A 144,179-nucleotide genomic window follows, 5' to 3' on the forward strand; every position below is an offset into this window, starting at 1 on the left:
CGGTAAAAAGTGATTAAAAACAAGGAAGAAGGTTACGGTTTTGTTAGTTTAGCACCTGGCCGATATGGGCAGAAGGTTAGTACCTGTTCACACTCATTCTTTGGAAAATATTGTGGTAGGTTGCTACGTTTTTTCTGTTTTGTGTCATTAATGAAAGAGCTCAAGCTAACAAACTGCTGTTTCCGCTCGAAGGCACCACCGTGTGGTTAAATGTAGCATGTTAGTGTGAAGGATAGGGAAGATGCTAAACAGTGTTAAATAATGTTTGTCTTTATTTATTTTCCTCATAGTTCTTAGGGTGTGTTCAATAAAGATGTATGGACCATCAGTTAAAGACTCCAGACCATTATTCAGCCGGGGATGCTGCACTTATTACGGAAAGCTTCAGATTGTATGAAGAATTCACCCGATCATTTCCATGTGGTGACAGGTTTTGAGTTGTAGCTCAGGAGTTGGTTGGTCAGCCATCAATCATAAAGTTAGCGGTAAGATCGCTGGCTCCTTATGTCCACAAGTTGAAGTTTTCTTAAGCAAGGAATGCATGCCAAATACGCATGCATAACAAAACATGGAGGTTTCACATTGTGGCCCTGATTATTGTGTTAAGAATGAGAGATTAGATGTCGGTGTAAAAAGCACTGACATGTTGTGGTGTTTGTTGTAGGAATAATTTGCAGCGAGGGAGTGATACGGCATTGTTCGCAGTCATTGCCGAGGTGCTGTCTGCAAACACCGCGCTGACCTTTGCACTGTACAGACAGTGGAAGCCTCTAGCCAGGCAGGCTCGCTAAGTGAACCTTTACAGCAGGCGTGTGTAGGCCGTCAGTGTAACAAGTAGGGTTGAAAAAGGTCACATCAGCTAGAATGACAGCAGGGGTTAATTTGCTGTGGCTACGCACACACACCCCCCCACACACACACACACATTAAGAGTCACATACTCCCTCTGCAGAGTATCTACACCCAGAGTGACCACATGTTGTGTGACAGAATCTTCGCAGCCATCAAGAACCCATAAATCATAACCTTTTAGTCTCCAAAACACTCACTGGTATATTACGAGGCAACAACATTGTTGTTTTGTTGTCAATATACAGATTTAACTCCCAACAGTTGTATATTTTGATATAAAGGAGGTCTAAATATAAACTGAAAATGCTGAAAATGTATACGAAGGATATTATCTTTCGTTTGGGATCGTAGACATATCAGCCAATCAGTGAACCAGTTTGCAGATGACTAGTATTTCTAATCTTTACTCATTATGTCTTGAAGTGAAAACACAAGTTGGCTTTCATGAATATTTAATATCTATTCGCACAAAGGATAAAGAATGCAGCTGAATATGTCTGTAGAAAGATGTGTGCGTAACACGAGTGATACGCAGGTAATGACCCAGAGTAAAGCTTTTTCATAATTTATTTTTCAATAAATCAGCAGTAAACATGCATAGTATTGGTGTTACAGTTGAATCAAAATCACATCACAACTATTTCAGCTCTTATGGCGCTTTCACACTCCTTTACAGAGGAGTAAACATGAAGGTATACAGACGGACAGGTAACTCTACCGTTGGTTGGTAGTCGTCCTGCATCGTGAGGACCCTCGTGGGGAAATCAAACTCGATTCAAATCAAAGCTCACAAAGAAATAACTTAGTATCAGCAGTAGTAGTATTATCAGACTGCAAATTGGGAAGTTCGGGAAGCGCACGGAAAACACGCATGAGGTGCACAAATGTGGGATCACTGTAACACACAACAGTTGGATAAACATAACGCCGTTTTACCAGCTTTTGACCCATTAATCAGGAAAAACACCTGCACTGACGTGCATACGTGTTGATTGGCATAAATAGGTTATATACTTGGCTACAGATCAACGAGATGACTCCCTGAACAGGTTTCACGATCAACAGATGGATTTATTTGTATTTTAGCTTTTGAAATCCAGGTACAAATCACATATCTGCCAGCAAACCGGTTGGGTGTGAAAGCCCTCTAAATTAGTTTCTCAGATCTGGATATATTTTAAGAACAGTTAAAGAACATTATGCTGCCTTTATTCCTTTGTTTTAATCAAGTGGCTTGTAGATGCTTATAGAGCAAGACCATTCTCTATTATCCATCATGGGGAACTCATCGTATTCGTATCGCAAACAAAATTTAGCTTGTCTGCACAGTCCCAGCTTTCCATGTGCCGTCCCTCCAGCGAGAGGGCCCCACAGCGGTGAGTCCAGGCGGGGCAGTGTGGCGTCTCCGTGGGGCTCCAGGCCTGGTAACTCACAATTTCACCGCTCACCCACAGCCAGTCGTCTGCCAGGTAGCGCAGGCCGGTCCACACGCGGTCTGTCTGGGCTTCCTTCATGGTCTTCAGGGTTTCGGCCAGAGCAGATTCAGAGGGCAGGCTGACCAGGTCGTTGTGCTGCTCGCGACACTGCTCCATGGCGTCCTCCCACGTCTTGCTTTCCTTCACCAAAACCAGGGTGTTTTGGAAACAGTAGAAGTGGTGTTTTTCATCGCAGTCCCTTATTCGCCAGCCTCTTGCACTGTGCACCACGCATCTCTCGTTGTATGTGGGTGGGTTGGGATCTTCGAACCAGTTGAAGAACGATGCGTTTTGCCCTCCCGACCACTTCCACTCATTTTGGTCGTCCTTTCGGAGACCGATCCAGCCCCATATATAAGGACCCTGCTGGAGGTTCTTATCTTCTTCCTGGTTGCTGATTGAAGACAGATCAGTGTGATGCTTTCTGCAGTGATCTCTGGCCTCTGACCAATTCTTTTTTTCGTCGACATACTTATTCCACCCGCAGAGGGCCACCTCGAAGAGACAAGTGAGAATGAGACACCTGAGAGTACTCTTCTTCATGTTGAGTTGCAGTGGAGGTTCCCTTCTGTGACCTTCTCTCAGCCTGTCAAGGGTCTTTACTACTCCTGCAGGAGCAGAAAGCAGCCAATCACAGTGCATGCTGTGCCGTTATGAAAATGCCCAGGAAGCCTTTGGGTGCATCGACGTAAATTGAGGCATTCAAATGTTCACAAATGGGGCGTAGTGGGAAGTATCGAGTGCTTTGAATTTGTATGCAAATGTTCATTCTTATTCAATATATCTGGTATTGATCAGATGTGACCAATCAGCATTAAATACTTTATGTGTCACTGACGTCATACAATCGCATCGGCGGATTTCCACAAATGTCTCAAACGTCTGTACACGCAACTTGGGTCATCACCATTACTCATTTGACTTCACTGAAGCGTGTCACTAATGGCGTGTTTTGAATACCAGATTTGCCTTTTCATGACGAACATTCAGGCTTCGAGCTATTGGCTGCTCTGCCTTAGTCAAAATGTTGATTTGCATTTCACTAGAACGCGTCGGCTGAAAACCATCATGATCTAATCTTGAAAACAGAAGAGAGAGTTTTATTGTGCCGGGGTTAAATGCTGTTACTCCTTTAAATCCTCGTTGATGCTTGCTTTATGCAACACGAGTCATTTATATGTTTCATTTTCAGATTGAAGGTCAAGTGTCTATATTTTAATTTCCTTTGGTGGAGATTAAGTCAAGAGCAGTTTATTTGCAATGAATCACAATTTAGATGATTTGATTTTTGTGGATCAAGAGCATATTTGCATAATAGCTTGTGTCCTTTGTTTTTGGTGAAGTTAAGTTTAAATCAGCCAGAGGCACTGCTGGTTTAGGATAATGAGTGTGCCGTATTCATATATATATATATATATATATATATATATATATATATATATATATAGATAGATAGATAGATAGATAGATATAGATATCTCGATGGTGGACAACAGATATTAAGTAGCTGGGTTCACTTTTCCTGAGTGAATCTCTGCATTTTATAATGTGAAAGAAGTATTTTACTGGACCTGGTGTGGAGGATGTTTGATGTATATGTATTTAAATGTTTCTGTCCATAAATCATGTAATCACAAAAGCTGAAGACAACTAATGAAGATATTGTCAACAATCAGTTTACTACACAGTACACACAGGTAGAGAGAGCAGGCGTATTTACACATGCGGCACATTATGAAAGCAGCCAGATGTTCAGAAGAGAAGCTAAAAAAATACGTACCACTGATCTAAAAAAAACAAAAACAAAAACTGTATTGTATCAACAAGGAGATAACGGCGGTCTGGGGAATGCTGAATCTGCTTCATGTTGTGTAGAAATATCCTGGCAGGGATTCTGTTTACCAGCTTGGTAACTTGAAAACGTTTTTCCTTTTTCTCTGAATTTAAAAAATGCTTCACCAATCCCAAAGACAGTAGTGAGAGAAGTAGAAGTTTCCATTTAAAATAAAAAATACAAACAAATCTGTACACGGATGTCATTATTAAAATCACCACACTATAACAAAAATGAAAAAGTACTAACCCAGTTCACCTGACCAAAGGTTTGTCAGGGTTCAGTTGTCCATGATGCTAATCAGTCTAAAGCATTGAGGCAAATACTATCTTCAGCGGACATTTCCATGTTTTGAATAGCTTGACAGCGTCATTAGATACCTCCCAGAACACGCGTGCTGTCTTTGCTCCGTGTGGTACGTCAGTAACAAGAACGGTTTTTTTTTTCAAACATGTCAGGTTTTTTGTTCTTATTACAATTTGACTATTTTTGAGAAAATCTGACATATGTCATCCACTGCTTGTTTGCCCATCTCCCACTATAGGTCTTAACAAGGTTCAGGCAAAAAAGAGAGGCTACGAAAACAAACATTTCACTAATCGAATAGACAAAAACAAAAGACAATTGAGTGAGCGGCAGTACAAGAGCAACACAGCTGGTCTCCCTTCAACTGCATGGCTTCATTGGTTTCATTGCACCACAATTGCAGATTGAAATAATAGATAATTTGCTGCTGCTTCTCGGGGAATCAACAGCACATATTTGGCATTATTTCAGGGGATTCTAGAAGGATTGTTAGAACTAGACTGAAGTCAGGGCAACTAACAAATCCCAGTCAGCGCCCCGCTGAGCAGTCTCGGTCCCAAACACAGCGTGTGTAGGCTCCTTTTTTTGGCACCAGCAAAGGCCAGTGATCCCAAACTTTTTTTTTTTCACATTACAGGCATTGTCATTGTCGTCATCATTGTCACGAGCTTCGTCGTTGTCGTCCCGAGAGGTGCTGAGGAGGGGAGGGTGAACGCGTGTGGTGGATTCCTGTTGAATTTGTCTCAGTGTGCGGACAGTCTCTGAGGCAGCAGAGGGCCTTGTGGGTAGTGTGTCCCGGGAGGTCAGGGGTGTCGCGATTCACATCTCCGTGTCGGCCACTGGAGTCTGGGTGGCAGAGTGTCCGTTGGTGGTGGGGGCGGGGTTGGTCCCATTTTCTGGTGGAGACTCGCCGTTGACGGGCAGCTTGTCGAGGGGCTCTTGGGGTAGGGGGGCCACGGACACCAGGGTGTTGGCCTGGTTCTCCTCGTCCACCTGGAAAGATTCGGCCTAAGAACAGCGTGCAGACAACACTAACATCAGACTCATACAGCTTTAAGATGCACATTTTAATTGTACTGTTCAAATATGCCGCGCAAACGAGCAAGACAGCGTGTGGATGTTTTATTGTGGGCGTTGTTCAAAAGTAAACAAATGCACACTTTGTTCGTGGGTTTTCGTGTTTTCAGCTGTGCGCACTCAAAGGTTTTGGCGATTGTTTCACTGTTGGAAGGTTAACACTGTGAATGCGTGCATGCTTGTTTTACTTTGCTTCGAGCAGAGAATTTGAACCCATTGTCACTGACTTTGCTTGAGTTTGATGAGGTGCTTTGTCTGTCGGTAGGAACCTTGACAATAACGTTTGATGCCTGTGACAGACACATATTCAATAACAAGATGTAAAAAAAAAAAAGCAATTCAGCAATCCGTTCCATCCAAACCATCATATGGGTGTGCCCCCACATGTAAACGCTTTAAAAAATGATGTCATGCGCTTCAGAGGAGAGAAGAAAAAAAAAAACCCATCTGTAGCCCCCTGGCAGGAGATTGAAGTAGAAACAGCAGAAAGCACTCCTGCTTTGAGTTAAGGGACAGCATGTCCTCCCTTCAGTGAGGACATGCTGTCCCAGTGACCTCTAATCCATATGTGCTTTTTTTTTGTTGAAATAAACATTCACAATGTTCAATTTCCTCAGTGAACTGGATCTTGTGGGGCCAAATTATCTCATTTTAGGGAAGTAAAAAATCAAGTGAGAAGTAGAGTCATTTCTTCAGGATACTTCTATACAATCAGAGGAGTCGCCCCCTGATGGCCAGTAGAAAGAATGCAAGTTTGAGGCCCTCAGGCATTGGCTTCACTTTTCAGAGCCGGAGGTTGCCGCCTGTGTGAAATACAACTTTAATGATTTCCTACGAATAAAAACCGCTCCAGATTTGTGACGCAGTCGGCGTTACCGGTGTGGCACACCTCTTCTAATCGACTCACCAGTCTGACTCCTTTGGAGCTCTTGCGGTGGGTCTTGAGGTAATAACCAGCTACCAGCAGGGCAGCCAGCAACAGGCCAGTCAGCAGCAGAGAAACCAGCACCAACTTAGAGTTCTTCCCCCAACGAGGTACAGCCGCCTCCACGTCGGTCTGATGACAAAAATGAGAGCAAAATAACACAAATTTAAAGTGTTGTATTGTGTCTTTACCCCATGATAGTGCCTCTAGCAAACCAAACAAATCTTTAAACGCTCTGTACAGACTGAATCTGACACGCAAGGAAAATGAGATACAATGCACATCTTAAGTTGTACATTGTGTGTAATTGCTATGCTGGCAGGAGGAGATCTTCATTATCCGGCTGCTGAAAGTTAGAAAAGAAACAACCCCGCCCAAAGCCTTTCTTTCTACAGATGTACCTGCAGAACTGGCATCACGGCAGCGTCAAACTAAAGAGTTGCCAGTGAGCGGACAGCATAACAAAGAGTGACTGTTATTCCGTAGATGGTGGAGTAAAGAGGAGAATGTAGTGTTTTGTTGAATGCAAAGAGACAGAGGGGTGTGACAGGCACACCCATAACCCCAGATTGTTCCCTAGGTAGTAGAAGCAATGTCTTGCAGCTGCCAAGTAGATTGTTTGTGGGCTTTTTGTTTGTCACGTCAACTGACACTCTGGGAGCTCCAAGCCTTAAGAAACGCGTTTGTTTTTCTCATTTCTCAGCATATTTATGGTGGCTGAGTCCTGCGGATGTAACGTTTTATTGTTTACAGGCCTTTCATAGTGAATGGTATGATGATGTTAAAATGAGTACCAGCTTGGTCCGTGCCTTGGTCATGATCATAGAAAAGATATAAACCATAATTGCAGGAACACAACTAATCACTTTGCAGTTCCCAAGTGAACTCAATCATGTACACATATGATGCCATACTGTACTACATGACGCTATGAGAAGGACAAGATAAATGTGTGCAGAGTATTTCTACAATGCAATACACCCAATACTGTACCTTATCTTTGATGTTGTCGTTGTTGAACTTGTCAGCCATGCCTGCAACATCGTCTGTCAATTTTTAAAAAAATAGTTAGTTGCATTTTTTCCCCCCGTTACATTTGATGTGTTTACGTTTGTTTTAGAGAAGTGGAAGGAGAGATGCTACTCAACTTAACGGAACCGTATAGTGATGAAAAATATCAGTGAAGTAAATGGAGCAGATATTTGAATACGGGTTTAGCATAATGCTGGTACTCAGAAAACTTACAAAGCAGCCTCATAATAACTGCTCACCAGATGCTAGAAACACTGAATGTCATGCTATGAGGTGTAACAGTGACTACGTTTACATTCTTCCACCATTATTCAGAATATGAAAATATTCAGACTCAAGCCGAATGGAGCATTTTCCGATTTAGACGTGGGCCATGCCGATATCATTTGTGTTTTCGGAGCATTCTTTGGACATGCATACCTCCAGAATATGCGTCTGCATGGGGGTTTTACCACAGTTTGCGACACACTGTGTGTGAAGTGGCTATAGACACAAACCAACTACCAACAGTTTGCAAAGATGCATGCCCAAAATGAATATTTCATCAATTACCACAAGAACGCTATACTGACCTTCAACATATTTCCCAGACACGAGGATTTGGTCGGAGTCGTCCTCTTGGTAGATGTCTAGCTTACAGTCTTCACCACACAGCTCCTGCAGAACGCTTTCGAGCTTCACTTTGGTGTCTTTCTGCACGGAGACCAAAATAGAAGACAATTAAGCATTGGGACATTTTTCATTTCGACATGTGAACAGTTTAAATCGATCGAGTTCTAGATTGCACAATTTGACATTCAACGTTGATCCCGAATGATTAGCTCTCTATACAGTCTCACCGCGTCTGTATTTCGTAAAGGAAACCAGAGAAGGAACAATTCCTGTGCAAAGTTCTCGTTAACTTTTTACGGACGAGCAATAGAAAGCGCCCTGACTGGAAACATTACAGACTGCAGCCGGCGGGCAAGTGATACAGATGTATCTGCCGCCGTACCACCAGACCTGACTCCACCATTAAATACATGACATGGAGCTCTCTGATATGCTGGTTTTACATCCTCGTTCCACACAAGTCTCTCAGTCTGAGCATATATGTATATCAGGGTTTGCTATTGAAGAAGTCGATGCATTGTTTGACTTTATTAGGGGCTACAACTTGTTTCATTGTGCAACACTGTGTTGTAAAATTACAAATTAATGAACTTTGTTACTTTCTTTATAAATTATGACATTTGGTCATTTTTCCGCTATGGCACTGAATGTCATCACTGAACTTAAGCTAAACAATAATGTCTTTTTATAATTATTTAAAAGAAATGTATACAAATTGCAGGTTGCATCAAATGAGATTAAATCATGATTTATTTCAAAAATGTGACTGCAACAAGCTTTGAAACAGCTCCCTTTCGATCTGTTTACTCCTAAAGGCTAAATATTGTGTTGGAGCCACAAGGAGCTACCACGAAGCAAAACAAGCCCAAAATTGCTATCAAATGGCTGGAATCTGGTTGATTTCTTTGTCTGAGCACACAATATTGTATATTTTACTGCTTGCAGCTGTTTATGCATTGTTTGAATGTTAAATAATGCATTTACTGCACTGGCTACATCGGCGCTGTGATTGCCTCAAAGCTGTTATCCTGAGACTCTGACGAGTCTGTGTTTCTAAAACACAAACACGCCCACGCTGCGCCTTTAGGCCTCCGTACATCACACACTCTGCAGCCCACCCATGCTGCTCCCCTCCCTCTGCCCTCACAGCTCAACCCGTGCCACAGTTTTGCATGCAACAGAAATCTCTTGGACTTTCCCCCCCACATGAGATGAAGATGTTTAAAAACAAAAGGCGGGATGGACACAGTTTTTCCCCCTTAGCGTCACTGATTTATGGGCATTGGCGATGCAACAGCCGCTGCCTCCTGAATAAGTAAGCATGTCCTGCTGGGCTTATGTTTAGCAAGCTGAAAGCCAACTGGGACTGGCATCCAAAACCAAGCTCGAGACCATTTTCCTCTCTAGTGCAGCTTTGCATGTTAACGTGTTCGTGAGTGAATATTTTGCACCCCTGCAGGATCACATGGCATCTGTTTGCTGCCCTCTCTGCTGTCGTCAATAGCACCGGAATGTCGTCTTTAAGCAAAAACACTTTCTCTCTTTTATTTCTGTTCTGCCACACAAACAGACTGATACTCTACAGAGCGCGTACAGGTAGCTTCACAAACAGACTGATACTGACGGAGGTGTTTTGTCTGAACTTACACAGCTGGAGGAGGCCTTGAGTTTTAGATTGACTGCGTTTTTGTCCTGGACGGCCTCTTTGCTGACACAGACGACATCATCCTGTGGCACCAGCTGCAGAGAGAAGCAGAAAGTCCTTTGTTACCCCACAACCCTTCCCGTCTCACCGTTTCGCTCATGACTGCTGTATGTCATCACGACAGACCTTTAACATGTGACCGTGGACAGTCGCAACTGAATGCTTTCCGCCTTACTCTCTCGATTATAAACATATCATTTAATGTTATGTTTCCAAATGTGTACCGAGCATAGTTCTGGTATTTGATTGTTATTCTGTGCTCTCTGTTGAAACATAACTGACTTTAAAGCGGCAGTCATCTTTTAGTGACCCCAGAGACCTCATACTGGGTGACCTGTCTCATCTCACCCGCGGTATGTTGTTGGGGCCGTCGCCTCTGGCAGGCTGAGGTGCTGGGGTCTCTGCCGCCATGATTTTCACTGTGCTAGCGTGAACCTCGACCGTGGCCCCCGTCCCCTCGTCAGCCGCCTCTTCTGTAGCCGTTGGTGATGCTGCTGCTGTGGTCTGTTCGGTCGCTTCGGTCGGAGGAGGGCCCATGGTGGGGAAAGCCAAGATTTGTGGATCCTCCGGCTCTGCAAACGCAATCCAACTTAAATTGTCAATTTGTTAGATTTGAGTTCATTATTTCAGTTTCTCTAAGTTATAGAAAGGAGGAGGACCGTATAAGTGTTCTCTTCTGCCTCCTCCGAAAACATATATTTATTAATTCACTTTAGAATTTGCTGTATAGGTTTACTCTTAATCTCATTGGTTGTTCTTTTATTGTCTTATTATTTGTTGCATGTTCAAAATAAAATCAATCTGATATATTCTGGACCAGATGTTCATGTGATTGAATGGATCAGGCTGATACACAGAAGTACTGCTTATGTAGGACGTGTTTGAAGAATGTCTTCCTCTATTTTGATCAAGGCTGTTGCTCTGGTCTGTTTTCTCTTTTGTCTCTACAGTAAAATATAACATTTTAAATGAACATTTGTTATTTAGTATTGCACTGTCTATTGTGAGGGAAACACTTGTGGGCGTGGCTGTGTTAACAGAGGAAGGCTCTGAGGTTATAATTCATTAATTATGTCAAATTAACTTAATCACAAATTGATATTCATTGAATTATTCATTTTTCCCTCGGATGTGAGCATAAGTGTGTGCTGTAGAGTACGGTTACTAAACTATTTCTCGAAATGAACGGTAGCGAGTCAGTGTTTCTTACCAGGAGCTTCGGTTTTCATGGGAATCATGTCTCCTCGTACATGCGCCTCCGCTGGCACCGTCGCTGTGACAACTTCCTGCGTCGTGACAACATCCTGCGCCGTGACTCCCGCTGTAAAATCAGAACACGGCTTCATGTCACTTTGTTTGAACAACACACAGTGATATTGTCTAATTGTTGATGGAGTAGCATCTTGGAAATTCAGTGACGAGCACACTTGTAAATAGATGTTTCTCAATCATTTTGAGGGCGATAATGAAACTCTTTACTCCCTTTTATCAGCTCTTTATTAGCTTCGTTATTTGTGGATGCCGCTGCCCAGTAAAAACATCTCCACACCGACTCTCGGTGTGATTTCCGAATCTGTAAACCTCAGCACCGGGAAACTGTCTGCAATTAATACCTCAGTGGTGGAGCGCTTCACCTCCTCAGCCTGAGCAAATAAACCGAACCTGACCTCCTGGTCACTCCCGCTGTTAGCTATGTGTAGCCGGTAATGAAATGTCCCTCCTGGGCTACTGTGGAGCTGGGTATGCCTTAGCCCCTCCCACTTCCTGGTTCCCAATTTGTTTGTTCCACCATAAGTAGCCATAAGACGCAGCCAAAGCTGCGTCTTTCCCTCTCTCTGACCTCCAGGCTCTCGGTAGGTGTGAACTTTAGCTTTGTAAGTGAGACATATTTGCCGTGGGTTTCACCCTTGTCTTATTTTACTCTAGGTCCCGCTCCGAAGACACTCCCACTTCCCCGTCAAGCCCTCCAGATGGCTGTTTTGTTTAACTTATCAATTTATTTGTATTCATGGTTTTGTTTTGCATGGTTTTGCCTCTATTATAACCTATGTCACAGGTATATTTGATATATACCTTTTTATTGTCTTTTAACATTAAATTGTTGTTTGTGTTGTGAAAAAATGTGATGTAGTTGTCTTTCACACTTAGAGCAGGTTTAAGAATGAAACAGAAGCTCTCAGAGGCGTATAGTTAAATCAAAGCAATAGATTTATTTATCAACAGAGTTATGAGTTATTCAGCCCAGCCATCAAACAAGCTTGGGTGCTAATGGATGAACTTCGCAGAGATTCACCATGAGACACGCTTCAACACATCAGCGTGAAACTTAATATAGGGGTTCCACCCCTTGTTACACATTGGCCAAAGTCAAAGATGCAGGCGTGGCACGTTTGTACGTTATGGCGCCTGGATGGAGGCCGTGAATGTCCATTCACCTTGGCCCCTCCCAATAGGCGTTGGTTTCCATCAGTGTGAGTGAGGAGTTCCATGCGAGAGGTCCTAAGAAGGAGTGTGTGAAGAAGCCGGGCTCAGCTGGGGAGTTGGCCCTCGCTTGAATCTCACTGTCTTCCTTATCTATCTGAAAATGGCTGCCTGTTCCTTGTGACGCAGTTAAATAAGTAACCTTTCACCTGCTTCTCTCTGGCCTTGCTGTATGCTGTGAGCACTGTATAAGTGGTTAATAGAGCTGCATAAGCTAATGGTTATTTAAAACTACTAATATGCTAGTGATTAATTAAACTGTATATAAGTCAATTGCTACTTAAAGCTGCATATAAACTAGCTGCTGATTAAGCTGTATATAAGCTAATTTTCTCAACATTTGTCGTAATAAATGTTTTAATCTTGGGGTAATCCTTGGTCTCCGTAAATCATTCACTGCCACATGTACCCTAAAAAGATAATCTGTGGGCTTTTGAGTGGTTTGAGCCGGTATTAAAGGTGCAGTGCACGGTAAATACAAAAACCCAACCCGGGCCGTGTCGTGGCCCGTGGGCACATTCGCAATGCACATGTGCCAAACACTTAAACACGTTCCTCATCATTAAGATGTGCTGTGTACCAACGTTCGCTCGCTGCTGTTTTAGAGCTCGGTTTTCCCGTTTCTAGTTCCAGCTTCTCGCGTCCAGCCGTTCAGAAGAATCTGAGGCATTATCCCACATCAACGCGGTGCAGTTCTGCCGCCATTATTTGATAAAGTTGTAATGTGAGGTAGTAGCTCATAGGTTGGTCGTGCTCACCGGTGTGCTATTGCAACGTCAATTATCCGTAATGTATGAGCTCATGGCGTGTGTGAGAGCTCGTTGTGTCCCTGGAGGCGCTACACAGTGACGGGAGATTAGTCAGAAGGTCTTATTGCAGTAGATTGCTGATGTGCTCAGACCCATGGATCATGAAGCCATTTGCTTTGAAATGCAATCTTCCTGTGGTCACAGTGACTCACTTCAGATTAGGCGAGAATGGGATATACAAAATAAGTCTCTGAAATATATCCGTGTGAGCGGAATAATTTTCCATCTACCCTGTTGAACCGTTGAATGCTCTGATTAAATGCGCTGCTGTGAGGTGCCAGATAATGATTCTATTAAAAACATCACTTTTTCCCAAAAAAAAAAATGAATTATGTAATAGGCCATTATACCGTTTTCCATTTTCAGGGATCCGTGTGACTTTGGGTTTCGGAGTCCTTGATAAATTGCAGCACTAAATCAGTCTTGTTCGGATGTTTCTGGTCCGGTAAATTATTTCAAGTTGTATTAGCCTGGATAACGTTCAGGGCACGTTTTTTCTTCTCTGAGCAAATTAGTTAAAACTGCTGCCACCCCCCTGCAGCCACTGAGCTAATGAGCTGAGCCATTCACTGCTCTGATTTGATCGTGGTCAAATTACAAGGGTATAGGTTTCAGGAGTCAAACCAGAATACCCAGCATGCATTCCTTTTGCCCAGATTTCCCTCTCTCTAACAACAGCATTACTTCACTCTCAAAACATTCCCATAATGCCTTACCTCTGCAGATCTCATTACATCTCACTGTGTGGTTCCTCACGGGTTGCCAGGTTGAGTTTCTGACTGGTTTCCCGTTTGCTGCCGCCTGTTGAACTCGATCTTACTGCCGCTCGTACTTTGTTTATTTCAAGATTGAATTTAAATGATGGTTTTGTTTTCACTTTGCATATACTGTATATATATGTGACTGTAAAGCATTAACTTAAAGGAACATTCAACTGGTTATGAAACAGTCTCAATTTAATAGTGATTCCTCGCTATGACCAACATATGTAAACAAGACTTACCGGCATAAAGATTGGCTATTTCTATATCTTATTAATGCCTGTCATCCGGTCTGATTCCCTGCAAGATCAGACATGATGATGTGCGGAACGCAGGTTCACCAGAGACTCCTGTAGCGCCGATTCTAGCGGTGCCTCCAGCAGAGACTACTCCACAGCAGACAGACCCAGATCTGGTTTGCTGCTCCACCGGTCCCTGCTAGCAGCCAACACCGCCACCACGCTGCTGGAGGCCCAGGCCGTATACTGCCAGGCCCGCTGGAGGGAAGGGAGGCACGGCAGAACCAGAACCGGTCCCTTCTGCAGTAAAATGAGGGGTTTTATAAAGGGACTGGTGCTCGGAAGCACTACCGCTTTTACCCACAGGGACCGCCAAAATCAAGACAAAATGAAAGTTCCTCATATGGTGCCTCTATGTTAGATCATAAATGAACACTAACATTTGACCATATTCTGTAAATTGCAGGTAAACTCAAACAGTGAATTTGATGGTTTGACATGGAGAAGAACATTCTATTGTGTGTAGGAATATTAGCTTTTTATTTATTCTCCTTTTGCCTTCATTGTACAACATGAGCTGTTTGTCACCTCTGCTGCACCCTGTCGTCTCCTCAAGGCCGTCTGTGGTCACCACTGTTGTGGTTTTCACACATCCGTCACCTGTATATTCACACAGTGGTGGCAGTGCGACATGTGGCCACTGACTTCCTGAGATTAATCATTGTGACAGACGGGTGCCAGAAGTACAGAGTGTACGCCGGCTGTGCTGAGCTAGCAGGTGGGGCAGTAATCGCCGAGGAGATCTTTTTGGCGTGCTTAGTGCTGTAGCAACTGTCCATTGCAGCTGTCTGTCATACTGTGTCAGTGCAGGGGAAATAAGTCAACACTTTGTAACTGGTTCAAATAGATGAGGAAACACACGGGAGGTCACTGACCTCTAAGCAGTTTTGTGCTCTCCTTCCCCGTGGCAAACCTACAATAAAGGGCAAAAAAGCTTTCTCCCCTGTAGACATGCTCGAGTTTCACTACGCAGCCAGAATGTTGCCTCGTCTCGCTGTCCTTCCTGTCTCCAGTTTACCATCAGGAGCATTAGCGTGGGTGTGGACCAGCGACAGGTCAAGGGCTCCCTAACCTTGTTAAGACTGTCTATCTGCAGCCTGCAGCTGCCATCCCTCACCCCGGCCCTGTGTGGTCTGACTGTTTATTTTGCCGGAAAAGGATGAGGTTCCAAACGCGTGAGATGGCCGGGCATAAATCAGGTTTTCCTCTCACAACCGTGACACGTGTGAGAGCGCAGTGGCTGAAATGTGTTGGTACTGCTCTGTGATCGCTTTCTGTCATCGGGTGATTTGTAGCGGCTCTGGAGGGGGCAGACTCTGTCAGAGTTGTTGTAAAACTAAATAAAAAGTCTAAAGATTGATGCTCACTTACAGTTTGGGGTTTCTGGCAGATTCTGATGGGATATTGGGGAGGTTTTGTGTTGGATGGCTGGAAATCAATTTGCCATCCCTTTTTTAAATGAAAAAAACACAATGCAACTTTCATTGATTTCCCTATTTTGTGGATTTTAAACCGCAGCACCTCAAGCACACTTTGTAAAACATTTTCATCAAGCAAAACATGTTTGTTTGGCTTCAGACGAAATAACACATGGCCTGCTTTAAAAGAAACAATGTCATGCACCGCCGCCAGTAAACTATGTCCAGCTCTCGGACCACTCGGCACTCACGACACACAAACAAACTTCCCTGACAGACCAGAGATGGAATGAAGCCTTTACATGTAATTTGCCACTTATGACCAACAGAAACCGCAGGATTTGAGTGGCCGCCTTTTTTTATTGTTTGCTTTTCAGTGTAAAACTAAAAAGCATCAAATTGTTTTCAAGGCTCATTACGCGACCAGGAAATCTTGCTGTTTTGCTAATGTTCATTTACTGCATATGAAGATGAGAGGAACTGCAACGATAGCAGCTTGTGAAATTGTAACCTAAACCTGTTGCTTTTTGTGCTGTAATTGATACAGTGATGCCCCCCCCCCATGTTTGCTGCTCCCCGTGTGACGTCGGCACACTTCCTGTCGGCGTGACCTCTGAACCCATCACCGCCCCTCCACCCTCCACTCACACGCTCAAAAGGAGCCGAAGCTAAAGGTGATTGTTTGCTGACTTTTGCTACACAGCATTCCACTAACACATACCGTACATGAGAGACGCTCACAACCCCTTTGCCTCGCATCACCACACATGCTCACACAGACTCATTCCTTTTTCAGTGTGTCATAACAGCATCCATGATATCAGTCATCAGGCGTGTGTCTCGCTGTCTCGCTTGAAGATGTTCCCACCAGATTTCCCTGAGTGACGGCTGCGGTCTTGAAAATGCTCCACCCCCACTCTCCCTCTCTTGGGACTCGGGATGGAGGAATGTGGCCGGCTTTGGAAGAAGAGACGAGCCTTCAGCTCAACGCCCTCCTCCATCCCGACTCTCGCTGTCTGCTCGCCCTCTCCTTGTCACGCACAGCTAATCCCAGGCATCTATGGAGGTGAGACTAGGCCCCGCCCGCACCCCTCCCACACCGTATACCGGTAGTGTAATGTAAAGCAACATGCCAAGAGCCATATGGCAACAGCTCATTTCTCGACCGTGGCCCTAGGAGGCTTTGCTTCCAGTCTCGTAAGCTTGCTTCTCGGTGTATGTAATGTCTAAACACAAGTTCCACATGACGGCACACGTCTTCTGCTTTGCATAACTTTGCACGTATGCCTCATAATGACTTTGAGCATGAAATGTAGAGAGATGTTTTCTTGTTAAGTACAGCTCCACGTACTGTACATCTTTCAATGTGCACCCTCTATTGTGTGTCGTAAGGCCTTTGCACACCAGGGGCGTGATGAATAATGGACACGGAAATGCAAGACACTCGCCTTCAAATGTTATATGTTTAGGGCTTTTATTGTGAAAGGTAAAACAGGAAAGAGTGGATCTGGTCAGGGCTGCCTTTGTTTATTTTGACAGGAGTAATAAAGTTTCTTGGTTCGGACTACGGAGTATTCATGTTGTTGTTTCATAAATACAGGAGCAACTCAACCCGTTACGCACGTGATTGGTTGGCGACTTTATTCAAGCTCAGAAAAATCAACCTCGTTCTGGAAAGTAATAATGCCGCTTTTTCGCAGCTTAACAATAACTTTCCGTGTAAAAGTATTCATGACAAATACTGTTTGAAAAAAAAACATATTGGCATGCGAATTAATTGACTAAAAAGACGCCACCTTTGTATGTTAAACATGAACCAGCTGTTGGATGTTTTGAATTGGTAGACCCTCTCACGGCTTTGGCCTCCAGTCCCAGCCTGGTGTCCAGAGAACTCCTGAGCTACATGTTCACAAGGGACAGACCCCCCAAAAATGTGGCCTTATAACCCCGGGGCCCCCTCGGCCTCTCCCTGCTTCTGTTGGGGGGGGGGGGGGATCCTGCACTGTGTGATGGGGCACAGTGAGGTGATAATGGTCTGCACACGGCAGTGGACCACCGTGTCAAAATCACAATGGCCGGGGTTCCACTAGCACCTTTGCTGCCGCGTGTAGCGTGCGGTGGTGACCACATGTCAAAGCCTTTTCATGGGGAATCGACACAATCCAACTCTGAATGAAAACCGGAAAATTCATCTCAGATTTTTCTATCCACAACTGAAGTCTGCAGCTGTGCCAAGACCAAGCTAAATGTAGATGTCCTAACTGTTTTGGCTGAGTGCGTGAGAGTCTGTCCAGCCAAGCCAGCTTCTATAAACATTCTCAAGACATATGGCCTCCTCTTTTCTCTCTGGGTTACATATCCTGCAATGTAGCTGTCTGGAAGATGCCGTATGTATAAATGTATTGTACAGTATTGATTGAGTGGGGAGATTGAGTGAGCAGCACAGTGCTGAGGCTCTGGGACTTCAATGGTGGCTGATGCGACTCAATTAGAAAACCATTATGTTCCCAGGGTAGTATTCAAATAGGATCCTGAAATGGTAATTGAAGTGTGTTCTTTAAACGTGATTTTCTGCTCTCTGTGCAGTGTAACACATTACATGCTATTATTTCAACATTTCTGAGCAATGTAATATCGCACAGAAATTGCAAAACTGCCTTATTGAACTGCCATCAAGTGTAATTTTCCTTTCCACTGCTGCCTCTGGACCTGCCTCAAATGTGAACAGTCAAATGACCCCTTTAGAGGTTCTCTGACATCACTCTGGCATCCGTTGGATAGAGATTTGATCCACGAGCACACGCCCCCTCCCGCCCGCACACATCTCAACACGGATTTTCAAAGTAGAGCCGAGGGTGGAGACAAAACGATGAGTGTAATCATTTTCAAATGCCTTTTTAAAATCCGGCCTCCCATAATTATACTGTGATTTGAACTGTCATTTTCTTAATGTTATCAAAATGCACTATAAGAGAGGGCAGGGTCACCTTCTTTCAGTTGGAGCTCCAGGAGTTAGTTTAAAAGTTTGAATTGCTTGTGCAATGTTGTTGTTTTCCTGGTTTAGCTCCATATGTGGTTACCTCTTTCTGGCTTGTCTAGACAGTTAATGAAAGCATTAATCATTGCGTGTTTTCCCAATAAGGAGTGTTTTCATGACTTAATATCTCAGGTCATATCTTTAAAACATCTGAATTTGAGAGTCAAGAGAGTGCTGAGGAATGTGACATCGGAGCTCAGTCCCTTAGGGTTGAGCATGGTCTGCAACTCGACCCGCTTTGAAACAACAGACTGCTGACCCCCGCTATCATGACCCCCCCCTAACGCACCCCTCCCCCTCCCCTCCCCTGTCGCTCCTGTCACAGCGATTAATAGCAGAAGCCGGCCCATTCTTCTCTCTTGGCAGAAAAAAAGCCACTGGATCTCATGGTTTCAATCAGCACTGACTTCACCCAACGCTGCCCAGCTGCAGCGTTCACCCAGCCCGGCCCCGAGGCCGCTGCAGCCCCTCACTGAGAGCATGACGCCCGCTTCTGGGGACCACAATCAGGAAACATGACATCTGCTTTCAATTGGGAGCATTATATCACGCCCCCCCCCCCCCCCTACCCCCTTCTTTCCCTCTTCCTCCTCCTTACACACTCTCACACATTTGCCTGTTTCACTGCCTCGTGCATTACCTTGGATGAGCCCGTCTGGTTTGACTGTGTGCAGGTAGACTGTTGGGGGGGGGATCCTGTTGCAGTTCAGTGAGGCAGATCTGGCCGTCGACGGCTCAGAGGCTCAACATTGATTTTGTCCAGAAAGAACACGAGACGTAAATAAATCTACCAAAGTAATTACTTCCACACACACACACACACACACATCCAGGTGGTGGTAGTGAAAAACAACCATCATAGGCCATTAAGACGCTGAACTGGAGTGCACTTTTGTCCCAAAGAATTTAAGCTCACAGATTCTGCTTTTAGAAGCGCTAGAGTTTTTTCTCCTAGCGGATGAAAAACACTACCCCAAGTGAATGAGGATCTTGTGTGCGAGCTTGTGTGTGTGTGTGTGTGTGCGCCCAGATGTCTACCTGCCACTGGATCATTTGGACACTCGGATTTGACTTGGCTCACTCTGTGCTACTTTCTTGGCGAGAGGAATGAACGCGGCGTTGTTGACATTGTTTCTGTGATTCTTTGGTCGTTACTTCTGTGGTTACTCCAGAAGAACAATGATTGACATAATTACATGCCCCCGGGGGGTTGGCACTGAGATTGGGCAGTTGCTTAACTAGAGAGCCTCCTAAAACCACAGTGTTCAGAAATCTCCCGAGCACGAGACATTCCAGTCACACTGACAACAAAGCAAATGTAAGCGTCTCAGTCCCTGTGCGTCGCTTCATCTAACAGCCATCTCGCTGCTCTCCCAAAACAAGTCTGCTCATCATTCCCAACAGGGGTTTCCCCCGGTGTTATTATCTCCTCTTTAGCTGCTGCCCCCCCCCCCCCCTCTCCAGGTTGCCGGGGTAACCGTTACGCTCTCTGACATCTGTGAATCTGCTCTGACCTCATCACAGTAAACTCTTACAGTAAGCCCGTCTTTCCTCCACTTGCATAACTCTGCTCCCATCTCCGGGGTTGACGAGACAAGCCCGAGTCAGGAGACAGGTGCTTCATCCTGTCGGTGAAATACTGTTTCACTCAAGAGTTCTTTGTCTTCACTCTGTTTCACATCTGTATCCCATCTGATATCCGCTCCATTGCTTTTTCTTTTGTGGCTTGTCACGTGTTTTGAGTTGCTTTGTGATTTACAAAGATACAAATTACAATTTTTGTGTAAGTTTCAGAATCTATAGGTTGAAATCATGTCAAGGCAGCTTTCATTTTCCATGCAGCTCTGCCTCTCACTGCTGATGATCTCATTCACATAAGTTGCACCCCATGAACAAGACACCAGGTTTGAATTAGGCAATTCGGTGTGTGGTTCGTTTCCAGCCACAACAGAGAGCACTGCAGATGATCCCGCAGCTCTTCAGATCATTTCTCAGCTCCATTTTTCAGCATCTTGGTCTTACTTTGTGTTTACTTTTGGTAGATCTTCGCTCGGCCACCACTGAAGGATGAAACAGCTCATCTGTCTAAAAAGTTTCCCCGATTTCTCTTTTCCCCACATGACACATCTCTTGATGTTCTGCCTGCAGGAAATGAATGCATTTAAACTGGATTCCTGATAGATTTCCGTACTCGAGCAGTATTATTATATTTGGAAAATCATTGTTTTTTGTGTCGGATTTCCTTTAATATCAGTTTTGAAATGCACTCGGCTTAAACTAAAGTGGACTCAATTGGAAATTGGCTTGGTGGAAAAATGATTTAAAAAGTTGGAAACAAGTTACAGAAGTTAAAAAAAACATGAAAACAGACTTCATCGTGCAAAGATTTGGTGATATCAGAAGCAAGGCCTGCATTTTAATTGGCCGCACCCTATTGATTGATTCCAAATCAACACTTCTTTCATTGGGTTTAACTGCGCATAGGGCTCAGCCATGTGAGCCACATGGCGCCTTTACTCCTAGTTTAACAGCACCAGCTCTCCCTGATGCCTCAATAGAGCTCCCTCTTTATCGGCACAACTGCATTCAAAACACACATTAACAGCCAAACTCCACACACCCTCCTCTCAGACGTGCTTCAACCGGCCTCGCATTACAAGGCTATATATAAACACACACATTTCCCAAAGTCCTTGAAGAAGATCGTGGGAATCAGGTCAATGAAATAGCGAGCATAGCGCCGGGGGACGGGTCACAAATAGTTTAAAACGGAACGATAAAAGGCAAGAAGGGAATTCTATTTCGGCAGCATGTTGTAAATTTACAAGTTCAGAATAGAGATCTGAACTTCAATTCATCATTTCAGACTTCCCTGTGGCTCCACATGATTACAACCTTCCCTCTAAAACGATCCCTTTGTTTGCCAAGGCACTCCAAAGTAATGTTTCCTGTGTCTGTGAAGAAGAAACATGTTCACGAAACCCGTTTCAGAACCGATGAAGCCTCACACGTTCTAGATTTCTTTTCAGTACTGAGATAGTATGTTTGCATTCCACAGAGTAAAAAAGGTTGTAGGGTTAAAACCTGGATTCAACTCAAAAGGCCATTCAAACAAACACTCCTCCACCCCAACCCCACCCCTCCTGGCCCTCCCTCTCCCCACTGTGGATGGCCATACCATCTCCAGAGAAGTTGACCCATTTCTTTTTGTTGTTGTTTTATTACTCACCATTTAAGAGCGAGGCGATGACAAGCAACGCTAAAGCCAGCGTTTTGCAGGGCCCGCTTGGTCTCTGTGCAGATGATGCTGCCATTCTCGTCGGGTGGGAGTGAAAATGCAGGGGAAGTAAAAGGGTGAAGCTGGTGGAGCTGGAGCAGTTAAGGGTTTCCTCTTACCCAGAGCGGGACAGGGTGGATAAAGCACCACTTGTGTTCTGTCAGTTTTTATATAGCCCCCCCCCCCCTCTTCCTCCCTTACTGAGGCCCGGCCCTACACCCCTTCTTACTTTCACCCTTCCTCTGTGCCCCCACCCCTCTACAAGAAGCGAGGCAGACGAAGGGAAGGAGGAGAATGGGGTCTTGTTGGGATGTTGTGTGTGTATATATATATATATATATATATATATATATATATATATATATATATATATATATATATATATATATATATATATATATATATATATATATGTAATAAAAAAAAGTTGCAGCATTCTTGAAATACCAATCAATATATGAATTAAATAGGCAGCATGTGTGATGCGTATTTTGTTGATCAGTGCTCATTACGTCATCCTTTTGGCTGTAGTGTCGACTGCAGCGCTGGACCCCGGTCTGGCTGGGAGCAGTAATCCACTGCACAATGAAAGGTGATAGCCGACAATAGGGTGACACTCTGGTCCTTAATAGGCTTATGGAGATAGACCGCAGGGCAGAATATCATACTCGGAACAAAAGTGCGACCCACTGTTATGCTAATGGCATTAATCCATGTCAGTGGCCCGGGGGCCCCCACCACTCAGCACGGCCATCAATCAACAACAGCCGTCCCAGCAGTGAAGACACCCCAGGATCCGCTGAGACCTTTCACACTTCCACAGAGTCCTGAAAGCCCACAGCCCCCGTCCTCTACAACAGCCCCCCCCCCCCTCCCTCGCAATTTGGGGATCTTTGCTTTACTGTTCTTCGCTCTTCTGCTCGTTGTTCTCATGCTCTCTGTGAATCACACATCTGGAACCACTGGCGAAAGTATGTTAAATGACTTGTTAAAAAAAAGAAGCCCCACCCTCTCAGACAAAGAAAAGAGTGGCAACAACAGCGAGTCGAGAGAAGTAAACTGCTACATGCTTGTGAAATGCTCTTGTAATTTGATACCATGTCCCAGTGCCCCTTAGTCCCTATGTCCCTGTTTTTGGCCCCATCACCCCATTTCCTCTCTCTTACTCCCTCCCCCCCCCCCCTTTCCGTCTTGCCAGACTCCTATGGAACATTCAGCTTAAACAGCAGGGCGTTGAGGTGGGTAATCGGCCACTCACTGTGACTCAAGATGAGCTTTGCTGAAAACCCTTAACTGAATAATCAGTGGTGTGCCCATTACAGCAGCCACAGCTGGACGGCAGCGGCCATGTCACCCCAGTAAAACATTCATTAGGCTGTTAGCTAGTTAAGTATTTCTGCTACTTGAGTCCTTGTGAAGCACGGCGTTCTGTCAGATGGCAATAAGGAACGGACCTTTTACCTTCGACAGCAGGACAAACACTGGACATTTCTTTGTCTTTTTCCCCCCGTACATTTTTCCCTGTACCGTTCTTTCACTCTTACAATGAGCCAAGAGCCAAGTGACAATACATCTTTGCGTGCAAGTACAACCGGAACTCTTTTACTCTCCATTGTTAGACACCCAACAAAGGAAGACGTAAGTCTGCCTTCCTTTGTGGCAGCGTTTGGTCTGAAGTGTCAAAGAGCAGCTCGTCACAGTCACAGGTCAGGCAACCAACACAGGCAGCAAATGCATTCCTCCTCCGACCTTACGATACACAAATCTGGAAAACATTTTTACCACTGGCATCCTGTGATTTAAAGCCTATGGGCCTGGCCTCATACGGCTTTATTTGTTTATAGTACGTTGACTGTTCTGCACATCTGTTGCAGCTTACGGAGTTTAGAAACATCGCTGTTTCTTTGGTAGCAGTACATCGCAATCATCATATATCTGCTGGTGTCGTCGATGATTTCTGCCAGCAGTGCGTAGTTTGGACGAGTCCCCTTTAGATTTACCCGATACTTTAAAGACCACAGAAATCCTGAGCTGTTGCATTTTACATTACGTTTTGTGAACATGCAATATTTTTTTTTACTTTCTTTTTCTTTTGTACAGTCAAAGAGAGTATGAATTCACACATGCACACCTGTTTTTGATCAACACAACAAAGCTTATTGTCAATCATTAGCTTTGAACTTTTGAGGACAAACTGCTGAAAAATACACATTGATGTTACAACCCGTTTTCTGAGAGCATGGGCCATTATAACAGATCCATAAAGCACCACAACTGGTTTATCCAGGGCATAGGTTAGACTCCAGCCTGTGTGCTGATCATTTAGTTCATTGATTTCTTAAAGCTGGAGTTGGCAACATTGGAGAAACCAGCGACGGTACGCCTGATTAAGAAATGTCCCTCCGAAGCTAGCCAGCAGCACTCGCTCCAAATGTCGCTTAATCGAGCGGGAAAGTCGCCAAGTCTGCAACACTGTCTTCCTCCCTTCAAAGCCGCTCCCCCTGAAATGATCATTATGAACATAAATAAGACTGTTGTTAGTACTCACCGCTGTAAAGCTAGCAGCTCGTGGCGACGCACAATAAGTGCAATGAAGATGATAGACGGGGTTGGGAATGTTTATTTTGAAACATGTTTTATTATATTTTTTCAAATTATCATTACATCCCGACAGCAATCAATAAATCAAATGCTCTGACAAAAAGAAGAGAAAAAAAAAATCCTGTGTCTAAATTAAATGATTGGATGGTCTATACCTAGCATAATGAAAAATGCCTTTTTAACCCTTTTACATCACACCCCCGGTCAAAGATCAATTTCCTTGTAATAATGTTTTCTTCTTTTTAAACAAAACATGATGTGTGCTTACATAAGCTCAAACCGATCAGTTTCAACCAATAATATGATATCTGTCCATCAGTGCACAAGGGAGGTGTGTGTGGAGCCAAAGTCCTCTGTAGCTCCACATCGCACTACAGTCTAAGTCCGCCCACTTTTTACCAGACCAATCAAATGGAAAGGATTTGATTTAAGTCCTTCTTGTAACCGTACACCGCTCAAATATTCCGTTTCACTGGGTTTTTAAGCACAAAATTTAAATAATAATGAATGACATTACTGGTGGCTGTCTGGGTTAAAACTATCAAACGGTGCTGATGAAACAGCCTGGCTTCAATCTGACTGTCATATAGCACTTCTTGGATGTGTTTTAGGCAAAAGATCACTGGTGGTTTGTCCAAGCAGTCTTATTTTGTGGTAATTGAAGTTTCAGCTGCCAATTGGACAACCCTAGGTTCACTGAGGCTTGCTGACGAATCGGCTCCTTTACATGGCAGATCCCCCTCACGACCTGGAGAGCTAATTAGCTGAATATGTCATGGTTTACATTCTCAGGAGACTTCTGTGCTTCTTTCTTGTTTTAGTTTCACAGAACTTACAGTCGTACGGATATATATATATATATATATATATATATATATATATATATATATATATATATATATATATATATATATATATATGTCTTATGAGAGACAGCGGTGGTTGTTTGTGGCTCTGTTTTAAAACGTGCGTCTTCAAAATGTTTTGCAGTATCACCAGTGTAGCTGTTTATTTCTGTCTGAGAGTAAGTGTATCAGCAATGGAAGAGCCCCAGGGAGCGCGTTGAGCAGGACGTTTTAAAACAGCGACTCTCCTGCTGTGACGATCTTTTGTGGGAAGACAATGCCTTCGTCATAGTCAATAATTTAACTTCAGATATAAAGTTCTGTCTTAAAAAAAAGCATTTGACTACACTGGCACTAACCTAATGAATATTATCTATCTTTTGTAAAAACAAAGAAGGCAAATTTTACAGAAAAACAGACAAAAGAGTCTACAATATGTGTTTGATGGATATGTTCAGGATGTGCAACTGATTCAGCAGAGAAAACAGGTTAAGAAGAGAAAGATAGAAGCTAAAGCCCAGAGATCTCAGTGTAGAAGCTGAACCTGCAACCCGAGACAGAAGACAATGACAGGAACAACACTGTTCCTGTTAACGGGGAGGCATGTGTAAACATTCAGTACACCTTCATCAGCTAGCGTAGCATAGAAGTGCTAACGCCAGCTCATGATGGGCTAACGTACTCATGTTAGCTCCACAGGTTTTCAGGTAGAAACCTAACGTTTTAGAAACGTATCTCCTTCCAACATTAAACCATGACGAGCTTGAAATCCTCTAAACCAGCCTGGAAATTAAGAAAGTGAAAGTAAATGAGGGTCTATGCAGCACAGCTGGACAGATGTCGGACCCTGGTCGAGGCTGGCCAATGCTAAACTACAATTGACCAGTCTGCGCTCAAGGGGCGGGACTCTGAGAATGTTCAATTGGCATGCTTTTCTGAATTAATAGTGAGGACATTTTCTTTCAAAGTCCTCATCGAAAGGGTCTTCTCAATTTAATTTTGGTTCATATATTTGTCGAAGCATTTGCAGACTCACACAATCACACGAGTTGTAACACACATTTTGTGGCGCTTTGAAAATGGGTGCCATAAATCCCACAAAGGGAGCCTGTCCTGAAGTGATTTCATGAGTGCAGCAGAGGGAGGAGGAGGAGGAGGAGGAGGAGGAGGAGGAGGAGGAGTGGATTTCAAACTGCAGCAAATGTTGACCGTTACCTCTCTGGGCTGAGCAGCGAGGTCTCTGCCCCAGAGAGAGCGGGAAGCAGACAAAAGAAAGTGAGAGAGAGAGAGAGAGAGAGAGAGAGAGAGAGAGCGAGCTGTATTGATGACTCACTTCTTCCCAAAACAAAATGTGTGTTGAGGACGTCCTCAACACACAAGGGTACAATCTGTGGTCTGAGTATGTCTGTGTCATGATCTACAGGACCACCGCGTGGGTCTGCAGATGTCCCACACACACACACACACACATATACACACACACACACACACACACACACACACACACACACACACACACACACACACACACCCTTAGGCGGCAGCACTGAAACAGACACTTTTTTGTCACTGACACATACCCTTTGCCCTCTTCCAGCATCGCATTTTCACAGCTTCTCACATGGTATCTCTGTCTCTCTCACTCACACACACAAACACACTCACTCACTCTCACACACACACACACACACACACACACACACATCCCAGTGTATGCTGAAACAGTGAGTGATTGAAGAATGCTCATTCTGTCTCAGTTTGCCCGTTTCCAAGTCAGCCGTGCGATGCTGACCTTGGCCAGAAGATGGCACCACTAGACTGGTGGCTGCTGTCCAGATCGACCCACTGGACCACTATCTTCACCGGTACATCAGTCAACCCTTCATTCATTGCTGCACACTGAATATGTTTGTGGAACGGGAACCGCATTTCACGTATATGAAAGAATACAGCCGTTTATTGTAAGGTTGTGAGTAGTGAAGGCGGCAATGACCAGAGTCTGCAAGTGACTGCAAGAGAAATTACTAAAGCAAATTTCTGGAAATCAAATGCCGTCATGGATTACCTCATCCAATAAATCCTGAAACAAGTTGTGACTGATGGAGGCTGAGCTGTGGTCATCTGCGATTTATTGTCATCAGGGATTTGTTTCCCCCGGTTTGGACAGCTGTGTTTTGTCCTTTGCAAGAACAAACATATCAGTGCCTGTTTGATTGTGTGCACTCTCATAATGCCGTCTGCATTTAATGAAAGCAGCAGGACTCTGGCGCTCGCAGACCTCAACAGCAGCCTCGAGGCTGCGTTCCAGCGACTATCCGAGACTAGATTGTGCAGCAGTGGGAGTGAACACTCCGGAAGGGGAAAACAAATGTGACACATTTTGTGCCTGTATCCACTGATAGTGGCCGCTGGTTTTCTTCCCAGCTGGATGGAACCACTACCCATAAAGAAAGGCATCCATGCTGGATATAAAGCTCTGCATCAGCCCTGCACTATATATCACACTGTACAGACTCTCACAGAGCTTCTGCAAAAAAATGATCATCGGTTAGGTTATATATAATGTAAGGCTATTTCATTGTATTTAAGGGCGGCAACTAATGATGATTTAGATTACTTGTGATGATTATCTTTTTTAATTGATTGTTGCATTCAGACTGCAGTCCTAAACCCACAGACATTCAGTTCAGGAACACATGACGAAGGACTGCTTGAAATCCTCACACATGAGTGATGCCAGTGATTGTTTTGGCATTTTTGCTGAAGAATTAAAAGACTTATTTGATGAATCTGTGATGTTATAGATTGATTGTTTTGCTTATTTTCATCTTATTCTTAATTTAACCTTTATGTATCCAGACTAAGCCAACTGAGATGTTGAATCTCTTACAAGGTTCTGTTGTCTCAAATCTAAAATAGAAAATAACTGAATTTTGTCGAAAGTCGAAGGCCTTTTTCCATTCAGCATTCATTCCACAGTTAGAGACGCAGTTTGAATTATTCTTCAAGATCTGCAGTCTGTGTGTTAGGTCCATTTCCCCCTGAATCAAATATTCTGGGCAGCGGGAGAAGCTGAGGATCTGTTCTATTTCCACAGAAACAAAGTGTCGAGCTGTTGTTCTGCTGTCCGTCACAATGCAGCGCCATCAATCACGGGCCAAAGCATGATGAAGATATTATGACAACTTCCAGCACGATAGAATAACTATATCGTCTTCTAATGGCTGTAGTAGCTCCATAAACCTGTTTGGTGCCATCCAACCACACAGTCTATCAAGAAGATATCCTGCGGCTCGCTCGGCTGTCAGTAGAGGAGGTTTGATTCGTAATGATCCCCTGTGTGTGTGTGTGTGTGTGTGTGTGTGTGTGTGTGTGTGTGTGTGTGTGTGTGTGTGTGTGTGTGTGTGTGTGTGTGTGTGTGTGTGTGTGTGTGTGTGTGTGTGTGTGTGTGTGTGTGTGTGTGTGTGTGTGGGAATTGCTGGCTGCTGAGTGCAGGCACTCTGACAAGCAAAGAGAGAAGAGAGGAAAGTCGAGGGGTTATATCCTGGCAGGTGTACAGACGACTCTTCCTGATGACACCCCCACCTGGATCTGACAGGTATAGGTCGGGACACCTGGGTGCTTGAGAAGCCCTCACCCCCGCCCCCCCCCCCCCCCCCCCCCCTCTGCTTTGCTTGCCTTGCCCGGAGCCCCGAGGGTTAAACATGAATAATGAATCCTGACTCCTTATGGCAAGTGCTCAGGAGCCCCTATATGCTGCCTACATGCCATACCAACTACTGTCACAGTGTGAACTCTTCTTCATCCGAGAGGCCGTTTGTTTCATGTGTGTTGTTGTTTTTTGAAAATTCAAAAGGAAGCTCATTTTCTCCAGGATATTTATTTGCTGTTTTACAAGCTCAACTCCGCTTTGATATTTGAAATGCACTTATTAAAGGGCCGTGACATACTAATGTTGTAGTGTCGGCTGTGAAAGGACACAGGGTTACTATTTTGTCAGATAATGAATTTCTCATTGATACAAAGCTTGGAACACAGCTTGTGTCTGAGGATGTCAGTGTGCCATTTGGGAATGTGTCCAACAGTTACTGTATGTTCATTTATCAGTACAAAGCTGAGGGAGCTTGGGATTTCAGGTGATCTCTGACCTTCAGAGCCCTTTCATGAGAAACAAATAGCAGTTCAACTGTCGATGTAGCATGCTAGCGGCCCACGAGCACAATAAGAATAGTTATCCAGTTATGTGTGGCAGAGTTCCCGATTGGCTTGGAAATGACGTCATCTCTAGCAGCACATAAATCATTTGTATCATGACTTACAGGGTCAAGTATCATCATAGTTTATTGTCATTTACTTATATAATCATTCTTTGGACAATCAGGTGTTTTTTTTAACTGTTTTATGTAATGTAGTATTATAGGTCAAAGCTGTGCATTTGAAATGTACAGCTACAGGATACTATTATATTATTATATTATGTTTTTAACACTTAGAAATATGGAGAAATAATGTTCAGCGTGATTTATTTTCTGAATTTAGCATCACCACAACAGAAACCAGGCGGATATCATTTTCATCAGCTGTGCATTTTAATGTATAACAACAGTACAAAGTGAATCTTTTTGCTTGCAAAATAGGACTGTTTTTTTATGTACAATATTTATACAATAATATATCGTTTAAAAAACATTACAGTTTAAATGTCTGACAGTTTATTGCACAACACATTTATAAATTATCATCAAACCACACATTGACACAGATTGTTATTTATATCGTCTTTCTCTTCTAGCTTAGCATGAACAAAGGTCCTGTGGGAAGTACATTAACCCCGCTGATACTGGAATGGTAAAAAGGAGGAGCGCTCCAGAGTGACACTGATGGTCAGTCCTTGTGACTTTAATATGGAGCGATAAAACAGCCTCAAGCACAGAAAGAAGCTCGTCCTCCAGCATTGCAATGGTTGACACACACAAAACAATCAGAACTAAAAAGCCTGAATCAACGCGACGCCTCGGACGGAATTCTTCATCATGATAATCATTTGTTTGTCATCAGTTTCGATATGGCACTCGATAAATACAGCAGCAAGGAGACAACAAGCAGTCGGGGGGGGGGGGGGAAATGTACATTTGAAACGCAAAATCACAAACTTGTGTATTGTATGCCTGAAAGATGGAAACAGTCAGGATATAGAGCGCCGATTGCAACAAACAGCTGTTCGTGAATTAACTTTACAAGGATCCAAATGCATGGTGTCATTAATCATACATCCACTCTGTGGACAAAATATCAGGAACACCTACTTTACTGTGAGAGACAAATCTGACTTTCTTGCAGCTCAAATGTCTCCAGGGTGAGAAATCCTCCCAGCCTGTTTCCTACCTTTCATTTCCAGGTTACGTTTGACAGTCCGGGGGGGGGGGGGGGAGAATCGATAAGGCATCAAAGCCTTCATCTAACTTAATCTTCACAGGAGCAGCAGGTGTTCTTAATATCTTGTACACTCGGCGCATTTCAAGTATCACGCTAAATGTAAACAGTGACTGATGAGACGGGGAGGGCCGCTGGACAGGGTTTGGCCAATCTGGTCCACGCTCAGACTTACAGCATCATTCATCAAGCTTTCTGCTACAGTTCCATTTGGTCTCCACTTATCTTTGAGTGGCTGAATTGGGCACTCTATATATCATCACTGTACAAAATGTCCCATCTTAAATGGGATCTTTTCCGTACGATGACATGTATTATTAATAGCCTCTACGGGAGCGTTTAGCATTAATGAAACATGAGACATGTTATATTTGGCACCAAAAAAAAAACAGGGATTGGGTCTGAAAATATCTCTACGTATGTTTTAACTTTGAAGGTAATGCCTTTGCCGTGTTGCATTATTAAAGAGCTGGACGCTCACTGTGTCAATGCCAAATTCTGTGTTCAATCCCTGGAGAGTTGTAATTCAGAATATCTTCATTCAACAAAAAAAAAGTAACTTTGGACAAGCTTCAAGTGGGGGAATGAAGAGTACTGATGCCAGAGTCTTTAGTGTTCTCTTTTTTTAAGCCTTTAAAAGGCAATAGGAAAAGGCTTAACAAAGCAAAGTTCCACGTCGATGTCACTCCCAGCCCCGTGATATGTAGTGCGAGTAAGTGTCCTTCATCTGTGACGTATAAAAAGTACTTTGAGTGTCGTCCCACCACATGTGCCGTCCCATTAAATTGGCTCCTGTCCTTCTCGAGCTCCTCCAGTGACCTTTCCCGTCGAGTCATTCTTTATTAAGTGCTGTTCTCCTCGGAGCTCCAGCCATGCCACACGCGGACGCACGCATTTAGAACAAGCACCGACTACAAAGACAAACCGTCACCCGGCAGGGAAAAAGAATTGGCTGCAAATGCTGCAACCCGTGATGGCCCAAATCCCCTTTGTGTGTCTCTACAGGAGCGGTTCAGAAGACGGTGTTTTTGCCTGTTGGACTTTCTTCTGATAATAAATTGATGACGTTGGATTCAAAAGTCGTGCTTTGGGACGATCCGTGTGCTGTGGTTTGTGTATGTACATTAATATGCGTGTGTCCATGCATGTGTGTGAATCTCTTTGCGTATGTATTGTCAGTTTGTTTATACAGTAGGTCCATTAGGTGTCTGTGTACAGCTGTGTGTGTGTGTGTGTGTGTGTACGTACATAATGTGTGTGTTCACGTGGATATCTGAGTGCCACGCGTGTTGCTGATGGGTTCATAACACATCTGTTATAGTATGTTACAGTGTGTGTGTGATGTTTGGTTAGTATGTGTGTAGTGTGTGTGTGTGTGTGTGTGTATGCGCCTCAGCTCTCTATAGACATGGCTAAGATGATCTGCTCCATTTTATACGCCAACTTCTGCTTCTGGGCCTGTTCATCCTGCTCCAGTGCCTCGATGATCTAAAACACAAACACACACACACACACACACACACACACACACACACACACACACACACACACACACACACACACACACACACACACACACACACACACACACACACACACACACACACGTGCACAAACTGTGAAACCGAGAACATGTGGCTTATCGTCGCTCAGCTATGGGAATCATACAAATATTCACATACACAAATACAGATCTGCAACACCGAGCGCTTCTACTGGTATTTCTATTTTGATGATGAAATACGTTGTATGTTTTACTGCGTTAAAGGGGACGGATCATGCTCATTTGTTTAGGTTCACACTTGTGTTTTGGCTTTCTACTAGAACATGTTTACATGCTTTAATGTTGACAAAAATACTTATTTTTTCTCATACTGTCTGTCAAATTGTGTGTGCAGTCAGTCACCTCGTGACTTCAGTTTTTTTTTTTACATTTTATAAGACAAAACCATCAATTGATTTGTTAAAAAATAAATCAACATATTAATTGACAATGGGTAAACACCCTCTCAAAACCTTGTACAGGTGTACATTAAGGGTGTAGTTACTCCTCTGACCACACCCGACCACACTCAGCAGTGATGCTGAGGTCAGCTTGGTGATAAGTTACGCTTTAAACAGGCATGCATTTCTATTTCTGGCCACTTGGGGGCAGCACAACATCGACACGTGGTCACCTCATAAAGGGGTTATGGTGCACTCGATAGCGACCAATTGCGTATCTTCACACCCAACGGACGCAGGGAAACATTGTCATTCACGAACAGTTCTGTTCATGTCCACATGATTCATTTCAGTCCAATATTTGTTCTCCTTTTAGCTCCGGCTCCACCAACACACTGGGGGGATTATCTGGTTCTTAACTGGCGAAATGCTCCGCTGATGATTAGCTCCGCCAGGGGGATCATGCGATCGGTCAAGTGAGTGAGTGAGTGAGTACCTACCTCTCCACCAGACACCTTTTTGTGTTTAATTTAATTGTTGGCAAGATTGTATGAAATGTTGTACAACCTTTTCTAGTTATCTGTGGAGTCACCACTATGATCAACACTTCTTACAGTACGCATAATCATTTTGTCTTTTGTTCGTATAAAAATAGCTGCTTTAATATACATATTTAAAAAACGCTAGCTTCCGCTGGCTAACCACACCAGCAGGACCTCTACGGCACGTTCTCTATGTCGCAGTGTGTCGACCGGGCCTCACCTCTTGGCTGTACTTGCTGACGTAAGCGTAGATCTCATGGAGGGCACTGAGCATGTTGAACTCACTCGAGTGAAGGCGGGCCTGTTCAGCCAGATAGGCATTCATATCCTGATCACTGATGGCAGGCAGGCGGTTGATGTCAGCATAGTACCTGAGAGGACACACACACACACACACACACACACACACACACACACACACACACACACACACACACACACTCTGTCAGAGTCAAGGGCACAGTCATGCATACCAGAGCTTTCCTCGTCACCTGGATTCAGTGTGTTGTTGTAAAAAGTCAGAGCACATCCATTGTTAAAGGAGCCAGTAAACCAAAGGCGTTATGGCAGTGAAATAAGGAAAAGTGTCACTCATATGTTCAGTCTTTTAGTCACGTGACTTCAGACTTCAGTGCACTTGTGAAAACTTCCACTTGATTACACACTCGTTCTGTTACTGTCAACCCTGTTAGAGCTACATGATTAATCGTGCCTCAATTTGCGTTCACAACTCTACGCCATCTCATTTTATACACGAGGATTCTGTCGCAAATGCATAGCAGGGAGTCTGTTGCGCCAAACCAAGCGCTCCTAATTCGTCCCCGCAGTAAGACAGGACGAGACTCCAAATGTGGGAGGGGTAACGAAGAGTGGTGGTAAAAGATACGACCTCAGACGGATGACAACAAAACGAGTCTAAATTGAGAAAGAAATCAATTCACCCGTCACTGCTGACACACTCTGGTACATGAATGGCGGCCGATGTTCTGACGTAGTTTCCGAACAGCAACACCACAAATAGTTATTACCACAAGATACAATGCGGTGGATCACACGATACAGAGTGCATCATAACACCTGACAGTAATGAGAGAGAAGATCATGATTCTCATTTTATCCATCATTGTGAAGCTCTTAATCTATATCCAACAATTGCAAGGCTCTTTTAAAAAAACAAAAACCTTAAGCCAACACCAACAATAACCTTTAATATAACAAACCTAATCCGACATAAACCTAATTCTATTCATAATAAAACAAATTCTAACTTTCACCTAAAACATAGGCCCTGATTGGTAACCGACGCTGTGAAGAAGTGATGACAACCTAAGACACACACACACACACACACACACACACACACCTTTCTACCCAGCTCTTGTAGTGCGGGATGTCCTTGGCGTAGAGTAGTTTGGTGGAGGGCGAGTCTTTGCCGAGACGGTGTTCAGAAGTCGAGCAAGAGTCCATGAAGGTCTGGGCCACCACAGACAGACAGGCGTCCGTGATGCTGTTTTTATGGATGTCAAACACAAACTGGGGATTCTTGATCACGTTTACCCAGAAGCGCAGGGGCAGGCTGCAGATAATGATAAAAACAAAGAGCCAACGTGAGACTGAAAGATCTACATGTTTCTAGACTTGATTTCTTCAAGTAGATAAGGCGTTTCTTTTTTTCTCTCCTCCCAACCGATCCTGTAATGACTTTTCAAACTGACTTTAGTTATAAGAACGAGATGAAGATGGAGTTTAGAAGACCATGTAATTAAGAGTTACACATTGTGCCAGAGAATGATCATGAAGAAGTTCTTCAAAGAGCAGTAATGAGTACAAGTTTGGTAGAAACGTGAGTTGTCTCTACAGCCCCAGTAAAGACAACAAGTCAGGCTTTCTCCCCCTCTCTCCCCCCCTCTCTCTCACCAGTTACTCTTCCAGGTGTGACGAACGTCCATGTCATGGATGCCGTGCATGTCGGCCTGCTCGTCCAGGAAGTCAAACATGTATTTGATTGCCAGAGGCAGGGCGGTGCCCCGACACACAGTGCTGAACAGGGTCTCGAACAGGTCGTCCACAAACTTCTGCAGTGTGCCCTGTGGGAACCAGTGCACAGAGTTGAGACTTCTGCTTGTAGTCTTTCCTCAAAATCCAAAGTGTTCAGCGTTCGACTGCATTAAAACTGCAACTTAATAAAGCTAAAATTGGCACTAGGTGTCCAAAGTAGTTCTTCAATCTAACTGGACTCTGCACCATTCTGTGTCACTTATTATCTTTAGTTTTTGTCGGGATCAGTCATCTAACTTTGAATGAATAGAATAAACCATGTTTTTACTCCGTGTGTGATATATTTTGCACCTTTGTCGCCAGCAGCCTCGTCAGGTAGATCTCAGACACCATCTTGCTGCCGCGCTCGCCCTCTTTCTGGTCCCCGTGGTCGTGGTTCTTGACTAGGTGCCAAACTTTGACCCCGCTCTCCAAGTCAGGGGTCAGCATGGGCACACGGGAGTGGGGGCTGTCCGGGCTGGTGGGCGTGGAGCGGAAGGGAACGTCCACGCCTGGATGGTACAAGAAAGTCTTTAGAGGCGGTCTGTAAATGGAACACTTCTCAGCTGATAACCAGTTTGTCAGACAACGGCTGGAAAGTCACATTTGTCTCTCGGATCTGAGTTTAAGGCGGACCGTCTCTTTGCAATCTGCAAGTGAGCAGGTTGGACGTGTGTGTTCAGACTCTATCATCATTTGCTGACATTATTTCAGCGGTTGTCATAGTAATGATGCAGACGTGCGCTCATTCACTAAAGGCGTGTTTTTCTGTCTCGGTTCTGGTCCTCACTTTCTGTTTGCTGTGTTGTATGTTTGTTTTTTTAATCTTTAAATCGCTTTGAATCTAATATGAAAGATCAGTGTGAGCTGTAGTTGAAGAGATGTGGTTTTCGGTCAGCAGTTAAACAGAGTTCTGAAGCGATGAAACCAGATGAATATTCTCCAGACTCAGATTGCATCTCTTTGTTTAACGTGCCGTTTCACAGTGTCTGCTGCATGTGCTTTGCAACAGACTGATGAGTGACAGCAACAGATGGTGCAACACTGCAGAGAGCTGGATGAATATTAAGTATTTGTGTTTCTGAAACAGCACTGACCGTATCTGCTGATACTGCGTGGGAAGCTGGCTGAGGAAGGAACATTGAAAGAGGACATCTGTTTGGGCACCAATGCCACCACGCAGCGCTCAGACACCTAGAAGACAAAGGTACGGCCTGCCTGTTATTGTTTTTACGGGTTGCTGGCTGTCATTACGGCAGGCATTCAGAAAGTGTGTGTGAATACAAGTCAAGGATTAATTATGATTCAGAGGTTTTTTGAATGGTCTTTAAAGGGCAGTTGATTCACAAGACTTATAATAAACCTATAAAGGACCGAACTTTAGTTCAAGTAAAACATTCTGGAGAAGTCGACAGCTGGAGACATCTTCCCTCGTCATCCGCTGGGTAGGAATATAGACGGCAGCGCATTGATCACAACAGCTTCAGCTTTAAGAGCAAACCGATCCACATATACTTCATATCGATGGACTTGCTCAAACTTCAAGGACTAAACGTCAACCTTCAAACTTGAAGTAAAACAGGAATCGAGTAAGAAGATTTCATCAATTAAAAAGAAAGAAGAAATCCTCCTCGCAGCGATACGATTCACTTGGGTGATGGTTGAATGCAGCTAAGGTTGAAGGAATTAAAGTACAAGAAATACAAAAACTGAAAATGATGTATTTGTTGTGTCAATCCCTCTCTAACATATACTGAACGCATCGTGAAACGCATGTTTGCTTGAATAGCTGACTGTTTTTTAAGTCAGAATGGCTAAGAAGCAGCCCAGCGTGAGAGTCGCTCCTACGCTCTTCTCCTTGCAGTAGTTCCAGGTAAACACTGCGTACCGCCGATGTGCTTGGCAGACACGGCGAGGTCGTCTGCAGCGTGAACAAACGTCACGCCGCCGTTCCACATAGAGCTACACATGTGGCTCATGCAAATCCATCTTAGCAACTGGACAAACATTTCCACACCTGGCCGAGGGATTTGGAATGAAAGAGCGAAATAGATTATCTCCTGGACAGATAAGAGGGCAGTACATGCGTCCTTTGTCAAAAAACATCACTTTTAGCACTGAAAATGCAGACTTCCTTTTGTCCTTTATTTCCGTCGTTTGTTCAAACTAAAGTCTGCTGCACTGAAATATTGGGCTGCGTGTGAGTGGTACAGTCGGCCCCGAAGCCGATTGTCGAGACAAACGTTTGACTGACAAAGGAACAGGATGACTCATCCGTGGTTGGTGACCTGTGTAGTCGTATTCATGAGCTGGACAAAAGAAGAAGAAAAAAAAAAGATGTTGTAAAAGACACGGCCCAAGCGCGTGTTCGGTTGACTGAGCGTGCTTGTGACCCTGGGGGTTGAGACACTGTTGGCTGGTGTGAGGTGAGAGATGTGAATATGAATGAGTAACGCTCTGTCCTTCAACGACAACATCAACCGGTTGAAAAGATCCGTCGGTTTGAATGAGCGACATAGCTCCGCGAGCTGAGTATATTCAAGCTGCAACTATCTTAATCATTTATTCATCTTTCAACTCTTGTGAATGTCTTTGGATTCTGGAGTTTGAGTCTTTTCCCTTTTTGCTCTGGGAGATCGTGACGGGCAGTTTCACTCGGTTCTGACATGTTGTGGTGAAAACAATTGATTTTTACTAAGGAGACACTTTCATTGCTCGATGCAGTTCTAGCATTAACATCACGAACAGACCTGGTAGTGCATGAGTGTGTTGAGTCTCTTCCAGTCGCTCTCTATCTTGGTGGTGATGTCCTCGTCCTGCAGGACCACACGAGCCGTCCTGCCCTGCCGCCACTCTGAAGGAAAATACAATCAGCAGTGAACGCGTGACATGAGCCATGTCTGTTCGGGAAAGTCTGCGTCCCACAGCGCCTGACAGTTACCGCTACATATTGTCGAATGTCCGTCACTTGTCTTGCGCTGTCCCCTTTTGCGCTGCAGGTGAGGTCGTGTTATCCCTGTGTACTGTCTGAGCTCATTCTTCGAAAGAAAAGTTAAATGTCACGAGACAACTTGCTGTGCGCCCCCCCCCCCCCCCCCCCGACAGTCGAAGCGATTGCGATAACGCAAAGCAAAACACGAATGACACAGCGTCTTCACAGAGATTTAAGAGACCCAAAGCAACAAGGAGGAACTGATCCTCTCCAAATCCCTTACATCCCGAACTACAAACCCAAAGCGGTGTCAGCCACTAGCTACAAGGTATCTTATTTACTCCCTTTGAAGGGGTGTGTGTCAGCTGGAGTCGTGCCCAGTCATTCAGTATCGGATGACACGTTGTGGGCGTAAGCTTAAGTGTGGGTGAGCTGTCAGTGAGGTTTACCAGTCAGTGGCTCTGGTTAGGTTGTAAACAGGTTTTGGGGAGGATGTTGTCTTCTAGATACTGATTTTGAGCCCTGTGTTGATGGCATACGTCTCCCGTGAAACGAGTACTCTAAGCTGTATCCTCCCCACCCCCCCCCCCCTGTCATTATTCCAATATTTCCAATTAGCATGGTGGAAAGAATCTTTCACAGTGGGATCGCACTCAAAGCGGCCTCACCGAGATCCATGTCTGCAGCCCGCGGTCGCTGTGAGTAGGGCATGTTCTTGTACACGGCATCCAGGATCTTCTCCTTCACCTGGGTAATGGTGTCACAGTTGAGCACCTTGACAGGGATTTCTGGGCTGTTCTCATTGTCTGGGTTCACACAGCTCAGCGTCTGGGGATCCAGGATATATAGAAAGAGAGAGAGAGGGGGTGGAGGGGGGGAGGTAAGAGAAAGGTGTTGCTTGCTCGGAAAGTCCTTTCATTACGTGCTTCTTCGCCAAACTGTCCTGGTGGAGAGGACCATGGCCAGAAATGTAATTTCACACCTCCGGGATGTGGCTGTGCCACTCCAGCAAAGGGCATTAAACAAGGGGGAACTCGTTCCGACGGGCCGGTGGAGGAACCCAGCCCGCTTGATTTTGATGGAAAGGTAAAAGTAAGAGGCTTGTTGTGTACACAGGTGGCCCTGCTGCATGATTAACACCAGTCAGAATTCTGTAGACTTCTTAATTGTTTTTATCAGTTAAAACGTATGTCTTTATTATGTGTTATTATTTCTACACCAGACATGACTCGTCAAAATTCATCAGGCCTAGAGAACCGTAAGAGCAAACGTGTGTTCGAAATAAACTCCCAAAATGCTTGTATTGTAATGGGAAGCTGGTGAGGGAGCAAAAACAGTCTCACGCTTACGCGGGCGCACTACTCGTGCAGTGTTTTACACAGAGAGAGCATGCGACTGGATAAATCCGACCCGGATGAAACTGCACGAGTTGTGTGAGAGTTTGTAAGCAGATGTTCGGATAAACTGTAGTTTTGCTGTTGTTAATTGTGAGGATTGCAGAAACTTTATCTCCATAAGCTTGACGAGACGGACATCTGGCTACATGCGCTATTGTTTTTCTCCCACTGCCGTCATGTTATTGAAACTATCCAAACATTCAAAGCATTGATAAAAAACCCCGCCCCGGCACATGCCACATTGCTGTGGATCTGTCAAGCCTCTTTGCCAAGACATGTCGCACAAATGGATACAAACTAAATTTTAGACATTTTTTAAATTTGTTTTTTATTGATGTCTTTATGACTCACCAGCGTCTTGTACTCGATCTGCTGTCGGATGAGCTTGTCCTCGCTGAGGGAATAGCGCGCCTCTCCGGTGATGGAGTCTATGGGTCCCTTCTCCATTTGCTGTTTGATGGCACAGAACAGCATGAAGAGCGGCTCGCCGGCACACTCCTTTTGTGTTTGGAAGGAGACGCCGGGGATTAGAGGGGAAGGCGGGAGAAAGGGAAATAAGACATTGGAAAGAAGTGAAGGCAAGGGAAAGCGATCTGTAGTCATTAGCGCAGAGAACATGAGACTCAGCAACCAGAGCATGACACATCAACGCTGAACACAAACACAGCTTTCTCTCCTCTTTGAATGGCAACGCTTGAGGTACGTTTTACCCCACGTTTGACCATGAATAAATACCACACAGTTAAAATGACAGCTACCACAGCAGCCAATGTCAAAAATCGATGCGAACAATTGGAGCATCGACACAGTGCATCACATTCACACCTGTAGCGATTAAGGCGCGGGAGAAATGTAATTTCTTTACCTTGAGGAATTTGTGTAGCAAGAAGGCAAACCAATTTGTCAGCATCTTCTCCGCCACCGACTCTGTTCTGCAAGACAAGAAGAAAGCACGCTCATTTGTCAGCGAGAGACGTCCCGCAGAGAGCCGGAGTGTGCTCTGATTATACTTTCATAATTCAAGACGAAGAAGAGCCCGACACTGTTGCGACCAAACAGAACACGACACGGAGAGTTTACGGAGAAATGCCATCCTCACGCAGCCGCTCGTCCTCAAAGGACACACACTCTGATACACTGTAAAGTAAAGTGCTGCCGACGCGCACAACATATTTGGGTCATGACATAATTGTGCAGATGCAACTTGGATTGTCCACTTCAAGTCCTTTCACTCTGTTTCTTCCTCGCTGTGTCTGCACTCAGTCCAGACGGGAGCGATTTCATGATTCACTGCCGTAAGTCCTTTAAATCTCTCTCTATAAAGTCTCCTTCAAATCATGGAGCAGGACCCTTAAAACGGCATATAAACTCTTTCTAATCTGAATCTGATCCAAAGCCTGCCGTTTTATTGTCACCGGCCTGTCTCCCTCTCCAACCTGCTGTCTCTCTCTCACTCCTTTTTTCGGGTCCTTACCTGCATTTGAACCCTAACCTGTATCGACTGGACTGTTGACGGCATCCCATTAAATTGCAGAGTGCTTCCGCAAGGGCAGCGCGTTGTGGGCTAACAAGCTCTTGTTGTACAAGCTCACCGTGCAAACTCATCCTGATATTTAATGGGTGTGCTTCAGATTGAGAGAGCACTCAAAAACAAAAAAACTCATGAAACATTCAGGAGGCCAGTCTCAGCGCTGGGAAAACAATCGGCAGATAACCAGAGGTGGAGGAAGGAGGGAGAGAGGTTGCTACAGCTGAATGTTTTATGAGTGGCAGGCAGGAGATAAGTCAGACTGACAAGGACTCTGCCGCCGCTGCACTCGCTCTCACCCATTAGGTTCTCTTCCTCTGCCGGCCCCCCCCACTCTCTATCCCGTTTACCTCTCCTGTCTTTCACCTGTCTGCTCAGCCACCCTGTTTCTCAGACTCGGAGTGGCTGTTTCACGCCGCTGCACAAAACAAAAGCTGAACAGAGGTGGGCTCCCCACTGCTGGCCTAGTTACTCATCCGTCTCCAGTGCCGTAACTGGGCTGGAAAGAACAATGCACAAAGGAGTTATCTTTGCCAGAAAGGATAAGCAGCGCTGATCACAACTGGACAGGTCTGTGACAGAAAAGGCCTGTAGTTTAAATCCTCTGACCACAGTGGGAAATACGTCAATGTATTGTGCTGCAGAGGTATCTACAGCCAGCCAGCCAGCCAGCGTCTCGTAATTCCACTTGTTCGTCGAGAGGCGATGGTGAGTCACTGTGGCATCCGGTCTGCCCTCAGTCCAGAGGCCGGAGGAGTAGAGCTGCCCCGAGAGGTTGTCAATAATTCATCTACGGCTACGGTCCGCGTGCGTCTTGATGGATTATTTATTTTGTCCAGATACGTGAGACGACTCGCACCCTCGACTCTTCCTCACTGCCACCAGGGAGTAGAGCATGCAGCAGCGTAGCTATCCCCAGTCAGCAACTGGCTTGAATTCAGCCAGTGTAAACCCCAAACCAGAGGTCCTGATCCCTCGGCCAGCCCGCTGGGACTCCTCACACTGGGGTTTGTGCTGGCTGATTTCCAGAGTGCCGGCCGCTCTCCTCCCGGGGTGAAACGACCTTCTGGCTGAGATGAAGATGAGGGTCGTTTTCTCGTCGTCTAACAGACGTAACGAAAAAAGCGTAACGGACCGTACAGCCACCGGTATACAGATGGCTGCCGTTAACTATACGCGTGGAGATAATAAGATCGCAGCGTTATGTTGACTGGCTCTCAGAGATTCAGCAGTTTGGTTTAATGTTGAGTATCCTTGCCAGGAGGTTAGTTAGTAGTTGGCCTTATTAAATAACTGATGACAAATGCAGTAAATGTAGGTTATGGGCTCAGTAGTAGAGGTGAAAAGCAGGTGGCTACATGTTACACATTGTACCTTTTTAAAAACAGTGATATCTCCATTTTCTCAGCAACTGTAACTATGATGCCTAAACCCGAGCGTCCTGACTGACATCACTTTAACTCTTTTGTTACTGAATATAACACAAAGGCATTTTTTTTCCCAAAATGTACCGTATGAACAGCTTTTTTGTAATGCAACTTCGAGCGACAGCGTACTACTACAGTCGGTTTACCTGCGGAGGAGTAGCTTGGGGTGGTTCTTGCTCTCCAGGTTGCGTTCTATAAGATCGGAGAGCAGGTGTTTGAGGATGTCCGTGGCATACTCCAGCCGCCCCTGCAGAGCGGTCATGATGAGCGAGGCGACGTAGCCGCGGTCACGCATGGAGAAGGAGCGCTGCAGCTCCAGTGTGCGGATGAATGTCAGCAGGAAAACCTTGTTATTCACCAGCTGAGCAAACTGCTTCAAGGCTTTCTCCACATTCGCCTGCCCACTCCCCGACACCTACACGCATCATGCATTTTTGCACATACACACATACACACACACACACACACACACACAAAGACGCACATGCTCATTAGATAATGCCCACTCCAGGATGAGAAATGACATAGATGGAGGAACATGAAGACAGAGTGAGCTATTCTCATAAACCATCTCAAGGCAAGAAAAACAACCACTGGTGCGGCACATCTGTCTCCACTTTTGATTCATATGTTCTGAATTCATCAAAAAGTTCATCAAGAAAAAGAACACTATAAGAAACTATGCTGTGATTATTTTCAACAAGTACAGGGCCTGTTATTTTGATGAAAAAGTCAGAATGTTTAAACTGCAATCAGAGAGGCTCTTTAGAAGAGAGACCTTTTAAATCATTGTGACCATAACAAGAGCTTGATTACACCAGCTATGATAACAAAACCGGCCTAATTATGACCTGAAGTACCTGAGAAGGTGTTCTACAAATAATGAAAAGGCAAATGGTTTGTCATCAGAGTTTCTTCAAAATGATTTGTGGAGTGCGTTATAATTAAACGCTTTGAGGGCGAGACGATCATAAGAACAATCTCGGCTGTCGAAGAACATTTTTAAAACCCGGTTCTTTTGAATTTGAGAAAAGACGAGATGAAGATAAGGACCACAATCAGAACAGAAGCAATGCTACCCAAGACCGGTACAAAGAAGCCAATGTGAGAATAATGCTTCGGGAATTTCTTGATTTCTTTGTACTACATAGTAGGGGTGGGGGGAAAAATCAATTCGGCATAGTATCGCGATATTTTGCGTGGCGATATTATATCGATACACGGACGCCAAGTATCGATACTTTATTATATAAACTATTTTTTTTTTAAATTGAAAAAATCAAAAAAAATCAAATCAATTGCTTTTTCAGTCCACTAGATGGTGCTGAGTTGTTTTCTGGTGAGGTCAGCAGAGGTGCCGGGTCTGCGTGCGTGATTGGTAGGATGTTGGTCGAAACAAAGATGGAGACATCAGAGAAAGAACTCAGACAAACATGTTGTTGACACAGTTTTCCTTTGGGGACATAATTTGAAGTTGAAAAAAGTAATAAATCGCAATATATGTTATCACAATACTCGCGATAATATCGAAGTATCGCGATAATATCGTATCGTGACCCAAGTATCGCGATAATATCGTATCGCGAGATCTCTGGCGATTCCCACCCCTACTACATAGTGAATCACTTTGTACGATCCTGGAGTTTCTGATGACGAAAAAAATCCTTGTCACATCAGATGTAGATCAATAATTTGTTTTGAATGCAAAACGCTCGGAGTCCGAGACCAAGAAATGTTTGCCTCAAAATAGAACTCCTAATAAGATCTGCCTGCACGCTCTTCCAGCTGGTGTGGACACCATTAAACAAACAGACCTCAAACCACAGTGAGGAGACTGACATTTGCTCACTCTGCTCTGTTTCGACAGCAGTTTGACAGCTCTTGCCAACGAGCCAAAATCAATCTAGTTTGGAGTATACTAGACTAGAGCCTTAAGGTCAAGGTGTCGGAGGAATGGCAGAAACTGTACTGAGGTACTGCAGCCCTGCTTCAGAGGTGTCTTACCTCCAGCTCTCTGAGCACAGGGTGATCATCGATGCCGGGGAAGAGAACCCTCATGGCGTAAGTGCGATAGTCCAGGAAGGGGATGCCAGCTCGGTCCAGATCGCTCGTTAACTCGTTGATGTCCGTCTGCAGCTCTGCAAAGGCTGCATGTGACGCAAAGGTGCGCGTTACATGTTTTGCAGCGTCAATTTTTAGTAAACCAAGGAAAGTATTTTTCCTTTCTCAACTGTTGTGGAACACTAAAATCAAGACAAATAGTTGTGATATGTTTGGGAAGCATTGCAGTTAATATAAAGAGTGTCACACAATTTAAAAGCAGTATTTTGAGGACATCTTTAGATCTACACACACTGTAGTAATGTATCTTTCTGAATATATTTCATTTTGGGCTTGTGCGTTTTTGATAAGGCATCTAAATAATGACCTTTCAATCATTCCCAAGCCAATAAACCTGTATATAAGATAATAAACCTTCATTCAGATCAATCATTTTGTCAAACATCAGTCAAAACATCGGTCCTCAACAGACGGCGCCATATTGCAACCGCAGATTTCCCGTTATTTTGGGCAGCGTGACTTTCGATGCCTCCCTCACCTTCCTTGCACTCGAGAGCCACTCTGGACTCCAGATTGTCCATCTGCATCTGCAGGCGCTTCAGAGTGAGGTCGTTCTCATGTGACTTCCGTCTGTAGGCCAGCAGGACAATGATGACGATGATGAGGAGCAGCCCTCCTCCAGCTGTGATGCTGAAGATAGCAGGAAGGGTGAGCAGGCTGTCGGACCGGATGTGAACTTCTCCTGGGGAGATGTGGAGTCCTCCTACTTGGACCTGAATAATAATAATAATAATACTATTATTATTACAGGCCCGATATTTCATTGTCCTGAAAATGCTCAAAAAACAAAGCAAATCATGAATAGAAAGTCTGTCCTGGATTCAAAACGTTGTTGCTGAAGTATTAAATTGGCAAATACAATAGAGATATGGACCATTTTCCTAAACAATCGCCTTTGAAGAAAACCGTTTTTTAAAAGTTACAGGCACACCAGCTTTCTTTTTCACAGCTCTTTGCCTCATTGTTTGCAAGCGTGCCTGTCAATAATTCTTGGAGCGCAATGCGCTGTAATTGGGAACCCACCAGACTATGAGAGACAGACAATGACAGAAAGCCAGCGAGTAACTGAAAGACTGCCGGTGACCCACAAACGCACAAACAAGCACTGACCTACACACCAGTGACCCGGATCCATGCAGACACACAGTCAGATGGACAGAAAACACTTTTAGACTGACCAGGACTTTGTGCTGCCCCGTCAGGTTTGGGGGCTCACAGAGCAGCTGAGTGTCGGACACGGTGAGAGAACAGGGCGTCTCTCCGATCAGCACCGTGTAATTCAGCCGGGCTCCACCGGACACGGACGGCACAAGGTTACGTCCCTGCAGCACAGTTACAGAAGCAATATACAAAACATCAGAACATGAAAATACATCATCGTTGGGATCTCAACAAACGAAAGGTCTGGTCTAGGCATCAGATGGGAATGTTGTTTTCAAATTGCATCCACTGTACAGCAGCCAAAAGTAGTGTACATACCCCATTGGAATTTCTATGTTGTTTCTACAAAGTTTCTGTTTTGTAGCATCATTTCTTGCAGATTATGTGTATTTCATCTTAAACTGCATTGATTATTACCATGCGATATCGAGGCATTAGTATAATTACTGTAATCAACCCTCTTGGAGAGGACCGCCACACAGTTTTTCAGTCCAGCAAAAATGATTTCACCAAACAGAGGCAGATGCTGAGCAGTCTGCTGTGCTGTTCCTCCACGGCAAACAGAGACAAAGGTGTGTACGTGGTGTAGAAGTGAAAGGTATAAGGAAAGATCCATTCTAGAGACGGGACGCAAGGGAGGGAAATCATGGGAAATGCAGTTTGTTTCCAGTCCACTATTCTTTTGTTTGTTTACAGCGTGTGTAGTAAGGCATTTAAATAAATGTCATGAATTTAGAAATATTATGTGTTGCAGATTATGTGATCAGATGTATTCAGGGCTGGAGGTACAGCAGTGAGGGCGGGGTATAGATGTCATGTGGTGTTTTCACACCTCCAAAAGGAAGTCAGCATTTTCTGCACGTTGTGTTTCGCTTTGCCCCTTGCCTTGTATTTTAGACCTTGAGGCTTGCCGTTGGCGGATCAAAAGCTATTGCACCAGGACACTCAAAAAAAAAACAAATTGGCGGAATCATGGCCACTCGTACAGCTAGCATAACAAGTGGACGAGGAGTGGATAAAATGCGCCCGTGCCCACCCTAAAAAGGTCACTAAAGGGGGAAGCGTTGACTAGCAGCGCGATGATAGTAGATAAGGTGTGACCAGATAGACCCATCAGAGCTGAAGTGGGCCGGAAAGAGACCTGAGTCCAACTGACAATGCGAACACAAAAAAGGACTGGGTCACTTTAATGTTGGTCTACTTTTTGCTGTTTGGGTTTGGTTAGTTTAAAAAGGACTATATGTGAAAACATGTCACTGTCAGAATGTTCTCTCTGTCCATTGCAGGGAAATCAAAAAAAGGAGAAAGAACCCATCGTCTGACGTACTTTGAGTATGATGGGAGCTCCGGGTTTCTGCTCCAGAACACCGGACAGACTGAGGGGCTCCAGGTACGGGTTGGGGTAGTAGACGAAGATGGTGTTGTTGTAAGTGAGCAGAGCTTGAACGTTGTTGAAGACGAAGCCGAACTCGTCCGCGTGTTTGATCGTCTCCTGGTCGGCGGTGTAGTCGGCCTTCAGAGATGGGGCGAAGCAGCTGATGGTGGTGGTGTTGAGCACTTTGCACACCTGGAGAAGAGTCGATACGGTCAACGTCACACAGGTCACAGCACATACAGTACCCACGACCAGACCGAGTGCGAGACGTAGCACAGTGTGACAAATGTCTTCTGATAGCAAAGACATTGTAAACCCTAAAGTCATTGTTCACTTCACTTCATGTGAATCGTTTTCTCATAAGGCAATATATACATTGAACTCTTTGTAAATCTAGAAAGCACATTTGCTTCATAGATCTGAACAGATGCCTCGTTTCATGCCCATCTGCGGTGGAATTACTGTTGTCAGTCATTTCTTAAATTCCAGATGTTGTGAATCTTTTGGAGCCTTTTAATCATAATCAACTTGTGTATGAACATAAATATACTGACGACCTCTGTGGTGTTAGCCTATATAACCTTCAATATCTGTTGCAGTGTTGCCTGTATATTTACGTCCTGTCCATATGTTCTTTGTCTGCTCTCGTGTTTTTGACCTTCTGTCTGTAAATGTATGACATCTGCTTTGCCACGATGATAGAGCGCTGTAGGGACGATGTTATTTTGTAATACCAGCCCCGGGAAGTTATCGTTGCACTTGTTCCTTCCACAAAAAGCCAATGGGATTTTTTTGTTTTCCCCAATTTGGACAAAATAAAGTCAGGTTTATGATCATTACATGTTTTGTTGAGCAAGATGATCTTCACAAATGAACCCCACTTTTACGATTTTTGAAGCGAGAAGACAATCGGCAGAAGTAAAAAGCTGACGTTAGGCTATAAACGAAAGACAACGAGGCTGCGACGGCATTTTGTTGTCTCATTTCAAAGCTTCAAAATGCACATGAGGGGTATTTACTGAAGTATTTTATGTCATGGAACAAAACGGTAAAATCAACCAGAGACCTTATTTCAGGCATCAAACCAAAAAAACATTAAAAAAACCCATTAACTTCAAGACGAGGGCACCGAGTGCAAAGACGCTGACTCATGGGTTTCTACAGTGCTGACACTAAAGGCATCCCAGAGACCTCGGTCAAATGTTTTTATCTACCAGAAACTGTATTCCATATAAAGCCAATCACTTGCTCCCTTGGTGAAGTTAATATCATATTGTTAGTTATTGGAACTCTCTGGAATTGGCATGTGCTTTGTTTCCCTCAGCAATTCTTGAAAATCCTCCTCTAAATGAAGCAGATACGTTGAATTCCCCCGGTCTCAGCCCGGTGTCACTTTGTATCTAAGGTTTCACAGAAAGTTTGTTTCAAGTCAATTAACCGCTTTTGTGAGTCAAAACATTTTTTGAAGCAACTCCGGTGATGTTTTCGAGATATGTGCGATTAAAGCGACTGCCCTCATTAACTTTGCCAATGACCCTCCTTTAGCAGCTGATGCGGGTCAAAGTTCAGCTTTAATCCCTTCAGTGCTGTCAGTGCTGCCAGTGACACCATAAAACATGCAGCTTTAATTGACTGGCTCAAATTCTGGGCTGGCATCATCAACGCACCATTTAATTAGCTCAGGGCAAACCGCTCACACACAGCATTGTCATCATGGGGCTTTCTTTCACATGCTTCCTCCTGAGCTTTATTATCTTTAGATATAGTGTTTATTGCCACAGCTTTGACGACAAATTAGATATTTTCAATTTTCGCCTTGTCTCTTTTCTTCATTTCGCCATCAATAAACTCTGTCTTTAAAATGTCTACCGTACGCTGCTAGAAGCAAACACACTCATCGTTCCATTTCTGCTATCTCTTCAGCGGTTACTAGAATGGATTTTTAAGAATATATGGATATATTTCGAGGTCAAGCCAAAAGTTCCACCCCAGAAGTTTTGACCCCCCTTCAGCCGGTGTGCAGTCTCAAATCCTCAGGCAATTCCGTGACTGGTCCAGAGTTGAAAAATAAAGGGCTAAAGGTGACTGGACTGATGCCGCCGGGGCCCCGACACTCTGGAACAATCGATCACTTTGAGACGAAATGCCTGAAGGAGCGCAGACGAGCAGAATCGGCCTCATAAATCACCTCCCAAACCTGAGCTGTGTCAGTCTTTTTAAAATCTCATTTCAGAGTGAACTCCTCTTCATGCCACCTCTGTCTAACCCCTCTGTCTACATATGGCTTCATTTTAACATTCACATTTTCCAAACTACGGCCTATTAGATTGTGCCGCAGGATTTCCAGCTCTTGTTGGACAATTCGCTCTCCATCCTGCAGTCTGTTTGGTCCAGAGACCGGTTGTTTTCCCGACTCTGACTCACACTTCAGTAGTGCAGTAGGTAGATAATATTTCATACTCAAACCAAACTAAACCAGCTCTAAACATCCTGTCCCCCTAAGATCAGCGTGTAAAAACAAAACCCCGGGCCCTAAATCTCCCTGTTTACGACTGTAACAAGCTGTCACTAAAGAACAACTTCACTGTGACATTTCCATCAGCTTGAGTAAGCAACGACAATAAAAGTTGAGTGCAATGTATTAGCAGTTGTCACACTCACATTGACGGATTCATGGCCGGCGTATTTGACTCTGACGCGCGGCTCCTGAACCACATCCAGGTTGGTCCCGGTCACCGTCAGTGTGGTGTGTCCGCTGTTTTGCAGGGAAGGAGAACGTGTTGCCATTAGTACCGAGAACTATCGGTCAAAAACACATGCACACACACATGCAAGCGCTCCACCTCAGCTCCAGGTAGCCCGCACGTGAACGCGAGCTGCGGCTCTCAATGATTTAATTGGTGTGACCACCGCGGGAGAGCAAATCTTTGCAAACCCCACATTTGTTTCCAGAGCAACTGCATGAATGCAGGTTTGACGGAGGTATAGCTGGCGCGGCAGCTCGCTCTTTGTTATTGGGCAGGAGAGCCAGATCAAACGGCAAACCAGCTGGCTGCTATTTTATATTCATCCATGACTGTGGCTGGTGCTGCTTGTTTACATATCTGCTCTAGATGTGATTAAAACAAACAACGCTCTCTCATCTCCGTGTAACCTGTGCTGCAGCGTGAGCTCAGAAACCCAAAGTATGGAAAAGCTGGGAAGGAGAGAAGCAGAGACAAAGAGGCGCGGGGGGGGGGGAATACAAGAGAGAATGATGAAAAAAATGGCGTAAAAGAAGAACTGGCCAGCCTTGTCAGCCTGACGGAGTGCCAATCCTTCTCTTCTCACACTTCAAAGGGTACCTAAGCTTGTAGGGCCACATAGTGGGACAGCACATTCATGACGAGGGCTCTTGGGTCCACAAAACTCCTCCTGTCACTAGCTGAGGGCCAGGGCGTCTCTCTGAAGTCTAATCTGCAGGGATGTAGCGCCGGGTAATCCCACCCGCAACCAAATTAAGTGCCGTCATTTATTTAGTTGGAATACAGGTGACGCACCTTTTTTCTTTTTTTTTTTAGCAGCGACAGAGAATTCACTCCCTCTAATAGTGTGAGCCTCACACTCACTGGCATTAATATTTCAGTGAAATGTGGCAAAACTAAAAGTGCTGTTTTTTAAACAAAGATTGTCGTTTGTTTAGATTAGTCGACCGTGCCAACCAACAGCCTTGATAGAACTGACAAGCACAACGCCTCAGTTCAGTTCTTTGCGTCACTCTCTCTGTCAACTCACAGATTGCCTGGCGCTGCTATCATCTGAACTGGGCAGATAGACAGATAGTGTCCTTGGCTTTGCGTTGCTCAGCTAACATTTACTTTCCCCTTATGTGCGTCACCCTTCGTTATACTTCCTAGAGATAGATTTGCAACTTGTGCCCACTGGATGGGCTGGGATTTGATGACAGCACGACTGTAAACAATTAGAAATACAGTAAAAAAAAAAAAAAACAACAGCAAACAATTGCAATGTGGATGCAATGTGCATTCGCTATCATTCATCATGCAATGTGAAGAGCTGCTCACGCTCACGCTCACCCACTTACAGTCTCATCAAATATGCAACATGCAAGCTGCAATTTAGCCAAACGAGATCACTGCCTCTGGCATTACTTGTCGAACCTTTCTCGAATCATAAGTAACACCATACAACCCATGAGCATGTGAGAGCTGACAAAGTTGTCCACACGCCGTAAAGTTTGCGCGCCTGTGGCCTGTGTGAGGTAACACGATGACAGTAAAAAACACTGGGAGGAGCTGCAAACTCCACACAGGAAGCTCCAGGGAATGAACCTCCATCCTCCCTAAGTACCATGCTGTGTACCCAGGTGTCTGTTATCTGTGTGTGTGTGCGTTACCTGGTGATGCTCCACAGGGGTTCAATGCGCTGGACTGTGGGGTCTTCTATGTACTCAAAGGCCAGAGTCCCGGGAATTTTGGCCCGGTCGACGCTCAAACTGACCTGCACCGGTCCGGCTCTCGTCACGGACGGCGCAGAGAAGCACACGATCTCGGACACGGTCCGCCTGGTGGGGACACGGGAAGAGTGATTGACTCACGCCTCTCTCACTGTGACTCTGCGGTGGCAGATCCCTGACTTCACGCAGTTATGAGCCCTGCACATTACCACTAGAGGAGACAATCTATTACAGTCCGTCCCGTCTCCTCCTCGTTACAGACACATTAGGGATGGAACACTGTAATTAGAAGGTGCTCTAGCTAATGGCTTCCTCGACTCACCCTCCCGACTCCTACCATGTGAGGCATTTTGAACTTTGAAATAGATCGCTATAAATACACAGAGAACAAAACCCACCGCTGTGGGTTTCATCACCTCCTCACAAATCATTAAGACTTTTCATGCAACGCACGAACACTTAATTGTGTCCAAAGTGTGCTTCTTCAAATAGAGTGGCCTCTCGCTGTGTTTCGTGGCGATTAGAGAAGGCTTAGTCTTTGATATTGTGTGGAGGAAGTCTGGAGTCTAAAGGAATGTAAGGCGTAATGTAACATCGGGAAGTCGTGTTCTCATCACCCACCTGTACAGCTCACAGGTCTGATTGCCAAAGTACACGTTAACAGTGCTGCCAGCGCCCAGGTTCTCCCCGACAATGGTGACCTTGGTGCCCCCAGATTCAGGCCCTCTGCCTGGGGTCAGCGCCAGCATCGAAGGGGTCTGAGGAGAACCAAAATTCATTAATGATTCACACTCAACATAGATCAAACACAGATTACAGTGCTTCTTATTAATCGTCCACCGGCCTCGGCTAATTAACCTCCGTGGAACTCAAAAGTTAACATCAAAACTCTTTAAAAACAAAAAAGGTCGACAAATGAGCCTCTTTGGAAAATATATGGTTTAATGAAGAATGACCCATGTTCATCACATGTTCATCACATGTTCATCACATATTCATCCTACTTCATAGCTTCAGAACTAATGGACGAAGTGAATGTGTTTGAGTGCCAGAATCACCACAAAGGAGTAGAGCTGGGAGGACTGCGCTCGTAGTTCTGGTCTGCATTCGCCAACACACAGCTTAACGGGACCTGGAGCACTTCTTCTAGGAGCCGCAGCCATCTCGCACACAATCCTGTCCAGACAAAAGGCACACAGACACAAATGTTGGTGGGGAAAAAAACAAACAGTCATGCAACAGATCACGGTGCATACAAGTAGTGGTGTAGCGCACCACTGTCGATCCGTGATCCGTACGGATCCCCCCTCACGGCTCGGCACGCATGTGAACCACAGATTAATTACAGTTTAAGATGAACCATCACAGTGTGAAATACAGTCTTACTCGTAAAATGTAGTGTTGGTGAGAAACTTGAATAAATCCAGTTGTTTGAAGGAGATGTTTCCACAACAACATGAATAGTTATTGGAGATGAACTATGACCTCTTTACTCTAAGCAGCTTATAATACATCATTAAAACTACTAATGACAAGATTTTAAGTTTTAATCCATAAATGATTGCATTGTTATCCAATGTTATTTCCTAATAATTTAAATTGTGTTTTTATGAAGACAAAAAAAACAACTAGAGATGACTATAACGAAGTAAAAGGATAACGTAGAATTTTTGATGGTTTAAACTGACTTCACAGCGGTTGAACTGTTTTTTGGGATGGATGGAGCCTTGTAGACCTGCTATAATCAAACAACAAAGGGATCTGTATCTGCCATTATGGATCAACAACGATCATCAATGAGTATCAGTGGCTAAAAAGACCGTGATCGGGGATCTCAAAAAGTTATATTTGCTCCCTTCTGTTTCTTTAGTGCTGGTCCGATTCGTGACTCTGATCCGTGACGTGAATGCACTGTATCACATCTGTTACGCATTGCACAGGGGGAAGCTGGCCTCTGCTGGCCGGTGTGATTGAGGCAGACTTTCATAGAAGTTGTGGGTCAATACAGAGGGTCGTCTTTCTTCCTAATGGGAAGCCTATAACAGCAATATAACTCAAATGATAAACTGCACCCCTCCCCATCTTCAGCACGATTGGCACCCACCATTACCTCCGGTTGCCATGACAACATAGGGGTTTCTTCGATAAATCAGTATTGCCTGTCAGGTCAATAAGATAAAGTGTGCCATGAATAAGTCATTATAGCAACTGACCCCATGCTGAAATTAATGGTGGTAACAGTTGTAATGCCATGTTTTAAAGCGCCGTGTGTGCCGTGTGAACGGCCAAGCTACAATGAGACCTATGAATCGAATCGTCCTCGCCCATCCCTTCTGTTCATAAATCAAGGGAGTTTTCCAATTTTCTGCCGGCACGTTCTTTTCTTTTTCTCTCTATTTTTTCTTCTTCTTTTTTATTTACAAGGATATAAATAAAGTCCCTGCAGCCCGAGCCCAATCACATTACATGGCTGTGAGAGAAACACATGGCTAACATATTGTCCCTCCAGTCAGCGACATGCAGCGCATATCAATTACAGCTGTGCCGACAGCCTCGCACCGACAGCGACACAAAGACCGTCTCTTCCTTTGGCTCTGACTGCACCAGAGCAATGCAAACCCCCCACACACTCCTACAACCTGATGAGGCATCACTGGGCTCCAGCTTATTCACAGATTCTGCTCGTGACTGAGGGGAAAAAAATAGTGTGAGAGAGAAAGAGATTGTGTTTATTTTGTGTGTGTGTGTTTGCATCTGTACAGTATGTCTATGTACGGTACAGTATGAGTCCATGCGTGTCTGGGCAGGGGAGGGGAGGAGTCTCTCTTACTGTTCTGCAGTGATGTATCCTTCCTCCTGTGGGATGCACTGCACACCCGCCACCTCCACGTTGCCCTCCAGCTCAGAGAAGGACAGACCCAGGTTCAGGCCCTGGATGGTGACCAGTGTGCCCCCCTCCAGAGGTCCCGCCACTGGACTCACCTACGTAGGAAGGAGCATAGACTGTATTTAAGAAGTAGACGTGACGTCATTGGTTTGTGGAGTGCTGTTTTGAAGCCTTGAGTTCTGCATTTTGCCAGTCGCCATCTCGGTTTCTGGCCGTCGCCATCTTGTTTTTTTGCAACCAGAAGTGACAGGAGAAGGTGGAGCTAACTAGCTACAACCGAATGCTGAATAAGACATTTTTAAGCGATGATACAAATGATACAATCAACTTTCATGAATTGAAAACACACTGTCAACGCAGACAACGCCGTGGTAGCAACCTGTCAATCACAAGGTTTCTCATAGACTTCTATACAACCAGAGGAGGCGCCCCCTGATGGTCATTAGAAAGAATGCAAGATTAAGGCACTTCTGCATTGGCTTCACTTTTCAAATAACACCTCAGATACACATATGTACATATATTTATGTTCAAGAATTTCATATTGGAGAATAATGTGCCTTAAAGACAGTTTCATTCCAAAATAATAATTAAATGTAATTGGTTCCAGTGTCGGTTGAGAGTCACATGGATTAAACGGTTTTCCCAACCCAAGAGGAATATAATTATGTTGACTTTCCAGTTCTGTATAAGTCTTGGGCAGAAATATCAATTGTTAGCGACTTTAATACAAAAATACCGACCCTCAAAATGTGTATTGGTTCAAGGACGCTTAAAACCTTCACAGCAACCAACGCAACCTAGAAGTGCGATTTCAAATGCAGCTGGGGCTTCTTTTAAGATTCTCAATTTTTTCGATTCGTTGAAGAATCTAAAGTACCACATGACCTGAATGACTGAGAATCTCCACAGACACACTTCCCACTGTGTAATCTCTATGTAAACATTATGTCGATTTACCTTAAGTCCCATACTGACAGGAGTTTTCTTTCTTTTTTAAAGCTTTGAAATCCACCATAATTCAAAACAAACTTGACTGAATAATGCAGTGAATAACAAAACCCTGAGAAACCTATTGACAGTGTCCCAGCGGGAAACCTTTGGACCTGCAGAGCAGAACGGGAGCGACGCTCCCTCCACTCCAGAGCAGCACTCGGCTGCAGCTCCTTCAGGAACACTAACAATGTGACGGGGACATCAAAGGCTCGTGGCTCTTTGAAGTGCAGGAGGCCTGCATCTCTGTGTCTGACCCACTGTGCCTCATTCTGGGGAATGAACAGGAGTTTGTGACATAAAAGATCCATCACCGCTCTCTAAACAGACTGAATTCGTTAAGCTGTCAAGCACTTAAGGTATTCAGCCGGCGTGGGATAAAATGCGAGATAGTCTCAGGTAAACAGGCACTTGGATGGGAAATTGGAAGGTGGCCACGGATAAAAGTGTTTGTTGTTGATATTTTCACAAGAATATCCAACAAGATGTCTCAGCGTATTGTTTCCGGATACTTAGAGGGATGGATACTCGGATGATGGTTGAAGAAACAGGCTTGTGACTGGACATTTATGTGCTTTTAACCCCCAAACTCTCTCAGCAAGTAAACAGCAGAACTCAAATGGTGCTTTCTGAAAGTAAAAGCTATTAATTATCTCACCGGGAAAAGTCGTTATGCAGACAATATATATACATATATATAGAAGCACAAAACTGTCCAACAATCCTAAACTGAAGTCTATTGTTGCATTGTGATGTTACCATGGTGACACAAATAAAAGTAGTGATAGAGTAGTTCCAGCTACTGTAAAAAACGACGTCATCTCTGTTTCTCCGGGGTTTTTTTGTTATTTCTAACAAAACTCCCAAAACAAGACTTTGCCTTCCTTGCATCTTTAACTTAAAAGTTTCTGAACAAATGACCACGATGTCACGATTGCTTTCAACTGATTTGCCAAGTTCAAGACGTAGAATTTGTATTCCTTGGAGTTCCTGAAATATCGTATTGCAGCTCTGTTGTTTTAATTGGCACGACGCGTCACAGAATCATCGGAGAGCTGAAAAAAAGCTGAGACCAGTCAGGCGTCAGTTTGTAGCTTCATGTCAGCGGCTTAAATAGAAAATGACTTATGCTGTGTTGCCCATAGTGTGAACACACCAATCATACGTTTCTGTTCTAAAAAACGCAGTTAGCCTCCCATTGCTATTTAAGGACATACCTACGTCAACGATCGCCCGAGCAACAACGGCGACTCACCGACAAAGTAGAAGGCCAAGTTTGGTCCTTTTGTTCCTTTTGTCGCTCATAGTGTGTAAAAAATTGTTAATTGTCATATGCATACGGGTACATACATGAAATTTGACTTCTTCATTCAAACCATAAGCATTAGGAGCGGTGGGCTGCTGTAAAGCACCCACAGAGCAACATAGCAGACAGTAGGATCACGGATCGAACCACCAACCTTGTGTTTGAAGGACGATCCGCTCTACCCACTGAGCCACGGCCGCCCCAAAGCAGAAGAATGACAAATGCGTATACAACACTCCCAACCACCAGAAACTACTCATTCTAGTTAATTACTTGGCTGATGGAACTCACGTCTCACAATTAAATATATTTGGGCCTCGCGGCTTGACGGGATTGACTGACCGGACAAACAAACAAACAAACAACTGACCTCAGTGATGCGTGGGTTGGTGCACTTGACATTCTTGGCGGAACGGTCCAGCCAACGGCTCGCATAGGGTGAGATGGGAGGACAGTGCTGCCTCAAGGTGCAGCGGCCCTCACCGCTGCACCATCCACACTGGAACTTCCTCTCCGCCCGCAGACACATGCCACAGCTGTCCCGCTGGGCGCTGCACTTGTAGAGGTGCACTGTGGGACACCGCAGAGGATCTCTGGTCAGTTAAATAACAAGTCATTTCGGCGTGTCAATATTGAGGTTTTTGAAGAACATCGCCGGTATAAATAGCTTATAAATCAAATGTCAGCCATAGAATATGCTGTAAAAGCGCCAGCAGGGAGTCGTGACAATTCGATTTCGTCAAACTGATTCACACATTCTTAAACAGCAGGTATTTACAGTCAATTCCATAAGAAAATGAATAACCGCCTACAACCGAGGAGTCAACTTGAGAATTCACCTAAATTCGTAAAAAAAACATGTTTGTTTAAATTCCTTCTTCCAAGTATTAAGGAAAAACGATGGCGAGGTAATCCAATAAACCTGTCTTTGAAGTCTGTCGCCCACATCATCTCTCCTGTAAGTAGCCTGTATTCATGCCCATATAAAGTAACGTGGCTGCGTAACGAAAAGGCCTGTTGAAATTCATGCCCATCACTGTGTATATCCTTGGCAACGGGGATGCTTTTAATGCACAACCCACAATTAAAACTGACAAACACATTTTCTCGTATGATGATGGAGAGGACAAACAAGAGCAGCCGCGAGAGCGAAACCGAGCAAATATGAAGATTCACCCTTCACCCCTCCGGGCACACAAGTGATTGGGTGTTTTTTGATAAGACTCCCCGCTATTGTGAACTTTCTCTCAAGGCCCTTTGGGAGCCTTGAAGTGGTCTCTATGACCCATCTATGCCCCAGTGGATTGAGTGCTTTACACTTCTCTGGCCTGGCAGTGATGGATGGCAGAGGCACCTTTAATCTTCTCGGGATTATCGATGATGAAATTGCCGTTCCATACGATGGAGAGGTCCACTGCCAGGTCACTGATCTTCACACCCTCGTACAAGTACTGAAAAGCAGAGACAGAGAGTGAGGGAGTGTGCGGTAAGTGGATCCAGAGAGAGAGAGAGAAAGAGAGAAAGTCAAAGTGCGACAGAGGATAGAATGAAAAAGAAACAAAGTCAGAGTGGAGGAAAATGAGCGAATGGAAGGGCAGAGGAGGGACGAGGCTCTTAACCATCTGTCATTTCTGCCATGGTTGTCTGCTCCTCTCCTCTTTGACATGTAGGGACGCAAACCCTGGCTGGGGCGGCCAATCATCCACATCTGAGGAAAATTACCTTTTCATTCACTGTCACAGAGCGGCAAGGTATGCTTTGCATTGAAATTCAGCCTCCGATTTGCATTATGCAACAAACATCTCCTGTGTTCATCCCAGACCTGTGACTTTCTGTCGGGAACATCCCCTTTTCGCTTGGCGAACACCGAGATGTTAGTCCGACAAGACAAGGCTCACGAGACAAGGTCGTGTTGAATTCAGGGTTTCCATCTTTTTCACTTTATCCTGACACACTTTTTTTTTTCTAACCTTCCCTTGTCGGTGTCCTTTCCCTCGAATGCCTCGCATCTTTTGCCATCACTCTCGCTTTCCCTCTCCTCTGCTTTCTCCTCAGTATGCTCAGGCGGCATGCACTGATGTACCCTATGCACCTTGCCTACACAGCATCCAAGCTGTCTGCCTCATTTGACAGCTGTGAGACTCCCACTGGGAGTGTTTGAGGTCATACCGAGCTGTTCTGGCACTGCACGCTGGTGCTGTTGAAGCGCAGCGCCGTGACACGGTGGATGACACCCTGCACGTGCACCACGCACTCGTAGCCCCGCTGGCCCGACTGCGGCTGCGGGAGGTTTCGGGCCCTCAGCGTGATGGGTCGGACCTCACCGGCCGGGAGGAGGATTTCCCCAGAGTGAAGGAGCTGAGGGCAGTCCTGTGAAAACAGTGTACAAACACACATAATTGTATTATTCACAGAAAGAGAGCACGCACTCTTTCATGTTGTCACTGCTGTTTGGCCTTTATATTACCCATGCATCATAATAATCCCTTCGGAGATTAATTGAGTTATCCTTCTACACTATCTAGTTATCTATTTTTAGTATGTATCTTCTTTCTTCTTTCTGTCAATGGATGTAATCTGTGTCAATATATATGAATGTATAATATAAACATGAAGGACTGCAGGTATTAATGGGGAAAACAAATCGCTAATCCGAATATAATTTGCATTCATATGCTACATGTTACGCTTTCCACTACGGTAAACTATGTAAGACTATTTATTACATATTTTTTAATCCATAGTAATAATGATGCTATTTTTCCGTCAGTCTTCCACTTTGGTCCAGACTGAAATATCTCAGCAACTATAGGATGGATTGTGAAATATCTCAGCAACTATAGGATGGATTGTGAAATATCTCAGCAACTATAGGATGGATTGCCATGAAATATACACGCATGGTACCCAGAGGATGAATACGAATGACTTTGGTGAAGCTTTCCACTTATCCAGTAAAATATTTAAAAAATCTACTGGATGGGATGTCGCAAACGTTTGCAGAGATATTCAAGGCCTTTGGCGAGCCCCGGACTTTTCCTCTTGCGCCACCATGAGGGTGTTTTTTCCATTCGATTTTGATTGACATGAAACGTGGTGCAGACATTCCTGTCAGGGAAAGCCTGAGTGATGCCCTGACTTTTCTAGCGCCATCATCTGGTCAAAATTTTGGTTGGTTCAAATTGTGGCTGGTGTTTTGAGCATGTTAGCATTTAGCTCAAAGAAAAATTGTGCCTTTAAAACCAGCTGCCAACATGTCTGTATAATCTTCATAGTCTTACATTTAAATCACGTACTGTGCCTTTAAGGTAAAAGTGTCACACAGGAACAGATAAATGGTGCTCTTAAAGGCTATATGTTAATCAGCTAACTGTAGCTCTCTTCATGTTAATGGTAATGCACAGCACCTCTGAGGCGTTGACTCTGCCCTCCTGGAAAGAACAGCTGCTGGGGTCGTGGGTGCACAGGTTGCGGTATTTACACCAGTGGCAGCGAAAAGTGCTGTTTACACAGGACAGACACCTGCAGGGACAAATGAATGCGTTACTACTTGACATGCACAATTTTAATTGAGGGCTCTGCATTTACATAATATGTAAAAAGGTTTATTCCTTTTTATTCCCTACTCATTACCCACATCTTCCTCTCCTGTGTGAAGATGACTGAAAAGAGGAGACTGATGAAGGATTACAGCTTTCAGCTCAATTTATCGTGTGAGTGTGTTTCACTGAAAGATCAGATGTCCCCATTTTCTATGCAAACAGCAATGAATGGTGGTCTTTTTGTCAGGGATGACAATAAATGACCACTATGAAGTCTTGGCAGGAGAGTCCCTGTCACTTAAAGCACTCTTAAGCAATTTAAAGTAAAAAAGTGTTGGACAAAAAGATGTAGAGGGACTGCAGTGTCCTTGTCCTGAGCTTTATAATTTCATTATTCATTTTTTACACACGCTTGCTTTATATTTCTGGTTTTTGACTGCAATGAAGAACCGTACATTTCATTCGTCCAACTCTGGCTTGTACACAAAATCTAGAATGAAAAGTGACAACTGGATATCTGATGGGTAGAATTGCGTCACATCTTTGGCTCGGATTTGCTAAACGGCAGCCAGCGGTCAGTTGTGGATTAAAGTTGTGCTGAACCCTGTCAGACTGGATTTCATCACATTTCATTCAGCAAACGGGGAGCTGATGGTGACACAACTTTGGGTGGAGGACTTAGAGAGGTGAGGAAGTTCCGAGAACAGAGACGAGTGACGCACAGCTGTTGATATACCAGACAGAGCAATTTGAGGGCTGAAAATTGAACATTTCCCTGTGGGGGGGCCACACAGGCTTCGCTGTGTATAATAGAGGTGTGCGGAAAACAGATCAGTGCTCTGTCAAAATCATGTTCTCCCGAAATTGGTCATGCAATAAGATGAAACCATGAAGAAACTATCAAACCACTAGCAGCACTCCAATACTGCAGCTCATAGCAAGCTACAAATGCCAATAAATGGAGTGCAGCGCCATTACATTTTGATATTAATTAGCTGCCCAGGGCCAGTATGGACATAAAAATGTGTGGGTGTGTGTGAGAAAGAAATTTGGGGGGGGTTGGGTATTAATAGAACTGGACTGGCAGGGAGCTGCAAACACTGGATAATTAATTATGGAGGTTGATGTGATGCTGAGCTGGTGGCGGTAGTGGGGGGATGTGGAGGAAGCGTTGCTGGGCGAAGAGTGTGTTTGGCTTGAAATATTTATCACAGGAGTTCACAGGGTCACCCCGCAGCTAATGGAGGCCGTATCGGTGTGGTGGGGCTGTGATGAGCCTCCGACTGTTTCTCTCTAATGGCTTAATGCGGTTATATTAGGGCATTCATGTCGAAGTCAAAGAGCATTTTGAATAGGTGGCATGTGTATCCACTGTGGGCTAATTTCCAAGGTTGGGCTGTGAATGCACCATCAATCAAATATTCCCTCCTAGAGTGAACTTATTGTACATCCCTGTATCCAGCTTTTGTGCGCTCGTGGTTGAGTATAACTCACGGTGCCGTCGAAGGTTAGTGAAGTGTGCATAAGAGGCTGTCGGTTCAAATCTCTGTCACACCTCAAAAAACGAAAGGAATTATTACTTTCCCTGTCCAAGAATGTGGACAAAAATGGACAAAAAATAAATAAGAATCATGGTGAAGGTCTATTGGAGTAACTAATTCAACTTTTGGCCTTTCTGGAGGTTTGTTAAGCTGTGAAAGCTTGTAAAGTTTCTGATTTGCAGACACCTTTTAAAGCCGCCAAATGCTGCTAATTGGCATTCATCCTAATAAGATCCACCTTTTGTAGCAGTACTTTTGTAGCTGACATTAGCATAACAGCTCAAAGTCAAAGCAGCTCCCCTGCCCAGTGGAGAAATTTATATTGGCAAGACAAAACAGATGAGTATTTAAATAAAGTCCTCGTTAATTTACATTATTTTATCCACCCTCAAAGCACCAGAGCGAGGCTATCAAATCTAAAATGTCTCAACACAAACAGTCGCCTGGCTGGGACGCTCGGGACAAAGTCAAGTCGGAAAGGGAGTGTGTGAGTCTGCTGCTCCTCTGGGACTGCTGGCCTACAGCGAAGCGCACTCTGTTGCACCAGTAGAGCAGCTCCGCTATGAACACTGTGGGTCTGCAATGCAGTTTGCAGATGTGAAAATGTATACGGTATTGCAAAGCCCGAGCAAACGGGCCAAGGCAAATGCATCATGTTGATTTGAATGAAACCTGACAGATAAATTGAACACTGAGGCCCAATCTTAAGTAGAGTTGTGAGCATCAGTACATCGTTGCCCTAAATCAAGTAGTGCTCCTCCGTCTATTAAACAAATCAAAGACAGGGGTGGGGATGGGCAGCTGGACTCACGTCTGATGGGTGCTGCAGTTGTAGAACTTCACCTCTGTGCTGGCGACCATCTGACCTGTCTCCTTTGAGTTCAGACGAAGCTCTACGCCAGCCCAGTCTGAGAGAGAGAGAGAAAGAGAGAGAACACAATGAGTGAAAGGATGGAGAGAGGGAATTCAAATGATGCAATAGAGGGAGAGAGAGAGAGAGAGAGAAACAAAAAGGAAAAGTGAAAGAACGAAAACAATGATCGAAAAGACGAGGTCAATATAAAAAAAGAAATGTTAATACTTTCATCGCACTTCTGTAAAGAGCCACCTGGTGTCTGCGTCTCTGCCAGGGCATATTGCTGTTGTCGTGAGGAAAACCTTCAGTTATACACTTCAATCGAAGGATTACTGTATATGCTCTGAGTAAATCCTACGGCTCCTTGGTACTTGCGGAGCTCCTTGGATAAACAAAAAATGCAAGGTGGTCCATCTGAAAGGAAAGCTGGTGGGGTTTTTTTTGGGTGTGTGTCTGGAATATTGATATTGGAAGTTCTTCACCTGACATTGGCATCACCATCGATCAGTTTTTCGTTGGTTTGTTTTGACACGAGAGGTGTCTGAGCTCACCTTGTCCTTCTGGTATTTGAGGGACCTCCTTCCCGGCCGGCGACAGACACATGACCCTGTTCCCGTTGACGTGACCGTCCACCTGGGCCTGCCGGCCAAATGAACAGGTGATTCCAGCAGAAAGGTCTGGAACATTATTCACCTCCAGCAGAAGCTTAAAAGAAAAGCAGAGGGCGAAGATGTTAACGGATGACTGGCCAGGTTGATTGGGCCGGTTTCAGCCTGCTATATTAGGGTGGCTAGTAGGAATAATAGGCCGGCAACTTGGGCAGTAGGTAGCCCAGAGGTTTAAGTGGACTAACAGCACAAAGGTTGAGTCCACTATGTACTCACAATTCTCACAATATTTTCAGAAAGCACGACAAAATGGCAAACTTGATTTTGGACACAGCCCGGGCCAAACAGCATTTTGTTTCCTTTGGCTCTGTCCAAAGATGACAACATCTGCACTTCTCAAACTCACTAATTAACACGTTAAATCGTGGTTGATACATCTGTACGAAGGCCGACCTGTAAAAACGACTCCATTGACGGAAGTTACTGCTCCTGGCCAACGAATAGCCCGGCATACAACCCCCTTTGTGAGACCATAACCCATTGTTTTTACACTTCTGTTTCTGTACGGCCTGAACAGATGAGACCTAAGATGTTGATCAGTGAGTTTAAGAGGTGCTGGTAGTCAGGGTAGCTGCTTCCCCTGTTTTACTGTGCAAAGCTAAGTGCAAAGCTAAGCTAATCTAATTGGCTGTTGGCTCTAGCAGGATATTTAACGCACCGATACGGGAGTGGTATTAATCATCTAATTCTCGGCAAGAAAGCAAATAAGTGTACTTCCCAAAATGTCGAACTATTCCCTTAAATGAATCCTCAGCACTAACTGTACTCCACTCCTCTGTGCTCTTGGCTACTGTCCAAAAAAACAGTTGAATTAAGCTTTTAGGTAATGCAATCAACCTTTTGGCAGATGACATCGTAAACAACTCTCACGTCACCCCCCCCCCCCCCCCCCCTCAGCATTTGTCTCTCATCCCACAGTTCATGTATTTAAACCACAATAAATAGATTGGATGTGTACAGGGAGAACCACCCTTCTCTCCCTCTCTCTCCCCCTCTTCGCCTCTCACAAATCTAATCTTCTCTACCAGGCTTATACTTACTGTACATGTGGCTGCTGTACAAGGCTACTCTCAGTGATTGCTCATAAACTTTGTGAGTGGAGTGACAGAGCGGTGATTGGTGGGATGATAAGCGGACTCACAGGGACACTATGTGCTGACACAGCAATGCTGTCCGGGTGAGCGATGACCTTCACACAGCGGTCAACGTCGGTGGCGAAACGGAAAGCCTCCTCCGCCCTCAGACACCGATCCCTCCTCGAGCACCTGTGGAGCAAAAGGCACTCATTATTAAATATTCATAAAACAGTGCAGCCAGTTTAGAGACGAATTATGACAAACGCTCCGATTTCTTTTGAATTGGTCCGGCAGTCCACCACGATGTAGACAACGACTGGATGTATTGCCATGAAAGTGTCACGTTTTTAGTTGTGAGCGAAATGTCTCAGCAACTATTGGATGGATCGTCATGAAATTGGGTTCTTCAATCATTTAGGTGACTTTTCATCCAGCACCATCATTGAGTCAAAATTCCAGTTCGTCCAATGCCCCAATTTGAACGACATAAGTACGGTAAATGAGACAATCAGAGAGAAGATTGTCTATTTCTATATCGTTCTTAGCGCTTGTCATCGGTGCAACGAGTCGGATTCCGCACAAAATCTGACGACATCGCACATGTTCGCCCAGAAACTCCCTCACCGACCAACCGACGGTGGACAGACCCAGATCCGGCTTCGCTGCGCATTCGAAGCCCGGGGCGGGAAGAGGAGAGCTCCTCGCCAGGCAGCAGCATCTCCTCCTCCGGCCCAGGAGCAGAGCTTCGACTCGCTACTCCACCAGTTCCTGGCCGGAGCCGAAACATTGACACCACCGTTGCCTGCCTGGAGGGAAGAGAGGCACGCGAGAACCAGGACTGCACGGAGCAGACTGTCAGACTCCGGCTGGAGTAAAATGAGAGGTTTCTCCAAAGGGATTCTAAACGAAATGAAGGTTCCTCTTAGTGGCTTTAAACATCAGCTTGTTAGCATGCACTTGACCACAGGATAGTGATGTCCATATTTCGATTGTTTTTGATGATTGATCATTTCCTCCACACAGCTGTTAGTCATAGCAGATGCTTGGTCAGATCGTTCCCTTTATATTTTTAATATACTTTTCTGCAGAGCACATTACACCGAGTGCAACAGTTGAATAAGCTTCAGCTCCCTAAATCCCAACAGGCAATTAAAAGTAGAAGTGAAAGGGTTGCACCATAGTGCGACCTTAGAATAACCGTGTAAGAGAGAAGTATAGGCTACAATGGAAGGCATCCCTTGCCTTCCATTGGCAAGGGATGGAAAGGATTTCTAAAACTTTGAATAATTTGTCCAGTTTCAGAAACGGGGATTTGTTGTTGAGATGGTTTTTTAATGTGGTTGTATTGATACTGCTTTCTTTGAAAGAGGCATTGTCGGAGTTCGGTCTCTGCAGGCTCGGAGAGTAACGGGCATTAAAAAGAACAAGAATCTGTCAGCCGTAGAGTTAAATCGTAATGGAAAACTCTGAGTCTTTTGGCTGAACACCATCATCTTTCTTTCATAGTGTAATGTGCACAGCGAGGGGAGACAGTACTTGATACACTCAGATGCTGCTGAGGGGGTGGCACCTCCTGACAGAGCTCAAAGAGCGCCGAGGCCTCGGCTGTAATTACAACACAATAAAAAGGCGGAATGGAAACGCGGTGACAGCTGTTGCCGGCTCGGCTCCTTCAGGCGGACCGGAGCCACAGGAGTATAGACGGTCACCTTCTGACCGCTCATCAACTGAAGTGCCTCCGGAAAATAAAAGGGACACCTTTCATCTCAGACTGTCTTTCATTGCCTTTTATTTTGCCTCCTTTGTTCGCCGCGTTTTGTCTGATGGAGCCATTTGTTCCCTTTGCCCGTCAAGGCTGTGTGCCTGTTCAGCCCCCAACACACTCTGTCAGATGGGCGCTCTGGTGCACCGTGCCAAGGGTGGGAAAGTGAGATCCTGAAAGAGGTCTACATGAAACTCTTTGAGAGTCATTCAGAGGCTGTAAAAAGACCCCAATCAGGATTTATTGGACAGAAAAATAAAGTAGCCTCATTCTGCAATGTGAGGGACCATGATTCACTTTGGGTTACTTGAGGGAACAGCAGCCTATCTATTCACTGATAAGTGTAAGGCATTAATTCAAATAAACAGCGTAATGGGACTTGCAGACAAAGTCAGCACTCCGGGGGGGGGGGGGAAGGAAAAACTACTGTTTAATGAGCCTATTTGGATTAAGACAAAACGTGTTTTTTTCCTCTCACTTCACAATTTGATAACACTGAGAGCTGCAATTTAAATAATGCTGATCATCATCAAGATATTGCTCGCTGAAATGCAGTCGTCATATGATGAGACAGGGGGTTAATCCCCAGCTGAGGTCTGCGAACCAACTCTGCCGTTGTTTGGGAAACACGGCGTTTTAATCGCCTGAATCCCCTTTTCTCCATATCGAGGTATTATGCAAGTTAACCCGGGGGTCAGATAATTAAGATGGAAGAGATAAGCTTGCTCCGTCAGGTCCAAAATGTTCCCCGGGTATGTAGACGTGCAGTTTGTGCACCCGCAGCGACTGACTAATCCCTGCCTCTGCCAGCCTATTAACACCAGCCCCCCCCCCCGCCCGACGGACAATAACATCTGCAGTTTCTGCTGTGCTGAATATCTCTACTTTAGGAGGGAACCCGCTGTCCAACAACCGCTTCCCGGTTTTCCGTTTGTCCCGCCAGCTGTTGGTAACGGTGAACTCCAAGGGAGGACAATATCTCTGTTATATTAAACTGCACAAATCACATGACCACGTGCTTACCCTTATAGCTCTCCAAAAGCTGTTTGGTAAGCATTAATGTTGTGGTTTTAATCCCTCGGCTGTGATGTGTGTAAGCGAGCATCATGGAGGATGGGACAAGACTCACGTGTTGAACAGGACACACCAGCCGCAGTGGGGGTCACCAGAGCTCAGACACTCAGCACATGTGCCGTACTGCTCACAGGCCTCCACGGGGACCTGAGCCACCTACACCAGAAGAAGGACAGGGAGGGTTAAAGCACACGTTCAGGAAAGACACACAGATACAGCAGTAAAAACAGACAGGAAGAAAAAGTATGAAGACTACACTGTTCTCCACTGGCTTCCTTCAACAAACTGTTTTGGCATCTGTAAATGTATGGACGTGATTCCAGTGGCAGTCAAATTGAATTTACTGCACACACAAAAGATGAAGCCCAATGAGGTCCTTTTGTTGTGTACGTTGATCCACATCAGACAAGTCTTTATTTTCAAGCCTTTCTGCATTTTTACCTTCACTGTGTAGTCTACAGCGGAGGTGTAACGCGACTCCTTTACAGTTGAACGCGAACATGAAACCGTAGAACAAAGCAGATACCTGGAAGTGCAAATCATAACACAAGGGCCGCAGGAGGGAAACTACACAAACCACAGACAATCGCTTGGAAGCTACAAAAGTATTGAGAACTGAACACACAGTGGGGCGGGCCTGCCCCCCAAAGCAATGGTAGGGGGAACACTGGTGCATATCTAGCGCCTCCACACGGCGCTCAACATGGCGACGGCTGAGCCGGCGACTGGAAGCTAACGGTGATAACGACGGCAACAGCGCTGACAGAGCTAACGGTGTTGACCTGAGGGGGAACCGGAGGGTGGGCACTACGCTGTCGGTGTGGAAGGCATTATCTGCTGTGACCACCATATGAGAGCAATGCAGGGTCAGGGCCATGAGCTGGCCAACGTGGTCATGTGACGACACAAAAAATGCTAAATACTTGCATGCGAATGTCATATGTTCATGGCTTTTAAAAACAGAAGGAGTGGATCTTGTATGCTCTACCTTTACCAAGGTTGAAATGAGTAATGGAGTTTGCCGTCTCAATCGTTCCGCACAAAGTGATTGGTTATAATATGACATAAAATAATATGATATTTGCATTCTGTTTGAAAGTACAGTTTACAGTAAAAATAGAAATTCATCTGACAACAAAAATAACTGGCGTGTAAGTGGCTGCCTTGGACTGGAAATAATGGCAACGAAGGCATTCAACCAAAACATCCTGTTGAAATAATAAGCAGTTCTGATGAGGAGAGACCAAATCCCATTTCATCATGTCCATTTTGCAACATGTGGAAGCCTCATCACTGCTCACACTGTCGAGTTTCTCTGAGGAAAACAACTCTTCCTGCTGCTGACACAAACATGCAGCACTGTGGTTTTTGCCTCCAGATATTTTGTTCCTCAGATGTCAGAAAGCGCATGAAATGACACCACAACGTTTCTCTGAAACATTTGATAACGGATGTTATTGCGCTAAAGCAGGCCAGCTTGTGGACCTCTGCTATAGTAATTACACTGGAATAAGTCAATATTGTAACTGAATGTCTTCCAATGGAATCGTAACGTGATGAAATCATATCCATATATATATATATATAAATGTATATATATATATATATATATATATATATATATATATATACATATACTTGATAATATTGTGTTAATTTTGCACGAAAGTGCTAAATTAAATGTCAAAATGAGAAAAAATAACTCATTCTGACAAGAGTATACGAAAATATGCTTTACCATGCTGGTATTTCACATAATAAATTCATATTTGTTTATTGAACTTGCAATTATCGTATGAAATCTCCCAGCCCACATTATAAGTTTATGCTGCTATTTTCCACACACAGGAGCACACACAAGCAAAAAGACGTTGTCAAACTGACAGACGGACAACCACGCACCGTACTACTGCTGCAACCGCAATGTGTGAATGTCTGGCAAAGCATGAGCTCTCCATGACGGCCAGCTCCAGCCCTGCACTCAGCTGCAGCTATTTTATACTTTATAATTATTCAAGGTCTGGACGTATGATGCAAGCAATTTCCTGATGTAAGCAATGCCAAATGAAGAGTGGATTATGGATTCGAGTGTCTCCGGTGCTCCTGATAGCATAAGTGGGTGCTCTCTCAGGCCTGCGTTGGCAAAATGGATTGTCTGCTGTTCCCAATGAAATAACGTTCTCTTTTTTTCCAGCGGTTCAGAACCCAAAGGTGCATTCCATTAGCAAAATGATTTTGCAGCACAGGAGGGGCTGAGTTTCTAAGTCCATATGCGACGCAGTGGGAATAATCCATGAATTGTTGGATGGGAACTCGTCTAAAATAACAAAGTTGGCCTGTGGTCGATATGAAGCATGACCTTTACAAGGGGAGAGCTATGGATCGTCTGCCTTCTGCTGCCCCGCGAACAATCAGATGCGAAGCTCTCGCTGCACATAAGAGTTGATGTTTAACGGAGCTGACCTGAACAGGAACGCACTGTGTTGAATCCAAATGAGATCAAAAGACATGACCTTAGGTTTTATGTTGACAAGGTCTAAAAAGCGTAGCAGCTCAGCATGTGAATTAGAATTGGTCACATTGTAAAGTTAACTCGTCGGCTTAACAATGATAGAGAGTATGGATAGTTGAGAGACTGCCTTCATGCGGCTCTCAACATGGCGACGGCTGAGCCGGCGGCTAAAAGCTAACGGTGCTAGCAGCATGAACAGCGCTGACAGAGCTAACGGTGTTAACCTGGGGGAGGGGGGGGGGGGCCACCAGAGGGTGCATACGCTTCCGCAACGACGCTGTGGGTCAGAACAGTGGCGCTTGGTTCTACATTTAAAACATATCCTGGTTGAATCTAAATTGAATGATATTGTGTAGATGAGTTTCACTTCTCAGTGTAATGACTATATGATGTCTTTTTATCATCTTTCTACAATGGTGGATTACTGAACTAAGCCTTCATCCTCACTTTATGTTCAATGTACTGTCAATTCTTCATACATCATTCATGATCAGCAGTATTATTTCATCAAACTTTTCTTTTGTCTTGTCTTCTCTGAGATCATTTCTCCAGGTGAAACTGATTATTTATAGCAAACACAGAAAACCAATGACAACCCTCCGCTCCCAAGAAAGTGAGAAATCTCAGTCTGGCTGCCTTTCGAATGATCGTCAGCGTCAGATCATAACGTCCACTTATCGTCATATTTTCATAACATCTGGGATGACCTCACATAATGCTCGATCTTATCATCTTATCAGCTCACTATCGCTTGAACACTTTCATCTGGATTTACTGGAACTCTATGAATGCTGTCAGATGAGCATGCAGGCTTTTAGACCTCTGCGCGACAGTTATCCTAAGTCTGGCTCTGGAAAATCCACAGCCATCTCTAGATTACGGTCAAGGAGTTATCTGGTCATTTCTAGGATTTTGTGTTTCTAGGATACAGCAAGAAAAGTTTATTTTTAGTTGTATTTTTTTTTCCATCATTGGTATGTAGAGCAAGTAGCTTCACTTTAATGCAGATCCCCTTTAAATTTCTCAAAGCCTGTTAAGTGCACATGCTGTACAGCAAACACAAATTGGTGTGAAGCTGATCTTATCGATATTTATTGTCACAACAACCAGTAAACTACCAGGACACACCTCCCGACAACCAGCTTTAAATAACACCTAAACAACATCTGGGACAGAATTCTTCCCTTACAAATGATGTTTAAATGATTTGCTTATCAAGTCGTCTACCTACAGGGTTCTTTTGGGGTCTTTTTCATACATGACAACACATGGAAACATTTTTAAATCTACAGTAATTCGTTGTTCTTTTCCTCAACTCCCATGATACTTCGCCTCGTGGTAACCTGTCTGCTTCTGGACCAAGAGTGATTTTCTTTCAACGAGAAACGTAGTCTCCTTGAAGTTTATGATAAACCGCCAAAAACGGGCAAAAGAGATGCAGCCGTGAAACTTGGTACCAGGCTACCTTGTCATGGCTGCCAGTGATGGAAACAAAACAAATGCCAACGGGGAAAAGCACCGTTGAAGCTGTACTGTAATTTGAAACAGTCAGTCAAATTCAGTAAATCCGTTTCATTACTTTATAGTCATGTAATACATGTACAAATGCCAATTAGATGGTAATCTGCATGAGAAATAAAGAAAATCAATCATTCGCTTATAGCAATCAATTTGACCCGGACAGACATGATCAGTGTAAAAGATTTACAATGTACAGTGCAAACTTGACTGAACCTAATTAATCATATAACTTCCAGTTAAAAATCCATTCAAATTGAGCACATTTGGAACAGTACTGATGGTGTTGGTAGACGGTGAGCTTGTCTGATCTGAGCTGTGGGGACGTGTCAGATTCTTTCTGAAATGGTTGAGAACTACTGCTGTAGAGACAGACAGACAGACAGACAGAGGTGGAGAGAAACAAAGAAGTGGATGGGTGCATTCATTTAACGTTTTAGAGAGTGGCAGTTTGGGAGATTGCCCTGGGAAAACCCTGCAGCAGTTTCCCCTCTTCTCCAAGGTTTAAAGCCTTCGCCATCATTTCACAGACAGACGAGTGACGTTCAGCGAGCATTTCTATTCTTAGAAATTATCAAACTAAAGGCAGGAAGAAAGATCAAGTGCTGGGAAGAGTTATTTTCTTTTTTCATATCAGTAATGGATCCCAAATGATGCTTTGACACAGACACAAGCACGTACATCCACACACACACACACACACACACACACACACACACACTGATTCCCGCTTTTCTCTCCTCACTCTTCATCATCATGCTAACCCTGCGTGTTTCACTCGGCAGGAGACGGAGAGGCTCATTGTTATTCCACGAGGGTCGGCTGATCTCAGCCAAATCTGTCTGTGCCTCGCTCCTCATTCCACATCATTCCTGTATTGTTTGGCTCCCAGGAATCAGAAAACCTCTCATCCCCGGGATCTATAGAAATGTGGGAAATCTGTGCGTGAAGCCCTCCCTCTTGGGGATTCCTCACCCGAGCAGGGGAAAAGAATCCGAAGGGAAAGAGCTGAGCAAAGACGGAGAGGAAGACAGAGAGAGGAAGGCCTCGCTCTGCTCCAGACCTCCTCGGGGCTACAGAGCCAAAGCTGTTCTAATATTGAGAGAAAGCAGCGTGGCCGTAGTAGCACAGCTTTTACGTGTCACTGGAGGTGGAGTGAAGAGAGTGGCCGGCCATCTCCTTGAAGGAAGCATGCGTCTCTCCTTGACAGACCGGAGCTCATCAACAAGTGATGCTCTGTCTCTTCCAGTCCATCAGACAGAAGGAGGAGCTGCCACTGCTGCTGTTTTAGAAGACGGCGCCCAACGCAACACTGTCTCTCGTCTCTCTCGCTTGTTTTGTTTAACTCGATGCTTTTCATCGTTTTTCTGGATTGTTTTTTCAAGATTCCCAGAAGAGAGTTTTAGAGCCACTTTGAAAAAAAATAAATAACAGACAGAACTGCAATTGTACCGATGCCCTTTGCCTGTCTGTCCTGTGACTCCGGCTCGATGCATTCCAGCAGTCAGGAGACAACAGAGAGCAGTGATAGGGGCTTTTTTTTATTTTATTTTTTGGGGCCGCACTGACATCTAATCCCATTTCACAGTGCCATGCAGCTGCGCCAAAATAATCACTTGATGGGAGTTGAAAGTGATTACCACTGTTCACTCGTATCTGCAACGAGTGCAGAGAATATCGTCCAACGACAACAACAACTGCTCGCCTCTGTGATGCCGGGCCAAGTGAGGAGCAGGCAAGGGGGGGGGGGGGGGGCTATACAGCCACACAGAAAAAAAGAAGAAGCCGCTCATGGTTTTCTGTGGGATGTGTGTGTGTCATGTACAAAAGATGCATGCACTGGAAGGCGATTCGCGTGGATAAGCAATTAGAACAGCGGCCCGTCCCCTTACACACACACTGCACATTTAACAATCCCCCTCAGCTTGTGAATGTTTGGAAGATGCCACATTGGATTTTGGGGATAATCATCTGGTTGGATTCCAAATAAATAGCATTACTTTATCATATTATGTTTTTTGTTTTAAAACAGTTTGACTGCTAATTCCTGAGCTGAACGGAACAATAAGGCTAACTGAATTGCTGGTATATTTTTCCAATTAAACTGAATCCAATATATTTTTTCAAGATGATCTACCTAAAAACACCTGTTAATGTTATATTGTTTGTTTGTACAATTTTCTCCCCGCAAATGGCAAAACAAATTCTCTTTTTTATGTGAAAGTAAAACTGCTAAAGCCGCGGTCTCTCGCTCTAGGACATGTCAGCATTGTGAACGCTCGCTGTCACGGGGGCCACGAGCTCGCGGGCTTCCAGCTGAAGGACGGCCTCGCGACTCGCTGCATCACCCATGCCGCTGAGCGTTTTCCCCACGACACCAGCAGCAAAATGAGGGCGTTTCCTCACCTGATTGTCAGACATGACGTAGAGAAAGTTCCTGTCCAGGGAGAAGGCCATATCCCGGAGGATGGGGCTGCTATCCTTCATCACGGCCACTGTCTCGTACAGCACTCCTCCCACCAGAGGACCGTCCACTCTGATCTGCAGAGACACAGTGATTCAATGGTTTCTGTACTTTTGTAGAGGGATATTGGTTGTCTATGTGAGCTCCCACTGTTTAAACATCAGCTTTAAATGAAAAGAGATTAACAGCATGCTCTCAGTTTGATGACCACCCGATTTCAGTTTCAGCTTGCGTTGTTCGGGATGTTTTCTTGCTTCAAAATGGTGATGAATCTTTTAAAGAACCAAGACTTTCTTCACATTGGGTGATTGTTCCCTAACATTTCAAAAATACCTATTAACAGTGGCGGCTGGTCAATAGAGGGCCATGGGGCATGGCCCCACCATGAGCCACACAAATAAATAAATAATTATAATTATAATAATCATAAATTATATAAATTGTCAATATTTGTGTTTTTGAACTATGGAATGTACCCAGTAATGTATGTAAAATATGATATCTGCGCAAAATACATGCTTTTCCTGCTCGTCCTCTCCGCCTGTGTGCTCTCTGCTCGTGCTCTCTGTCTGTGTGCACGACACTCTGAGAACGAGCAGCTTGGGGGGCCTGATCGTTTTGGCCCAAAAGAGGCGGGTCTATGAAGCAGTTTAGCCAATTGCTGATTCAAGATATAAATGAGTGACATACAATTTAGCCAATCAGCGCCCTCAAATAGATTCAGCGAGGGGGGCCAGAACGATCAGGCCCCCCTCGCTGCGCGTTCTCGTCAGAAGTCTCTACAGGCGCCCGCGCCAGCGCGAGCACTCCTCCTCCAAGACCCGTTTGAGAGGAGAACTTTGGCGGAGATTCTGCAGCCAAAGAGCTGATATCAGATCAGCCTGACCTCACAATCAGACAGCAGACTCGCGGGAAAGGGAAGCAGTACATGCGAAGCTTCTGTACTAGCTGTACACCAGACAGGTTTGGCTAGCTGGATGACGTCATGCTAATCATTTATTTAGCTTTTTAAAACAACGGGGACGGACAGCACGGACAGTTACGGGAGTGAGGGATGAGGAGGTAAGGAAACATGAGAACACCAGGGTAGGGAGTGAGGGATGAGGAGGTAAGGAAACATGAGAACACCAGGGTAGGGAGTGAGGGATGAGGAGGTAAGGAAACATGAGAACACCAGGACACACATACACAAGCTACATATTATGCAAAGTGAACATCTTTTCTTCTACACAGTTGTCCTCAGTCTCATCTGCTTAACTTGGTCATGGAGGCATCAACATGTAATAGAGATGTTAAATTAACAGTGAAAACTCATCATAGCTTAATTTAACATCAGCATTCATAATTACACTTCATGTTTACTTCTCCTGATCTTTACCTCCTATAACAAGGTCCATAGGGGCATCTCAATAAATGAACATGTTATATTATATTATATAAGTGTTATTTACTGATTGTTTTCGTGTTGGAATACATGTTAAATATTTAACTGCCAAGTAATAATGCGTGTTTGATACTTACATTTTTTTTGCATTAAATCATACTGGGATGTTTGCTGAAATTGATAAGATGGCCCTACCTAGAACATTTTCCACCAGCCGCCACTGCTATTAACATGCGTCAATCTATTTCTCCAGATTCACAACATGTCCTCTCGTACATTTATATGTTGTTCGATGACAAATAAGACGTTTCTAAGACGTAATCAGTTGTAAACTCTTTTCTAGCGATCGGTTTGAACTGAACTCAGAGAAGCTGTTTGCGTGAATTGACAGCCTGTTCATTTCTGCAGGAGTGAGAAGTGCTCTGAAGTAAATCACTGAAAATGTGGCAATTCTTACTGGAAGCCACACTTCACAGACTGATTGTCAGCACTATACTGCGATCTCTTCATTATTCATTCATGTCACCTGGAAATGGTGCGCGCATTGTAAAGTTTAGACTGAGAGGAGTACACAGAAAACATCTGCTGCTACCCAGTGAGCATTTTTTGGTTGAAAAGACGTTTAAAAGAGGTCTATGCCCGACGTTGAAAAGACGTTCAGAATTGGTTCAAAAGTGAAAGTTTTTTCGCCGACTATTTGTAGACGTTGAACAGACGTTCACGCTTAGACCAGATTTAAATGTGATTTGCAATACTATAATTTTTCGTCCTCTACATTGTGCTAATACTAATATATCATGATTTAGAGGCTTACTAAGAAACCACATCCACATTTATCAGTTGAAAGCCAGTATTGGACATCACGTTGATATCTGGTCTAAACGTGAGCGTTGAATCAACGTCTACAAATAGTCGGCTAAAAACCTTTCACTTTTCAACGTGATTTAACCGTGTATTCAACCTCACCGTGATTTAACCGTGTATTCAACCTCACCGTGTTTTAACCGTGTATTCAACGCCGAAATGCTTACAGTCCTTCTGGGTATAGAACACATCAACAGTTTCCACTTACAGGACAAAAGACCAAGTGACACAGCAACAGTTCATTTGTATTTATTAAAGCACAATATAAATATAACAATGTTCTTTATAACAAAACATAATCTCCTTTTCCTTTTTTAAATGTCGTTTTCAAAGCCACACAGGAGCCGGTTTCAGGAGATCTGCCATATTTTCAAGCTGGACATCTGTAAATAAGTATTAGAAAAACATATTGACTTTTAGACCAGTTTTGAACGTCTCTACACCGGAGACCATAGACGTGTCTTCAACGGAACGATGCTGACCTGGATATTACACAATATTGTTTATATATTGCCATAACCCAAACAACAATGTTTTGACCATGATCTATCAACGTTAGTACAGTACATTAACTAACACACATGTCTGCTGTTTACTGTTTAGGTTTACTGTTCGTAAACTGCTAACGCTACATGCTAACAAGCTAGCAGCCTCGCCCGCATGATGATCATAACATGATAGTAATGGTATGGTAATGATATTTCGGTTTGCAATACTGGAATAAAGTAGTTCAAGTACTTACAGAGTACGTCGTTAGCGTGAAGCCTCGTTTATACCGTCAGCTCGTTCACTTCCTCATCACTCAGTAAGAGCTAGCTAGCTCAAATCTTGTCGTGTTTCCAGCCTCTAACTTAGAACAATGCAGAGTCCGTGCGCATGCGTATTCCAGCAGTAAACACTGAGTTGTGTTTTAGTGAACATATGCAGACATAATGTGCTCTGCTCTCATTATGATGTCCTGTGAGCTTCTTGTGGACAGCACACAGTCTATAGTTCCATATTTACGACGTTTTATATGAGACATTGAATGCGTTGAAATGACGTCTTCGTGTAGACCACATATGAACGGACAGCGGAATATGATTTTGGAGAAATACGTTTAAAGTAACCAAAATCGCGTCTCTTTCAACCTACAACTGAACAAACCATCAATATTTTAAAACAAATTGGTGTTTTGTGACACGTTGATATTGTAACCGTAATTTAGCCGGTTCAAAAGACGGTTAAAATACGTCTTAGACGTTCAGACCCCATATCAACGCTTTTTCAACCAGAAATCAACGTTGAAATCCGGGTTAGTGCTCACTGGGTTGGAGAGGCACAGCTGCCTGGAAGGTGGAGGTGTGATTGATTGATGACATTTTTGTGCCCAGGGGATCCAATCATGTAATCACTTTGTATTGATTGACTGTCCCCATTGAGAGACTGCTGAGGCTTTGCCACCATGTGCGCGAGCTAGACCTGGCACGCATTCAAAATCTTATGCAGTCAAATTTGATTCGGGTGGCGAGGTCGCCTGAGTCCACGCGTCGGGGACGCACACAGGGAAGACATGACATAAATCACACTGCAGACGTTTCGCAACACTCACCACAATTCTCTGCTCCAATTCCTCATTATCTTGCATTTATTTCAATTATGATGATTGAGAAATGAATTCAGCTTTACTGTAATTGCATCACATGGTTAATGATCTGATCTCCCTGGAATTTAAATAGGGCTTCAACCTGGGTTTGCATAGTTAATGAGGATCCCCCCCCCCCACCACCACCACCACCACCAACTCTCACTTTCCTGCTTTATTCAGACTTTTCTCTCTCATTTCACATTTCTGACTTATATTTCAAGTGTCAACTTATTGTTACTGTGTGATGTAATTCACATGGTTCCTCCACCAATGGTGAAAGATGGGATTTATGAGTGCAAATGAAGGTATTGTTGTGAAATGAAACATTTAAGGAGCTCGGCCTTCTCTATTTGTGGTGCAAAACACATTTGGCGATGGTTATGCAATTTAAAGCAGTCAAACAAAGATGTTTGTATTTGTAGTAAGAAGATGAAAAGATAAAACTCTTTTCAGTGTGTGGTCACTAACGGGTAGATTTTTTCAGTAATAATAAAGGGGTTTCCAGCTTACTCACCACTTTACATCTTTACAAACAGTTCCACATCCTCACACAGCTGCCTCATTACAAAGGCCGCGTTGCTTATTTCGTTTGCTTCACGTCAACAGCACTTCTTGTCTGTAAGGCAGAGGTTTGAGAGGAGAATCGAGAACCCGTCACCGGTGGGCATTTCTTCTCCATGCTGGCATTTAATAAGCCCCAAAAGATTTCTGCCTCAAAGTCGTTCCAAAGTCAAATTAAGGCTGAGCTCAGTGAACACGTTCATCTTTAAGTCTTGCTGCATCGCGGCTGTAACCTCAGGGGTGGACAAGTGAATGAGTATACCGTCAGCTCCGCCAGGCAGCCAAGAATGAGGAAAGGAGGGAGAAAATATGTGCAAAACCTGTGTGTGTGTGTGTGTGTATATGTGGAAGGGATACTGGGGGGTACTGGGAGTGTGGGGCGGCATCCTCTGCATACAAAAACACCAAAGTAATGAGCGCAACAGTGACACGATATCGTCTGTTGATTCCAGATCACAAGAGGATTGCCAGGCTGTGTCTCTCGCAGGTTATTACCTCGACACCGTGCACGATCCAGTCCTTTTAAAATGGTTATTTCATACACAGACACTCTGAGCTGAGCTTCTTTCTCTCTCTCGCTCATTGTCTGGTTCCTTTCTCCTGCCCTGTCTTCTCTTCCTCCTCCTCCATTTCCTATTCCTCCTCTCCCTTACACTACTACTATCCCACGCAGTAATGGTGCCAGTTTACGTTATTGTTTCCCACACTCCTCATTTCATAAAGAGCATATGGACAGAAACCAGAGCATGTCAGCTTTTTTTGTGGTGAAAAAAAACAACAAAAAATGAGTCTAGAGAAGCACAGATACTGAGCCATGTGTGTTTTTAGCACTGACCCATCGTGACCGATCCGTGGTGTTTGATTTCAGGGGATTTAAAAGTGTTTTTTATCGTTTAAAACAGGGCTGACCAGACAGAAGAACCTCTGGGAGTACAACAGGTCCTCAATCTCTCCTTAAGCCCCACAGCTCGCTAATGAGAGTACGGCGGGTTTAATTGGTTTTATAATGAGCCTGCTTGTAGCAAATGGCACACAAAGTTACACGCACACGCTCATCTACGCACAACAGGCGCGCAAACAAAGACGCACACTTACGCTCGCATACATACAAACACGCTGCGCGTGCACTCTTTCGTCGGGCGCTCTCATTAAATCTGCTGCTGGAAATTCTGTGCATGATCGCTTGTTGGATCAATACACCATCTCATGGATTATTGCGTATCAGGAACACACACACAAATTGCGGCGATCCATGTAGTGCCAAATTAGGCCCAGTTTCTGCTTGTCAACAGAAGAATCCATGAAAGAAAACGCGTGGATGAATCCCTATTTATGGCGACAGCGAGACAAGAAGGCCATCGGTGATCAGGGATCAGATACAAGCCGCAAAGGTTTAGTGCGCCTTCTGTTTGATCTTGTGTGTAGAGATCATCTGCCATTGACCGTGTGAGCGCTTTCATGGTTAAACTTATGTAGCTAGAACTCTTCTTGGTTGTTGTATAGTTTAAAAAAGCAATCCGATCCGCCTGAGATACAGGAAGTGGCTAAGTGTAAATGGGGTCTCCTTTAAGTAGTTAGGACATTGCCTTAAGGTTGGTAAGAACGACTACATATTTCCCAAAAACCTCAGCAAACCTCCTTTTAAGATGCAGGCAGATTCCTTGTGTGGTCCATGTCATGTAACAGCAGAACTGAACTGATTTGCCATTAATACCACATGTTCCTCTGACCTCTGTGAGCTCCTTCATTTCATTTTCTCTTCCCAGCGTCTCACAGCAGACAAGGATATATTTAACCCATGAATAATATTTAAGCCAATAACAGCAGTATCCTTCCTGCTGCTGAAATTCCCTTCGCATAACCTGTGATGGATATAAACAACCCGGCTTAGTATGGCTTCCACAAACAGATATGCAACATGAGTCCATGCGCTCTGAACGAAAACAGCCGCCCTTTTGCTGTGGCCCGGGTTTTGCATCATAAATGCTCGGCTGCACTCTCATCCCGTGAGAGCCAAAGAAAACAAAAGAAAAACAACTGTCACTTGGCTTAACTCAGGTTGGCTCCGTTGTAAAGCTGCCATGAGCGTCACACACTCACCCGAACGTCTCTCCTGTGTGTTTACATGCGGGGTTGATTTTTGAGATCCATTTCAGACGATGGTTTTATTCGTGCTGAGAGGAAACATGTCAATGTCTCTGAGCCCCTGCTTTTCCGCTGCAGACGGGGAAACCTTGTAAAGCAGATGATTGCTATGTTTATGTGGTAACTGCTGTCCAATCTAAAAAAATAAAAGTGTGTCCATATGTGGCCACTCAGTCCAACCTAAACATATGGATGATGACCCAGGAGGCAGGGAGCGTCTGTTAAACCGATCATTCCCAATCTGCCACTCTGACACGGTTTCGTCCGTCCCTGAAGGCCGGTCTGTCCGACTTGAACCAAACGCCAAGATGTTGGTTCATTTAATCTACCAACAAACTTGTCTTCCTCGGCCTTTACGTGACATAGCTGGAAATCAGTTTTTCATCCTTCAAAACATCTGATTTAATGTTCATACAAAACCACCAAAAGTAAATAAGTCACAATTTGGCAAGAAACCACAGATAAATCTTCCATTACAGTGGGACAGAGGGGGCACAGAGTGAAAATACACGCAAGACTAGATATAAAGTAGATGTATACAGACCGTGAGACAGATTTTGGCACCGACTTGACTCAATATTGTGACACGGGCCATGCAGCGACATAAGGGCCAGACAACTGGCCACCTTTTAAGGTTGAGTGGCCGTGCATATGGTCTGATGGAGGACGACAGGATGGAGGAGCGCGGGGCATTGATTAGCCCACATAACCATCACGGCTCTGTGAATGCTAATGAGACGGAGCTCGGGGTAATGAAAACGAAGAGCGTTCAGGGGGAGAGGAGGGGTCACTGAGGTGGAGACGTGTATTACGGGGCAGGACTAACCATTCAGCCGTCACGTTAACCACAGTCACAGAGAGAGGCGCATTGATCCCGGCCACTAGATGCTAGACGCTAAACGCGATTACCAACTGGGTTGGAAGGAGAGGTCATGGCGTGCAGCCTCAACCTTCAGCTGCATGGCGTGCTCCCAAGTCTTCAGACCACAAGTTCTACAAACTTAACCACACTCCTCTCAGCCTCCGCGTGTTCACATCTTCTTCTCTCTCCTGGAGGACACGGTTTCCTGTTCTCTCTTTCCTGTCCTCCATACGCCCCCGGACCCTCCGATCATTCCCATTGTTTGCAGGGTTCCCAGCAACAAAAAAGCAGTGGGGGGGGGACAGTGGAACAATTCATGGCACCCGTATGGTCTTCATTTTGCTGACCGCAATGCAGTCACAGTCCTCTTGTGTGTTGCCATTTGTGTGACTGAGCCGGAGAAAGAATGAATGAGAGGACAGAGAGAGCCGGAGAGAGAGATGGAGCTGCTAAATTAAACTACAGTCAGGAAATAGCAGAGAGATAGACACCTGTCATACATGTGTTATCACAAAATTGCCTGTCTGAATAGCATTTACGATTTCAGCTGCGCCGAGGCATCTGATGGCGATTCGCTCTGAAGACTTTCACCCTCGGCTCCAGCTCCCTTCATGCGGTTATGAAAATCCTTTCAATTTAGCCTCAAACACACCTATTCAGCCCGTGTCCCTCCTCTGAAACTCTATTCTAATGATTTCAATCACCAGATCTCCACTTCCCGGCCCCTGTTTGGAAGCCGTGACTTTGAAAAGTCCAAGTCATTTAGCCGTGCGCTGGAGAATTTCCCCACCCGGTCAACTCTCAATAAGCCATAATGAGTCCACTGTTTGCACATGAGAGTATTTATTCGCAGTGAGCTTAACATTTCCAGCCATTTCTAGGGAAATACTGCCGCTGAGTAGCTGCAGCCAGTCGCTTTTCTTCTTTTTTTTTCCAGCACCGCGCTGCACGCCCTTCATATTATAGCGTGGGCATCCTTCGAATTACATTAATCAGCTCTGAGCTAATTCTCTTACAATGATTGAACGGTGAATGCATCAGTGGCTCGCTCAGGAGTCGCGCTGAGGCAGCTGCAGGGATCAGATTTGCGACGCTTCAGTCAAAGGACCGGTTCCTCCCCTCCCCAGCCTGCAGAGAGTGTTGTCTACCTACGGTGAGCTCTTTAAACATGAAAACGGTTTAATCGTAAATTAAAATAATCGTGCAGTTCCTCAGTGGCAGGTATGACATATGACATCATTGGTTTCCCTCTGAACCGGGATACACGCGTCTTAATACACTCGCTATGTCAGGGAGGCGTCCAGTCGCACTCGGTATGCTATTGTCGTCCTTCTGAGTATTACTGTGCTCTGCAGAAACATTTCTTCTGAAGAAAAATCAATTCCACTCAACACCAGTGATGTGTTTGAAGCTGCCACAGGGTAAGCACAAGTATAATGTCATTCTACACTGTGTCTGCTGCTTACTTGCTAGGATACAGGAGCGTAGACACAGAAATCTGCTGTCCTCCTTCAACTGTAATAAAGAATGAAACCTGGGGAAATGTGTTTGTAGTCTTGTAGTTTTTGGAGCTGAATAAAGCCATTTATAGACCTAATATGCATTTGTCTACATTATCCACAAATTCTCGCTCCCAACTCATCGAATATCGCTGCTTGGTCAGTGGCCCTAACCTTCAAACTATCAGGTCCCCATCTAGTGTCAGCTTTGGACCTGCCAGCGACGAGGTGTGTAAAGAGAAACGTCTTTACAGGAAGTTAGGTTTAGGGAAAGAATCGACTTAGTTAGGGTTAGGAAAGATTGTGGTTGACGTTTACTTAACTGACTAACAATTCATGTGACTACAGATTGACTAACAACACAAGTGACTGGCGAATGACGTGACAAAATAAGTCATGGGACACAAACAGCAGTCTCCTGGGTGAAATTCCTGTGTTTGTTTGAGCCCCAACACCCCTCCCAAAGCGGACCGTGGAACACTTTTCAAAACGTCAGTCGCTAGGATAGTCTGAAGCGTAATTTATGCTTGACGCATCCGCCAGGGTCGCGACCCCTTCACGGGGGTTCCATGGAGCAGGTTTTCACCTGTCCGTGCTAATCCAATCCCGGCGGATTCGGCGTCAAAGATCGAGCTTTGTCGAGCTTGCTCACATTTGTTGTGCAGCATCACCTGAGCAGAGCCACGCCAACCAACTCATTATCGTTGCCACAAAAGGTTACAACCTAGATGTGACTGTACTGACTGAAATGCTAATCATGCGCCCACTAGCATTTAGCTAACAAGTGGAAGCTGTGCCACTGAAAGTTGCATCTATCAACGCCTCCTGCTTTATGACCGAAATAGAAATAAGGATCAGTGAGAGATAATGGCTTCTACCTGGATTCACCTCATTAGCGAACGCCATGCAAAGTGTAAAAGCCCCTTTTTGTTTTCGGCACAGCTCCCCGCAGGGTCATATCACTCAGCTAAAATCAACCACCCCAGGCAACACGACTGTGGCAGATGATGATAGAAATGTCCTGTTGTATATCTGGACCATCGAGAGACGGTGACGGACTCATCCATATGCTGTACGGAGCCCGGAAGGTGAGACTGGCGGCTATCCCTGTGACCTTTCACCCCGGTTCCTCCTGCTTCCTGTGGCAGGCTTGACCTTTGCAGTGGCCCCGCTGCCGGAGAGATCCGCTGATGCCGTTTATTGTCATGCCCCATTTCCACTCAGCCTGTCCATTTAGGGGTGATGGAATAGGACTCGCGAGGTGACCCCGTGCTCCTCGGAGGCTCCTGGGAGTCTGAATCATGGCTGTTCATTCTGTCAGAGTAATGACAATCTCTGGCCTTTAGACGCTCTGCACTTTAAGCGCTAATGATGGATTCCTCGTGCTCCTAACCCAAACTCACTTCCTGAACACATGCAAAACATCGGGTTTTTTCTTGGTCTACCTTCTTCTTATTCCTAAATCTTTTTCTTTTTCTCACTTTATGTCTCAGTCTTCTTACGTCTGTCTCTGTTGTTTCTCTCTTTCTTCCCTTTGCCAGTCTTTGTCTCCCATTGTCTGTCGCCATTTCATTTATTTCTCTCTCTCTCTCTCTCTTTCTGTCAGGCTATCTTGTTTTTTATTTGTCCCCGATGGCTCATCCAATGAAAGAGCTGCAGTGATGCTATCTGCGCTCCCAGTCTGGACCCGTGTGGACCCGTGTGTGTGTGTGTGTGTGTTTGTCTGTGTGTGTCAGACAGATTGCTCCTCATAAGACTGAGGCCTCCAGGCTAATGTCACAACAGTCCTCTCACACACATTTCCTCAGTCAGCTGCATGCCTTAACAACTGTGCAGTAAGCAGAGCCCACGGCTGCTACCGAGTCAATCCGGTTCGATCAAAGAATGAGCCTGCTAGGAGCTTCATGATAATATATCATTACATTATGCATTTGAAATGAAAGATGATGGACAATGAGCGAAATCAACTTCATGAACCTCTCAGAAAGAGGTCATCTTATGTGTGTGGGCTTGGTGTAAGGATCCTACTGTGGTGGGGGAAAGATCTGTGTGAATGATTCATTCCTATAGATTGCCTTTTTTTCTGTACATCTGAAGCATATTTGTGTTTGCTTGCCTACCTTATCATGCCAAAGTGGTTACTCTGTGGCTTTCAAACCTACCTCGATATGTCATAGTTAGGTATGCCATAGGCCATTAAGGGGTCAGTACCGGTATGTTTAAACAAAGTGCTTGTCAGGTTGTTGAACAGCATCTGGAACCCTTTCCAAAACTTTTTTTTTTAAAGACGATGTTTTGCCATTGGTGGAAGAACAAAGTTTGTAATTTTATTAAAACCGACAACCAAGTCCACTTCACATAGCGATTGGCCAGGTGTGTGGAGTTGAGAAAGGAGTCTAGTTGAAATGATTAGTTGATAAAAGTTTTTTTTTAAATATATTTGCTACTGTTATAATGATTTAATAGACAGCAATTGCTAGTAGATTGATTGAGTTAAGATTTTTTAAACACATTTTGGGGCAGATTCTTTCACTAGTTTCTGACCTTTTTTCAGCCATATTGATTCGTCAATTAAGAAAATAATTGGCGGATGAATCATAAATGAAGTCTAAAGAAGAGCATTATTTCGAAACGTCACTCGTGAATGTGCTAATAAATTGCACTTAAGATAGCGACAGTGTTTGGACCTTTATTTATATTTTCATTGCTGTCGTCTTTTGGTCCAGTTTTGGGTCTTTATTGTTTGTCAGATTCATCATTAATGAATATAACCTTCAGGTGCAGGCTTTATCGTCGATTTGAGCTTCTCTCATTTTTTTCAATCTTCACTCAACTACTTCGTTCAACACTTTGAATGCCTTTAAGGTGAGACTGAGTCTGAGAGTGTGCACCATTATCCCCCATGTGAATGTATCTCGCCCCGCTCTGACAGCTCCGGTCATTTCAGTACAGCTATAAACCCATTTGGCCTCCAGACGTGGTCAGATGACGTTTGAACTAGTTCCTGTCAATCATACGCTTGTCAGTACCCTATATTAATAATCAATCCCTTCACCTGATGATGCAAGCACGGCCGAGCAGCAGAAACCTAATACTGAAGAAATACTAATTTAAGGCGTTAAAGGAGAAGGCTAGCGATATTGTATATTTGACCAAAAAGATGAACACCAACAATGCTTTGGTCAATCTCATCATGATTTCAGAATCAACCACTCTGTCTGTGGCACTCATCCTCTTTAAAACAGGTCTCATGTATATATTTAAAGGATAAAGCTGTCATTTCCTGAAACAGCTGGGCACATGCTTTTTTTAAATGGGAGTAAAAGGTGCATCTGTTGCGACCTATTTTCAGCTCTTAGTGGGTATTTACAGCAGCAGGACAGTGTGTATGTGGGGTGACCCAAAATGAACTGCAGTGCTCATATTCATAACATGTTATCCATGGCAACAGCATGGCTCACTGGTGCGTTTGGACAACAATGGAGGTGGGTGGCATAGAGGAATATGATTTATCAGGGTTAAGGTATTCAGCATTTATAGTGTAAATCCTTTTTTGGTTTTAGGCTTTTTATTGGATTCGTTGACAACAAAAAAAATGTTGGATATTACCAAACTTATCCTTGAAACAAATGAAGGATTAACTTCGACTTTGAAACCTTGAGAACCAGAAAAGAAACTCTCAAAACATAATTAGAAAATAACGAGGCTTTAAAAGAACAGGAACAATAATGTTGGGCTTTGAAATACAGATTAGACTTTTAGATTCAGGCGAGTAATTTGAGCCTGCCTACAAGACACAGACAAACACTTACATGTCTGACCGTGTTAAGAAGTAAATGTAGAAATGACTGTCAAGTACACAGAGATAATGTTCAAAATCAGTGAAGAGGTCCTTTACGCCATTAAACCAAAATCCGCCAGGACAGTGATTCACTAGAGCGGCATAATTTCCTGCCGCTAATACAAAGGAATTGAGGGAACAGACACGTGCTTCAGTTGTGGCTCAAGTAGTCACGGGTGATGAATTTACATCAATCTGTCCCAGTCCAGAGGCTGAAGATGTAGTGCTGCATGATTACTGCACCTTTGTTCCGCTGCATAATGTCCTACATAATCACTCTTCAGAAGCTTTGTAATATTATGATTTAGTTTTTTTTAGTGCTATTGCTACAGTTCACATTATCTGTAACCTTATTGATTAGCTTACTTTGATAACCGATGTCACTGGTTTTTGCTAACGGCTGAGAGGGCGTTTCCATTTGAAAAACTCAGATTTGAACTCTGAGAAAGTCCTGATGGCTCATCAGGGTTATGTTGTCTTTAGCATGAGCCCTTCAAATTCTGAACAGAAAGCCATGCCTTATAAATTGGGCACGGTATCCCGAGACAGGGAAGGTTTAATAAAGAGATGCTCTACGTTGCATTGTGGGAAATGTCGGTTCCAGTGTGTTTGGAGTTGTATTCCACAAACTAGGAAATAAAAGTCAATATATTTCTGCCTCTGCTGCATCAATTTTGACTTTTCTTTTGGTCGTCTGTCTCTCACAACTCCCCACACTTTAAGGGAGTGCAATACTAAATCGCTAGAGTACAACTTAATTATGTGCATGTTTTATTTGTTCATGCCTCATTAGGTCAAGGGTTTAAACGAGTGATTTTAACCTTCATACAAGTTAAAAGAGGTTCACAGAGATCTCATCATTTTTCATAACCATCCAGCTTACATCATTTTTAGTTGGCAAGGAACATTTTTCATATTCATCATAGAAATTTGTCAATTCAAGAGTTGCTATTCCTGTGCTTGGATTTGATGCTTGAGATCGCTTCAACGTTTTACAGCTTCATCAATCTCATCCACACGTTTTAGCCATTTTTTGCTGATTTCCTTCGATGTAGCTAGCTAGCTTTGTGGGAACACTTTCCAATTTTTAATCCCGCCTACTAAGCTCTGATTGGTTGATTGTTAAGCCAACTGCTGGAAATAGCAGTCAATGTGAACAACATCAATTCAGCTTGATTGCGAGGTCTGGGATCAGGCTACGTTTTGCATTGGTAAAAACTGAAACAGGAAGATAACTTTTAGAAGAGACAAGAGATGCCAATGGCTCATCAATATCAGCCTAAATAAATCATTTCTGTTTTCTGTAGATAAGTCATAAGCTATTTGTCATCAAGAGGATCCGGTTGTCTCTCTGTAAACAACCAGACGATCCCGTATCGGTGTGCAAAAAAAAGGCAGATCGACAGCTGCTGCTCTCACCTTCTTCAGCCGTCCAGTCCTGGTCCCCAGGAAGATCACACTGTGTCCGTTGTAGATGTAGGAGGTGACAGAGGTCAGCCTGTCCCTGCTCTCAGTGTACACCGTCAGGCCCGACACCAGCTGGGAACCCCCCAGGGGCTGGTTTATATCCAGGCCACAGAAGTGATCATCGATGGGAACAGGCTGCGTGGAGAGAGGGAGGGATGGAGAGGTGAGTGTTGGGGTGAAGTTGAAGAAGGCATTGGGAGTACGAAAGCAGAAAGATGGAAGGCGAGGGGGGGTGTTCAGGAGGTGTGGAGAGGAAAGAGTAAGAAGAAGCAAAAGGAGGGAGGGATAGGAAAGGGGAGAGGAGAGGGCGAGCGGAAAGAGGAGTGAGGATGACAGATGTGAGGAGGGGGGAGGCGGGGGTAACGAGAGAGAGGGGAGAGCGTAAGTGACTGAGATCAGTGTAGACATATACAAACACAAGAGAAGAACTCAAATTGACCTGTGGCAAGCCCCACGTGCACTACGTGCACACAGTTTTCAGGGTTAAAAATGATTACTTCAAAAGGGGCTGCCTCGTTTATCAACAGCAGACTAATTGCTGATGGCAAACGCGAAGAAACGCTGTGAGTTTTGCGCCGGTTTCTGTGATTTTGAGATCAGTTGATCTGACATCACACAAAGACGCTGTACAAGAAGTGTCAGGTTGTGATTAAGCATCAAAGAGAGCCGCGTGCTTCTCGGTCCAGTTACATCTACTAACACGCGCCTCAAATCTTTGCTAATTGCCTGTCACTCAGTGTATGAATCTACCTTTTTAGGGCAACTTATTTCTTATTTCACGTCCTCTGCTTCTTATGCATATTAGCCCTCGCTGTTGTTTTTCTTCCATCAAGCAACGTGCCTCAGCTTTACTGAATGTGACCAGTGAAGTGAACACAAGCTTCATATCTCACCCTATAATGAGCCGTTTTCTTTGTAGTATGCAAGCATTCAAGTCTTCTCTTTTGAAACTAAGTATTGTTAGGATATGTGAATATTTGCCTGATATTCTGCTGCTGAATTTAATCATCAGAATAATGAGATGTATCTTATCCCCTGAGGATGAATCCCACTTGGTCAGGTGATGCCCTGACATTTCATCTTGCGACACCAGCAGGCTGACATTTGTGCTTTTAGGGTGAAAAGTCTGAACAGGTTTTGGATGGATTGCCATGAAATTTGGCACAGACATTTATTAGGTTGAATTGTTGTTACAAGTAAATACCTTCAGTTTTTTTTTCCATCAACCTCACCTTTATGTTTCGTGCAAATCATCAGCTGTTAGCACGCTACCACTTCAAACTGAGACAGTGAGCTTGACGCACGTTGTGCCTGCTGCTATAAATGCTGTTTTGTCTTGTTAACCCAATAATTGGCAGATGGTGACATTGGAATTTTCTTAGAGTCTAAGATTGACAGCGACAAGCAAAAAGTGTGAGTGAAGCAGCAGAATAAAACCATATATTTTCAAGTAAGTATCTTAAAATAGGCACATCTAAAAATCTGGACAGAGGAAGGAAATGATCTGATATCAGTGTTGGTTTTCGAAAGCAGATAGTGGAGAACAAAAATGTAGATGCAATGGGGAAAATCTAGAGATTGTCTACTGCTTTAAATATCTTGAAGTCATTGTGAATTATAATGGTCCGTTGAAGACTGCCATTGAAGGGCAGCATAAGCAAGCCTCCCATGCAATGTTTGTCAATTATTTTGTAGAAACAATGTTGAAAATTTGATTCACCTTTAGATATCACAAGACCTTTTTGAGAAGTGAGTTACACCCGTTATGCCATATGCTTGTGAATATATATTGGTGAAGCTACACCTCAGATTTTGTAAGAATACCGTAAAAGTTAAAATGACAACCTGCAATAATACGATCGATGGAGCAGGTATGATACCCACTCTGTGTGGCAGTTGAAAAGGGAATTATTGGCTGCTGGGAGGAGGCTGAAAAAAGGTAAAGGAACTGAACTCAGTCGTATAACATACAACTATTTGCCTGCATGATTTGGGTATGTATGCGTCGGTATATGGGTCTTGCAGGTTAATCAGATACTGGATGACACAAAAGTGTGACAACATCAAGTGGTTGGAACTTACTGTTGAACAGAGGCTGAGAGATCAGGTCATGCTAAAGTGGCTAGTTGAGGTAAGAAGTATGACATTATTATGCAGAATTTAAACAAGAGTCTAGATTGGTGAAGTATCTCTTGTATGAAAGCGAAACGTACAGCCACACTTTTTGTAACTTTAGAGTGAACGGGCGACTGTGGCTAAGTGGATAGCAGGGCCGTCTTTGAAATCAAAGCTCCATACAAAAGTGCTCTGATTAGCGTTGTGGAATTAATCTCCTCCAGCTCTTCTGCTCTCGCGGGATCCTGGAAACCTGAATGGTGTCTTCAGCACAGCTCTGGCTGCCTGCCTGACAGCTATTTAGGCTTCAATCATGGTTGTGGATTATGAAAGAGCCAACTTTCAGCAAAATCTATATCAAAGCTCACCGCTGTGCAAGTTTCACAATTGGTCTAAACTTGTGAGTGTTATAGGCAGTCTGGTCTCCGTAGCATTACATTCTCATCCAACAAAACCGTATCGTCAATTGTTTTTTCAAGAGAAACGTATTTTTTTTGTTTACGTTTTTTTTTGACGTATCACAAATACGTTTCTAATCCATGTAGGGAGGAGGTCAGTCGAACACACACTGGACTTTCACCCAGGACACTACTGTTCGTGTCTCATTTGAAATCAAAAGTCATCGTTGAGACATTTTCAATTAAGTCAGAAATGTAAATAACGTGACAAATTATTATTTGAAGCCAAATCGTGATGTTCTACTCACCATATACAAGGCCTTTTGTTGTGTTTTACTTTTTCAATTTACAGCATCAACCACATGTTTAAAACTGCAACCGCAAACTGGAAGAAAACACGTTTCCCTCAAAACATATCTGAGAGTGCAATTTAGTTGTAGTAGAACATCATTTTAGGGTTAGTTCGTAAGAGGCAAAAATCAAAGGGTCCACCTACCGCCTTGGTGCACTGCACGTCTTTTCCCAGCAGCCAGTGCAGCTCCAGGTTTCCCTCTCCCTGGTAGCAGGACTGCAGCCGCTCCTTGATGCGCGTGTTGATGTCCTGGATGGTGAAGACGCAGAGAGCGGAGTGCTCAGGAGGGTCGTGGCACTGCTTCTGTCCCTTGGAGAACACGGCAAAGAGCACGTCCTCCTGGGCGCTGATGTTGAGCGACTTTGCCAGAACCCTGCCGGCCTTGGACAGGTAAGCCGCCTGCAGCAGACGGTACTCCTCGCCTTTTTGCACGCACCCCACAGGAAGCGACACGTACGAGTGGAACTTCTTGTCGCCTTTGCAGAGGCGGATGATGCGAGACGTGTAGAACAGGTCGCCGGGGGAGCCGCCGGCGGGCATCCCGTTCTCCGGCGTCTCCGGCTGGACGGTCAAGAAGTAAACGAAGCTGCCGCTGGCGAAGCCGTAGATGTAGTAGATGTCAAAGTGTGGGACAAGGGCGAGTGTGTCCGAGGGGATTTTAATAAGAGAGGAAACAAAGTCGGTGTGAAGCTCGTAGTCCAGCATGGCAGAGGATTCTGGGTCGCGAGGCAGCTTGCGGCTGGAGATAGTTGGGAAGTAGTCCTGCTTGCCACCGACGGCCGTGCCGATGTAGAGGGTGGCATCCTGACCCTGCGAGGGCACAACAACCCCGTACATCGTCCCCGTCTGGTTGTCACTGGACAGGTAGTGTTCCTTCTTGTGCGTGGGCTCCACGAGGATGAACAAGTCATCCAGCCTCATCAACTTGCAGACGCCCTGGTAGAGACTCCCGCAGGCCAGCAGCCGGTTGTGCGAGTAGTCGATGAGCAACAGTTTGTTCACGTTGTTAGTAGAGGCAAGAGGCTCAGAACAGGGCTGGACAATCAGCGGAGGGTAACACGCTTTGTTGTCGTACTCTGGCCCCGTGTCGTGGGACACCAGGAGGGTGAGGTTAGCTGACAACTTGTAGATTCGGTTGACAGCTCCGATGTACAGAGCGCCAGTAGACTGATGCACAGTCAGGTGGTTCAGCGACCACTCCCTTCTCTCTGATTGGAAGGTGTTCAGAGTCTGTCCAGCAGTCGTCCTGTGAGTCGTAGAGATTAGAGTCAATAGCCACAGTGCCAGGGACCATGACATGACCTTTGGAGGACGGTGACCTTTAGTGAGGCCGCAGTAAGTCCATCTTTTATCCGAGCACGTTCCCATCCCCACGTGGTTCCGAAAAAAAACAAATACAGAGGTGAGATAAAACACCTGGGGTTGTGTGCTGAAGTGCGGTCTGGTCCTTTCAAGAGATCTTCACATCATTCTGAAAGAGAAAATAAAGACATTTGTTTTAAACTCGAAAAATCCTTGAGTGTTTTGAGAGTGGAAAAACGGCTTTCAGGGTATCATTAGATATATGATCTAACGACATATATGAGCTTGTTTTCTCCTCGATCTCTGCTTAGTAAGACAAATGAGACATCAAAGAAACAAGTAATCATTTGTTCAAACTGTCAGCCCATATTTACTAGCCCGAGAGATGTTCCAATATTCCCCCTATACAACAGGGGGGCTCATTGTATCCGCCTGTCTGTAAGAGAGAACTAACCGTGGCTTATTGTTTGAACAAAGCAACGACACGCCGTAGCTGTGCATTCCCTCTGTTTGGGTGGCTAATTTAATGATCCAAATGTATTAATTATGTGTCCATATTTTGGGCTCCCTGTTTTCCTTTCTCCCCTCTGCCTTGCTCGTTTAAATGGTTGAATCCAGGAGGAATTAATCACTCTCCACCGCGGCCGACATTCCTAAATTAATCAGGCTTTTTCTAGGGATGGCAAGGAGTCATTAGAGATTCAGAGCCAGGCACCATCAACCCTCACACTTCCCTGTTTAGCCATTAGCATATTTTATGTAGATGTTTACAGGGGACGAACACTGTCCCTCAAACAGGCGATGGGCTGGAGGATGGATGAGTTAGACACATGGCAAAGGACGTTTGGTGCGTTAACTGTATTTTTCCGCCTCGTCATAACTATTGTGTGTTTTAGTTTGATGCAACAGATGAGAGAAAATACCGTCATTTGAAAAGAAAAAAAAACATTTTTTTATCTCAAAATAAAGACAGATGATTAGTGAAGGCAACATATCGTCGTAGATAAAGGGGCGTCGGGTACACGGTTACTTCATCGTAGTCCATTAATGGAGTAATAAAACTGCCTACGTAGGAGGAGGGGCCGTAACTTAAGACACCTCGCCCTAAATCCTGTCCGTGTGTCACCAGAAGCTTCTCCAATATGGCTCCTAAAGGCTGTTTCTGTCTCCCCCTTTGTCCTCGCCAGCAGCCCCTTCACACTCCTCTAATAATACCTTCTTTTTTGTTTTAAATGACTCAAACCCTTTCAGTGAAACACCTTTTTAAAGATATCCTGCCAAAAGCTTCGATGGCAACTGCCGCTAATGTAAACAGGGTGTTTTGCTCAGTGAGACTTCCCGGTATAGGTAAAGGTTAAATGAAGACAGCCATGTCAGATTCTAATGCCAGGGTCACGATGCGGTGGGTGCTCTCCATTGGCCGTCTCGCAGGACGTCCGGCTGAGTTGAGAGGGAGCCAGCGATGGAGCGGATGGACTGACACTGAGCTGGCTGGGCCGAGTCCAGCTCCACTCCAGCATCTCCTGTCCATCTGTCCCCGCCACGCTCGCACCGCGGGACGAGTCACTCCAGTGTCTCGACCTACTCTGCTCAATTTGGCACGTGCAGAGTGCGCAACCCTACCCGTAATTGGCCACCAAAGAGCAACATCTGACACACGCTCTATTGCTGAATTTGAATCTGAAGTTTGATGCTTGCTTTTCTCGAACTGCAATACGTGACATTTACTCAGACCGATGTGAGTCACACTCTGGCTTATCTCTATCTTTGTCTAGCTCCGCTTGAAATGTTGGATGACTGAAGCTTCTTCTTTTCTCTTCTACTTTTTGTTCCCAACTGGACACAAAAACTGCGTTTGCTGTTATTGGTTCTCAGAAAGCTGAGATTTGGCAAGACGTGTTGGCTGCAATATTTACAGCTTCTTTATTTTGAGCAAAAATGCTGTCCAGCTCATTCCTTCAGAAAATCCCTCAAATCATCTGCTTTGCAAGCTGATGAGTCCCTGAACCCGTTTCTGTGTGGATGTAACCACGATATTCTATCATTTGTCCTTTTTATGTGAAGACCCGATGAAAATAGTATTCAGGCGTTTTTGAAATGTCGCAGAGGAAGCAGTGACAGCCCTTTATTTTGATGGCTTCTGGGTAAACTAAAATATAAACTCTTTGAAGCATTCATTCGTTTTGTTTTCAGTCAACCAAATTGCCTGAACCAGAACACCGGAGAACTCCGGTCACCGGAAACCTTTACTCCCTGCAGTGCCGAACCTTTTTTCTTCTTCTTCTTTCTTTTTAATGCAGCTCTTTAGAGTGAAAGGGGATGCTGGAATGGGAAGTAAGGAGCTGTTTGAAAGTGGGCGGATTATATCACAAAAATCAGACTCAATGCTTTGGGCATATTCTCGAGCTGTCACAAAAGGGAACAGAAAAGAGATTTTGTGGTTAATTCAACTGGTCTCTACTTTGTGGCATCCAACAGAATCTCAGCGCTTTTGAACATCTCTTGTTTAAATCACACTGAAGACCTCCTGCTGACGACCTAGTGCAGTTTGCATTGTAATCTTATCAGAACCTCAAGCTCTGTCCTTTTTCTCAACTAGACATTTATAAGACGGCGCTCTAGATGTCCGACGGCAAATAGCAGACCAAATGATATTTGCAAAGCCAGCTTTGAGTCTGGTCTTAAACAGCAGACGCCAGCAGTGCCACCCAGAGGTTAATTCAGTGTTGAGAGTCTCCAGTCAAGAACCCGAAGAGGATTTACTTAACACGGAGGAAAAACAAGAGGAGAAAATAGGAAGTGCTGGTGGCAAACGAAGCCGGGCAGGCGAGCAGCAGCCTCATCGTTTCATCCATTTCTGTTCTCCCGGCTTTGGTCATGTCTAAGGCGTGCAGTCATGCTGCTCAGTGTTTACCCTGGATTATAGAGACAAGTCTTTGCCCCGCGCAGTCCTCCCTGCTGAATTCTCCGCCTCGCCACTCAGACACGCTCGAGCCGAGACGTGACTCATTCACCCTCACACACACACAGGAGCATGGGTTTGCAGAGGCCTCTGGGGACGCGAGGCTCTCAGCGGGCACCAATCGCGGCTCAGATGAGGGAGAAGCCGGCCCTCCTGTGCTCCACAAACACGACCCTCTGACCTGGATCGAGATCAGTGGAACCAAATCCATCCTTTGGGTTCAGCCTTCACTCCGGTCAAACACTGTCATGGCGTCTGTAGCGCCCTTTTAGGCATGATTCACAGGGATGGTTAGCTTCTTCTTCTTTTTACCTCTTGTTTGTTTGACCCATCTGCCATCAGAGATGAACTCAAATGTTCTAATGGGATATTTCTTTGTTTGGTTGTCTTTGTGCATCAGTTTCAAAGCTCGCTCAAGTTCGATAGCATGAAGCTGGGCTCAGCAAACATTTGTCTTGTGGTAAATTCACAAATTCTGATAATATTACTGATAGTATGTAAGAAAAACTGTGAAGATTGCACCATTGTGAGACATCATGGGTTTAGAAAACCCAATTAAAACCCAGTGGATGATGTCAAGAAACATCTGTATTCTTTCTGTATTCTGTATTCTAACATAGCAATAAGATGGCACAACATGATTGTTTTTCACTTTTAAGAAAGACAGATTTAGCAGGAACAGTATGCCGTTCAAGCTTATCTTATTTTGGATTGTAGGTTATAGGTTTGTGTGAGATCAGGAACACTGGACAGACCGTGCCATGATCTTTCTAAAGGTCAGCAGAAACCCCTCTGCTCTCACACATAGTCAACAATGGGAGTCATTGTCGCAAGCATCAGAGGTGATAAAAAAAAAAGTTGTTTTTTGTGGCCAAGATTGATAAGGCTGTAAAAAAAGCAATAACAGTATAAGACCATGGGGGTGGAAAAGCGTCTGAACTACAATACTCATAACGGCTTCTGTCCTCGTGATTTCAAGCCGGCTGCAGAAAGGCACAGGGTTTTTTTGTGTGCGTGTTCTCAGGGACGGGTCAGTTCATAAAGTCCGTTCTCAGAGATGATTTCAGATTTGGGGAAGAAGTTGTGGCTGCAGCTGTTCTCAGCAAGGCACAGTAAAATATCGACTTACAGTAAGCTCACATGGCATGATGGGATACTTTTGTCTGGGGTTTCCCACAAATACACACGGACGAGTCATTGGGGGGCAGGGCCAGCGTTGTACTCGTTACACATGAATGAGCTGGGAGGGCGCCAGCCGCCACAGAACTTGACTTCCAAATGAATAAATGAAGGCAATTAGTAGATCTGTTTACAATGTTGTGGAGACAGAAGTAGGTCAAACGTGGCGGGGACAGGAGGGAGGAGGGAGCCAGCAAGCCAGAGCCACGGGCTGTCTCTGGTACCTACAGTGATGAGTCTGGGAATTAGGACATGAAAATGCCGTCTTCATTAAGGATGACTTATAAATGAATGTCATATTGAATCACATGGGACCAGTGGGGTTTATTAGAAAAAGCAATGTTTTGTGACCAGTCCACCGTGTTTTATCTGTGGCCGCGTTGAGGAGGGGCACCCCAGGGTGATTGGCCGCTCCTTGTGAGCCCCCTCCCCCCCTCCACAATAACACAGACTCGGGGCCTCACAGGGCATAATGTGTGTGGCGTGGATGCTCACACTGTAGATCCCTACAGGATATCTCCACTTTGATGCCGCGCACTGAAATTTTGTGACAGTTGGCCTGTGGTTCATTTGAATTATTGTGTTCTGCAATGTAAATTTCAAACAGCAGCGCTTCCCCCAGACATTTCCCCCAGTCGGGGGGGATCTTACAACCAGTATATTTAGATTAATGATTCCAACACTCTTCTGTACCCCGGCATGATTTTATGTTCATAAAAACCAACCTTAATTGCCTTTCCCCTCCCGTACTTGTTGTTTAGTTTATTGGTCAGATTGCACGCTTTAGGACTCTCCAGCTAGCCACTAATCTTGATAGTAGCGTAGCGGCGGGTGTCTGCTGGGAACAGTAAAACAGCACTATGTCATCGCAACGCGCTCTGCTCCTAATAAGCGCAGGATGCTACGAGGGGCCTGGGCAGAGGCGAATGTGACATAGGGGACCAATTCCGACACATCACCACACAACACAGTCAGCAGCCTCCTTCTGCAATGCATGCCATTATCTTAGGGCGCATGCATTATACATGCAGATACAGTGCTTTATCTGAAATTGCTGTTAAGAGCCGGGACCAGATGAAGGGCGCCGCTGTCACCGTCAGATTTAGCCATGCGTGGCATTCTCCTCTCTTCCCCTCCTCTCGGCTCTGTCTCCTCTTCCATAAATCTCATTGTCGGTCTTCCCTGGTTAATGGTGACCTCAAGCAGTCTCTCGACTGCTGAAGCCCTCGCGTTGCATATATGATGAGCATAGAAGGGAAAGTCAAAGTGACCTCCAGCACTGTGATGACAACCTACGCAGCTCGAGTGCAATAGGAGGTCTTCTATAATTCAGCGGCCGCAGAAGAAGACAGAGCGAGCTGCGCTTTCTTTGGAGCCACGCAGCGCTGCAGCGTCTGCCCAGCAGCCCTCATCCTCAACATCGCTTAAGTGCAAGAATGGGAAGAACAAGGTATAAACAGAGGAGTCTGACCGCGGCTCTGAGTGATCTGTGGACAGTGCAGCTGAGGGGAGTAGAGAATGAGGGTGGTGAAATGTGAGCTGTACTCTGGAGCCCAGAGACAAGCACAGAGCGGCTCTCCAGTTGTGTTTTATTTGTAAAAGCACTCTCTCTTAGCCATTTCTATGTGGCTCAATAACTACCAGCCTGGAATTCCTCCTCTAGCGTGGCTGTAATTGTATTGTCTGCTTCCAATCTTCAGAGCTTCTGTCTTTGTTTCCCCGTCCGAGTTGACATTGCTTTTTCTCAAGAACAGAGCTATATTCCTGCTCCGGCTGATTCAGTTACAGATGTGCGGGGCTATATTGATTTCGCATACATAAATCATGGAGACGTGACAGCGAACATACATTTGGCAGAGACCAGACCCCAGCGAGTGCATGAATGAGAAAAATAATCAAACACAGCGATGCAGAGCATCCACGTGAAGCTGTGAAGCACATAATCCACCACTGCACACAGAAATCAAAGAACTTATTCCAAAAGAAGCCTGTTCGTTTCCTCGGCTTCCTCCCTCTCTACCCATATGGCTTCGTGGGGCGGAGGATGCCAAGGTTGGAGGTAGCTGGCACGAATAATTACGATCAAAGAAATTACAATGCAAAAGGAACAGCTGCTACCTCCACTGCTGACAAATCACTGTGAGCGAGAGGAGACGGCAATAGGCAGCGAGCGGGGGGGGGGGGGGGGAGAAACAGCAAAGAGGAGGAGAGACGATGCATGTTCTACTGTTCGACAACTTCCCCGCTAAGTATCTGCTCCAAAACCCATCGAATCCGCAGCGCAAATAAGGCCTTTGGTGGCCATTCACCCAAAAGCTGTACAAATACAAGCATCTGCCCAGATTATCTCAGTCCGTCTCCATGGTCGGCCTAACTCTGACCTATACTCTGAAACACCATCCATGTCTCCAAGGTCTCTGATTGTGATTTTGGACAAACGCAGATACATTTCCTCAGTGTTCAGAAATAGACAGCCTGGTTCAAATTACATTACCCGAGTGGGACGGAGGTCTACCAGGACTGTGAACAGACTATTTCCATCAAATAGAAATTCACTTGAAGGCAAATTGGACGCAGTTTTCTTTTTCTTTTTTTACAAAAGCTCCTTAAGGGTTAAAGCACAATGGGGAAAACTGAATTTAAACAGCAGAGAACATTTCCCATCGTTAAAACCTGTCCCTCTTGATAGGACTTGGTCCTCAAATTAACATTGAATTCTCTAAGTCTATTAAGAAAATGGTTTGCGGCCGCCAAGTGCCGGATGTAGTCTGGGACATGTTGTAGGTAACTGATTACTTACTTACTTCCTGACACGAGCCCATCTGTCATTCAGTGTTGTGTTGTGGCTTTAATATTCCCCCAAAGACTGTCAGCAAAAAAAGTCTCACGGGAGAAGTAATCTAGTAGCCTCCTCCCACTGCACTTCAGTTGGTTTGAAACAAAGATGTTTCTATCTATATGCTGTATAACTTTTCTGTGAAGGGACTGGTGATTGTTTGAAAATTCGCTGATGTTATTATTGATTTGGAATTTCACCAATACTTCTACTGCCGTGCCATGAAGAAAGTGCAGCAAAGATTTTCTTAGAAATGAAAAAAAGATTTGAGTTGGAGGCGTTTGATGAAATGGAAGGAAGTAGAAGCTTTTCAGTGAAGTGACACTGATTTGCCACGGCTCCACCGCATTAATACCAATTTCCATACATTTTCCATGTCATAGAATGCATTTTCCGTCACCAATATGTGGATTTATATTTCTTTATTAGATTCTCAAATCTCAATTGACAGTTAATTTGAATTTTCCCCCCAAAAATTCTTACGTCATCATAAGATTGGCACCATCCACGTTGGACATGAAAGACGAGTTAAACTAGACATATCATGAGAAACTCACTTTGACAGTGCTTGTGCGCATACATTTGTATCTCTTGAGTGGCTACCAACCCAAAAACGGAGAAATAAGAGAAATTTCGAGAGGGGGGCTTAAAGCAACGAGCGCTAAAACTTAGATTTTCTGACAGAGGATGCAGGTATATTCAGACGGACAGTGTGAGAAAAGTAATGTTTTTTGAACATGAAATCATTTAAACACGTTCTAGTTGAAACCCAAAATACATGAAGCTGAAAATGAGCTTGTGTCCCCTTAAACCGGTAGTCCATTGCTTAATGCAGACGTTATCATGCGAAAGAGGCCCTAATATGAGTCAACAGTGGATGCTGCATTTCTCATAATGTAACTTGATAGCATATTTTAAGAGACACCTCTTTTCAAGCTCCACGACCCGAGCTTGTATCCCAGACTTTCTGTTAAAAGTCTGTAGTCTTCAAGCCCGACCTGAGATAACCATCACCTATTTTCTCAGACATTAAGCCACAGAAAGCATACACAGCTGTTTAAATAAGCTGAGCAGTACTGCTCATGGTGAGTAAACTGATCCTCGTGTGTAAAACTCCCCTTTAAATAAAAAAAGAGATTACAAACTCTTCAAACTTGTCAACTCTTTCCCAAGAAAAAAAAACACACGTGACTTCCCTCAACTTTGTCAGTTTTCCTTTCAGCCATATGCTGCCTGCTAACAACCATGTGCCGGAGAAAAGAATGCAAAACACACACATCAGCAAAGTTATTACACTGTTTGTATTAACACCGGTGCGACAATCTGGAGGCGGTGCGCCATATTGCAACACCGCCATCTCTGCATGCTGAGCCCTGCCAAAGCTGCCATCTGGCAGGTGAGCTGCACGCTTTCCACTTGTTCCTCTCCTCCCTTTCCCTTCTCTCCTCCACTGTCAATTACCACCTCTCTCTCTCTCTCTCTCTCTCTCTCTCTCTCTTTTTTTTTTCTTCGTCCTTCTCACTCCTGCTACCTATCACGTCCTCATCTCCTCTGTTTCATCCCTGTTCTCCACCTTCATCTACCTGTGTATCCACCTCCCTCCAGGCCTGCGTCACACACTGAAACAATAGAGGAAGCGGGAAGCTCGAGAGGGGGGGTCGACGGAGAGAAAAGAGCGAGGACGACATGCGTAAAACGGTCGTGCAGCATTTTCTTCTCTCTCCGTTTCTTCCTCCCGTCGGTGACGGTTTGGTATGCTTGCGTCGCTTTCTCTCCTGGATGCTATATCTAATGTGTGCCCACCTGTGCAGAGCCACACCAGTAAATCCACATGTGTACGCACTCGCATATTCAGTACGCGCGCACGCGCAAACACGAACGCACACGCTCCAGAGGGCTCTCCTCCTTCCTCCTCGGGCTACATGTGTAGCATCCGACCAGTCGTGTTTAATCAGGGTCTCTGTCGGCAGACGGGGGTAGTGATGGGGGAGGGGTTGGAGGTGGAGGGTCTCCCGCTATGGGTAGCGGTACTGAGCTGCTGTGCACTCACACACCGTGTAATTGCGTTGCATACACTAATTCCCCTAATGTATAGCAGCGACTGCGCTTCGCCTTTGCCCTGACCCACCACATCCCGTTCAGATTGCTCTACAATCAATGTCACGGTTTGAACCGGTGGTCATATCAATCAAAAGCTATGGAGTTGTGTTACTAATTTCTTCTTATTTATTTATTTGTTTGTTTGTCTTCTCAAACGTGCACCAGAGCTCATTAATGTCCGTGGAAGCCTGAGATAACTCTTCCTGGCTTGTGGGTGAATTTGACAGATGTTCTAAATTACTTCACCCACGCTGGTCCTGCGTCGTCTCCGGGTTTAACAGCATCCAACATGATGCAGTTTCACCTGCAATCTATCCGCGTTCAAAACTACCATTGCCAAAAAAACGGGTAACAAATACAACACTGGGCAGATAGAAATCAATGAACGAGCCAACGAACAATCCATGCTTCATAGGACGCGTTTTAGTCTAATCTCCAGTGGATCTGTCTGACTGGTGGAAAACAGTACGAATAAAGGACCTTAAAGGGTGAGGTCACCCAACTTTAGAACTATGTCCATCTGTTAAACTAATACCTGTAACTATAGCTGCCCTGAAAATAAAGAGTGGAAATGAGTTTGTGCCTCTCAAAACACTGAAAAATGACATTTGAAAACCTCAATAGCGACTTGTCTTTCCAGAAGCTATATCCGGATCACACTGGATGATCCACAGACTGCAGATTTCAGAATATTGTTCCTTTGAAAGTAGAAAACTAGTCACAGTGAGGCCTGTGTGGTTATTACTGAAAATATACACCGATTTTGAATTTGTCAATTGCCATAAAAATAGATTCTGCTGTATCGATGTGACAGCACGAATATATCAGAGACAGATATTTTAAAACCCAGAGATGTCAGACCAAAAGTAACTGTATGGCTTGAAACCACAAAGAGTAAGGGAAGAAATATGTCTTTTTGAAATTGGATAAAGTGACCCTTTAAAAATGGGTCTAGGAGTTAAGGATGGATAAACCCCAACTGCGTTACTGAAACTCCTTCAGATGAACAGCAATCATCACACCCAAAACCTCATTTTCATTTATTGCCGTCAAACGCTGCAAAAGAGTGAGAGACATGAACTAATGTGGAGATTCATTTACATTCTAAAATTAGCAGGCAACTGATAAAGTGCATGACTGGCATGAATGTGTTGAGGGGAAAAAAACCAATCTCTCTCTCTCTCTCTCTCTCTCTCTCTCTCTCTCTCTCCAAGAGAGGCTTTACCCACTCTGGAGGGGCCAGGAGAATAAAAGCTAGTCCAACTGGCCGACCAGATAAGCCGGAGCAGAGAGAGAGAGAGAGAGAGAGAGAGAGAGAGAGAGAGAGAGAGAGAGAGAGAGAGAGAGAGAGAGAGAGAGAGAGAGAGAGAGAGAGAGAGAGAGAGAGAGAGAGCATACAGAGGGGGAACGGGGTTCATGTGGTTTTGCATGAGAGTGAGAGTCAAAGAGCCGTGAATCCAACAACCTGCACTCCTCACCCCCTCTACTTATGTAGCAGCCAAACACACACACACAGGCAGGGGCTCGAAACAAAGATGCACTTGGTCAACAGCATTGTCGAGGTTGGCACCGCTACAGCCGTGTGTGTGCGTGTGTGTGTGTGCGCGTGCCTCGGTTCTCCCAGGCCCGGGCTCCTATCTCAGCTCCTGCCCATCCTTATCAGCGTCCCGCTGGCTTCTGCTCTGGCCAGGCTGCCAAGGCTGCACGAGCTCCGGCTGCATGGAGGCAGGAGACAGGGCAGCAGCGGGGGAATGACTGTGCCCAGGCTAAATACTTCACTCTGGTATTCTCCTGATGACCACTGATATCTGATGCGCTTGCCCAGAATAATCCACAAGTGTAAAGAGTTGTGCCACGGAAGGCTGTGAGTGCAAGGCATCCTTCTGATGATGCAATGACGTTTGGCACCAAACCAACACAACGCTGCTCTGCCTCAGGTCTGTGATGGGTGCTGAAGCTGAGGCACCGGTCCACCGCATCTGTCGGTTGTTCCAGGTGCCCCCCGACGGAGACATAATATTTGATATAAACACCTCGATTCATATCGTGTGCGCAACCCACGCCTTTCACTGCGCCCCGGACGCGCGTAAAGTCGACCCAACTTTGCCCTCGTGCACGCCGCGCTGGGGTGCACGTACAGGCTGCCGCTCAGCTACTAACAGCGAAGGAGAGGCTACTCACCTTGAAGTAAGAGGAGACTCATTCATGAGTAGCACAGATCCGGTTATTTTGCTGTTTTTTTGTTGTTTTTTTTAGAAAAGGGGAACGTTCCGCGTCCGTGAATGTGTGCGGACGCAAAAACAAAGACAGCAGCTATAGACAAACTACTTCATTCATTTATCCTCCTGCACGCGACACGAAGTCGTAAAGTCATTTGGACAGCAGAGAGCGACTCACCGTCAGCCACTGAGAAGGAGACGGTATCAAGTGACCCTCCCGCCGCGTTCAGGGATTGATCGCTCTCTCTCTCTCTCTCTCTCTCTCTCTCTCTCTCTCTCTCTCTCTCTCTCTCTCGATGCCTGTGCTACATGAAGTCACCCATCAGTTCACTTCCACCTCACGTACAGTGTGCGCTTTTAGACCCAACCTCCGTCGCGTCATCCTTTTGGCACAACTTGAGCGCGCTGCAATACATGTCATGTCTTTTTTTGGCATTAGGTGGACCCTTCGAAGTGTCTGTGATTTATATCAGGGCAGATGAAAATGCATCCTTTTTAATATCAAGAAATTATCCATAAATGTAAGACAGGTAATACAGATTCAACGGAAAATTCGAATATATTAAAAAGAATTGGACCCAGCCTTTTGTAAGAGCTTGTACAAATGGGTTGTATTTTATATTTTATATTTTGAGACGTATTCACATCCTCTCAGGTAAAATCTAAATTGGAAGAATTGTGTCACAGCAGCTCTCATGCTGGCTCACTCACCCAGTCAGATATAGACTGAGACAGTCAGGATCTCTTTTTTTTAAAGACAACCTTTTACAGTGAATTCATACGCATTTTTATGTTCATTCAGAATTCCAGATAAAAAAAAGGCACAGCACACACTCCCACGTTTCCTTTGAAACACTGCCATCTGTAGACTGCATGACGCAGCCGCACGCCACTCCTTCACAAATCTGTGATCCAGGGCCTTTTTGTGATTACAGCCTCATTCTTGAGTTGTGTTGTTGCTTTCTGCTTCAGGTGAAAGATCAAAACACATGTGACTGTGGAGTAAGAGGCTGTATAGTGCGATGCACGGATCTCCCTGACTCTGAAGGAAAAATATGCACATACACACGCACACACACACACACACACACACACACACACACACACACACACACACACACACACACATAGGCAGCAATGTGTCCAGATGAAACTATCACAGAACTGCTTATGTTGCTGAAAAGCTCAGTCTGCAGTTTTCCTGGTCTTGGTGGAGGGGGGGGGGCCTCGGCCAGCTGTCGTCCCCTCATTATCTGCCGTTTGGTGGGTTGAAGATGAGTCGGAGATGTCAGATGGGTTACCTGTTCGGGGCGAGCAGCTCTGGGTGGCCCGGGGACTCCCTCAGGGCCAACCAGATGGCAGCGATACTCCTCACTGGCCTGGCGTCAGGTGCTGGGGTTCATGAGGCCATGTTATGCACACACACACACACACACACACACACACACACACACACACACACACACACACACATACTGTAATGCAAAAACACACAAGCCTGCAGACCTCGAAACACATATACAAACATACACCTTGAGGCAAGCACGTGCAACGTGCACAGCCACAGCGCTGAAAATAGGCATGCGGATGCACACATAGCTGGAGGGAAACTATTCAGGTGAGGGGAAAAGTGAGAAAATAGAAAAGGCTCAGAACAAAGGCAGTTTTATCAGACGTATATGTGTCGAATAGGCATTGAATTAAATTCAATTTATTTTGGATTGCCCAAAATCACGAATTTGCCTCAGAGGGCTTAATCTGTACACATGCGACATCCTCTGTCCCAGGACTCTGACATCGGGAGAGCAACAGCGGAGGAATCCCTCTATCAGGATGGACACAAGTGCAATAGATGTCATGTGTACAGAATGAACACACGTGTAACAGCACATTCAATGCATATGACAGAAACTATTTATATAATGAGAGTAGTGAGCAGAATAATGATGACAAAATGATGACGACTACTAATAACAGCAGAAGTGGATAGAGTAGAATAACAATGATAACAAATGCAGTAATGGTATCGGCAATAGCAAGCAATGCCACTACTAATGATAATGATAGTATAGTGGGTGCAATGGGTTAGAGATGTGGGATGATGGGATTGTCCTTGTGTCAAATAATGTGTGATTATTAGAATATCTTCATGTATGAATGGATTAACATCGTACCTTTCTCCATATTTTAGTCCTTTTATCAGATTTATCAGTGAATGATACGTTGGACTGGAAAGTGCTTCACAGGAAATGCCAACATTAAACCTGATGCCTCATGCTTGTACAGTGTCCAGTGTACAGTGTGACTCACAGTCGTAGCTTTTCAACATCGGGTCAAGGCCGTGATGAAGATCGTGAGTGGAACTAAGTTGTGTTGACGATTGTTACACTCACTGCACAACTGAAATGACTCACCACTGTCCAATTCGAGGGCGGTTGCGGCCGTTAATTCGTTTTCAAGTTGCGGTGCAAACCCGCGTTATCGCTCCTTGAGAAGCAGCACTTGTACAGTGTGTTCAAGTCTCTGGGGAAAACTCGCCGAGAGGAGAAGCCACAGGTTAGCTGCTCAAGTGAAGAGTGTCTGAATGAGGCTGCCGCAGAAAACTGAATCCTCTTTGAAACGCCTTATTATGTCGTTGCTATTGAAAAGTGCTGTTTGAAAGAATGTGCTTGTCTCTCTTTCCATACTGTTAATGGCAAATGTGGATTCTAGCAGGATAAGTTTTGCATAACTATGCAGATGGTATTTACATAACTACTGACGTAAATGGTTGAGTTCTAGAGCTTGACTGATGAATTGGCCGAGGCCAATACATCTGTAAAGGCCTAAACTGGTTCATCAACTGCCAGAAAGAGAAACCTTAGATTACGTCCAATGCAGACGTTTTGAAATTCTCATTCTTTTTTTACAATATCTGCAAATGGCAACTTTAATATGACTATGGTTAGGTAGATATCATGATTATGGCAAATACATTATGGTTAAGGTATGCGGTAGGGTTAGGCATCAAAAACACTTGAAGGAAAGATGGGTGAGTTGATAAACAAACGAACAGTGATTGCAGATCTGGGACACAAACTCCAGTCTGATGTGCCCATGACACTCTTACTTTCCTCCTCACATGAAGAACACACTACTTCCTGTTTTGGCACTGAGCGTTGGCATTGGACCAACATTGGGAGGCGGAGAATTGAGCAACATAAATTCCCAGGAGTTTTATTTTTGCTGCTCAGTATATTTGTCGGTCACAAAAAATAACTGAAAAAGGTTCAAATTTATGTAGGAAAGAAAGACTATTTGCTCATATCCTTATCTGTTTTTTTTATTACCCTTAATAAAAACTCGATCATGGTCATTTTGGTAAGTGTGTCTGAAGAAATCAAGTCAATTGTGTCCGGTTTTGTGTCATAATACAATTGTTCTTTGTGTTGTAAAGCAAACACAGCAGATCTTCACACAATTCAGTGAGGCACAGTGATGCAGTAACACAGTACAGGATGTCTCATGCTTCAGTGGTGTTTGTTAACAATAATTGTGCCGGAATATGTCCCAAAGGGACATCTGTGCATGCTTTAAGTCAATTGTTATTAGATAACCCAAAATCACAAATTTGGCTCAAAGGGCTTTTCCAACACATTTGTCATCTCTGTCGTAAGACCTAAGGAAGACTAACTCCCTGAAGAAGAAAAAACATTAAACCCTTTTAACAGATAGAACAAGAGAGAAGGTATCTCTCTTCCAGGACAGACAGATGCCCAGAGTAGACAAAATGAATGATCATGAACTTATGGTTATGGACAGTAAAATTACACTAAAGACTGAAATTACGCACTTCATTCTTGCCTTAATGTTGCACCAGAGGGGCAGCTGAGCACCTGGTCCCTAGCTGTAACCCTGCACACAGCAGAGATGTGTTCATTATGATTATTACGCTTCTCCCGCAGACAGGACCCAAGTGGAGCCGCCAATCTACTTCATGCAATCTACTTCATGAAAATTACCATAACAACACAAAGCTGTGCAAGGTGGCAAAGGGAGGTGCATACAAATGCCCAGCAATGAAATAAGATTGCAGGCACAATCAAGCTGTCATGACACAGAGAATAATAACAACTGAAAGCCATTAAAACCCTTTGCTCCGAACCGTTACACCTCGCTGTGTAAAGAATAGGATTGAGAGGCCCTCATATCCCTCATTTCTCCGAAATAGCCGCAAACACACACACCAGGCTTTATCCACCTCGCATCCATCATCTCCAGATTACAATGAGACATTCATCAAAAGGAGCACGCAGTCGGAAAACAATTATCCATCTCCACGTCACTCGTTCCTGTTTATGCTGTTCATATACATTTCTCTTCTCTGTACATTTTCAGAAATGCTTTCCATCCAACAGAATATAAACCCGGGGCCATTTTTCAGGTCGGGCAGATGGCTTGTTTGTATTTATGCTGTTTCAAATCACCGGTACCTATAGGTTATTCCTCCGTGCCATATGTTTTCCAAAAAAAACAATTAAAAAGACATCATTGAGCGTTTCACTGATGAACGTTGCCCTTCATTAAACACGGGCACTGTACTTTATTTTTGAGTTGATCCTTCACACACCGTCCTGCAGCCGTAGATACTCAGAAGCACCAAATGTGCATTAATCCACGGCTGAAAGTAGTTCCCAAAACAATTTAACTTGTGTTTCACAAATGTTTGCTAAAAACTACAGTGCCAAGCTAGAAGTTTTCGGAATTAATTTGGTCCTTTGAATCTACTGCTGCGTTCCAAATGGCATAGTTTTGATTTTTACTTTTAGAACAGCTGCCCTGTTGCATGCAGTACGCATACATTTAGGACATGTGACTTTGTCATTGCGGCTTCTGTCAATGAGCTGTTATGTGTCTGTCAGAGCAGAAGTAGAAGAAGGAATTGATTAAACAATGGGTTTATGTGCTCTAACGTAAGCTGTAATTGTTAGCCTTTGTTAGGGCGGATCAGAGGAACATGCAGAAGTAATGAAGCGATAAGTGTAAATTACCAGATGAGTAGTAATTTCTATTAAAGATACAATCATCTGTATTGTAGACCTATTAGTTCAGATTTTTCTGATTAAAATCTTTCATTAATTCGTAGCTCAGCCTACCTTTTATTCTGTCCCGTGGGAAATGTGTCTACAAGAAGCACTGGTGCCTCCACTCAGTCTCATTATATCAATTCATTTCCTTGTTCAACAACAGTGACTTGAGATTGAACGATTCAGTATTTTATTCATAAATAATCACACTCCAGCAAGATGCAAACACTCGAGCATCAACTCATTTACATACAGTTGGATTATCGGCTTTTGATTGGTATCTCAAATATATCTTTGTGCTTGTTTGTGTGGTCTTTATGTATTAAACGTTCATCAAACAGTGGATGCTATATCATCTTCTTACAAGTGTTCCCTTCCTGAAGTCTGAATTTATGTTGATTACATGCTTTTTGTGAGGGTTTTAAGTTTTATTTCATGCATTCAGTGTCTGTGAGATGGGGTTTGAGGAATGTGCTGGAGTGGGGGTGGTGTGAAAGCGACAGGGAGAGGTGTGAAGTTTAGGACAATGGGGCATAGGCCCAGGTGATCGATGAGCTGAGGAATGCAACTTTGAGGGGACAAAGGGTTTGAAACTCTGGGGGGATTTCAGATCTTCTGCTGGCCACCGAGGAGGCAGACCAGCCTTCTGGGTGGCTCGGATTGGATCTCACATTTGATTTTATATATATAGGTTTGTTTTGTTAATAATTGTGTGATTCGGTTTGTAACTGTTTGTGTCTGTTTTTATGCTTCTTGGAAAATAAATCCATTTGATTTTTACTTTAACCTGCTGTTGTGTTTGGAGGCGATTGAGACAGCATGGCTGCAAGGGGGGGGGGTGATTTCTCCCTGTGTCCAGAAGCTGTGGCCTTAACATTTTCACACTTTTTCACAAAAAACGATCAAGTTCTTCTTTTATCGATTCTAAAAACAAATGTTATTTGTTGTTTGTTTTTGTTGTATTTGTTTTGTGGACCCCAGGAACTTTGTGGAAGCTAATGGCGATCAAAATAAAGGATATAATAATACTATAAATAGAAAAGAAATTGTATTATTTATTATATTATACCTTATAATTTCTTTATTTTTATTTAATTATTTAACGATGGACATTTACGTTGGTATTGTTGTTATACCATGTCTGTATATATGTGTGTTTGTATATGTGTGCAGGGGGTACAGTTGCGGATGTTGTTTATAATATTGTGTATATTTAATATTGTGTGTATAATACGTGTGAACTGCGTCACATTTTGTGTGTATTCTCCTCGCTGAAGCTTTAAAACAGCAAATGTTAAAGCTTCAGTACAACGAATAAGAAGTGAGGCATTGAAGGTAAAACAAAGTAGCAAAATGAAAAAAAAGAAACATTTCTATTGTAGGAGCCATTGCGAGTGCACGTGTTAATAAAGCTTGAGTCCAAACAGAGCTCAAGTGTTTTCCACTCACAGCTTTTTCGCTCTGTTCACATTCAGCTCAATCAGTTCACAGATTAGATCAAACTGCACATAATCAACTAATGACAGAGACCTCATTCACAGGTTCTTGACAGACTGGAGCTAGGGCAAGAGATTTATGAATTTCCATAAACAATCCACCTCCTCCGCTGATTGAATTTGGAGTGAATTGACCCGTTTGTCGGTCACGACAGTGTGTAAATGAAGTTCTGTGATCTGTTTATGTGAGCACAGTGTTTATCACCGGTGTATTACCCTCATTGACTCTGAAGGTGTTTTTGCAGGATGCCGCATCCCGTAGCTTTAAGGAGCGGGGAGGCAGACCGGGGAGAGACAATTGTGTGTGAATGTGATGTGAAAACACAGTTTCGCTCATCAGTCATGCATTTTCATCAGCTGACATTTGCTGACATTTCGTGGCTCCCTTTTCATCCGAGCGCTTATAATGAGGCGAATCAATACTGTAAATATTGAGGAAACTCAGCAGAAGTGGAAGACCTGAATAAATTTGTGATGATGAATCTATCTTAACTTTAATGTCATTAATATAGAATTAAATGCCTCGCTCCACATTCAGAGTCATTTTTAAGGAAGCATCCATGTTTTCTGAAACCTTATATGAATCGCCTGCATAGATTTATCTTCCTCTCAGAGCCTCGTATTACCTTTGCATATAGATGTATTTTTCAAAATAAAGGGCTATTTGAAAATGAAGAAATATTTGACACATCTAATGTACTTTTTAAGTGACTCAAATACCAGAGGGCACCTTGTATTTCCAAGGCTTCTTACTTTCTTCCCCATCTTTGCCTGTCATTTAAGTTTTGGGTGAAGCTCACTCCCCTTTTCAACACTTTATTTTGGAGTTAATGGCTTCATCACTCGGCTTTGCATCACCTGCACGCTTGGCTTGAGCATGAACTTACCCTGCTGGGATGTCTACCTGTTCCTGGAGGTCATTCCCTCTTCGAACAGGTGGAAAGAAGTTGATCGGCCGACTCAGCATTTCCCCATATCCTGTGGAGCAGGATGCACTCTTTAAGCCAAATGGCTTTGGTAACCTGCCCACTACACACATTTGAGCCCTGTGTATGCATGAGTTATTCGCCTCAAATGTCAAGCCTGTTTTTGTTTTTTTTCCTTTTTTGTTGTGGGGGGGTTGAAATAGAATTTCGTTGATTTAAAGGGAATTTAAGAGATCCTATATCTTGTTATCAAGTAGGCCAATCAAAGGCCAATTGTGTTCAATGTTAAAAAAAAGCCAGCACACAGGGCAGTGTGCATCACACTTGAGGAGCACTTCCATATTTAGACCGACAAGAACCCTTGGAAAATCCTGAATATGTTTGACCTTTTTTGACTGGAATTAATTTGCATCTGGCTTATTGGATGAAAGCAATTTTGTGTGCCAAGTAAATTGGCATTTTCTTGTCAGAGGAAGATACTGGTGTAAATATTCAGCAGGAATATACTGTGGCCTTCCCTGGGGCTGCAAGTTAATGTGGTGAAATATGAAATTGGGTTCTTAATGGAAGATGGAGTCAGTCGGTTTGGTCAGAAAGGGGCAGAGGACTGCGCTGTTGAGCGAGAAAATCAAGAAGTGAAGAAAATGTCTATCGCTGCCATTTTAACCAACAGCTCAGCGGGATTTCAAAATTGCCCATCTGCAGATGTTCTGAGGCTCGCCTATTGAAACCTCAGCACAAATGTCAGAGGAGAGTTTGGTTTAATTGAGAAATGTACCACAGACCTGATGACACTTCTTAAATTGTCTTCTGAAAATGGCGGCTAAGTTTGTCACTGGCTCGGTACAAAGTGTGGCGCTGATTAAATCTCTGCAGGGTTTCTCTCGCTTTCAGCCTTTATTATTGGATTCTTTCACAATAAACAGGGAGGATGAAGCCTGTGCTCAGAATAGAGTTTGATGTGCGGTGCCTCTACCTTGGCACAGGAAATCATTACACAGTGGTTGAGCAAATAAAAAGAAGCCAGGCGGAGGAAGAGCGTGTGCCTCAGCATCCATCCCTGGGTTGTTGTTTTTTTGGAGAGGATTTAAGGAACCAAGTTTGTTTAATCGATATAGTTATTATCTAAAGTAAAGCACAGCAATGGTTTCAGCTCTAAAATTCAAATTACCTTTTTGACTGATCCCCACTGCAGATTTTTATATTGCTTTTTACGGCGAGCTGCTTTGAGCTTGAAATCGGCATCTGTGTCTGTATTTATCAGTGCATGGCCTTGTTTTCAGATATCTGATCGTACCTGTGCTAGCAGTGGGCTTTTGAGGTTAGAGCAATTTCTGTGAAATTGTGTACAGATCGTCACGGTTTCCAGATGATGTATCATACTGATGTTGGCACACTGACTGAGGTTGACAACTACTGGATGAATTGCCATTCAATTTAGTACAAGCATTCGTGTTCCGCTCTGGATCAATTGCAATAACTCTGGTGATCCTTAATTGTTTAATTTAAATTTCTCCAATACTTGTAATACAATAGCCTGTGACCAAATACCTGCAAAATGAATGATGTTTTGAAACATGTGTTGAGTTCTAATTAGCAAATGTTAGCACGCGATAGATTAAAATGAAAAATAAATTTGATACTTGATGAACAACACCATGAGCATGTTGTGATGTTAGCATTAGCATTTAGCTCGAATCGTATCTGTGTCTAGTTACTTGCAGATAAAGATTTGAAATAAATTACAAAATCGTATAAATTGTACTACCTAAACGACCTAATATCAGATATAATCAGAAGTGAAACCTGCTACTTACATATCAATGCATCAGTGATAATAATCCGATATAACAACATCAAATGGCTGCATATTTTTCCTTTAGATACTTTGAGTACATTTTGCAGAAAATACTTTCATACTTCAGTAAAACTTTAATGGTCTTTTATTTGTATTTTTACAAAGTAGTATTGCTACTTTCAATGTCATACTTTCATTGCTACTTTTTTTAAAGAATCTCAATACTTCTTCTACCACTGACAGCAAGCAAGATAAAATGAGATCCGTAATGAAGATGACTCGCTTCATCATAATAACAACAACAAAGCTCTGATGTGAGTAAGGCATCAAGTAAGACAAATGGTGTTTTAATTAGCATAGAAAATGCATCACGTGATATGTGCAACTGCACCCAATTAACCTGCCCTCAAAATCATGAATCTTATCCTGTCAACTGCAGGTGTAGCAGGAATTAGAGGGAATGAAGAAAGAAAAATGTCTCATCATGTCTCATAAATCCCAAATAAAAATGCTATTGTAATAAAAGTAATAAAAAATGCATCAAAAGCATCATTTGCAGGTGCTTTGCCTTCTGATGTGTGTTTAGAAATGCAGCTCACTAATGTGTTTATTGGGCACTTTGCCGTGAAGGCACTGTCCGTCAAACCTGTAGATAGGAAGAGCAAACACAGTCTTTGAATGTCAATTCCAGCACCACGGGCAGCTGCACTCAGTCATCCTCCTCCGTGCTCCGTTTTGAAATTGCCGGTCCAAAGCAATCACAAAAGTTTTGATGAGTATATATCAGCCTCCGCAAAGTTCCGACGTGACACATTTTCCCACAGAATGCCTTCAGAAACAAGAAAACACACACCTGAGGCCAAATCCATATCTCCTCTTGGTGTAAAATAATTACCTCTCTGACAGTTCTGTCCGGCCCTCACATCACACTATCATCCCCGCAGTTTTCTTATCTGGCTTTGAATTGGGTGGTGCGATGTGCACATATTCAGAGGTGAGGCTGCCTACGAGACAGATGATGACCTGCACACCGGGCTTTGCTGAAAGCTCTAATAAGCGTGGCACGACACCCGCCCGAGGAAGCTCTCCAATATCAACCATCTGATCAGCGGGTCGGCTGGGATTTGTATCCTGGGCCTCGTCTGATGAATGAATCATTTCCTCTCGTACGTCTCTCAAAACACACTGTGTCCAAAGGCTGGATTGCAAAGGACATCAAATACAGACGGGGATGTGAAGAGAGGAGAACACATAAACACAGTGCTGTCATGAATATGTGAAAACCCCTCTTAAGGGAGAAACATGTTGAGGGAAAGAATAAATGATTTATGTTTGATGTCTTCAAAGATGGGTTTCTTTTCCTTTGGATTGATGCACGTCTACAGACATCTTATACAGAAAGATGACAACTTTAAAAAAACAAGTCTCTCCCTCTGTGGCTCTATCTCCGTCTCACTTTTCACTTCATTTATTTTAATTAGGCCCTTGAAGTAATTGCACCTCGTTCCTTGCAAGCAGAGTGATTTTATTTTGGCTTCCTGCGAACACATCGGCTGCTGTTTGTGTCGCCGCCTCGCTCAGCGGGGCAAATTATGAGACAAGCACTCCTCCGCTTCGTCCTGGTTCCCCTTCGCTTCAAAATAGCCATTGCTCAGTATTTGTTGTTGTGGATGGATGAATATAAAAGACAACAGAAAATGTATTTAGCCATATAATTACATGTATTGTTAATATTATACTATTGCAACACTAAATTACCTTAAAGCAATACTGCAAGATGATGGGGATTACACTTATACTTCTCATCACTCAAGGCAAAAGCAAAAAAGCGTATTTCCCGCTATTATTAGTTAGAGGATGGCCATGATTTGAATGTATATTATATGTTCCATGTATATTTCTTATTGTCAACACATCCCATTGAAAGACCGGAAAACCTACAACGAATTGATCCGATGAACAAGTATTGTCTGTGTGGCCAAAGTCTGATTTATTGTAGCTTTTTCTTCTGTGCCATTGACCTCCATTGTTTCCCAAAAGCGTATTAAAAGCACATCATTGAGCCACGCTGTTGCACTCGCTGATGTCGTGCTTCATTTCGATCATCGTCATCATCATTGGCACTGTTTTAGTTGATCCGACATATATTGTGCTCCCGTAAATACTGAAAATAGTCTCCATTTATGCAGCATTTACTCCAGTTTGAATAACGCTCGCTAAAACACGACCTACTGGTTTAGGAAATTACTGAGTATTTAATTAGATCACCGAATATTTGATCTGATACACATCAATACGCTTTAGGATGAATGCTTTGAACACGGGTGGGAAATTGGAAAATATTAGGAGATGGACATATTGTCTTTTCATGGTCAACAAAAAGTGAAATCTGAATCATAACCAGACTTATCCTTTAAAGCAAATTTGGTATACGTGGTTACATGAGTTCCAGTGAGACATCAGTATTTAAACATATATGCTGCAATCCTACAATTAACATAGGATTACACGTCTTCATCACAGGATTTCAAGCTTCGACTGCTTCTATCTTGAGTGAATCCGCATTCACATTCCCCCAACTTAAACGGTGATCAACTTCTGATGCCGCTTTTCTCCCACGATAGCTTCCACGAGTCGACTAATCCCGGGTTTTCTCGGCTAAGACGAGCCGACATATTATCAAAGGTTAAGCTACCTCGCAGACACGGAGGGAGCCCGCAGAATTCAAATTTCAGTCCAAGTTGTGTGAGGGAGCTAATGAGAGCTGGGGGATTGTCAGTTATTGGCCATGATCGGGTCAATTGGAAGGTAGGCAGGCGCCAGGAGGCTGAGTTGGGCATGACATCTGCCAGAGGAAGGATGAGGGGGTCCGTCTCAGTGACAAGCAGACATGCGCTGGGTCATGCACAGTGGTAATTCCCAGAAAGGTCACACAAAATGACACCTATACCAGCATTAAGCCCGGCCCTGCTCTCTTTCCTCCCTCTCTCTTCAGAGCTATAATCTGTCTGATTCGTCTTCCTAGCGCTGCTCGTGTCATCTCTCACACTGCTTTCAGCCCCACTGGAGCCACCTCTGAGAACGAGAGGGCGAAAAGGGCAATCTCTGTCACATTCCTCAGATGTGATGTTTCTCCAGCTGCATCTCGTCCGATTTAAAGCCACAGTCTCAGTGTGTGTGTGTGTGTGTGTGTGTAACAGGAGGGAAATCAATGAAAACGGATTTCACAGTCAACGTGGATACATTTCTATTATTTCTTTTCATTTTTTTTATTACCTGAGAAGGAACAGCATGTCAAGGATTTATTATGGTGTTAGTGTTACAATGATGAAGCAATTTGGTCAACTCTGGCAGTAAATTGGCTTGTCACATAAGATAGCATTGCCAAGATGAACAGAAAATGCCAGGGAGCACATTAAATTATGAATGATGGAAATTATATTAACATTTAAATGAGACAGTCATGGTCCAGTGGGATCACAAGTTCTCAGTGTTTTATGGTGTGGAATGATGTATCGCGAGGATATCAGAATTATTATGTTCTTCTGCGTTTTACGTACCCGTGGTTGTTCATTACACAAGAGCAGTTTACCTCTAAATAGCATCCTGATAAAACTGATGTGACAACTAATCATCATGATTAACAGCTGGCCTATCACTGCTGTGGTAAATAAATGAGATGCAGCAGCAGAGACTCCGTGAGTTTACATTTCTGTTTACTCCATATATATATATCTGCTTCTCGTACGAGGAATGTTGTCATCGTGTGAGTAGTTCTCTGAAATCGCAGCTCCTGATTCCCCCGGCTGCAGCTCCAGCAATCACAGAAAAACATGTCCAGGGGGGACGGGGAAGGAAAATGAAAGCAGCAAGTACAGGCAATGACCTTTGCAGACTCCTCACATGATAAATGTCAAAGGTTTTCTGTTTTTAATTTGTCAGAGTTTCCAGGGAAGCGTGACCTATGCCTACTTTCAGCCACAGCATTCCCATCACAGCGGTCGCTGAAGCGGCACCTCGAAACCTATTACTACCCGCCTTTGCTGAGGCTGGTGCTGTCAAAGCTGCAAATTAGCCCATTTGCAACCTTTCATAATGCACGGTAGCAAGGAGCGGCGTGCTTTTCTGAGGGAGGGCTGACGCTGAACATTGTAATGTGTTGCAAATGTGACATATTGCAGAGAAACCAGAGAATATACATTCAAATGTGGCAGGTGTCACTTTTGTGCTTTTCTGTAATCCATTATGCTTTCTTAGCACATTTTGACCTTTTTGTGTTGTCGTGTGAGATGTTGATACAGAAAAGCACCACTATGAAATCAGGGCTTAGTTTCTGGAAGTACACACGTCTTAAAAATCCTCAATGCAAATTCAATGACAAATCCCATGAAAACACCTCAAATCTCAGCAAAATCTCTGAATTTACCATTGTATGCATCCACTAAAATGTTTGTCAAAAAGGTTTGTCCTTTTGTGTGTGTGTGTGTGTGTGTGTGTGTGTGTGTGTGTGTGTGTGTGTGTGTGTGTGTGTGTGTGTGTGTGTGTGTGTGTGTGTGTGTACCTTGAGCTTACTGGGAGGAAAACAACAGAATTATTATTTTCCTGTGCCACATTATTCTTGAAGAGTTATATTTACACATCCAGCAGACCAGGAGCAACAGAATCATTAGTATAGAGTCATGTTTCTCTCCACCCGATGAACGATGAGAGCGTTTGATTTTTTAATTTGTTTTTCTTAAACCAAGAACAGACATCTGAGTGAGAGACTCGATTACTGATTTCTGAAGTAGAAGCTGGAGGGTTCGACCCCCTCAAAGTGTTCTTTGTTCCCGTCTTGGAGCGCTCGATCAATGAACGACTAGTAGTCATTAGAAGACCCTCTGGTCGATTCCACATTAGACTCCATCTTCCCTATCATTGGACTTTTCTTATTCTGCTTCCGCCTACTCGGCTACTCTCAAGAAAGCAGGATTGTGTTTTCAGATGGAAGTGTTGTTCGTGTTGCTTTACGATCTAAATGTCAGGAGGGTGAGGTCTGCTTCCGCACAGCCAGCTACAAGCGTTTTAATGTTTCAGAGCATCTCCGGGGGAAACAACAGCGCTGGAACCCAAGACTGAAGATCTGAACACAAAATGTTTGACTTGTTGGTGTCAGAGGGACGTCTCCTTAGAAGTCAAAGACAGAAAGAGAGAAAAAGCTTGATAGCAGCAGAGCTCTTCAGCATGCAGTGAGGCTGCAGGACGCTGACCTTCATCCCCGATAACCCGGGCCTCTCTCTCCCCCCTCCTGAGATCCGATGGGCTGCTGGTTTGGACGTTTGCCATGGTCAGGTGTAGGGCCTCGGTCCTGTGGGGAGGTGATGAGGTGATGAGGTGATGAGGTGATGCGTCCGATGCCCTCTACTGTTAATGAGTGTATCGTGAACGACCATAGGGGGGTAGAAGGGGAAATGGTCTCACACCATCCACCTAAGTGGGCCAGATGTTTGTGTGTGTGTGTGTGTGTGTGTGTGTGTGTGTGTGTGTGTGTGTGTGTGTGTGTGTGTGTGCGTGTGTGTGTGTGTGTGTGTGTGTGTGTGTTTGTGTGTGTGTGTGTGTATGTGTGTGTGTGTGTGTGTGTGTGTGTGTGTGTGTTTGTGTGTGTGTGTGTGTGTGTGTGTGTGTGTGTTTGTGTGTGTGTGTGTGTGTGTGTGTGTGTGTGGCCTGAGGAGAGGTTGGAGGTGGAGGGGACGTACAGTAGAAGAGGGGTCATCTTTTTATCTTGGTGCTGTCGCACAGCTGCTAGAGAAGTGTCAGTTTAAATGAAAATTAGAGACAACGATCACGGCTGTGTAATTATCTGTGACGGACAACCTATAAGCCATAAGGTTTATTGATTTCAATGAAATGAGATGGATAGGTTCTCTTCTCTTTTCCTTCTCTTTTCTCTTTTCTTCAAGGCCAGGCAACTTTGATTCATGCTCGTGTTTTTAAGTAGTTCAAATGACTTTCGTTTTGAGGCCGGAATCCACAGCACAAGAGGGCCGAGGTAAGGTTTTCTTTCGGGGCCCAACATACTTGTGTGTGTGTGTTTGTGCTCGAGGGAGAGAGAGAGAGTTGCAGTGATGAGATCAGCATGTTATCATGCTGATAAGATGATATTATCATGTCTTTCAACATGATTGTGATCAATAAAAAAAAAAGATTAAGCAGAAGACAACCATTCATTAATTTTTCCGAATGAAAAATAAAGAAATATATTTATGTGATTATCATTGACTATTGTCTGCATGAACTGTGTCAGAACAGTGTTTTTTTATTCACGATATGGTTATAAACTATAACATATAGAAGCTCGAGTTTTTCTTTTGTCGACCAGATATAATTGAAATCAATAAATGGAGATTGATTTTCATGGAATGAAATTGCTGTCATGTTTCAAACAAAGTGGCCTATTACGTACACTTTAAGTTTAGTTTTGAGGAGTTCGTGGCAGAATCACAAGCATGTTGCTGTCCTACTGTTAGACATAAGACACCATTTCTGACCAGCGCCTTCAACTCTCTACCAGGACTTGAATTCAGAGATTATGTTCGGAAGTGTTTTTAAATGCGACGGTAGACGGGTAGAAAGGAAACCTGGCAGTTCTACGGAGGCTAATCGGGCACTACTGCTGCGCCACTGATCGTCTGGCTCACTGTGGCACTCCTCCACACAAACCGCTCAATACACCACAGAGAACTATTCCTACTTACCAAGAAATATCTTTACTACCATGAATGGAACCCTACATTTACCCTTCAGCTGTGTTATTTATGTTGAGTTCCTTGTTTTAAATGGATTTATATGTGTTATGGGTGCATGTACATAGCCGGTACATGTGTTGTGTGTTATTTACAGTGCTGGTTAAGAGGCATGCATTGCATGGTGACAACAACACATAATGACATTAACATGTGAGAATCAGCAGTTGACAGGTTCACCAGTTCATCAGCTTTGTGGTGAAAGGGCTCACACAGCTCTCTTGTTGATATAAGCTTCTCATTTGGCCTTTCGGATCGTGTTTTTTTGCCTTGACAGCATCGTGACTCAATCGTCACTGAAGTGTGTCGGTGGCCAGGCTGAAAAAAAAAAATGCTTGATTGGAAGTATTTCAGCATTTGTTTGGTGAGGGAGACCGATTTCGGCGACCGGTAAATCCGGTCGTGACCGGAATTAGTCTGAAACTGCTTTGTCGAAACGTGTGGATTTGCGACAACAATTTAATTTGTATCAGAATTCTTAGAAAAGCTTGAACAACTTTGAAGAAAAGCTTTGTGTGAATGAATTCTTTGAACCAGTCCAATAAACTTTTGTAAAAGTTTCAGGCTCTTCAAAATGACACGACTGTGAGACATGAACTTATGAGGTAGATTTAGAGCTGAGTCATGCTGCTGGTTGATGTTATGAATCCATGCGTTTTATGTAGGTGCAAATATACAACATTAATTTACAAACCCAAACACTGAAGCAAGGCCGGATTACCAAACGACCAAAGCGGGCAAAAGCTCTCGGCCCCCAAATCTCCAGAGGCCTCAAAATTCCAGCCATGTCGGCTAAAAATGACATTCCCAAACAACAAAACGTTGTTCGAGGGAAGCGTGTTTTATCGTGGTTTACTTTTGCTTTTGCCGTATCACAAATAAGTTTCAAATGAGTCAGCGGAAGTCCGCACAGGAAGCAGGTCATTGTGGGCGATGGTTCAAAAAACACAGGGCTTTCACCAGCAGACTGCTGTTTGTGTACCGTGTAAACAAAGGGCTTTATACCTAAACACAACCAATCAAAGCACTTTTGTTTTGTTTCAATTTCATAGTCATTTAAAGCCAAACCATGATGTTTTTCACTAAACTCAGCGAGGTAGTTTTGTGGTGTTTTTTGTGTCAATTTAGAATGTGAACCATCTGTTATGAACATATTTTAAACTGTGGCTGTAATCTGGGAGGAACACGGTTCCCCTCAAAACATAATTAGGAGTGCAGTTCAGTTGTATGGTAAAGTAGAATACACTTGTTCCTGCATTACTAAATCATCTTGCGGCCTCAGCCCAAATAATAATAATTATTATAACGACTTGAGTGGAATATTGTGCTCACACAGGATATCGAAATGTGTTTCATCAACTTGCCACAAACCAACTGACACACAGAACACCAGGGACCGGGTAATCGTCCAGAATAGACGCGCTGGTTGGTTTTCTGGGAGCAAACATTCATATCTGTGAAAAATAGTAATTTTAGAAAGTTAAATTGTACTAATGAGTTTAGCTAATTAACACAGACCAATTTAGGAATCTACCTGATATCAGCACTGCACCGGCTTCATTCAAGTTGCCCCTTGATTGCAGTGCCATAAATAATCAACAGGTGGCACTCTCTCCTGCCCCATTTCCAAATACTTCAAGGTACACAGGCTGGATTTAGTTGTACGCCAAAATGTCCTCCCAGCTCACAAATAACACTTTCAATGGTTAAGTCCAAAATGAGTTGGCTGGACTTTCTGGGCATTAACAGCAACAATGGAGCAGCTACAAAAAAGACTAAAAACAGTGTGTGTCTTGATTTGTGAGGTGGACCTCCTCAGCATACCTTGGAAAGCAAAAACCGTCCCAGGCTCCAAGTCTAGTGTGTCACTGCGATACACTCGACTGGTATAAACTCCGATATGGCTGTGTGAGTGCTCCTCTCATGCCTTTTGTAATTACTCTGACAGCTGCTGTGCGATGTACAGAGGATCCATCAGATCTATTATTCAGCTTTAAGTAGGTGGAGTGACACCACTTATTCTGAAAAAGCACAAGGAGACTCAATTTTTCAAAGTTTGTTGGAGTAACGCTCCTTTTCATCACATGCCAACAACTCCCCACCGCGGGCAATTTGTCATCTTACATGAATCCCATTAATAGTGTAGTACTGTGTGATACTTTTAAGTGCTGTGTAAATACATTATATGGAAACAGAGTTGGGACTCTTTCACTCTGTTGCAGACGGTAACTTTGGCGCCAAAGAGAGACGACGCTCTCGTCGTTTTCTCCGCACGTTATTCTGCACTTCTTTCGACCTGGTTGAAGGGCGGTACTATAGCTGCATGAAATATGTGTGGCTGTTATGTCCGCACATGCCCACGTTGTATAACTTTACAAGGTCTGTTGCTGTGAGGCACAGATAGCAATCTACGTCTGTTTAATAGAACAGTCGTAAATGTCTCCAACAGCTTTTGGATTTAGAGTTGTGTTAAAACATCCTGCTGCGTTTAGGGCTCTTTGTGAGAGTCAAACAAGCATACATCAAACTACTTTAGCAAAAATAGACGATAACGACATGTAACATCTAAGATCCGGAACTGGCTCCCTGATCAGGTTCTTTGTGACATTCAACAGCAACGGTGGCAACTTGCAACACAACCCGAGCAGAGCTGCAGTTTGAGTAATAGCTTATCAAACCCCCTGAAGGCTGAATTAAGGCGGTGGACACGATGTGTCTGAGCACCTCAACATGCTGCTACTGCCAAGATGCCGCACTCTGCAGGCTTGCTCCAGCTTGTCTGCATTCCACAGCAAACTCTGTTTGGCTCGTGGAAAATTCCACCTTTGTGGCATTTAGGGGATGGGGGAGGGATGGGATAAGATAAAGGGCAGGATCCGTGTTACTGCTACAGTGTGAATCTGACATGAAGAAGGTTATGTTACCTTTCGGTTAAAGGTCTTTGTTGGATCTGCTGGTTGATTTGCAACCAATTTAAAGTCATGAAAATATATGTGAATATTCAGCATTTTGAAATTGACACTTCAGACGTTTACCGTTAAAGGAATAGCTCAACAGTTTTGGGAAATACGCTCGTGGGCTTTCTTGCTAAAGTTAGATAAAGGGATTGACACCACTCTCAAGTTTGGTTTTATGAAGAGACTATTTCAAAAATAATCCAGGAAGTAAACAGTCTGGCATAACCCCCCATGAAAGCGCAAATTGGTGTTTTTACACTTGTTATTGGACAGAGGCAGGCTAGCTGTTTCCTGTCTTTGTGCTATGCTAGCTAACCGACTGCTGGTTCTATCTTCATATCTACAGTACCAAAAGGCCAAAATGTCCAACGTCCAAACGTCCAAAGTTGGTTCACAGGTACAGGTTGTGTTGTATTCTAGCACATTCGGTCTGCTCTATAACACAGACAGTATTCAACTGAGAGAGCTACCAGCCTCCACAAACACAAGGCTCATGGTTGCATACAGTGTAATTCAAATCAACACGGGCATTTATTCATAGAGAAGATGTAAAAAGCTGTTTTTGGTGTAACTGCTGTATGTAGACCTGGTTTGATGTCGGTGTTGCATTATATTCAGGAATGTCACAGCAGTTTTCTTTCAGTGAAGCAGAAGTGCTGAATTTTGCATTTTAGTTCAGTTTTCAGGTATTTTATTCAAAATAAAGAAATAATGTACTGAGCAGGCAGCTGTAGATACAGCATCACTATTAATCCTGCAGTTTAATTAAACTTTAAAAAACCCACATTCGAACCCCGCCGTGTGAGCTGCCTTTTAACCGCAATCATTTGAAGAGATTAAAATCTGGGCGCTGGGTTTATGCATTCACACATCACTCAGCATGGATCAGAGTCCCGGAGGGACACTGGATTGGCTCATCAAAGGATAAATCTCTGCAAACGGACAAGTCAGTGAAACCCGCTCCTCCCTGATTCATTTCTCCCTTGAAATGTATCTTTCTCTCTAAACAGCGATCTCGATCTCACTGAGAATACCTGAATACAGATAAAACAAAAGCTTGTTCACCCCCGAGTAATAAATTATAAGCCACAAATTGAGAGAATATACCGACATGGCAACTACTGATATTTGGTTCACGCCAGGACAGGTGTCAGCTTTCAGTTCAGCCAATTCAAACTGTAACTCCCATCTTTCAAGTGAAAGATTATTAATATTCAGTCATTTCTCAGAAGTTCATATGACAACATTTCCATGTCTGTATACAGAGTTTTTTTTTTCTCCAACTCAGTAACCCAACCTTTTCTTTTTCCGCTCCTTCCTCTCGCTTTCTGTTCCTTATATTGTGATATGCTGCTGGATTGGGTGCAGTGCATCTTGAATGTCTTTCAAGTCTCGGCACAGCAGTGCATATCTTACCTGAGAGCGGTGGAGTTGCAGCAAGCTTCTGGCCTGGGGCCTCAGAGCCTGCCACCCCACCCCCACCCTCCTTCAGTGTGGTCCATGTCCTCGCTGGTACACTGGGAATGGGCGTAATCTGCTATACAGTCTCCCTGTCAGGGATTATGCACATATTGTAAAGGTAGTAATGCTTATTTCGACAACCTAAATGGTTGCTCTTTTCTCCAGCTGCATTTAACATTTTCTCTACCAAAGAAGTCTTTGTCTTATACCGTTTCTATAAACGACACTGATCGGAGAATAAATGAAAAGGAATGCTTATTCGCTCTCTTGCCGACAGTCAGATGGGAAGATCAATACTGCTATAATGTCTATACAGTAAATATGACGCCAAAGCCGGCAGCCAGTCAGCTTAGAGACTGTAAACAGGTGCCTGGCTCATGTCGTTTTCACACTTCAGAGATCAAACGAACGAGATTTTGTTTTTAAATCTGTGAGCTTTTTCGGTTTTGCTACCTTTGGATGGAGCGAGGCTAGCTGTTGTCCCATATCATAGAGTATCAGAGAGTAGTATCGATCTCCTCATCTCAACTCTCAGATAAGTATAAAAAGTATTTCCCAATATGTCAAACCGTTCCTGTAATATGTTGTTGCCACTAGATAGTCTGGTAGAACCATAAAGTCAACCATTGAACCCCAGAGCCTCCAGATTTATGTGAATATTAAACCGGCAGCATTTCAGCCTTCTCTACAAAATGGGTGTTAATCAGGATAAATCAAGACTTTATTGTTGTTGTCATCACAGAAACAAGGCAAACTTTCAACTTAACTCTGTGAGGCTTCTTCTCACCATCTTGAATACAGAGCTCCTTGCTTACGTGCAGTGCAGCATTCCAGGCAAGTTGAAACACGACCGTGTCCTTCCCTGTCTGAGGGAATCAGTTAAACTGGGTGGATGCAAGGAAATGGATCACACACATACAACTCTGTATAACTTCAGAATGCAAAAAGAAAATTGAATAACAATAGCGTTGAACTCATGTCCCCCCCTGACAGGTATTCTGAGGTAAAGTTTAGAGCACGTCGCTTTCACATAATTCAAAAAACAAGAAAGAAAAGAAAAGAAATAGTTTTGCCAAATGGGCGCGGCACAGAATTAAAACCACTTCTACAATACAAGCAGCCCTGCACTTAAAAAAAAGATACTAAATGACTCAATGTACATAAAGTTACAGTTATTTTTATGGCATTCTCCATCAGTAGCTTTACTCAAACAGGAAATAAATCCTCCAAACAACACGCCTAAAGAAACATCCCTTTGAAGGAAAGGCATAGACAGTATCAGCAAACCTAAAAAGGGCTATTACGTCCGCCATTTCCATAAAATGTGGGTTTTGAAAGTACCCCGGGATGTGTTTATTACTGATACATTTTCACCACAGTAATAAGCCCCAAAGTTTCCAGGTGCTATAGTCAGCCAAAACTTTTCTTCACTGGAAAAAACATCAGAGAGATTTTATGGGATGAATAACTCGAACAACTTTCAACGTTACTGGATTTACTTGATAATTTAGACATAAACAGGTTCATGCTGCTTTGAAAAATGCTTTCACGTCTCATTATACATTTTGTCGTTTAATTGTGTTTGTTTACATTGTTTGCATGTATTACCAATTTGTAGTCATCAATTTGCTTGTGCATTAGTAAAACTAAAATATAATTTCAGCATGTTGCAAACTACAGTGATTGTAGTGATTCAAATCATCGTTTGTGTAATTTGAAAAGGTTTTTTTTTCAACGAGGGTGGAGAGGGTTTGGTTTTTTACGTTCAGTTAAAAAAGGGCTATATTAGGGTGTGGACTGGCTCCAAGGCAGAAAAGGGGCGAGGTTTAACCCTGCTGCTGCATCGCTATTGGTGGACAAGGGGGACAAAAATGCCTGTACCTGGTGCAGGTAAACAGACTGACTGACGCAGCAGGGATGGATGGGCTGACGGGATTTACTGTAACCGTTCAACTTCATTTAACCGACCATTCTGGACAACTTCACAGCTTTTTTTTTGTGTGTGTGTCTTGCTTTTGTACAGGTTTGTGTTGTATACACTTGTATGTCTATCTGCAGACAAAAGAAAACAGAAAAGTCAGCATTTGTACGTTTTCTTTCTTTGATCAATATCAGGCACTGGTGCTTTGTTGTGTGAAATTTCCCCTGATCGTTTGGTCATTTCACACATCTTGCCTCGTCATTCAGGTGAGTTGCAGTCAGAGGTTGAGACGTCGACAGTGTACGCTTATCAGCTGTTGCAAGTTCTGTTTTAGCTGCAGGGTTGAGTCTTGGAGGAGGAGACGTGAGAGCTGAAGGTTGCTGGTGATTTGAGAGTGAGTCAGTAATAGAGGGTTCCATTTGTGTGGAACTGGGTTCAAAAGACTCCAGAAGGATGGAAAACAGTGAAAACAGGTTTGGTCTTGTGCAGGGAGAGGCCGGCCTGGCACACCCTTCATGCACGCACTCACACGCACACAAAGAAAGAGAAGCGAACCTGTTTTGTGATGGAGTCGTTCATTTTAACCGCTCTGCAACTTCTTTCCCGACAGAAAAAGAAAGAACGACATCATTCGTGGAAGGAAGTCAGCCGTGTCAACTATGTCACTCCCAGGGATTCCTCACCGGAGGCGTCAGCACGCTCGCTGCTTTAATGAACCCATCCATGTATTCTATCCTTCATTCCACCGGAGTCTGTGTAATGTGCCAATCAGATTTCAGTGGTTTGAAGAGTAAAACGCATGGAATTTGTCATCTGGGGGAGCTTTCCTAAGAATGCAGTCACATGAAAGACGGTTTTAATGGTCGCAACGTATACAATAAAGGTTAATGTGATTCTGTGACAAAAGATCAACCTCGTATGGCCTTTCATGTCTTTGGATGCCAACCTGCCGTTGAATGCAACAGTTCTGCACAAGCACAGAAAGAGGACTTCTCCTCCTCCTCTTCCTCCTCCTCCTCCTCCTCCTCACCTGCATTGCGACAGCAGTTGAATAGCGCTGCACTGATTGCACTTTAGAGTTATTGCAAGATCACAGCGTCTTGGCAGCCCCACTTTATGTCTTTTGGACTGTTACTCAGAGGTTGTTATGTCCTCGCCGTGTCCCCCTGCCCTTGCTTCTCCAAGACATGGCAATTACATAATGACACCTAAATTCCCACATTACCACATCCTCAACAAACTCTTCAGGGTTAGTGCCAAGACGTAGTTTTGTGTCCCTAAAGTCTCCTCTTCTTACAACCGCACCCAAAGAACTCATATGTTGTCGGCATTGTCTCGAGTGATTCAGCAGTGAGCAATGAACATCTTTTTTTTCTCCAAAGAATATAGTTTTCCCCATCAGGTTTTCAACCAATTCTCTGTTGCATAACTAACCTGACTCATTAGCATTAGCGTATTCTATTCAAAGCCTTAATTATAACTAAATGGGCAGCTGGAAGTCATTTGACAGCTACATTGAGCCCTGAGTCACCCAGCAATAATTCTTCCACCCAATTAAGATGGAGAGAACATAAAAAGCAAACACACAAAGCCACATAGTGCCAGATCAGCAGAGATTCATACGGACCTGGATTGAGTAACAGTGTTGTTATGACAGTTTCCTTCCTTAATTATATACAGTGAGACAGTCGGTTCCCCCTGCCGGCAGACACACCATTCATTCAGAACTACAGGTGCTAAACCCTCGTCAGTTATTTAACAACAAATAGAAAACAAGATATTTTAATAAATAATAAAAAAAAACATCATTATTATGAATTCACAACGCAAAGGAAAGAAGAGTCTTTCCTGCCTTTCCTATCACAAAACAGAAAGCACCCGATATATACAAAGGACCCATGCATGACCCACGCTTTAGAGAGATTCATCCTCATCCTTCTGCTGCCCCTGTGAACAATCAGCCATCCCAGCAGGCCTCACACAGTAGAAAGACATGTGTCTTTCTCCTGAACAGGCTTCCTCTTCACGTCACACCTAAGCGTGCCATTCACCTTCCTGTTGGATGCAATGATGACCACGGGGCTTAGCGCAGCATAGAGTGTGGAGAAGAATATACGCAGGTCAGAGATCAGCGAGGAAGCCATGGCCTTCCTCACAGTGAGAGTGTAGATCCAAATCCCGTTATCGACCCCGTAAAGAACCACATACAAGGTCACGAGAGCTACCACGGTTTTGGCAGCTCGTTGCTCTGCCCCGCCTCCGCTACTGCCGCTGCTGCGGAGTCCCTTCACCTGCTGGCTGTGCTTGTAAAGGAAGACCAGGATGATCAGACTGGCTAGCGCCATGAGGGCCATGGGCACCACATCTCTGCCCACCTGGGCTGCCCCGTTCGCCTCAATGGACAACTTTGAAGGAAAGTTAACGTAGCAGAATTGGACATTGATGCCATGGTTTGATAGGCTGGAGAAGTTGTTGGTGCCGAAGGAGAAGAGTATGGCTGCCGAGGACATGCAGGTGTTGAGGACCCAGAGGAAGAGAAACACAAAGCCCAAATACTGGGCTAACACGGTGCGGAAGGAGGCCCAGCGTGATCCAGGAGGGGCGATGCTCAGGCACTGGTAGGCGCTCAAGAGGAAGGTGAGCCAGATCGAGAGGGACCGGGATGTTCTGTAGACAAAGATCACGGCCTTACAGCCCACGTCTCCGAGGATGCTGGGCAGGTGGAGGGAGGCCAGGGTCTCCAGCAGACAGCGGACGACCACCACCAGCAGGTTGACGCAGGCCAGGTGCAGGACAATGACATCAGATGGGAGGAGGTGGTTCTTCTGGTAGAGCAAGAGGAGGAACGCCAGGATGATGGTCGCGTTACCCGGGACTCCCACAACAGTGAGGGTCAGATAGAGCATCCCGCGGACAAACAGCTCTGATGGCATTCCTGCAGCAATAGAAAAGAGGACAAGGCAACTTCACCACTTAGATAAACAAGATGTATTCAGGCGCATTCGAAAAAAACTGCAGAAGTTTACACCCCATACCTGAGAACAATCAAGGGTAACGAGGTCTGAAGTGGACCTTCTCCCTGATCCCTCTCTCCTGAAGCAGTCGGGTTGTTTGTGCTCTTATACGTGCAAACAGGTGACAGTTGTTGAATCTGTTTTTCATGGTCCATTGACTTCTCTTCCCTCAGCCTCCAATTACTGGAGATCAATTCAGATGACTGATTCTGTCCCCTCACTGGGTTTCAGACAGACAGGATAACACAGAGAAAGCTGTGTACGGAGATCCAATCCTTGGACAGAGAGAATGGTGTTAATGACTCGATAACATCTATTAGCCACAAGTTTATGCTCAAGAAAGATTAAAACAGTTTCTCAGTGTCACTGGTTCCCTGAGTGGAGTCCACTGAATACCTTTTTTTGTAATTACTGATCCTTTAATTAGATTTCCTTGCAGGACCCTTCATGTTACTTTTGTATTTTTAATTCTGCAATCAATTTTAGAAGTCACTGTTAAAAGAGACTTCTCTTGGTGAGTCAAACACCAACACCACAGTGTCCTCCAGTGGAGAAAGATGACGTTCCACTCAGACTGCATGACAGATCACCCACAATTTCCATCTGACATAGCAGACAATTTATGATTGTCGAATTCACCCAAAGCCATACAAGTTCTGAATATTGAATTAAATCTAAACTGTGAGGATCTTGTTGCATGATTTAACCGCAGCATGTCCTAAAGCAGGTGTTGAATGTTAAGTCCATTTCTCTCAAGTGCATGAGACATGAAATTAAAAGAGAAAATACCACAATGTGATATTCAATGGGATTAGTTGCAAACATGAAATTCATATTTTGAACATGGTATTTCAGGTATCGACAGTGTTGAGTTGGTTTATTAATACTTGGTTGTGAAATGTATAAGTGCATTTACTCACTGTGCAATTTTGACGTACTTGTACTTTATTTGAGTATTTCCATTTTATGCTGCTTTGTACTTCTACTCATTACAAAGGAAAATATTTTCCTCATGTTACTTTTACCTAATTGACATTTCAATGGAGAATTTCACTTGTAATTTAGTATGTTCATAGTTGTTCCTAAACCGCTGTACATTTTAAATTGAATTGTATTATCCTTGAAGGGAAATGTCTCTTTCAGCCAGGTGCAACACAGATTGCACACAGACCTGAAGGTACATAAAACACAATGGAGAAAAACAATAAAAGGTAATGTGCACGTGGTAAACAGAGGGGGAATTCAGACAGGTACCTAAACTGATGAATGATCTCTGTAGATTTGATGCGATAGGTGAAGGCACTCAGGGGAATGAAGATACATCTTGAAGATCAGTCGGTGTTTTCGACTGAACATTGTGTGCAATTGAGTTATGTTACTTGTATGTTGGAAGGATACTCGAAAAGATATAGAGAAATAAAATAAAAGGTTGTGGGAGGTCAAATTTGCTCCTTTCCCCTTAAATGCAAACACTGAGTCTAAGGCCCATCAATATCAGACGGGAGGCTGCTAAGCCAAAAGCCTCTTAAACCTTTTGCTGTGGGACACATTAAGTGGCACAGTGAGGAGTGCACTGAATATTCCCTCTTCCCCAACAAAAGCCTCCCCCGCATACTTAAAGGTTAAAAAAGTGCAAAAGGTTAAAAAGTAGACACATCTCTGAACTGACTTGACTTGCATGCGAACCACTAACTTGACTGCTACTTGAGAAGTGACTTGATTTAAGACAGCACTTAATGGTGCAAGAGAGTGCATTTTCTGAACACTAAGTAAATCATCTCAAACAGTGATATCAAAAGCATGAGAATGACATTTGAGTGCAGCTTATATTGTGTATAAGTCTTTTATTATCCGTGCAAAACTATTAGCGGATATTTCATCCATAAAGGCATCCCTTAATCAGGAATACAATGGAACACAGAAACAAAGACACTGCGCATATTATTGACACAACCTGTATTAAACTATACAGATGTGAACTTCGCCTCTAAGGACATTACTGTAATGAAAGTTAATGTAACATTAAAACTAGTTGAGTGCATTGGGGGGAAAAAACAATTTACATCACCCATAAACAAAGACATCAAATTGCATGTCAGGGGAAAAACTAATTGAACTTGCAATGCAGCAGACTGCACATTATCCAATCCCCTGAGAAGGACAAGCTTGAACTTGCCATTTTAATTAGCTCTTTGAACATGTAAACATGTAAAAGAAAAAAACAGACACACACACAGGAAAATAACACATCTTATGATGCTTTATTCCAAAGCCAATTCCCAGGAGGAAATAAGCTTCTTAAACAACAATGTTTCAGCACACAGTCTGAATTTTGCGACTGAGAAAACAGAAATGTAGAATTGACCAGTTGGTTACAGCGCTTTTAATCTAAGACACATTTACAGTTTGTACAGAGAGTAGCACCATACAGAGACAGTGCTGGAATACCTTGATAGGAATAGCAAACTTCTGTTGTAGCGATTGTGAGTGCTGACTGTTAAGAACATAAATAAATGTTGTCCCCGTGCCCCCAATTAGTACAGACATGCATTTTTACATGGCTAATTGTCTTGCTCCTCTGTGTCTTTTAACACGCTCCCAGGACATGAAGGAGGAAAGGAGCGCAAGCCGAAGCACCAGCTGTGCATGTAAAAGCCTCTTGATGACTCATTCAAGGCATCATCAGGCTGCTTTTGCATCAACCATTATCGAACGCAGTGTTCCCCGCGAGGGTAAATAGCATTATAATAAAACTGTCATAAAACTGACATGTGGAAGTAAAGCACAGGAAAATACCGCTGAAGGTTAGAAGTCACATGTTATCCGTATTTGGCAGCGCAATTACTTTTTTTGAACAGTTTCTAATTGGGAGTGTTGTGTTGATGTTCAGCCTGGAGACGTTTGATGTCACACTCCCACCCCAGAACCTCTCAAGTCTACCTTCAAACAGTACTCACATTCCCGTCTGTACATCGAAACAGATTTTGCACAATGTCATCATCACTCGTGTTCATACCTGCCACTAAAAGATCCATTCCTAACATGTTTCGAGTGGAAGTGATGGAGGACGTCCATGGAGTCAATTTTGTATGGCGCCCAGGAAGAAGAATAGGAAGAGGAACACAAAGCCCAAATACTGAGCTAACCATCCACAGCTCTTGTTTTGTACAAAAAAATATATTCAAAAGTTGATCTGAAATTGATTTGACGCTGCGTGAGCGAGGACTGTGGACTTTCTCTCCCACCATCGCTTCCATTGGATGCTTGTTAGGTCCGAACAGGAGGAATGATTGCAGAAAGCAGATTCTGCTTCAATGGTCACATGGGCAGCTGATTATTGTTTTTTATTGACTTGAAAAACTGTGTGTGTATCCTTCAGTTGTCCTATATTCCCTATGCAGTGTTTGCCCTCTGGAATAAACTGAGTGAGATTTAGTTTGTTGCTTTAACTTGCCAAACTGTGGGCTGAACACTGCAATGTTGGCGAGTGATCTCAAGGGGCATCGGAGCCTATAAATTGCAATTACACAGGCCATTAAACATTTAATGCACAACAGGCTTTACTTCATCTCAACTTCTGGTGAGCATGGTTTTCATTCAAGAGATTGCTTGATTATATTCTGGCTGGTTATATAAGGTTCCTTTAAATTGAGTTACTTAGAGGCTGTTCCCTGTATTCATAACAGATTTGATTCTCTGTCTGCCTTTCAGCAGCAGGCCTTGGTGTCATGGATCTGTGTGTGACCATCAAAGGGGTGTCGTTCCTCTTGCAAACAGGTATGGGCATCTTGGGGAACACGGTGGTGCTGCTGGCGTACGTCCACATCTTCTACACCGAGCCCAAGCTTCTTCCTGTGGACATGATCCTGTGCCACCTGGCCTTCGCCAACCTGATGCTGCTACTGACCCGCTGCGTCCCCCAGACCATGACTGTGTTCGGGCTGAGGGACCTGCTGAATGATCCCGGCTGCAAGGTGGTGATCTACGCCTACCGCATCGGCCGGGCTTTGTCGGTCTGCATCACCTGCATGCTCAGTGTATTTCAGGCGGTGACCCTCGCCCCCGCTGGACCCCGTTTGTCCAGGTTGAAGCTTGCACTTCCCTCCCTGGTGCTCCCCACCTTTGCAGGACTGTGGCTCCTCAACATGGCCATATGCATCGCAGCCCCTTTCTTCTCTATGGCTCCACGTAATGGCACCGTGCCTGCATTTACCCTCAACCTGGGCTTCTGCCACGTGGACTTCAGAGACAGCCTGTCCTATGTGATTAACGGAGTGGCCGTCTCTGGGAGGGATTTTGGCTTTGTCGCCCTGATGGTGGGCTCAAGCGGTTACATCCTGCTGCTCCTGCACCGCCACAGCTGCCAGGTGAGAGGGACCCGCCGCCCTCAGGGCGCCGGGGCAGAGACCAGGGCGGCCAAAACAGTGATCACCTTGGTGGTTCTGTACGCGGTCTTCTTCGGGATCGATAACGCGATCTGGATCTACATGCTGACGGTGGCGAAGGTGTCACCAGTGGTGGCTGATATGAGGGTGTTCTTCTCCTCCTGCTACGCCGCTTTCAGCCCCTACTTCATCATTTCCTCCAACAAGAAGCTCAAGGCGAAGATCGTGTGTGCAGCTGAGCAAAACCAACCGTCAGTGGACAATCAGGAGTCGAGGGACAAATGACACTCTTTCTCAGTTTTGACAGGCTGTTGAGTCGACTAACAAGACAGCAGAGTCCTTCTCACAGACCTTATCATTTTCAACACTCCTGCACAGATGACCAGCAGGGCCGAGATCCTTCTTGTGGCACGCGTCAGTCTGTGGCACGCAGCGTCACACAGCGTCCCTCTCTGTCTCTCAGCGTCCCTCTCTGTCACTCAGCGTCCCTCTCTGTCACTCAGCGTCCCTCTCTGTCAGTTCAGCGGAAAGATTCAGCTGTGGCACGCGAGCATAGTTCGGCAATTGTCAAGAAGCTGCGGAGCTGAGGGGGCGGAGCAACATTTCCTGAGAACACCCGTTGTTGTTACGACAGATCAGCTTCCATAAATCAGTTTTATGATTTTAGTTGAGTCACAGGAGCCCCCTGTTCTCTGTATGCATCCTTAGAGTAAGTACGTTGTACTTTTTTGTTTCTCATTCATTTTATTTCAGTATGATTTTGCTGCTTATGCAACAAAATGGAACATAATACACTTTCCAAATTACTACTTTTATAGTCACTTACAACAATCGGCTAAAATAATGAAAATAAATCATCCGTTTTAGAATCATTTAAAAGTATATATTAAAATTAAGACATAAAATGTCCAATCCAAAAATACATGTTTGAAAATATCTTCACTCTTCCTCTGCTTATATGTATATGTATGTCAGTAAGACATATGTTAACTGTTAACAGTTTACAGCATACTTAAATAAATATAAATAAATACAAAACACACGCACACTTTGTACACACACTGCAGCAATTCTTTTGCAGGAATATGAGCATATTTTCCCCCTCTGGCAAAATACAACACGTCTCATGCCTTATTTTATTTTACCAGTTGGTGGCGGTAATGCGCCAATTCGTTTGCCAACCGCCAGTACACCAAAAGGGAGGAGAAGAAGAAGCTTTCCCGTGCCTGTGTTGTTGTGCTCATGAGCGACAGCGCTACGTACCCCGTTGTAATAATACTATGAGTGAGGAGCGGAGGACCCAGTCCTGCTGCCAGGACGGAGTCATCAGGGTAGTGTAAAAAAAGTATTTCAATCTGCACAGGAAGACAGAGGGTTACGCAGAGTAACAGAGCGTGAAGCAGTGTGACGGAGCTTGAAGCAAGGTGACGGAGCGGGACGCTGGGTGACCGAGCGGGACGCTGGGTGACCGAGCGGGACGCTGGGTGACCGAGCGGGACGCAGGGTGACCGAGCGGGACGCAGGGTGACCGAGCGGGACGCAGGGTGACCGAGCGGGACGCAGGGTGACCGAGCGGGACGCAGGGTGACCGAGCGGGACTCAGGGTGACAGATATTTGATGTTGATGGTTAATTTGCAACCAAGTTGTATACATCATGTATTTACTTGTTATTTGTATGTAATAGAAAAGTGAGCATGTGTACTTCATGAAGCAATAAATAATGACAATTGAAAAATATAGAGAGATGTTTGGTTCATTCTTTTCAAACACTAAGCCTAATTTACCTGAGTCATTGATTTAATTGTCACACTTAAATCCTGAATTGACTGGTGAAACAGAAGAAGTTAAAGGCCAAGATGAGAAGATATAATGTTGGTCAAATACTGTGGTCCAAATACAATTTATTCAGTTGTATTGGCATTGAGATATAGAAAGTTTGACTCTAGAATATTCAAACAATTCCGAATCTCACAAGACAAGAGCAAAAACAAGATGAATGTGTTCTCCTTTCTTCGTTGCTGTCATGTTAACTGTCTTGTGACCGCTAAGATTGATCTCTGGAGCTGTAGGTGGAGGCAGACTGTCAGAAGTCTTACTATTTTGAAAATGTATCACTGATTGTGTTACTATGGTAACTGAAGCAAGGTCTACTGGAGGCTGTTTAATAATAGAGTGCAGTGATGAGATTAACGTGTTATACATTCATAATATCAGCAATTTCCTGCCACGTTTTTAATATTTTGTGATCCTATATTGAACGTAATTTTCTTTTCTTTCTCGGAACTGAATCACGCTGCAAGCAATCGGTCCATTTTGTAGCCTCAGATGGCTTAATTGTTGCTGAAAGAGCACTCTTAACGTGCATTTATTAACATAGCTGTATAGTAGTAGTGTGATGGCAATAACATAACGAAAATAATGATGTGGCCTGCTGTACATGTGGTAAGTAGTAGCCTATGTAACGTAGCCTATAAAACAATCAATACATATGGTAACATATACTAACAATGATAATAATATACTGTGTTGTCAAACTTGTATTCAACTTGTTTATCTGCTTTTTATATGTTGTGCAATATATTGTGATGACTTCCATAACAGTTCAACTACGTTTATTTAACACAAGTAGGAAATGGCATTTAACACGCAAGCTATTTAAGTAGAACTTCCACCGTGCTGCCGCAATACAGAGTGGACATGCACGGCCAACTGACGTTGTTAATACGGGACCCTAACCTCCATGGAAGGAAAATGAAAGACACGGTTTTTTTAACTGTTGGCTGTACATGACCAGTCCATACAGCGTATTGATCTTTTAACAATTTAGTCTAGCCTATTTCATACGAATGTCTTCCGTGTGGAAACAGCCCAATTTCCCTTAAAACAGTGCTCACATGTTTACACCAAAAATAATCATATAAATATATAATGCGGAACAAAAACAGGCAAAACTATTTTGCCGAAATGATAATGTCAATAATGACTGATTACTTCATTTAAAAAAAAGTTTAGAAAAAACAAATCTCTCTGACAAAAAAATAGGTCTCATCGGATTTAGCCCACACCCCTTGCGTCGGTGGAATTTTAAAACCAGAGGTGAGATTAGGCTGTAAATGGGCCATTGGCTCCGTGTTAGGTCGAGAAGTAGAGGTGAAGTGTGTCCGAATCATTTCAAAACCTTGAAACTTAACACTACCTTTTTTTCGGATGTATAGATGTCAAAGACAATTTGAAATAGATTTTCTTTGTACTGGGCATCGGAATTGAACATGGTCATAAGGACTAAACCATGGCAGGTAAGGATGAGTGCACTTTGAGACTATGCCTCCACGCTGCAGTACCTCGAATTATTCCTACTTCGAAAATTACTTCAAAAAATCGTAACTTCATTGGTAACTTCATTGGGGTTAGGTGATTTAAAGATTTAAAGTTGCCTGCAGCCTCGGTTAGGCTGGGCTTTTTATACAAAATAGCAGTGACGAGGTCGAGATCTACCAAATCCAGCCAACAAACGGAAAGACGCGATGGCTCAAGTGATTTCAACATGGCGACAGATGAAAGTCTGTTCTGAGTTTCGCGAGCCTGCTGTCTTGCGACGGACGGACCAAATTTGTATAAAGTTGAACGCGGGTCGTGTTTATGCAAATGTGGATACATTGAATGGTCAGTCTATCTTGCTCTCCAATAAAAAAAAAGAATGGGATCCATAAACTTCACATACGTCCACGGATTTGGTATATTTTCACCTTTTAAAGATTTGACATCCACACCGGCATGTAGGCCACGTTCGTCACCCAGCCTCATTCAATTCAATATCTGTATGATATATTTACTGGTTCTAGTGGGTGTCAGAAATACAACAATAAAACAAAGTTATGTTACTTTTTTGAAAGACATCCAGCATTGATCACTGTCATGCAGTAGATGTATTTATTATAAGGTATTTAATAACTAATAGAAGTTGCTGCCACGGCCGTCGCCACTAGATGTCACTGTAGGCAAGAAATAACGCAAATAAGAATAACGAGTTTTACTGGAACTAGGCTTGTAGTGCATCTATAGTGATGGCACACAGACATTATTTTTGGTAATAACCCCCCTTCCCCAGAAGTAGGCCTATACACAGATTTATAGGCCTACCAATAACTAGTAGGAGAGTTGTATCTAAAAATGTTGTTAAAAGTTTACAACATTCATGTAAATAGACTATATAGTATGATCTGTATTTGCTCTCTACTGCACACGTTGCAGTTTGTTTATTATTTTTGGTATAGAATGAAGCTGGGACCTTTCTTTCATATTACATATTTGTTGAAATTTATTTAAAAATAAATAAATACATATTCTCTTGCAGATTCACATCAGGTCTTCAATGATGCACAGTCTGTTCTTCAGTTTGTTGGTCCCAAGTGTATATTTTGCACTCTGCAAGTAGAGGCTTCTGCAGTGCATCTACATCTAAAACATCTAAGGGATGCTGTTTATTTTCGCGATGGAGATACAGGTACTTAAACATGATTGAAGAGAAAATACTGTATGCTCCTGTTTTTTACAACAGTTTAAGCAAATCTTCATGTCACTAATATTCCTAATTTTATGCAATGTTCTTCGACAGAGAAACTTGTGTTGGCATGCTTTTGCCAGGACGCAAATCAAAGACATAGATGCCACAGTCATTGTCCGTTTTGCAGCTACAGAGTGTTTTCCCGAATTCCGAACTTCAGGAAACACCTTCAACAAGTTCATGGTAAGTATATGTCACACTCAAAGGCCAAGGCCAACAACTAAGGGACATACATGATGTTATTGATAGACAATTTATGTTTGGCATAAAGACATTCAAATACTGAATTACAACATTGGCCTCCCTTTCGATCTCTATATCCAAAACAAAATGATGTATAAATATCACCTGTAAATATATTTGAAGCCTCTAGGGGCACTAAAAGGCCATATCACAATCAGACCACAGTTGACAGTCCTTTTGTTTAAATCCACTTATAAAATATTAAACTTTACCTTTTAAGATATTAAATACATAAATGTCATTCATCCAATGTGAAATTCAGTGTTCTTATGTAATGTTCATTGGGGGTTTTAAATTACATCATGTTTTTATTTTGTTTAATTTAAACTAAACTTTTAAGGGTGAATATGTTGTAAATGTATTAGAAATGTTGCTACTAAGAACGACAACTATACATGTAGTCAAGAACAAATATCTGTAGTCCCATTATATCAGTAAGTAAAAATACCTTTTTATGAATAAATTAATCTTTCAAATTCGGGGAATTAGGGTCTCTGAGAAACCATTATGTTAAAGGATAGCTTCAGAGCCCAATGTTGCAAAGACTTGAAGTGGTAAAGTAACTATAAAGATTTATTTTATTGGAATTCAATGACCAATTTTTCTTTCATTTGCAGGTATTGAATCATACAAGAAAACAGGTAATATTTTCCTTTTTTTAAAGATATATTTTAAGATATAACATCTAGCACCCATACTATCATCCATCTTTCCATTGCCATTGTCTATAGGTATATATTCACATGTGTGTGTGTGTGTGTGTGTGTGTGTGTATATATATATATATATATATATATATACCTTAATATTCCTTAATACCTCAGAACTTGACACTGCAAGAAAACACATTTACTTCAGAAATTGTTGTAAAAAATAAATGAATAAGAGTTACATGGAACATAATGTGTTATGTGAATCCTTTGTTTTTGTTCTTTTAGAAAGAGCTGCAAAAAAGGCTGACACAGAGAAAGCAGGTGATATCCCACATCCAAAGGTTTCACAGAAGAATAAAACTATTCCATGCATACATTGCAGTTCATTACTTTCATCTCATTCCAATCTGAGACGCCATATCCGTGAGGTTCACAACCGTCCGACAACCCCTATGATGTGCATAGACCCTGACAATGGCATTTATGTCACGCCAAAACATGATTCAGGCCCTCTGTTCCCGATTCATGTCATTAAATCTACAAGCAGACCAGTTATCGATTGCGAAGTTTCACTCTGTCGGAAATTGATGGATATTGCGAAAGCATCAGGAAATCCAGGAAAAGAGTGTGTTCACCTGGAAAGAGTCAAATATGCCGATCCGTATGTCCCCCCAGCATCTGTGAAAAATACTTCGCTACAGGAAATGTTGGACAAGGGACTTATCTCCACTGAATGGAGTGAGCGGTGCAAAGAGTTGAAAACAGCAGCAGCCAACAAGGAAACTGAAAGCATCAACCCCATTCTTTATGGACATGCTGGATTTTCAAAAAGATGGCTATTTTTCTCTGTCTTCACTGACAAAAAGGACAATTGGTGCCGTTTTGAGCGTACTGTGGTAAGCTTTGACTCTGTGGGGGGTCAGTGGCATTGTCCTTGTAGGCAAAGGGGACAATCACACCGCTGTGTCCACCACATGATGGCCATGTGGTGGATCTTTCAGGAGGCTCCAAATGTTCTCAGTAACTGTGATATCCACCCAGAGGAAATTGAAGACATGGAAAGTGAGCTCCTTGACCCAGAACTGCCATGTACATCATTCAATGTCAATGACCAAAACGTCCGCGTTATGACTGAGTACTTGGCCAAAGCAAAGAAGATACCTGCATTACATAACATCCCCATTGAACTGCGCACCAAAGAAAAGCCACCACCGGCGTGCTTCATTCCAAGTGAGCTCAATTGTCCATATTGTCCTGGACCAACATCCCCAGGTCTGACAGAGGAAACGATAACAACACAAGCCACTGTTTATGGCTATAGCTTCATTCAAAAAGGTAATTACATGATCTATTACTCTCACATTTTCCAGGGAAACTATATTGGTGTTTTCTGTTTGCGTACTCCCTTACTTGCTTAACATTTTTTTGTCCTTTTGCTCAAATTTAAGGCGTCTCTGTTGCTATAAAGAAGTGCCCTGTCTGCGGAAATCATGTCCGTTTCCAAGACTACACATCCGGCTTCCACAATTTCAACGACAGGGTGTTGCTCACTCTTCCGCTATGTGCACTCCTGCTCTCTGCTTTGGCTGTACGTTTTTCTGAATTAACTGATTACACATGATGATAGCATTTGGTTAGGTGTTCTGTTGAAACGTTTACTTTTAGTGTATGATTTTCTCTGAAGTATCCATGATCCTTCTGGTGTACATGTGCTCTGAGGATTGGTTTAAAATAACATGTTTTGCAGTAAATCCTCTGCATGTGCTGGTTCTCCTGCTCTCCAGAACAAGACAGCCTGTGGACGCATGTTGGACACCATTAACCTATTTAATCAAAATACATACCACCACCAGACAGTACGCAAGGCTTTCCACCACTTCCTTTCGCTGATGGATTTCGAATATAGGTTCTCCTGTCACCAATGTGGCCATAATCCTCCGGTTATCATTGCTGATGCCAACTGGAAAGTGGCTTTTGATGTGCCAGGTAAATTCATAAAATCCATGTCTTAGAAACATTAACTTACTTTTATTATCCCCCTCACCCACAAAAGGAAAAGGAATTTCTGTATTTGCATGAATATATGTAAAAGCCCCTCAGCAGCCCCTCTGATAGCATACTTAATTTCAAAAGTAGCACAGTTTATGTCATATAACAGAGTTATCATGTTCAATACATTTTATATGACATTGAAGTCCAAAAGGCAAAAAGATTTAATACTTTTCAAATTACTGTTGCTCTATGTTCATTCTCAGTTGGGACATTCAAGAGGCCGGACCTGGATACTGTGACAGACACAGACCTCAATATAGATATTGAGAAGACATGGGCAGACCTGGACAAGGAGATGATTGCTGAGGGATTCACGTCAGGTACGTCCTCTTTGTTAATACTGGTGTCACTTCTAGTACTATAGGTGTACTCTGCTCCATTGACACTAATTATGTATTTATTCTTCCTGTTATTATAGTTTAAAAAGTTAACTTGCCAGTTAAGAATGTTGTTAATGCACATCTCCAAACAATACAAAAATATAATAACAATACAAAGATACCTATATAGTATAAGTGTATAACATCTTTACTTTCATTTCTAATAGGAACCACCACAGTAAACCCTTACAGGTCCTTGCTGACATATTCCACATTGGCTCCGTGGATGGGAAAAGACACGCGGGCTGGAAACATACTCCCAAAGACAGAACTGAAAAAGGGGTTGAAGAAAAGGTCAGGACAGACCAAGGTGTCCAATCAAAAGGTGGATGAAGACATCATCCATGCACTTCTTGAGTCTAGAAGGGTGAGTATAAAGTTCACAATGTATTATAATTGAAGTTGTTGTGCATATTTTTCATTGGAATGTATACTGAAAGCTGCATTGATTATTTCAGCCACAAAAGAAAGAACTCCAAGATGCCTGTGCAGCACTTGGGGTCACTTCTGAGGGATCCATCACTGACCTTGTCAACCGACTGGAGGAGCTGCTAAATTTCAAGGAGCTTTACCCAAAGCTCTTTGTAAAACTACAAAAAACAGGAGGTGATAAATAAAGGGGAAATGTGTTTTAAGCATGTGAGTAAATTCATAGATACAAATGTATTAAAATTTTGCTTGCTTTTCCAGGTGGTGTGCTGCACTTCACCTGTACACATGGAGTTGTGTACTATTTGAACTTTCTCTTTTGGGGAGAATCGGCCAGAGATCATGTAGATGGGCTTCTAAGCTTTAACAGTTTTCCAACTGTATATATTTCCGATGTGGCAGGCCAGGTTTCACGCCACATGAACAATAGAACCCAGCAGAAATTCTTTCAGCCTCATGATGGCCGGCTCTGTGCACCATCACAGCCAAACATTGATGCAGCCAGGGAAAAGACTCTTCAAGTGGACCTTGACTGGATTCAGAGTCTCAGGTCTCCAGGGGCACCACTGCAACCTTGTCAAGGAACAGACCGGTTTACTGGATTACATTCCATCACAAAAACAAATGAGAGGTATGCACTCTATGACAGGTTCCATCAGAAAAACCAACGCAGACCAGAGGAAAAACTGAGGAGCTTGAATATCTGCCCCTCTTTACGCTCAGAGATCAATTCCTCAGTGGCAGAACAGTTCAACCGTGAGCTGGCAGCATTTCGATATTCTGTCTGCCAAATGAAGGAGGCACACTTCAAGCAAACAGTTAGAGTACTAATTGAACTGCACAATGAGAAAATAAACAATTGCTTCCTTCAAAACATGATGGAAATATGCAGCACACCACTGGCGATAGGACAATATGGCAGGTTGGTGTTGGAATCCTCAGGTAAGAGCGTACATCAAAATTTTCATTGTTTTCATGTTAAAAAATTTGTTGTTGACAACCGTTTGTTATAGACTTCATTCTTTTGTGTTATAGAGACATTTTGAACGATAAGCAGCCTTTCTTGACCTTTATGCCACATGCAAGTGCAGCCACAAAGTGTCTAATGCCTGCTATTGTAGTAGATAACATAATGTTTTTTGTATTTACTTGTTTAAATAGTCACAATCATAGATGTTGGTTTGTGGCTGTAAACGTGAAATTCTTTCATCAAGCTAGTGATGCTAATCAAAAGCAAAAGTTTTTCTGTAGAATTTTTCTTTGTATCATGGTAACACCTCCACATTTTCTGACCAACGCCTCAATCTATCAGTCTTCAATTGGACATGCTGCAACCTTTAACTTATAAATGTGAAACACTGTCTTAGTAAAAAAATGACTTTAAAGCTGTTGTTATATGTGAAAAGTTAGAAGTACGTGCTGTAATTTAACAGAAAATGAAATCTGCCATTTTTCAACTTGAATGTCAATATACACTATTTTGTAGTTAAGCAAACAGCCACTGGACCACATTTGGCACCGGAGTCAGCCATGGACAAGCTCAAGGCATTCTCAGCCCAGAAGTACACCATCGATGATGTCGACAAGGTGAGATTCACTATGGAAACGATAGTTTCTCCATTAAAAAAAGTGTCCATTTTAAGTATTATCCAAGTATTTTTAATATATGGCTGCTTTTGTATGACCTTGAATATCTGTGTATACTCCATGTGTTGGTGCTTCAGTAAATTACAGTTATACAGTGATTTACATTGTTTTTTACATGTGTATATCACTCAGGAGAAGTTAAGGAAACTTCTGACTGGTTCGCGTGATGAAAGGCAGGTATTGGACAACATCAAGCGAAGGTATCCTGTATCCATACTGGATGTCTGCAGTGTCTGTCCTGTGGAACTGTTGGGCGAATCGTCATGGGTTATGCCATGGCTCACTGATGATGTAAGTTATATGTTCATAGAAATAGTTTATGAAACTACAATGACTACAATGATATACAGTGTTTCAAAAGATTTCTGTAAATGCAGTATAGATACATATGCATGCGTAGCTTGGCATATGTGATTTTGTTTAAAATTAAGATTACATATTTTCCTTTAGGCCATCAACTATCGTGTGGCACAGCTTGCCATGGACAACTCAAAGGTAAGTGCTGTCACATGGTCATCGTAATATTTTATGGCTATCAAAATGTGAATGTGATATTTTCTATTGTCATTTAGCTTGTGTATTACAAAGTTTTGTGATTTTGTTGTTTACAGAGTGCAGCATTGGGTCATTTTGACTTTATATTGTGGCACAGAGACTGGATCATCAAGAAAAATGTCAATGACAGGCTTGTTAGTTATCTCCCTGTAAGTTTTTCACAGAAATGTGGACAAAAGGAATCACTAACACCCTTTACAAATGAAATTATTCAGTAGGCATTTGTCAGTGACTGAGT

At 43.8% G+C, this 144,179-nt stretch overlaps 4 protein-coding genes across 4 annotated transcripts; 1 reads left to right on the forward strand and 3 right to left on the reverse strand.

Moving 5' to 3' along the window:
* Nucleotides 1-3,987: 3,987 nt before the first annotated feature.
* LOC306775823 (hematopoietic progenitor cell antigen CD34) lies at nucleotides 3,988-22,026 on the reverse strand. The gene is made up of 8 exons (XM_079266355.1): nucleotides 21,853-22,026; nucleotides 11,029-11,139; nucleotides 10,167-10,390; nucleotides 9,761-9,853; nucleotides 8,074-8,194; nucleotides 7,463-7,515; nucleotides 6,452-6,601; nucleotides 3,988-5,475 (listed from the first exon to the last, which is right to left on the reverse strand). Exons 1-8 carry the CDS (start codon nucleotides 21,935-21,937, stop codon nucleotides 5,287-5,289), a joined length of 1,026 nt encoding a protein of 341 aa, XP_079122481.1. The 5' UTR covers nucleotides 21,938-22,026; the 3' UTR covers nucleotides 3,988-5,286.
* Nucleotides 22,027-32,171: 10,145 nt separating this feature from the next.
* Nucleotides 32,172-92,381, reverse strand: LOC306775343 (plexin-A2-like; the record flags this gene model as incomplete). Its single annotated transcript, XM_079265691.1, has 31 exons — nucleotides 32,172-32,267; nucleotides 33,486-33,636; nucleotides 34,629-34,841; nucleotides 35,183-35,352; nucleotides 35,615-35,814; nucleotides 36,400-36,496; nucleotides 38,053-38,156; nucleotides 38,903-39,062; nucleotides 39,983-40,129; nucleotides 40,497-40,563; nucleotides 42,733-43,001; nucleotides 44,591-44,733; nucleotides 45,186-45,420; nucleotides 45,886-46,029; nucleotides 47,196-47,435; nucleotides 49,905-49,998; nucleotides 51,640-51,807; nucleotides 52,321-52,457; nucleotides 52,758-52,875; nucleotides 54,530-54,681; nucleotides 57,256-57,455; nucleotides 58,240-58,336; nucleotides 59,055-59,255; nucleotides 60,293-60,407; nucleotides 62,780-62,876; nucleotides 63,376-63,529; nucleotides 64,634-64,757; nucleotides 67,460-67,560; nucleotides 73,841-73,975; nucleotides 88,101-88,283; nucleotides 91,158-92,381. 31 exons carry the CDS (start codon nucleotides 92,379-92,381, stop codon nucleotides 32,172-32,174), a joined length of 5,736 nt encoding a protein of 1,911 aa, XP_079121817.1.
* Nucleotides 92,382-127,994: 35,613 nt separating this feature from the next.
* Nucleotides 127,995-128,951, reverse strand: ora2 (olfactory receptor class A related 2; the record flags this gene model as incomplete). The annotated part of the gene is made up of 1 exon (XM_079265702.1): nucleotides 127,995-128,951. One exon carries the CDS (start codon nucleotides 128,949-128,951, stop codon nucleotides 127,995-127,997), a length of 957 nt encoding a protein of 318 aa, XP_079121828.1.
* Nucleotides 128,952-132,642: 3,691 nt separating this feature from the next.
* Nucleotides 132,643-133,702, forward strand: ora1 (olfactory receptor class A related 1; the record flags this gene model as incomplete). The annotated part of the gene is made up of 1 exon (XM_079265703.1): nucleotides 132,643-133,702. Exon 1 carries the CDS (start codon nucleotides 132,761-132,763, stop codon nucleotides 133,700-133,702), a length of 942 nt encoding a protein of 313 aa, XP_079121829.1. The 5' UTR covers nucleotides 132,643-132,760.
* Nucleotides 133,703-144,179: the final 10,477 nt, after the last annotated feature.

Source organism: Melanostigma gelatinosum (assembly GCF_949748355.1).
Source record: "Melanostigma gelatinosum genome assembly, chromosome: 3".
Taxonomy (NCBI): Eukaryota; Metazoa; Chordata; class Actinopteri; order Perciformes; family Zoarcidae; genus Melanostigma; species Melanostigma gelatinosum.

Excerpts from the sequence above, each read along its gene's own strand:
- LOC306775823 (XM_079266355.1), bottom strand. The coding sequence starts at position 21,937 with ATGGCAGCATCATCTGCACAGAGACCAAGCGGGCCCTGCAAAACGCTG. Across the intron at positions 11,140-21,852 it reads CATCGCCTCGCTCTTAAATG|CGGGAGTCACGGCGCAGGAT; the intron begins GTGAGTAATAAA and ends CTGATTTTACAG. Across the intron at positions 6,602-7,462 it reads ACGACAACATCAAAGATAAG|ACCGACGTGGAGGCGGCTGT; the intron begins GTACAGTATTGG and ends TTTTGTCATCAG.